The 144,179-nt window shown below is 40.0% G+C and overlaps 7 protein-coding genes and 1 long non-coding RNA gene across 10 annotated transcripts; 3 read left to right on the top strand and 5 right to left on the bottom strand.

The window, feature by feature from the left end:
• The first annotated feature begins 1,819 nt into the window (after positions 1-1,819).
• Positions 1,820-3,180, top strand: LOC149499775 (uncharacterized). Its single transcript, XR_016325501.1, has 3 exons — positions 1,820-2,353; positions 2,437-2,683; positions 2,792-3,180. It is a non-coding gene; the product is annotated as an uncharacterized LOC149499775 (long non-coding RNA).
• Positions 3,181-46,918: 43,738 nt separating this feature from the next.
• On the top strand, positions 46,919-50,442 carry LOC114250769 (uncharacterized). The gene is made up of 4 exons (XM_028184770.2): positions 46,919-46,994; positions 47,975-48,130; positions 49,225-49,386; positions 50,256-50,442. Exons 1-4 carry the CDS (start codon positions 46,932-46,934, stop codon positions 50,433-50,435), a joined length of 561 nt encoding a protein of 186 aa, XP_028040571.2. The 5' UTR covers positions 46,919-46,931; the 3' UTR covers positions 50,436-50,442.
• A 1,222-nt stretch (positions 50,443-51,664) lies between these two features.
• Positions 51,665-65,454, bottom strand: wfs1 (wolframin ER transmembrane glycoprotein wfs1). Of its 3 annotated transcripts, none has more exons than XM_028184762.2 (9): positions 65,072-65,454; positions 64,213-64,317; positions 62,051-62,150; positions 58,192-58,311; positions 56,939-57,063; positions 56,160-56,273; positions 54,377-55,563; positions 53,627-54,135; positions 51,665-52,054 (listed from the first exon to the last, which is right to left on the bottom strand). In XM_028184762.2, exons 1-9 carry the CDS (start codon positions 65,103-65,105, stop codon positions 51,685-51,687), a joined length of 2,664 nt encoding a protein of 887 aa, XP_028040563.2. In that variant the 5' UTR covers positions 65,106-65,454; the 3' UTR covers positions 51,665-51,684. The 3 variants fall into 3 exon arrangements, with proteins under 3 accessions (XP_028040563.2, XP_028040565.2, XP_089595005.1); XM_028184764.2 differs by having other exon boundaries at positions 64,213-64,333; positions 65,072-65,285; XM_089738879.1 differs by having other exon boundaries at positions 65,075-65,244.
• A 2,318-nt stretch (positions 65,455-67,772) lies between these two features.
• Positions 67,773-70,212, top strand: LOC114250771 (protein SHQ1 homolog). The gene has a single exon (XM_028184772.2). It carries the CDS (start codon positions 68,073-68,075, stop codon positions 69,468-69,470), a length of 1,398 nt encoding a protein of 465 aa, XP_028040573.2. The 5' UTR covers positions 67,773-68,072; the 3' UTR covers positions 69,471-70,212.
• A 1,774-nt stretch (positions 70,213-71,986) lies between these two features.
• LOC114250768 (cytochrome P450 4C1-like) lies at positions 71,987-86,952 on the bottom strand. The gene is made up of 10 exons (XM_028184769.2): positions 86,630-86,952; positions 85,606-85,695; positions 79,848-79,958; positions 79,442-79,627; positions 78,438-78,634; positions 78,001-78,058; positions 76,996-77,185; positions 75,116-75,267; positions 72,737-72,910; positions 71,987-72,201 (listed from the first exon to the last, which is right to left on the bottom strand). Exons 1-10 carry the CDS (start codon positions 86,778-86,780, stop codon positions 72,047-72,049), a joined length of 1,464 nt encoding a protein of 487 aa, XP_028040570.2. The 5' UTR covers positions 86,781-86,952; the 3' UTR covers positions 71,987-72,046.
• A 2,011-nt stretch (positions 86,953-88,963) lies between these two features.
• On the bottom strand, positions 88,964-99,651 carry LOC149499774 (cytochrome P450 4C1-like). Its single transcript, XM_089738783.1, has 10 exons — positions 99,465-99,651; positions 97,090-97,179; positions 96,377-96,487; positions 95,879-96,064; positions 94,785-94,984; positions 93,897-93,969; positions 91,727-91,916; positions 91,444-91,595; positions 90,376-90,555; positions 88,964-89,253 (listed from the first exon to the last, which is right to left on the bottom strand). The coding sequence occupies exons 1-10, from the start codon at positions 99,616-99,618 to the stop codon at positions 89,099-89,101; spliced, it is 1,491 nt and encodes a 496-aa protein (XP_089594909.1). The 5' UTR covers positions 99,619-99,651; the 3' UTR covers positions 88,964-89,098.
• A 6,372-nt stretch (positions 99,652-106,023) lies between these two features.
• LOC114250766 (cytochrome P450 4c21-like) lies at positions 106,024-116,839 on the bottom strand. Its single transcript, XM_089738734.1, has 10 exons — positions 116,698-116,839; positions 115,815-115,904; positions 115,001-115,111; positions 114,026-114,211; positions 113,272-113,363; positions 112,358-112,421; positions 108,804-108,993; positions 108,028-108,179; positions 106,928-107,107; positions 106,024-106,219 (listed from the first exon to the last, which is right to left on the bottom strand). The coding sequence occupies exons 1-10, from the start codon at positions 116,837-116,839 to the stop codon at positions 106,065-106,067; spliced, it is 1,362 nt and encodes a 453-aa protein (XP_089594860.1). The 3' UTR covers positions 106,024-106,064.
• Positions 116,840-128,190: 11,351 nt separating this feature from the next.
• LOC149499773 (cytochrome P450 4c21-like) lies at positions 128,191-140,720 on the bottom strand. Its single transcript, XM_089738785.1, has 10 exons — positions 140,553-140,720; positions 139,837-139,926; positions 139,267-139,377; positions 138,181-138,366; positions 137,471-137,664; positions 136,662-136,725; positions 135,625-135,814; positions 133,010-133,161; positions 131,819-131,998; positions 128,191-128,477 (listed from the first exon to the last, which is right to left on the bottom strand). The coding sequence occupies exons 1-10, from the start codon at positions 140,692-140,694 to the stop codon at positions 128,323-128,325; spliced, it is 1,464 nt and encodes a 487-aa protein (XP_089594911.1). The 5' UTR covers positions 140,695-140,720; the 3' UTR covers positions 128,191-128,322.
• Between the last annotated feature and the right edge of the window lie 3,459 nt (positions 140,721-144,179).

Below are 144,179 nucleotides of genomic sequence, written 5' to 3'. Positions count from 1 at the left end.
CAGTGGATCCCGATTCTGATCCGGGTTATATTCTGCGAAGTACTGCTCTTGCTAGGTCTAGTGTTAGCAAATTCTCTCAGGCTGAGCCCGTGAGCCCACCAACCCCGTCCGCCCGCAGCTGGATTAGTCTCTTAGGCTATCAATGAATAGATAGAAAAAAATAACAGTCGAATCACAACACCTTTGAAACTTTCATCGCATAAAATACAAACCAATTCAAAAACAATATATTGAAACCAAAAAAAAATTAATTTCCTCACCGAATCCCAGAATGGTATCGAGTTCATAAATGTGAGTGTTAACGAATCAACGTCGCGTCATACATTGATGGCTGTGATTGGCCAACGATGACGTCATATCGCACGAACCAATCACAAAACAGGAAACGCAATGGTGGCACCAATTGTCAAAATTTTAAAAATAAAAAACACGAAGAAAAAAGATGGACGCGCATTTCAATTCTATATTTGTAAAATAATTAAAAATAATATAATGAGTATTTGAAGAAGTAAACGCATTTATTCATTTTCTTGGCCACCTCAAGATACATCTAAGAATAGTGAGCTACATTGAAACAAAAAAAAAATATCCTCGCCGAACCCCAGAATGGTGTCAAGTTTATACGGCCTGGTGGCAAGTTTATACGGGTTTATTTTAACGGCCGTCTGGTGTAGTGGTAAGTGACATGGTCACTACACAAGGGGGTTGCGGGTTCGAATCCCGCCAAGGGAAGATATTTGTATGATATATATAAATGTCTTTTCCAGGGTTATGGATGTATATTAAATATATGTATGTGTATAATAAAAATCTTACATTTATTTCCGTTATCTGGTACCTGTAACACAAGTTCTTTACGAACTTATCACGGGACCAGTTAACGTGGCGTGATTGTTAATAAATATTTATTTATTTATAATATTACGACAATATCAGTGTCAGTCTTAACACTATTAACACTATTATAAATATGAGCAACCCTTGTGTTAAGACTGCAGCGGAGCGAAACTTAATAAAGTTTCGGGAACACGTTGCACATTCACTAGAATTCGTTTAATACTTCATCAAGAAAGCTTCTCGCGTTTTATTCGAGCCACGTTGCCTTTTCCATAGCTTTTTCACTAAATTATATTCTTCAGAGACGTATCATGGTTCATGCTATAAGAAAAATATGTGCTCCATACGTATGTATATCGACGCTTGAAAGGCAAACGTGACTAAGCGACAATAACTGCTTTGTACATAAATGATAGGCAATAACCATATTCGATGCGCGAAAAATATATATTTCTAGGTCTATTAAAATCATTTCAATCCTACAGCTACTAGCTAGATTCTATTACAGCTAGATTCGTTAAAATATAATTTTTTTTTCAGGTATTTCAACTTTAAATTAGTCTACTGTAAAGTTCACGCATTGTCGCTTAGTCACGTTTGCCTTTCAAGCTTCGATATGTATATAACTAAACAATTATATCGATGAATATTTGCAGTTTCAAGAAAGCCCACGTGTCTTTGTAAGGAATTGTTCCCAAAAATAAAGACACAATGATATCGAAAGGCTATTAATTAAATATTGAATATATAAATATATATATTTATACGTAAAGCAAAAACTTTGTACATCTTTTTACGAAAATTGCGCTGACGGAGGAGTATGAAATTTCCCACACTCATAGAGAATATAGAGAAGGAGTGCAGAATGTTAATATATATTTTTAATTATACATAAAAATACATTAAATAAATTAAAAAAAATATTACACACACTACCATGTATTTGACACACACACGCATGCATACTATTTGGTTTACGGCCGTTTTCAATAACGTATCTGAGTTTACGGATAGATAGCTATCGCCGAATATCAGCAAGAGCGTATCTATCCTTATTTTGCGTTTCACAATCACGGATAAGTGCTATCTCTCTTTAACCAACAGCAGATAGCTTCTTCCCTCCGATCTATCCGAGCCTCTTGATACGTTTCGTTCTACTACAAATACGAAACAACATCAGGATCTAGACTTATTTTATTTTATTCTAAATTATAACTATAATTTAACCAGCATATCGTAGACTATCATAAACACATTTGTTTATAACAAAAAGTAATAAAAAATGTAGATTTTTTTAAATTGGACGTATTGCTATTTTTATCCTAGTCGAAATTATGAAACGAAACGTTTTGACAGTCCGTTTGCCAATAAGCAGTGATCAGTTTCTTTGGTTTGTTTTTCTCTTGTTTACCTACTATATTAGATGATGACTTGCCTCCAAAACGCTTTAAAACTTTCGTTTATAATTCTAAGTGTGTTTATAATTAAAGAGCTACAGTGAAATAAAATGAATTCTGTAAGTATCTATGAACTACATTGATAATAATAATTTTACTTTGAAGACTTTGAGTTCAAGTTTAGAAAATATATCTTTTTCAGTCAAGAAAGGCAGCACCCATGACAAAAGATGAGACGATGATTCTAGCAGAACTTGTGGCGGCAAAAAAACACATCAATAATAAGGCAACAAATGCCACAAACAATAAATTGAAGCAGCAGGCTTGGCCAACCCTTGTAAATGATTTTAATTCGTCGATTCGTCGTTTCCCATTAACTCCATCGCAGCTTCGACTAAAATGGAAAACTTAAAAAACGCTACGGCAACATAAGAAACAACCTTAGTAAGGTTAGTATAATTAGTTGATAGTTTGTCTCTAATAACACATTGACAAACATGATTGTTTCTTTAGGTTGCCGTACATAGTATTTGAAATAATTATGCTCTTTGTTACAGGCTGGAGGTGGTAAGGATTGCAGATGAAATTTTGGATAAAGCATGCAAATTGTTGTAGGTCACATATATTTTTAACACTTTTACAGCCAAGCGGAAACAAGATGGAAGAAAAGAAATGCAATGCATTAGCAGAATATCTAATAGCAAAAAAGAGGCTTGATTTGGAAAATGAAGAAAAAGAGATTGTTGTAGCAAAACTTAAGTTAGATTTAGATAATGCTAGATTAAAAAAATAAAAATTACTTAAAAGGATTTCATAAATTAAGTAGGCAATAATAATTTTATGTTAGATAGTTTTTTAAGTATATGTACAAATTCTAAATTAAATATCTTGCATGTACTAACCACTATGTAATTATCATTTTGGAAAATAAAAAATAGTCAAATTATCATTGGAGTTTATTTTATAAATTATCTTTGGAAGCAATTATTTATAGGTAGTTGTATTTCATATGTACGTTCTGGAAAATTGTTATGTATCTGCGACTGAAATTTCTGATTCTAATTCTTCTAAATTCATATTCCTGACGATACTATGCAGCATGGCAGCTATAATAACAGCTTGCATATTTTCTAGTTTTAATCTACTTTTCAATGATAATACAGGGAGTCTTCTTTTACAAACACCAATGCATCTGAAAAATATACATTATTCGCTTACTTTATTTTACAATACAGAATAACAAACTCTTAACTTAAAAAAATATTACCTCTCTATAGTATCTCTTGTTTTAATATGTGATTCATTTTAAATCGTTCCAATTGAGTATGTGGGTTAATTAATCATGTTAAAAGATAGGGTTGTGGGGATAGCCTCTATCGGCAAGCAAATAGCAATTTCCAAGTCCACCTTGTTATCAATGTTCTCTTGATATGTAGATAATTTACTATAGTAGTGTCATATTAACATAATCATAAATTCATATAAACACCTAAATAAGAAATACCTTTTCAATCGGAATGGTTAATTATAGTTGCACCATGTAGTAGACCCAGGCCACCAAGCAACAACATTTTGAAACATCAATGATGCATAGCACACAAATTGCACATTCAAAATACTCTTTTTCTATTTCTAAATTCCTCTCCTATATTTGAATCTGTAACACAAATATAAAATGTAAAGGTATCAGTGTGTATATAATAAGAATGAAGGTAAATAACCTACCAGGTTATTGTATTAGTATATGAATGTAATTTAAGGCACCATGGGAATCCAGCAGTATTATAAAATTCCTGTCGAGTGTGATTTTGTAACACAACAAAAATTGGGTATAATTTTGCTATTGCTATAAACAAATATAAGTTGTAATAACGAGTACTTTTATGGTTAAAATTTATCTTACCTTTTTGACGTTACACTCAAATATGGTCTCATTAAATTAGTCAATTCATTCACAACACCTTTGCTCGGAAATCTATAGTCAAATTCGTAATTATTGATCTTAGCTATGTAATTCAGACGATCTTTATTTTCCTAACCATATGATATCGGCCTCACTATCACTATCTGCATCACAATCCATTATCATTTGAAATAATTCCATATCACTATCATCACTTCTACAACATGCCATTATAAAGAGAAACATTTATTAAATTATAGCTATTTACTTTCGAAAGATAAACATGTAACCGGCCGATTTTGACAGATAAGCGAATGCCCTTACTAGAGATAGCGTCGCCTACCGGAGAGTTACTTAAAACTAATATTGAAACGGAAGTAAGCACGATTTGTATGAGCGTTCTATCTTTAGTAGGCTATGCGTCCTCCCGACGATGGATAGATAAATCCGATAGGAACTGCTGTCCGTCGATAGGTTATTGGAACGTAAGTAAGGACAAAAGAATAGATTTGTCTATCTTTAGTAACCGAAACTAGGGATAGATAGGTTATTGAAAACGGCCGTTATTGTCAAACTTTTCTTACTGCTTGTAGTCTGCGGTCGAATTAAGAATAGATTAAAATATATTGTTCGTCTTTATTAATATTTGTCTAAAGTCTAGTCTTGGCGAAATCTGTGATTATAGAAATATAATAATTAGTCTTTGACAATAGAATCATAATAGTGTACAAATTTATAATTTCAGTTAATTATAGTCGAATTTCGACTACCGGGGGACAACTAGTTATTTTAATGCACATAAAAATATGCTAATTCAGTAAATACTTTCAAATGCACGCTGCTAAGCAAGACGTTTTTGCTCCAAATGTCGACAGCACACTTGCGATTACAACAAACATACAGAACGTCGTCGCCACGACCACCAGCCCTCTCGGTCGGCAGGCTATGCGAAGCCCGCCTAGATGGCGCCGGTTAGTGAGTAGTTATCTTACGGAATACCCCGCTGGGTCAGAACCAGCGTGGGTCGAGGATAGCCGGCCTTCCTTCACCCAGATGATCTTGCGTATAGCGCGTGCAGAACAGCTTACGAGTCGTCTTCTTAGGCCCCCTTCGGCGGTCCCCAGACCGACATATGAGAGGGACCCAAAACACTTTTAGAGGCCAGGGCATGGGCGAGATCCGCCTCCCTGGCCCCCACTCGATGACAGCGGGCTTGTGCGTCCCCCACGCGCTCCGTCGCCTTCTTCTGCGAGATGGTGCACTCGCAGAAGTCGAGTATCGCTTTCCACGACTCGTCGTCGCCGAGCATTGATGCCACAACACTCGGCAACCACAAGTCGTTTGCTATTTTTGCGACGAGGACACGGCGCCACCCCTCTCATGAGGGGCAGGCGACGAGCGTGTGCTCCGCCGTGTCCAAGTCGCAACCACAACGGTAATCTAAAACAGTTAATATAACGCAAGGAATACCAGGAAATGAGTTTTAAATTTTTTCTTTTTTTTTGTTTGCTTAAAATAGCCAGAGCTTTGATGCTCTCAAGCTATATCTAGTCTTATATTAAATATGTTTGTATTGTCGCATTATATTGAGTAAAATAAGCTCAAGTTCACCATACTATTAAAGTTTCTAAGTTAAACCGTTAAACTTTTCGCAACTTAGACCACGCCAGCTGACACTCCCGTATCTTTTTAGCTGCTTACAAAGTTATTTTAAACTAAGTGAAAGGTGCCCTGTATTGATATAAGCATGTATAATTTTTATTGCTTAGTTTGGTAGGCGAGCTGTTGGCTCACCTGGTGTTAAGTGGTTACCGGAGCCCATAGACACCTACGACGTAAATGCTGTCACCTACCTCGAGACATAAATTTTAAGTCTCAGTTTTAACAGTACAACGGCTGCGCTACCCTTCAAACCGAAACTCATTACTGCTTCACGGTAGAAATAGGCAGAATAGATAGAATAGGTGGTGGTACCTACCCATGCGGACTCAAGATGTCCTACCACCAATAATTCCAAGTTTTCTTTATTTCAAACCAGTATTTTATAACTTCGTAGAACAAATAAATCAATGAACAAACATTTCACATTCAAAGGGCACAAGCTAGATCGATTTCCTGTAACCAGCAACAGTACTGAACAGATCTTTGGTCAGTGTGTGTACCCAGTAACGTAGACCTATTCTAGTTTTGGTCGTGCGTATAAATCTATCTATCTATATATACAAAATGAATTGCTGTTCGTTAGTCTCGCTAAAACTCGAGAACGGCTGGACCGATTTGGCTCATTTTGGTCTTGAATTGTTTGTGGAAGTCCAGAGAAGGTTTAAAAGGTAGATAAATATGAAAATGTTCGGAATTAAATAAAAACAACAATTTTGTTTTTCCTTTGATGTGTCCCCTTGATGTGTGTCTTTTATTTATCGATTGAGGCACTACGAAGTCTGCCGGGTCAGCTAGTTTTCAATAAATGTGGTAAGTTGTGTAACGGTGCATTATATTGGAAAAGAACAAAGCCTGGATGTATAACTGATTCTTTTCAGTGGTGTAAATGAATTGGGAATCGGTGGTAAAGTTCCAATAAGAATGCCCGTAAAGTTGTATTTGAATTTATTTGCATGGGTCCCGAAATTACACATACCGAAAAAAAAAATTACTACATTGGTCATGAGTCTCATCTAGAACAAAAAAATCGAAAATTTGTTGAATCAAACTAGCTTCTGAATTATTTTAAGTGTCTTTTGTGTTAATTTTTAGGTACTATGATTAAAGAAACAATAATCTCACGGATCGTTTGGAGCCTCTGGGTCTGCGGAGGGACTTCGGTTCCCTCTGTATTCTGTACCGTATGTTCCATGGGGAGAGGAATTGTTCGAGATGATATCGGCATCTCGTTTTTACCATCGCACCGCCCGCCACCGGAGTAGAGTTCATCCATACTACCTGGAGCCACTGCGGTCATCCACAGTGCGTTTCTAGAGATCTTTTTTGCCACGTACCATCCGGCTATGGAATGAGCTCCCCTCCACGGTGTTTCCCGAGCGCTATGACATGTCCTTCTTCAAACGAGGCTTGTGGAGAGTATTAAGCGGTAGGCAGCGGCTTGGCTCTGCCCCTGGCATTGCTGAAGTCCATGGGCGACGGTAACCACTCACCATCAGGTGGGCCGTATGCTCGTCTGCCTACAAGGGCAATAAAAAAAAAAAAAAAAAACCTAAACTCCCACCAAACAACCTGCGTAGCTTGCGTAGCGGCGTAGCGCGTGAACGACTTCGTAGCGATCTGCGCTCTACGAAACATAATCTATATATTAATACGTGAAGCAAAAACTTCGGACCCCTATTTACGAAAATTGCACGGACGAAGGAGTATAAAATTTCCCTCACTTATAGAGAATATAGAGAAGGAGTGCAGAATGTTAATATTTTTTTAAACTCAGCATAAAAAATACATTAAATCAATAAAAAAACATTACAGACATGTATTTGACACACACACCCACCCATACATACTATTTGCTTATTGTCAAACTTTTCTTATTGCTTATAGTCTGTGGTCAAATTGGGAATAAATTAAATATTGTTTGTCTTAGTTAATATTTGTCTTAGCGCAATCTATGAAGAAATAGAATTCTTTGAATTCTTCTAAGAAACCTTAGTCAATAGAATCATAATAGTGTTTATACAAACTTATAATTTCAATTAATCATAGTCGAATTTCGACTACCGGGGGACCACTAGTTGTTATAGAAAATTGGACAAAATGTTAAGAAACACATTACTTATTATGAAATTATCATTTGAACCATCACGAATATGACCTACATCAATCGCTTTTTGTGTTGTTTTAATATAGTATTATTTTATTACGTAGCTGATGTTTGTCTACACGCAATATCCGGCTCGAAAATGAACTCTCGGCTTTTCCGGAATTCTATGACAGGTTTATTTCAAAGAAGCTTGAAAATAATCAGCCGTTGTCCCAAAAAAGCTTTGAGTAGCGGCAGACAGTGGTTTCCTTAAACTAATTTATCTATTGCTGTAGCATATGAGCGACGGTTACTACTTATCATCAGATCAGTCACATACTGATCAATGTTTTAAGTTATAAAATATTTTTAATTTGCTAAATTTTATCATGCTAGTTAAGTGTTCGATTCGAAGTTAATAAATTATAATCGGAAACAAATCACACCCGGCGATTAGGCTCCAAACTAGGACTCCCTGTATTGGAGACTCCAGCAACTAAAAAACTTTCATATAACTACTAAATGGAAAGAAAAAAGTAGGTGTTCGACAAACAAATACAATGCTTGAAATGGGAATCTAAGCTATGGAACTCATCCAGTCAATCCCATTTAACGTAGCCTCATCCGTAATGCAAATTCAGATTACTTTGGGCGAATTCCAAAACCGAGTCGCCAGATGTTTCAGAATAAGTTTGTTAACTCCACAAGCCAACCTCAATTAACTTTCTCGAAGATTCCAATTATGTGTTAATTGTGTTGAAGAGTGTTAAGTGGTAGGGCCCTCGTGCACGGTGGGTGAGTTATAAAAGCTAACTGTCTCAACCGTTGGACCGAAATGCATTACTGATTCGCATCGGAATAGGCCGGATGTCGATACTTACCCGGGTGGAGTTATAGCACGACCTTTCTCTAGTGCCATTTTGGTTCACAACATAGAATCAGAAAGGTTATTTGAACATTAAGCGAATTGTATGTTTATTTATCTGTGATATTATTAATTGATATTATTAATCTGTTAATTAAAATCTGTGACTCACTCCAACATAAAATATTGCTCTCACTCTGCGAAACATCGTGCCACATCGCGTCGCATCGCGAGAGCATCGGTATCGCAGGATCCGACTGATGCATGACCACGACCACTCTGTCAAGAGTGTACGAATAGGAAGAAGATGTTTATTAAATCAATAGCTGAATTTTTGAAGCATAACGCACATGTAAGCGTGAGAAAGTAATTCGTAACGTTCCCCAAAAAACAATAATTAGAGGCTTAATTAAAGCAACTGCAAATAAAAAGATTCTAATCAGAAATTAATATCGTCGAATTATGTTTGAAGAACAGCCGCGACCCGTGTTTGTCTGAACGTTTTAATTTATTTCGAGAGCTAAGTTGAGTTGTTTTAGTCAAAGCACTGATAACTTTTTGTTTGATTTAGAATAAATCGGAGCTGAATTTTCTCGTATTGTCTTATTTCTTTACCGAATATATACGGGCCGTTACTTTGATTTCTCTTCTAATTAAAATTCTTGTCTCGCAAAATTTCAATGAGATAGATAATTTTATTAGAACTATGTTGGTTCTTTGTTTATTTATTTAAAAATAAGGTGCATAGAAATAGATCCTTGAAGATACAATTTAATGCTCTGAGGTTTTTTTTGGAGATAATATAATCATCTCCTTCTACTTTTGCACACTCATCACCAGCAGTATCTCTGTACTACCTGGAACTCACGCATTCATTTTTTATTGCTTAGATGGGTGGACGAGCTCACAGCCCGCCTGGTGCTAAGTGGTTATTGGAGCCCATAGACATCTACGACGTAAATGCGCCAGCCACCTTGAGATATAAGTTCTAAGGTCTCAACTATAGTTACAACAGCTGCCCCACCCTCCTTCAAACCGAAACACATTACTGCTTCACGGCAGAAATAGGTAGGGTGGTGGTACCTACCCGCGCGGACTCACAAGTGGTCCTACCACCAGTAATTACGCAAATTATAATTTTACGGGTTTGATTTTTATTACACGATGTTATTCCTTAACTTAACCATCGTCAGACATCATAGGGGCGAATAGGGTGATCGAACTAATCAGGAATCATGCTGCGTTTCGTTTAGCTACCAAACTAATGACCGTCTCCGACATGTATATAAATACTTTTGTCAGTCCCATTCCATACTAGTAGTACCATTCTCGTTCAATTATTTAACATGACCTATCAAAAATACAGTTCACTGATTTCGTAACAAGAACAACTGTAGCGTAACAAATTCTTATTCGGTTATCGCGAATTGTTATACATAATTAAGACCTTGAAACATACGGTTTAATCCTGCGTACCTATATTTTAGTGTCATTGTATTTCTTACTGACATTACGTATACTGTACAGTTTTGGTGGTCACGGACGCTCACATCAATTCAGTTACTACAATATCCAGTTTTGAAATTCAATTTAAATCTTCACCTGGAGCCATTGCGTTTATTCACAGTGCTTTCCAGAGATCTTTTCTGCTATGTACCATCTGGCTTTGGAATGAGCTCCCCTCTACGGTGTTTCCCGAATGCTATGACATATCCTTCTTCAAACGAGGCTTTGACGGTAGGTAGCAGCTTGGCCGTGCCCCTGTCATTGCTGACGTTCATGGGTGATGGTCACCGCTTACCATCAGGTGGGCCATTGGCTCGTCTGCCTTTACAAGGCAATAACAAAAACATAATTATATATGTTTCTTTGTGTCCAGTTAATAATGTCTCATCATTATTACGTGATTACTGGTGGTAGGACCTCTTGTGAGTCCACACGGGTAGGTACCACCACCCTGCCTATTTCTGCCGTGAAGCAGTAATGCGTTTCCACTTAACCACTTAACACCAGGTGGGCTGTGAGCTCGTCTACCCATATAAGCAATAAAAAAATAATAAAAAAAATTACTTTATTGACGTTTCAGTCAATCTGTAGGTCATTTTGTTTCCAGCTCAGCAATCAGTGCAAGGACAATTCAACCCAGAGTCCGACCTGTCTCAAAATAAGCCACGTTGTCTTATTCACGTTGCTTAAAACATTTGAGTTTCAACATCAAGTGATTTCAGGCATGGTTTTTTATTTTGTTTCATTCCCGCATATTACGATGACCAAAGACTATCAAGAAAACTCTAGATTTTATATGTTACTCAATCGATAAATAAAAGACCGACGGGGTACACATCAAAGGAAAAACAAAATTGTTATTTTTATTTAATTCCGAGCATTTTTATATTTATCTACCTTTTAAACCTTCTCTGGACTTCCACAAATAATTCAAGACCAAAATTAGCTAAATCGGTTCAGCCGTTCTCGAGTTTTAGCGAGACTAACGAACAGCAATTCATTTTTATATATAGAGATATCACAGATTTACCTACTTACGTTATTCCATAGGTGTTTTACTCAGAAAAATATGTTCGTGTAATATAACAAAATGGTACACGTGCGAGTAAGTACATATAGGTACATGTGATATGTTCGGCTGATATGTGCGGGCCTGGTTTACGAACAATTACGGCGTAATGTATTTCAGTACCTAGCCTAGCATACTAATAACATTCGGACTAAGCCAAAATCAGGGAATCAGTAATTTTTATCATTTATTTATTTATTGCTTAGATGGGTGGACGAGCTCACAGCCCACCTGATGTTAAGTAGTTACATCTACAACGTAAGTGCGCCACCCACCTTGAGATATAAGTTCTAAGGTCTCAAGTATAGTTACAACGGCTGCCCCACCCTTCAAACCGAAACGCACTCCTGCCTCAGGACAGAAATAGGCGAGGTGGTGGTACCTACCCGTGTGGACTCACAAAAGGTCCTACCACCAGTAATTACGCAAATTGTAATTTTGCGGGTTTGATTTTTATTACACGATATTATTCCTTCACCGTGGAAGTCAATCAACTTGACATTTTCATTTTAAAATTTATGAAATGCGATAATTTGCACGGAACATAAAAATTAGCGACTTTTATTGCCTAGTTTGTAAGATATTTTAAAAGGCTTATAACCTTGATAAAAACTACAAGTTTCACCAAACCACGTCGGTCGATTCGGCAAAGGGGTTACGCGGCTGACTTCCATACGCGTTTTGTTTGATAAATGTATGCTTAGTGCGAGTTTTTTAACGTTCTCGATAGCGTAAAAGTTAACTCTTATTTGTATGGAATGGGATCGTTTGCCTGCGTTTGTCGCTAGGGGCGCTGTTCCAACTGTATACAAAACTGGGTTAACTTTTACGCTATCGAGAACGTCAGAAAACTCGCACTAAGCACACTGCAATCTGTGGCTTGTAGGAAGCGCTTACGTTGGAACCCTCGCGCGGCTCACGGGTGATCCTGACAGTCCAAACGGTTCAGTAAGATAAGGCTCACCGGTGACCACCGTGGCTTGAATGAAAATTCTCCATTTTTCTTATGGCGTTCAACGTGTTAAGAACCGAACAGAAATTATAATAGCACCTAAAACATAAAATGTAAACATAGATTTTTATTTGCTCGCCATATCGTCTTTTCGCATTAAAAGTGTACAATTTCCAAAAATATTATCCAGTAATATGCGGAATCATTTAGTATCACCAGTATTTTTCACATATAAATACTGTCAAAAGCGCGTAGTTTAGTTTTAGCTTTTTTTTAGTTTATCTATGTTTTGACTACTATTAACAAAATTAATACATAATTTTATCTTACTTTAAAAGACAGATAATGCAACTGGTAAAAAATAAAAAATAAATGTTGCAAAGTTGATTAATATTAAAAATATCACATGTTAAACCTTTAAAACACTCACCTATAAAATTTATAAGCTTAGAGATTATACAGTTTTAATGCGAGATGACGATATGGCTATTGTAGTCCATAAACATCTCAACAGAAATGCAGCCATACACTTAGAGTAATAACATCGAAGTACCAATTGCATTATGACAGCTAGCCATCCACTTAGGAACGGAATAAAAGACTGCTTTGGGACAAAATTAAAAAGCATACATGACAAAAGTGTTATTCATCGATCTTGTTATTTTCCTTTAATATCATTCAATATATTTTATCGTAAGGTAATTTTTATAGTTCATATTGAAGATGACTTGCTATTAATTAGTAAATTCAATCAATTAATTTTGTAATGTTTGATTAAGTAGCTCCTGATTAAACTAGCTTTACATTTATTCAATTAGTCGTTCTTTTAAAACGTCCTGACCTCATCGTCGATTCGGAATCGGCAAGAAACTCTTTTCAGTCTTTTCGTTTTGTAAGCAACGGCTTGGCTCTGTGCCTGGCATTGCTGAAGTCCATGGGCGACGGTAACCACTCACCATCAGGTCGGCCGTATGTCGGTCGACAGACCGTTGATCTGTCTACAAGGGCTATAAAAAAATAGTTTTGTTTTCTTATTGTTCTAGTATACATAATAATTTATGTTGCATGTACCTACCATGTACATGTGTTTTTATTTCAGTTTATATTTATTGATGAAAATCTATCTATTTGGTTAACTTTTAAAAAATAAATCCTGCGACGATCATGCTTACGGTGCGGACTTACGATACATTTTTCTACTAATAAATACGCATTTTTATTCAATTTAAACACGTTATTTCACTATAGGATATTGCATTTGCCGTACACATTGTTTGTGAGCAGATGTCACGTACATAATTACTTTGAATATTTACGAGTCTCAAGATCAGAACATTAAATTCGTTAGCGTAATGGCTGCTTTATATTAAAGCGATAGATATTAGTTGTATGCCATAACAGTTGATCTAACATATTAGATTTTTTTTCCCTACCCATTTGCTGGTAGCCTAAGGTGCTATTCCAGCTACGCCCGGACGGATAGGTGAGCTCACGGACTCAACCTGAGAGAATTTGCTCACACGAGCCCTAGCAAGAACAGTACTTCGCAAAATATACCACCGGATCGGAATCGCGAAGATCCCGCGAGAAACTCAGTGGGCAATATTAGAACAAATAGCCAAAACGCATCATGAGCACCTGCTCTTTGCATACAAAAAAAAAACTTTTGTATTTTTGTTTGTTTGTATTTGACTGGTGGCCCTCTGTGGTGTTTCGATTTACTGAAAATTATGAACTGCCATTGTTGGCACTTTACGGAAATAAAATGACAGAGTACCATCATGCATCTAGCGCATGAGTGGCTTAAACAAATGAATGTCGTTCATTCAATTACCAATAGTTACATTGAGCCCTCACCGGTAGTAGATACTAGTGTATTTACTAGTATCCTTAACTTAATATATGCATAACTGCAATTTTTTAATTTTAAAGAAAAAGACATGTGCGTCTCGGGATGTCCGCCAGAAGTGGAAACTTAAATTAATCTAAGTTGGACTTTTAATATTGAAATTGTTTAACCTGAGAAAAGCTTAGGTTATTATTTCAATTATATTTATATTAATATGATAAAGTAAAATCATAGAAATGTAAAATTGTAACATAAATTTAAAAAGATATATAAATAGTTAGGAGCTACATATGCTGTCAGTAACTGTGCCGTATGCGTGAGAGGAACAGAAGCAAGACAGACCGCGTTACGTAACGAAGCGATTTACCATCCCATGTGAAGTTATCACTTCAAAAATATTAATACTACATTTAAAAAATCAGATAACTTTGTAAACCAACACTTATTAATGTCTGAATAAAAGGCTTTTTATATTATTAAATAAATCGTAAGTCGGGCAACAGGTGTGATCGGATAGTCACGAATCTGAGAAGTTGTGAAAACTCACTCCACGAATGGCCACGCTAATTTACACTTTAATTTATGCAAGCAGAATTCGAATCTGCATAACCTCGCAAGACGTAGCATTTAAACCGTCATCGTTCGTAATTCCCTGCATATTTGCATTGCTGAGTGCGGTGCTTTCTCCCTACTCAAATTGTCGAGTTAACCAGTTATTCAAATCTTAAAGTACGAATCACATATTCCGAATATTATCAAGATACTGAAGATAAAGTATCGGGTATTTTAACAACGTCAAATTTTGAAAGCAACCGCTTATTTTACATTTAATGTATAGTGAATTAAATTAATTATTGTCTTTTTTAAGAATAGATAAACTAACTACTTCTACTACTATCTGCTTTGTTACTTACCGTGTTGACTCACAACGAGTCTGACTAGAAAAAATAAGTCGAAATTTCTAGCCATAGACTCGAATACTATAAAGTTTAATCAAAATATTAATCAATCGACTTTATCGATCGATATTTCCAATTATCCATACATAATTGTAATAATATATTTGCATTGTATTTATCGACCTTAAGCCTACAATTTAAGCATTGATAGTGAAGCAATCAACCATCCCAGTCTGAAGACTGGGGAAACGGTTTTTCAATATGATTTAAACTTGTATATTTTGCTTCGATGTGGGCAGCTGCAGCTACCAAGCATCTGATCCGATAACAGTTTATTATCGAATAGATCATGAGTATATCATGTGTCTGAATGTGTCAGTAATACCTCTCAGCAGAGCTCTTAACACGCAAATTGATTTAGCGTTAACAAAATAATTGAGGAAGATTGAGATAAGCTAGCTGGTCGTAGGAGCATAGGTCCGCATCCGCTAAACTATACGTATAAATTCGATGTGTGCATGTATGTTCCGTTTAGACTCCAAAACGGCTAAATCGACTTCAATCAAATTTCATGGAACGATCGAATCAAAGATCGGCCAGCAAGCGCGCCGTTGAAAGTCGTCGTGGCCTAAAGGATAAGATGTCCGGTGCAATCGTATCGAGCGATGCAACGGTGTTCGAATCCCGCAGGCGGGTACCAATTTTTCTAATGAAATACGTACTGAACAAATGTTCACGATTGACTTCCACGGTGGACGAATAGCATCATGTAATAAAAATAAAACCCTCAAAATTATAATTTGCGTAATTACTGGTGGTAGGACCTCCTGTGAGTCCGCACGGGTAGGTACCACCGCCCCGCCTATTTCTGCCGTGAAGCAGTAATGCGTTTCGGTTTGAAGAGTGGGGCAGCCGTTGTAACCATACTGAGACCTTAGAACTTATATCTCAAGGTGGGTGGCGCATTTACCTTGTAGATGTCTATGGGCTCCGGTAACCACTTAACAACAGGTGAGCTGTGATCTCATCGACCCGTCTTTAGCTGTAACGTTTTCTTGGCAAACCCTTTTTAATCCCTTCGACTTTTTAATAATATAACATAGCGAACACTCGGAAAGTTAAGTGAAAACTTGTTTAGCTTCTACTGCTCTCAAATAATGCCGTAACTTAGCAGCAACATCTAGAGTGCTCGACGCTTAGCTCAGTCTTGGCGTTGACTTAACGAGTGAACTTCCTTGAGGCTAGTGATGAGAAATATTGCGTATCGATATATTTTAATAACGAAATACCTTGGTGTTTTTTACTTTACGGAAATAATTGACGGTACGAACCAAATATATCCTATCCGATCTTTATTGAAATCGTCCTAAATGCCTACAAGAGCAGATGACCATACGGCCCTCCTGATGGCGAGTGGTTACCGTCGCCCATGGACGTCAGCAATGCCAGAGGGAGTGCCAAGCCACTGCCTACCGAAGAAGCATTTGCTTATTGTGACGTCTATAGGTTCTAACACTTAACAGAATGTAAGCTGTGAGCGCCACGAAAAATCTCGAGAAATAAAACAAGAGGGCCAAATATTAATGTACTTAATTGTACCTGAGCTTAGTTTTTCAGAGTATTAGCATAATCTAATTTTAAATTTGCCTCACTAAGTTACATCCATGTGTTCCTCTAATGAGTCTCATACATACCTACATAAATATAAGTATGTACATATATTGATATATTTTTCTTTATTTATATAATTTAGTTATGGATATTTTTTTAATGCACTGTCGATTGCACCTATAATTGAGATGACATCTGCCATGAACTTTTGTCAATTTGTCAATGTTTTGTATTGATGATCACTTTGTCGGTGCAACTTAATAAATAAATAACGCGATATCTAACCCAAACCTCTCTATTTAGAGTTCTCGACGGCAGCTACATTGTGTTCCTGTAATTGGTTAAATCCGTGAGCGAAGGTGGCTTACCTAAAAGATTTTACCTACGGAAATATTTATTCATAAATTCTCCCGTGGGCTTCATGTCATTGTTGCATGCTCATTTTTATCACCGACTAGTTGACCCTGCAGACTTCGTAGTGCCTCAATCGATAAATAAGACCTAAACTTTATTTAATTCCGAGAATTTTCATATTTATATACCTTGTAAACCTTCTCTGGACTTCCACAAATAATTCAAGACCAAAATTAGCCAAATCAGTCCAGTCGTTCTCGAGTTTTAGCGAGACTAACGAACAGCAATTCGTTTTTATATATATATATATATTATAGATTACCTAAATTATTTGGAATTCTCTTCACTATATTAATCTTTGAGGTACTACACTAAGTTCATTTTCCGCGTTCTGTACACATGTAATTAGCATAAAACAAAGGAGAATGTTAAAATTCTGAAAATACGCAACGCAATATATTAAAACGTAATGTAATGTAATAAAACACGTAATGCACGCTTTACAATACAATACATTTGTCTTGGAATGCCGTGAAATAATATAAACCGTATATATACTTAAATGGAGACTCAACATGTACATATATACTTATATAATATATGTCGGAGGAGCCACAATTATTAACACCATCGTCAGACAACGTAGGGGCGAATAGGGTGGAAAGGAGCACGAGAGAACAATAATTTTCTAAATTTTAAATGTTAAAAGTATAGTTCTAACAGATTTTCATGCATTCTTGTGTGAAATGAGGGACAACCCTTGTAAAAACTTCGACGTCATGTCTGCAGAGATAACTTGACAAGCGGCATTCGCTTTGTAATTTCAATGGTCTCCGGTGGCCACATAATGCTGGACGGGCTATGAACTCGACTGCAAACAAAACTAATTTATTTTTTATTTTTTATTGCTTAGATTGATGGACGAGCTCACAGTCCAACTGGTGTTAAGTGGTTACTGGAACCCACGGATATGCGTACATGCACCGTAAATGCGCCACCCACCTCAAGATATAAGTTCTAAGGTCTCAGTATAGTTACAACGGCTACCCCACCCGTTGAACCGAAACGCATTACTGCTTCTCTGCGGACTCCCTAGAGGTCCCTAGAGGTCCTACCACCTATGATAAAATTGTATTATTACAATCCGGCTATATCACAGAATACGTCATGCACTCAAACATTCTTAACAATATTTGACAAACTGTGACTTGCTTCTTTTATTTTATTTTCTCACATAATATCAATAACGTTCTCAACGTATTTTTAAATCGGATCCGAAAACCTTTTTCGTGTTTTCAATTTACCGCTTTCCATTGGCTTCGTAAACGGGTATCCAAGACGGACCATGACCTGCTCAATTAGTAAACTAGATAAATATCATCCTGTTATTTAACAATGAACACAAAATAAATATTTAAAATTTTAAGAACTAAAATGCATGCTTCCATAGCAAATTGAAGTAAAAACTTAAACAATCAATTCATCCTTCAACTCCCGGTAGGGGTACTAAGTTAAAGTGATAAAATTGTATCGTTATCGTTTTTCGATACCTGTACAAAGTTTTTAGTTAATCGAATGACTTCAGGTTGGTCAAATTTGAAAGATATTACATTTAGACAACCTTTATCTAGGCCTCGAGGCAATCTTTAAGTAAAGGCTCCTGAAGAGAAGAAGAAGAAGGGTCGTCGTACCCCCTTACGGGGGTACGGAACGGGCCTCGGGGCGAACCCCACTGCCCGGGCAGAAGCTCCCTACCACATAGGGCAGGGGTGAGTTGATGCAGGGGGGAATGGGAAGAGGGTTCGTATGCGCGTTCGGCGCACTCCACATCGACAAAATATATACATATACATAATACGATGAGCTTGATGTAAGCGACGGATTGATGCCCGCGGAGGTGGCACCCCGGCGCCGGCTGCTGTCCTTGGCTTCGGTTTTTTTTTTTTTTTTTTTTTTTTTTTCCCTTACAATCTAACTAATTCTAACTAAACTAACTACAACTAACTATACTACTATATACATCTATATACAAGGACCCAGGGCAACAGACAGCAGACGAGGGGCCCGCCACCGGCCCCATGCCGCGGCCCCACCTCTACAATTCAGAGGGGGGGCCGCGGCACTAGTTTGGCGCTCACCCGCTAAGAACTCCCCAAAAGGGGAAGGCCGTCGCGGGGAGGGACCGACGTATAGTCACTTCCCATAAGGGGGAGTGGTCCACCCAACGGGGGTGGGAAATGGGTCCCCATAAGGGGGGCACCCCAACAATGTGGGGGGAACTGACGAGTGTGGACAGCTCAGTCCCATGGGGGCACTCATTATGAGCACTCCCATATCACTCCGGTTAAGCCGACTATCTTACCATAGAAGGGGGTTCTAGTAGCTCCCTTGGTAGCGCCCGACCATCAGGTGGTCTGGCGTGCAAGGGAGCTAAATTGTGGAGATGCTCGTGGGGTCCACCGTCAGCCCGCTCGTAAAGATTACGAGCTAGCCTCCGGATGAACTCCTCGAGCGACTCCACATCCAGATCCCGGGCGATTACGGCATTACTGACGTAACGCCCTGCTCCGACTATCGTGCGAAGAGCCAGATTCTGCTGGGCCTGTAACTTCACCCGCATGACCTGCGGGATGAGGTGATACCAGGCCGCAGCTGCGTACGTGATACGGGAACGGACATACGTCTTATAAATGCCGAGCTTAGTCCTGACCGGCAACCCGGAGGCTAACACCGGCCGGAGGAGGAATCTCGCATAGCGAGCGGCCGCCAACGCCGATTTGGCGTGGGCGGTCATCCTCAAACTCCGGTCGATATCGACCCCCAAGTACCGGACGCTGGATCTAAACTCGACATTAGCGCCACGGAGACTGAGCTGTCCCGGGACGACTGTTGTGCGGACCGGACCGAAGAGGATAGCCGCAGTCTTCCCCACGTTGACCGCGACCCTCCATCGGTCCAGCCACTGGGGCAGTAAGTCCAATAGCCTCTGCATCCTCGAAATGGCCGCAGAGGGGAAGTTGGATGACGCGAAGTAGGCGCTGTCGTCGGCAAACAGCGCCAACTTCACGTCGGCTTCCCACGCTTGGAGGTTGCCCTCAAGCGTGGGAATGCGTTGGTATAGAGAGCGTAGAGGAGTGGTGCCAGGACACTCCCCTGAGGAACTCCGGCCGTGACTGGGCGCACCGACGACTTGGCGCCCTCGACCGCGACAAGGAAGGATCTTCCCTCCAGGTACGACCCCAGTAGTCGCACGTAGGCGTGCTGGAGGTCCGTGCTCCGCAGCAACTTGTGAACCAGTCCCGCATGCCAGACACGGTCGAAGGCCTTCTCGATATCGAGAAAGACTGCGGCCGTGTACTGGCGCGCGTTGGACCGATCCGCCAAGTGATGCATAACTCGGACCAATTGCAGCGTTGTCGAGTGACCGCTGCGAAACCCGAATTGCTCGGGTCTGAGAAGGATGTGCGGCGACACCCTTCTCAGCAGCAGCCGCTCGAACAACTTGCCCACATGCGACAGCAAGGTGATCGGACGGTAACTGGAGGGATTTCTCCTATCCTTGCCGGGCTTGGGCAAGGCAATGACCTTGCCCAATTTCCAAATTCCCGGGAAGTGTCCTGTGGACAGAATGGAATTGAACAGCCGTGTCATGTATGACACGACCGTTTCAGGGAAGTGGAAGAATGCGAGGGAGGGAATACCGTCCTCACCCGGCGCCTTGCGCCTCTTCATCCGCTTGATGGAGAGACGCAATTCGCTGGGAGTGATGAAATCATCATCTCCCAACGGTGGCACCGGGGAGGAGAGTAGGTTCGCTACGCTCTCTTCCACCGATTGGTGGAATGCGGCCTCTGAGGATACAGAGTCATTTGGAGCGAACTGCCGCTCCAGCATTGCGGCCAGGACATCGGCGCGGGCCTGAGCCGAGAAGCATCGGTTGCCCCTCTCGTCCAGAAGTGGACAAGTGGGGGCAGGCCGATTTGAGAGCTGGCGGCAAAGTCGGTGGAGGGACACGGAAAAGGGGTCCTCACGGGCCTCCTCAATCCTTTCCTCCCACGCATAGCCCCGGAAGGAGCTAATCTTCGCCGCCAACTCCGCTTCCAACTCATTAAGCTCGCGCTTGATCCTGGGACAACGAGTTGTCGCCCAGAGCCTCCTCAGGCCCCTCTTCCGGCGAATGATCGCTTTCAGATGGGCCGGGAGTATACCTCTGGGCCCGCCGCTGGGCACAAGAGTCGTCGCCTGGTCGATCGCTCCCCTGATGGAGTCGACAAGGCGGACCGCCGCGTCGTCGACCCCATCAGGGGTGTTGGGGTCCTGAATTACGGGAAGGTCGACCAGTCGTCTCTTAAAGAGCTCCCAGTCGACCTTCGGTCCTAGGGGCGAGGTCGCAACCCGGGTGAGCCCCATACCCAGTGTCACCAGGATAGGGAGATGGGGGGTACCCAGGTCGTACAGTGCCTCGATCGTTACGGGGCACCGTAGCCCCTTATGAACACACACGTCCAGTACATCGGGCTGATATCGCGCGGCGGACGGGACGTGCGTGGGTTCGTCGGGGCCGACCACGGAGTAGTCGCCCCTATCGGCATCTTCTAACAGCCGCCTGCCCACTGCTGTGTTAAGTCGGGAGCCCCACGCGACGTGTTTCGCGTTGAGGTCCCCGACCAGCAGAGCTGGGCGGCTGTCGTAATTCAGGGCCCGTCTTATATCCTCAGGGTGGAACTCAGGCCCCGGGGGTCTATACGCGGCGTAAATCCGCATATCTCCCCCCGAGGTGTGTACCCTCACACCGACTGACCTTGTCGATGTGAAGGACAGCAAATCCAACTGATCATGCACCACGTCCCGCCTGACGAGGGCCGCAGTGCCCCTGAACGGCCGCCCGGCAGGGGTAAGCTCGTCACGTCGGTACATGAAGTAGTTGGGAATCCTGAACGCATCCTGAGGACGTAGCTTGGTCTCGCCCAGGAGCACAACCTCAGGGTTGTACTCCCGGGCGAGAATCAAGAGGTCGTTCTTACGGGATTTAATCCCGTCGGGGTTCCAGTAGATGATGCGCAACTCCTGGCTAGCCATTGAGCTGCGCAATCATCTGGTAGAACCCCGACAGGAGCGCCCCGAAAGGGCTAGCTCCCGAGGCGATCTCACGGATCACTCCGGAGATCACCTCGGACAATCTCTCCCACAGTGCGAGGAGCCATGCAGCAAAGCCAGCAGGTTGTGAGGCCTGCCGACCGCTGCGCCGCTCACGCTGAGGGCGGGGAGGGAGGGAATGAATATTTGGGCCCGAGGCCGTTGGGTCTACGGGCTTTTCAGTTGAAGGTTTTGTTGTTGGCCTGAATATAGAGGAGGTGGAGGCTACTGCCTCTTCCGGCTCCACATACTCCACCTCCATTTGTTGAGGCGCCTCTTTTTGTGACTTGGGTTGGGCAGTTGAAATACTGCCTGTGGCTTGGGTTTGCAAGGCTTGTTCTTGGGCCTTTGCCGCAAGTTTCTTCTCCTTTTTTTGATCTTTTTATTTTTGTTTTTCTTTGCGTTTCTTGCAGCTTTCCCTCCGGTAGTGCGTACTTGCTTAGAAGACGCAACAGCTGGAGCTCTTGGGACGGGAGCAGAAGATGTGGAAGGACGTGGTGGGTTAGCCTCCGCCATCAGCGTTGCCGCTGCGGCGTGGGCCTCCACATTCGTAGGAAGGAGTGTGGGTTGGGAAGGAGGAAGGGAAGATTTTCCCTTCCCCTTACCCTTCCCTTGGGGGATCGGTAAAGGGGCAGCGGTGGGAGTAAGAACTGGGTTCGCCCTTGGCCGCGGCACCGGTGGTAATGGAGGGGGAGCGGTTACCCCCATCATCCTCAGCCTCCTGCGGTAGGTTACACACCGTCTGTCGACGGCGGCATGATCCTTACCACAGTTTGCACAGGTGAAGGGGCCCTCCCTCGGCCTCGGGCAGTCCGCCACGACGTGCTCACCTGCACATCGCACGCAGCGGACCGCTCGATGACAATTGTAGGAGGCGTGACCAAAGGCCTGGCAGCGGTGACACTGCGCAGGACCCTTGCCGGGACGCCAACCTTCAACCGTCACCCCCGGCAAGTATAGCAGTTCACTGACTGCATACAAGCGGGCGAGGTCGACCTTCGAGAGGTGGTCTAGAGCTACATGAAAAATGCAGCTCGGCCTACCCCTCTTGGCCTCTATACACCGGGCATAGCGCGCCGGGAATCCCAGTTCTTTGAGGGCGTTGATGATTGCTGCCGAGTCCGTGTCGGCAGGGAGGCCCCGAATCGCTACCTTAGTGGGGATGTCCTCCGACATTGCGTAACAGTACCACTTAATGGTACTGTCCGCGGCGGAGGCCCCCGACAGGTACGACTGGACCGCCCTGTATTCCTCCACGGACGTAGGCAGGAATCGAAAACCGGACCCATGGGGCCTCACCGAAGGAGCTCGGCCTAGTCGCTCCCTAATGGCGGCCATGTGGCTAGGCCAATTAGGGAGCACCTCCACCAATATAGGTGGGTGGCGTTTGAGCTCTGCGGCGCGGCCCCTAGTGCCCGGGGTAGGAGTGGCTGATGTAGTTGGGACTGTAGCTCTTGGAGGAATGGAACGGATTGGAGGACGAACTGCGGCTTTGGCCGCGTACGAAGTTCTTGGGACGGTAGCTGGAGCAGCTGGGAATGAAGGAGTCTGCGTATGCGTACGCAACTGCGTGGCCTCTAAGTCCATATACCTCGTAGATTCGAGGTTGCCTGCCGTGCTGCTTAGGGCAGGGGCACCTCGAGGCCGAACAGAAGGGATGGGAGATATAGGAGGAGAAGGGGAACGAGGAGGGGTTCTCTTGCACCGTCGTACTTCCGCCGTACTGGCAAGAGCCCTTGGCATAGGAGTGGGTTTAGAAGTGGGAGTGGGTTCAGGACTACCACTGCGAGAGGAGGAACAAGAAGAGGAGGGAGTCGTGGTATAGGAAGGAGAAGTAGAGGAGGACTCCTCGCTGTTGTCATCCTCCCTAGACCTAGACGACGGTCCTATCCTGGCGCGTTTGTCACCTCCGGATGAGCCCTGGTCCGACTCGGACCTGGCCTTCTTTCGAGACCGAGTGGCCCCCGAACGAGCGGCCGGAGTAGGAAAGGTACTTTCCCCCGGACCGGTCTTCGGGGACCCCTGGGCCTCTCTGGAAGGTCCAGGCCGATTGGCCAGGTCAGGGTCCATAAGACCGGGGTTAGGGGTCGAAGGTCGGTGGGCAAACATGCGTGAGACCACAGAACGTCCTTTGGACGGGCCGGGCGTGCTGACTATGGGGGGTGATGTCCCCCCAGACATGTTTTTACCGACTCCTATCTTACCGAGTTCATCGGTCTTCCGAAGTAATACGGATTCAGAGAAGTAAAAAGAAACTAAAACCGATAAGGGAAAGCAACTTGAAATATAACAATGTAACTGAAACTACTTTTTTTTTTATCAAACTATTAAACAACAGTTAAGCAAGAGGCCGGTCGATGCTACCGCTATCTATTGAATTTATTGTAAACCTGTCAATGAACTCTATACTTTGTTAATTAATGAACTGAATTGTTGGTAATTTGTGAATCGAATACTAGGTGGAGCTGTAACTAATGTTATTATTGAATATTTATTTTATAATAAATGAATACTAAATTAATTTAATAAACTAGAAACTAAAGAACTAAGGGAGTCACACTCCGCGCAACGCGACAGCGGCTCAACTAATGTTGTTGACTATTTAATTTACTGAACTATTATACACTAAGATCTAACTACTATGATATCGATCAAATTGAATTGAATCAAATTAATACTGGACTATATAACTAAGATAAAGAAAATAAAAAGATGAATAGTAATAATGAATAATGAAAACAATTTAATTTAACTAATTAGTAATTAACTGTACTTAATTTCAACTATGAACTATCTTAACTAATGTATCATTCGACGGCCGGCGGCCGAAGACCACGCGCCAGCACAGCTCGGCCAGTCAGAGGACCCAGGATCTCAAGGTTGACGAAACAATTTCGTCGCACTATGAACCCCGGAGTCGACTGGCAGGCAGAGCCACTACCGAACACACGGTCCACGAAAACCTCCGCCGAGCAACACCACAGTTTACTAACCTGGTCGCAGATAAGCTGTACCACTGTCGCGCCCGCAGGATCTGTCAAACTAACTTAATAACTAATGCTATCTACTAAAGAAGTTAATGTATAAATTAAATAAACTAATCAAATGATATATAATAGAAGTGTAGCGAAGGAGGTACAAACGTTGGTTAATTGTATAATAAAACAACAGTTTGTACATGGTTAATAAAAGATGAATTTAGGAAAGCAACGGCATTCAACGAACGGCCCACTTACCGTTGGGTGGGGTTGGTAAATTTCCTTGATGCTATGTAGTAAATTAAATTTAATAGAATTTGGATCAATATGAAAAAACAAGTCTAAATGTGGGTAGTTGGGTGAAGAAAAATCTGTGTAAAAGAACAACGCCTCTGATTGGCTTACGGAACTATTGTAATTATTGAACTAATTTTATCTTAAACTAGGGAAATTTACCAATTAACTATGAACCTATGAATCCAACAATATATATACAAAATGAGAATGAATAAAAAAACTTAACTACTATTTACTTACGGGGGTCACGATAAACTGGGCCACGGCTACAAGGAGTCAGTTAACCGGGTTTAGTAGCAGCCCCGCCTAACCCCTAAGGGTAGGGGAGGACTGGGAGCGGACACGGATGGCCAGACTCGGTGGCGCTAACGTAACTCGGTTTTATTCTTTAGAATAAAGTGAGTACGCAGCTTACACAGGTATGAACGACACCCACCCGCATTAACAGACGTTAAGAAATATGGTGTCGAACAACTTACCTGTTCCCGGGTCCCGAATTTCGTTTGCTCGGAGCGTCACCACACCGACACAACACTTCTGGATCACAACACTCACGCTTTGGGCACACACAATCGCACAGCACAAGCAATAGGGGCCTCGTAGCACTGGTGTCCCGGGCTAGAAGGCTCCTGAGTAATTTAAATGCTAATTTTAATACTTTACTGGTGGTATGGCGTCTTGTTGTGGGTCCGCACGGGTAGTGCCACCACCCTGCTTATTTCTGCCGTGAAGCAGTTAATGCATCTCGGTTTAAAGGGCGGGGCAGCCATTGTACTTGTACATTGTACATTATTGTAATTGTTATAATAACTGAGACATTAGAACTTATATCTCAAGATGAGTGGCGACATTTACGTCGTAGATGTCTATGGGCTCCGGTAACTCTAAGTCTAAGCAATAAAAAATATACATAAAAGTACAGTTTTATGCAGCTTTTTACGTGTTTCACATTATATTTCATTATTCTGTCCGCTTTACTACTTTTCATTTATATCAATTTTTGAATGTTTTTCAACTTCCGCCAAATTTTTTTTTTTTTTTTTTTATTGCTTAGCTGTGTGGACGAGCTCACAGCCCACCTGATGTTAAGTGGTTACTGGAGCCCATAGACATCTACAACGTAAATGCGCCACACACCTTGAGATATAGTTCTAAGGTCTCAGTATAGTCACAACGGCTGCCCCACCCTTCAAACCGAAACGCATTACTGCTTCACGGCAGAAATAGGCGGGGCGGTGGTACCTACCCGTGCGGACTCACAAGAGGTCCTACCACCAGTAATTACGCAAATTATAATTTTGCGGGTTTCATTTTTATTACACGATGTTATTCCTTCACCGTGGAAGTCAATCGTGAACATTTGTTGAGTACGTATTTCATTAGAAAAATTGGTACCCGCCTGCGGGATTCGAACACCGGTGCATCGCTTCAACACGAATGCACCGGACGTCTTATCCGTTAGGCCACGACGACCATTCCGCCAAATAGGTTCAAATCGTCCAAACTAGACGGTTGCTGCTTAGTTCGCACAGTGGTGATGGATTTTTGGAGCCTCCACACATGTGTGTGTACGTATGTAGACAAATTGATCAAAGTTGAAGAAACACTTTAAGCGAATACATGAATATTACACGTCATATTTACAGTCTGTAATAACATTCCTGTCACTTAAATGTGTGTATTGTTCTTCTTGTACAGGGAAGGATTGATGGTACTAGACCGCGCGGGAGGTCAACAATGCGGTGGATCATTCAAATTAAAACTGCAGTGGGAGGTCCCCTAAATGAGTGCAGTAGAATGGCCTCGAGCAGGGAGAGATGGCGGGATAGCGTGAGACGCATCAAGTCTACCCTTTCCAACACTACATGGCGATCACGACCACTCTCTCAAGAGTGAGACGATTGAGAAGAAGAAAAAGTATGTGCATTATCTATGTTAAATATTCAGTGCATTATCTATGGCCATTATCGCCTTCACTTATTAATTTATTTTTTTACTTTTTACAGTTTCTTTCAAATAGTTTTTAATTGTACTAGCTATATGGTTACGATTCACTTCGAGAGAAGACGTTGGGTATTGTTGATGCCATAGCGGAGTAAAAACAAATGCAATGCAATTAAATTTAAGAGGTTTTAATCAGCCGCCTATTAGTTACTTTAATGGCTCTATACGGGTCATTCACACGTTACGCTCGAACGAACAATCACGGCAGACGTTGTTTATATGGATATTGACCCTTTAAAAATACACTGCTTAATGTTTCTCACGCTTCGTAAATTAACTTGAAAGCGTTTATTAATTTAGATTTACAAATTTTCTTCTTCGGATCCCGTTGTAAAACTTCGACGCGTAAAAGAAATTTAAGCAAGTCATTTAATTACTTTTCCAAAAACATTATTGTTTCTAACTGTTTGTAATTAATTATCTTTTCAAAGTCGTGTACTTAGTGGAACGTATTGTTAGACCGCAACTGTTATATTATGATCCCGTCATCTCCTTTACAGCATCATTAACGATCATCAACCGTCATTCCCATAGACATAGCCCACTTAGTTTCTCGCCGGATCTTCTCAGTGGGTCGCGTTTCCGATCCGGTGGTAGATTCTGCGAAGCACTGCTCTTGCTAGGATCAGTGTTAGCATCACTCCTGGTTACTGGTGGTAGGACCTCTGGTGAGTCCGCACGGGTAGGTACCACCTCCCTGCCTATTTCAGCCGTGAAGCAGTAATGCGTTTCGGTTTGAAGGGTGGGGCAGCCGTTGTAACTATACTGAGACCTTAGAACTTATATCTTATATCTCAAAAAAAAAAACTCCGGTTTGAGCCCCGTGAGCTCACCTACTAGTTAAGTTTACGCTGAAATAGCCTCTCAAGGCTATCACCTTAGGAAGAAAAAAAAACGGTCAACGAAATAGAGTCAGTACTACTAGGAACTACATCGCATATGCACAGTACATTCTCAGAGATTATTTTGTGCCCCTCATCCGATACCGGAAGGAACTTCACAGTGTTTTTTCAGACATGTCTTCGAAATGTCCTTCTTCAAGCAAGACTTCAAAGGAGTTCTGAGCTGTAAAGGAAGGCATTGATATAGGTACCACTGGCATTGCAACGCATGCCATTGCAAAATAACAAAAACCTAATTCTTTTTAATTACAATATTTCAACGGCATACTCTTTGTGCAAAGTAACAGAGTTTTTCATAAGGAAAAACGCGTATCTAAAAAGTGAGTAATGCCTTCGGGAAATCCATTTAAGACTATACGTTTTCAGTACCAAATTTACACAGTAAGTCTTTTAAAAATGGACATCTTATTTCATTTTTGTAGCGATTTTAGTAGCCCTAAAAAAACACGGCATAAATAATAATCGTATTCAATTTGTTTTAGACTTTTAGACAAGAAATCGTCCTTGCAAATTTGAAATCTCCTATGTGTATAAATGTAGTTTTCGAGAAAATTTAATAAAATTACCTCCTGAAAAAGAATACAAATATTTTATTAGCACATACGATACTTTGATCTACAAAAAAATGCAAACCGACACTTAATTTTTTTTTAAATTGACGCGTTGTAAAGTGGAATATTGAGATATGCACATAGGAGTTTTTGCTGAGTATAGGTATTCAAAATAACTTTAATAATATATGAAAACATCATTTGGGCCCAAAATATCACATAGGAGATTTTAAATTTGAAACGACGAAATATGACATTCAATTATAAATTATCAGTCAATTTGACGTCATATCGCGTTGTGATAAATGTAGATGATAAGTATCTTCCAGCTTGAGCACTCTCACGGATATAATTGTTATTGTTCTCTACCGAAAATGCAGATTGAAAACCGGGATGTGGATTCTCGTTAGCATCTCGAAATGGCAACTGGTAAGCGCATTCGTTAAGGTCTATCTGTACACAGCGGAGGTATCACTTACAAAAATTTATTCAAAAACCTCTTTTAAAATCAAGAAATAACCGTACAACGGTTGTTTAAATAGAACTTACGGTTGACTACCCATGCGGCTTCCGATATACCATACCACCATGTTTAACGTATAAAAACTATCCCACTCTTCAAATCAGACATACGTAAAGCTTATGGGCATATACGTAATTACCTGATATCAAGCTTTTGCAAACTTTTTTCCTTACGCGTTTTAAATTTTATGCATTACATTTTTGAATGGGTAAATAAAAAATATGTATATATATTTTTTTTTCAATTTAATTAGTACGCTGCAGTTAAACTCGTGCCAGCTTAAAGCCATTACAAAAAAATGTATCGCGTGCTAACAGAACTTTAGCCTGTTTCACACAGAAGTGTGTATAGTGCCTTAACGCATTAACATTAACAGTGGCACACTTTAAATGCAAATCGCGTTTCTATAATTGAGTATGCAATTTCGAAAAGGGCACATCTCTGAAAATGTAAAATGTTCAGGAAATGAAAAAAAAAAAAAAATGTGTGCAATTCACACGTGGTAGAAAATTAAAATACAATTATCCTAAACGTCTTAAGTATATGTAAAATTTTGTCATTAGTAAATAATTGTAAGGTAGCGCCCTCTGTGAATTGATATTTTAATTTCACGTACCTATAATCCTAAATTAAAATTCACTACAAGAGCTTTCATACACACGTTAGTATTAAAAAATCTCACAGATGGCGCTGTATTAAATAGTATGTATATTTCTGTCTCATTCTTTGTATTTGTGTCTCTTACCTGTCGTTTTTTTCCGTTGCATCCGGTTTGAAATCACAACGATTCTAAAGAAGTTTTTACTTCAAAAAAAACGGATTATTTTCTAAAGCAGTCTAAAATTTAAAATATTAACTTTTGAGATATATTTAAGTGTTAATTAGCAATTGAAAATTACTGGAATTATTATAAAACGGGTGTAGGTAAGCCTCAAAACTACATGTATATGAAAAAACGTATTTGACAAAATATGCGACATGTGCCCTTTTCGAAATTGCATATTCAATTCTACAATTGATATTGAAGTGCATTTACATTGTTGTGTGGGCTTCAAAAATCGACCAAAGGATAGAGAGAATACGAAAGGTTTTTAATTGGAATGAATGCCTATGGACTGAAATTTACCTCCACGATGCCACCAGCTGCTTACAACGCTCTTTTTTTTTATTGCCCTTGTAGACAGACGAGCATACGGCCCACCTGATGGTGAGTGGCTACAGTCGCCCATAGACTTCAGCAATGCCAGGGGCAAAGCCAAGCCGCTGCCTACCGCTTAATACTCTCCACAAGCCTCGTTTGAAGAAGGACATGTTATAGCGCTCGAGAAACACCGTGGAGGGGAGCTCATTCTATAGCCGGATGGTACGTGGTAAAAAATATCTCTGGAAACGCACTGTGGATGACCGCAGTGGCTCCAGGTACTATGGATGAACTCTACTCATGTGGCGGGCGGTGCGATGGTAAAAAACGAGACGTTGATATCATCTCGAACAATACCTCAGAGCACTAGTCAGCGGTAAGCAGCGACCTGGCTCTACCCCTGTCGTTACTGACATACAGGAGCAAGGGTAACCACTCATCAAGTGGGTGATATTATCGTCCTGCTTAGACAATAAAATGTGTGGCACTTGTGAAAACTGTGGTAGGAACCTGTTAGAAATACGTGTTGATAATAAAGACGATACAGCTTAGAAGGAATGTCTACGGGTTCCAGTTGCGACATTACCAGAAGGACTGCAACTATTATTTTTTTCTAGTGAAAAACAATGTTTTTTTTTGCCATGCTTTATAGATGAGCCCACGACCCACCTGTTGTTACGTTGTGACTCCGTAGGGACCTCGTAGTTATCTACAACGTTATTGCTGTTACCCCCCTTGAGACATGATTTTTTATTGCTTATATAAAAAAAAATTAAAAAAAAATGTGTGGACGAGCTCATAGCCCACCTGGTGTTAAATTGTTACTGGAGCCTATAGACATCTACAACGTAAATTCCGCCACTCACCTTGAGATATTAAGACCTCAGTATAGTTACGACGGCTGCGTCACCCTTCAAACCGAAACGTATTACTGCTTCACGGCAGAAATAGGCAGTGTGGTAGTATCTACCCGTGCAGACTCACAAGAGGCCCTACCACCAGTAATTACGCACATTATAATTTTGCAAGTTTGATTTTAACTACACGATGTTAAACCTTCATGGTGGAAGTCAATCGTCAACAATTTTTAAGTAAATATTTAATTAGAAAAATTGGTACCTGCCGTTGGGATTCGATCACCGTTGCATCGCTAGATACGAATGAACCGAACGTCTTATCCTTTAGGCCACGACGACTTCAACGACGAGTTCTAATTTCCCAATTTTGTACAGGGCTGCCCCCACCTTTTAAACCGAAACGCATTACTGCTTCACGGCAGAAATAGGGGGGGTCGTGGTACCTACTATTGATCTCATAATACCCTCGGTCACCAATAAAAGTATGTCAAATACATTCAACACAACCCACCCTAAGTCAAATGTAATGAAACATATCGGTCCACGACCACTGTTCACTTCATAACTTCTAAATTACTACAAAAAGTATTATCGATAATCTGCGGACGAATTCAATAAGTCGCTTCCATTTCGATTCGTTTGTGGCAGTAAGTGCAGCTATCGAGTTATAATGGTAAAAGGAAATTCAATTTCTGCGATATATAATGCTCTTCTTACAGCAACGCGCTAGATAGTTTCAATGACATCTTAGCTACGCAGGCAGCAAAAGTAGCTTTGAACAACAGAACTTGTGAGGCGACGAAACCTGACTAAAAATTTGGTGGTTGGTCTTCATTGCTTTATGAAAACAGACATGATTTTGATTGAAAGGATCGCAGAACTAAAACCCCGAGATGGATGACGGTATTCATGCTGCTTTTTTTGCTCGCTTGACTGAAGTAGATGTGCTTCACTCGCGTTCGAGATGAATTTACCCTTCTAAATGGATCATGAATCTTTACCGCCAAATAAGCAGTTGTTTTTATGTTTTACCGGAGATATTTTTAAAGGTAAATATTATTTACCTATATTACGATGTTCGAAAAAAAAAATCGTTTACAACATTATATATAAACTAATCTAATGCCATTTATTGCTCAGTTACTTTGTTTAACGGTACAAATAAACTTACATTCCAATCACTACATAGTATAAAACAAAGTCGCTTTCTCTGTCCCTAAATCTGTCTGTCCCTATGTATGCTGAAATCTTTAAAACTACGCAACGGATTTTGATGCGGTTTTTTTTAATAGATAGAGTGATTGATGAGGAAGGTTTATATGTATAATAACATCCATCAAATAGTGGAGAAATCAATAATAAATCACAGTTTCCGAAGCGAGGCGAGGGCGGGTCGCTAGTTGAAGATAATTTTTTTTTTTTTTTTTTTTTTTTCCTACCTATGCTGATAGCCTTGAGAGGCTATTTCAGCTTCGCCCTAACGTTAGTAGGTGAGCTCGCGGGGCTCAACCGGAGAGTTGCTAACACTGACCCTAGCAAGAGCAGTGCTTCGCAGAATCTACCACCGGATCGGAAACGCGACCCACTGAGAAGATCCGGCGAGAAACTCAGTGGGCTGTGTCTATGGGTTAGTTCACTCGTCGAACCCTTCGTCGCAAGCGACGGGTTCGACGAGGACGGTGACCGGTGCTTGTGGTGCCTAAAAGCACCGTTAATGGATCAGGAGGATCCGTAATGACGTGCTTTGGGCGACGTCGACGGTTTACCATTCGGTCTACTGGGTCGGGTATGTAATTTCCAGCGGCTACGATGAGAGGGTTCTCATGTCGTGCCGCCTTCTCAAAATGGCGCAGCGATGCCGACTGTAGATACTTACTAAGGGAGTCGAGCTCCAGGTCGTCGTGGAGATCCACATTCCTAAGGAACCAAGGCGCTCCGACGGCTATCCTGCAGAATCGTGATTGGATAACCTGAAGGGATTTCAAGTTGGTGCGGGCTGCGTGAGCGAACACTACGCTTGCATACGTCATGACGGGGCGTATACAAGTTTTGTAGAGAGTTACCTTATTACGGAGGGACAGTTTGCTTCGACTACAAAGCATTGGATAGAGTCGTCCTAGAATAAACGCGGCGCGGTCGCGTACCGTTTTTATATGGGGACGGAATGTCATCCCTCTGTCGAGGGTGACGCCTAGATATTTGACCTTCGAGACCCACGGAATGGGCTGGCCAAAGAGAGTGATGGGACTAACGGCGGAGGTGTTTGCGCGCCTACTACGGAGTGGGATGCTCGAAGTGATGTTCGGAGGGCGACCCCTTTTGAAGAGCACCGCTGCGCTTTTCGTGGGGTTGATGTCTATTCGCCACTTCCGGAACCACTGTCCCAGGGTGGCTACTGCGATCTGGAGTCGCCGATGAAGCAGCGACATCTTCCTACACGAGTAGTAGATAGCCGTGTCATCGGCGAAGAGCGCTAGATGGGTCTCCGGAGACCGGGGTATATCATTGATATACAAACTAAATAATAACGGGGAGAGCGCGGAGCCTTGCGGGACTCCGGCGGTCAGTTGACGGGGACGAGAACGAGTTCCCTCTACTCGATATCGAAACGAACGGTTCGACAAGAAGTCTCGTATGATGAGCACGAGTCTGTCTGGCACTCCCATGTTGTACAGTTTATAAATTAAACCGTTGTGCCAGACTTTGTCGAACGCCTTCGCGATGTCGAAGAAGAGGGCGCCGGTCGGGATTTGTTTACGCCTATTTAGTCCTATCAGAATGTGCTCCGTGAGGCGGTGCACTTGTTGTACGCACGAGTGTTTTGAGCGGAATCCGAACTGTTCGTCAATGAGAATTTTGTTCGCGGTAACAAAATCCCAGAGGCGTTTCCTAAGGAGCCGTTCGTAAATTTTTCCTATCGTCGAGAGGAGACTAATCGGACGGTAACTAGAAGTTTCGTTTGTCGGTTTGCCCGGCTTATGTATACCGATAACGTCCGCTTCTTTCCACACCGCGGGAAAGATGCAGTGCGTCATAGCGGCATTTAAAATTGTAGCCAACATTGCTATCAGTTGGACTGGCAAAAATTTTAGCGCGCGGTTGTGGATGCCGTCGGAGCCGGGTGCCTTCCTAGGTTGTAGGTTGTGGATCGCGTCTCTAACTTCGTCAGTGGTAATGGGGGGTAACGCGTCCGAGGGCGGCAGGGAAGCTCTGCGCTCGACCTCCCTGTCGACTAACTCGGTGTGTTCGGGGTCCGCGTGTTGAGTGCTGGTGGTGCACTGCTCTTGCAGTGCATCGGCCAGCAGCTCAGCCTTGTCATCGTCATCGAATGCCGGTGGTTGGCCTGAAGGGCGTACGAGGGGAGGCATAGTAGCGGTAGTTTCGGATTTGAGAGTCCTAGCTAGTCGCCAGTATGCTTGGTGGGAGGGCGCGAGTTGTTCTAAATAACTATGCCAATTATCGTTACGCGCGTCGCTTAAGCGGGAGTGGACTTCGCGTTGTAGACGACGCATCCGAATCCGGTTTGAATGCGTGGGAAGACGATCGTAGGCCCGGATTGCCGCGTTCCTAACTCTTAAGAGATTCCTAAGATCGGGGGACAGTCTGATGCGGTGGAAGCTGTCCTCCACATCGACTTCTTTAGAAGATCTAATAATCGCGGAAGATATGTGATCGGTAATGATGTTTATGGATTCGACGGTGTCCTCGGGGGATAGATTCGAATCCGGGCCGTAAGGGAGGATTGGCGGAGCGGTGTCGGCTAGGCACGTGCCCAGCTTATTCCAATCCACCATGGTCCTCGTAACAGTGACTGGGTTGTGGGGGCGACCGAGCTGCATAACGACAGGTCGGTGGTCTGAGTCGAGCTCTGACATTGCTTCGATGGAACGCAAGCGCAGAGTTACGTTCCTAAGCAATGCCAGGTCTATAGTGCTCGGACGGAGCGCGATGTTATACGGATAACATGTTGGAGTTGGGGGACCGACTATTTCAAAGGTGAGGTCGTCTATAAACGCGTCGAGACGCCTACCGTTAACGTTAGTACGATGGCAGTTCCACCTAGTGTGGTGGCAATTTAAATCGCCTGCCAGGATGACGGAGTCTCCCATGCCGAACAGTGACTCGATGTCACTGCTCAGAAGGGGCTTGTCCGGGGGGAGATAAACGGATGCGATGACGATCGGCTGGTGTCCCGTCAGCGAGATACGGCACACTGACGCCTCGATATGTGAGAGCGAGGGAGTATCGAGAGGGACAACGTGCAGGGCCCGCCTATAGTAAATGGCAGTCCCGCCTTTGGAGGCGGTGAGTCTGTCATTCCTAACCATGACGTAATTCGCGACTTTCGGGTCGCGACGCGAGGGCTTCAGACAGGTTTCCTGCACTAATAGAATATCTACAAGATTATCGCGGAGGAATTCGAAAATTTGATCGCGTTGCCGCGCGAGTCCGTTAGCATTGTAGAATGCTAACGTAAGGGAATACGGTTTTTCTCTACCTTTTTGCGCCATTGGTTACCGGTAAAGATTTTATAACGTACGCGACACGGACTCGTAAACGTCCATGTGATCGAAAGCGGCCGCGAGCCGCTGTTCGGGGGTTACCGACCTACGTATCGCGTCTGCGAACGATCGCAGACGGTCGAAGTTGACCGCGGTGACGAAGTCGCGCACGAGCGCGAAGTCGTTGACGGCAGAGGGTTGCGGGGGACGGAACGCGGGCGCGGGGCGAGGTGCGAGCAGGGGCTGGGGCGCGGGGCGTGTCACGAGCGGGGGCGGGGGTGCGGTTTCCGTTCCCGCCTTCGTATACGGCAGCGGTTTTTTCCACGCCGACACCGTGGGAACTGCAGCCGGCACGAAGGCGGGTTTCGGCACTGAAGGCGCCGAAGTCTTTGGGCCGACGGTTCGGGGGGCTGGGTGGGTCGGACGTTTTCGCGGAGCCCTAGGACATCCACGGTAGTTCGCGGGGTGCCCTTGCTTAAGGCATAGGACACAGCTTGGAGGTTCGGTCGCGGTTTCCCTAACACGCGAGCAATCTAGTGTGGCGTGGTCGCCGAGGCACTTTACGCAGCGGGGGCGCGCGTGGCAATTACGAGCCGAGTGGCCGTAAAGCTGACATCGGTAGCACTGCCCGGGAGTGCCACGCTTATGGGGGGCTTCGATCGAGATCCCGGATAGGCCGCAAATTGTCGTGAGACATGCGATCTTCTTTTTGGCCTCCGGGGTGGGTTCTAGAGCTACCAGGATCATGTTGTAGGGCTGCTTGCCCCGCCCACTGTGCATCCGGTGCACGCTAACTAACGGGAGGGACTGAGCGGTCAGATCCTCCTTTATGTAATCGATGTCTAACTCCTTAGGGACTCCGCGTATCACTACGCGGAGCTCGCGGTCCTCCTGAAGAGCATAGGTGTGGAAACCTATGTTCTCCTTTCGGAGGTATGAAGAGAGGGCCCTATGGTCGCCCGGCGTTGCGACCTTTATCTGAATCCCATGCGCGACGTTACGCGCATGGGTGTAATTAATTTTGTTGGCCTGAAGGGCCTGAGACACGCGATTCCACGCTGTCTTCTCTTGAAGTATCAGCGGGGGCGGGGCAGCTACTTTAGGAGCGGGCGCGGGCTTGGGACGCGGCGGCGGGGTTACGCGGCGAGCGGAGTCCGACTCCGGTGTCACGACTACCTGCGGACGGGAGGCGGTCGCGGATTTAGTTTGCTTTGTCGTGGAGCTCCGGGACTCCACGGCGCGAGAACGCTTTTTACCGCGCGTTACGGTTTGGAACCCATCCGAGGTTCCAGGCTGAGGGCTTGACGCGGATTCGAAATCCATCTCCGATTCGGTATCGGAGCCTGAACTCGAAACGATCGAGGTCGCGACGGACGAAGCGCGCGATGACGTAAACGACGCGGGCGCGGGGGTGGGGGTAGCGTTAGGCGTTATGTGAGCCGCATCGTCGGAACGTGCGCTCGAACTTAATGCGGCGGCGGGGGGCGCGCGGCGTGCCTCCGAGGCACGGTTGAGAAACGCGGCGACGGACGCGGGGGGGGAGGGATTGCCACGAGAGGCCCTATACCTAAGATACTCGGCCCTAATTGTCGGGTACCTTTCCCGGAGGAACCCGACAAAATCACTGTCACTGACACTAACACTTTCACTATTGTCTTCCATGCTTGCTTCGGTCTTCTTGCCCGGGGGGGGCGGCCCCGGGACTTTTGTTGAACTCGCCGAAAGGCGAGGCCCCGGATAGGATTTGTAACCCCCCTGTGCTGCAGGACAGCAAGGAGCAGGGGGGGGGAATGCCTATGCCGTGAAAACGGCAATCGGCGGGGAAAAGGAAAGGAACCCGCTCGGGCTGTATAGTGCTACAGCAGGCAGAATCGCGAGCGGGGGTCTAGTCTTGAAAAAGACTGTTGTTTTTGGGAAGGGTTAGGAAATCGCTAGCCTGTGAGTGCCACAGGAAGCTGAACGTAGCGATTGGTTTGCCTTGAGAAAGGCAGTTGGTAAGGGTGGGTTCGCGGTTACAAAACTTTAGCGCACAAAAATGGACCTCGATACGCAGATCGCAAGCGACCAACGGATCGGCACGTCCGCACTACTGAATTGTACGCACGATGTATTCACGGTCACTACACTGTCGAGCACAACTGTGAGTTCAGAGACGCAGCTCGCAAGCGGGCCACGGATCGGAAAGCACGTCCGCGCACGACCGAGTCGTGAGCGAGAATGTTAAATTTTATTTTTAAAATGGATATTTATACTATTTCTATTTAGACTGTGTACAAACTTCAGTCCTGGATTGTTTCCGGAGTCGAGAAATTAGCTCTCGCCGGCTGGTCTGAACGGAAAACACTTCAACTTAAAATAAATTATCCGAGGATCTTGGCTGCAGAAATTGAGACGAAGTTTATTACTTTGAAGATTTTAAATTAAAACTTGATTCAAATTCAAATTCAAATTCTACTGTAAAAAACTTCAACTTAGAACTCATATTTCAAGGTGAGTGACAGCATTTACGTTGTAAATGTCTATGGGCTCCGGTAACCACTTAACCCCGTGAGCTCGTCCACCCAACTCAACAATTTAAAAAAAAAATGAAAAAAAACGTGACGTTTATGAATACACATTAGCGCCTTTTTTTTTAATTTAAAGTTTTTTATGAAATTATTATAGTCGGACAAAAAATCAAATATAACATCACTTCCACATACCGGCGTACTCTTTGTCTAGAGCGTGGACAACGACTTTCAAACAAAGAAGCCATACCAAATCTAACACATCTTAGTTTTCACAACCGATACCCGATAGGAAATCCGTTAAAAGGAACATGTCTAAGCCCTAAGGGTGCTCCCTCCGAGATTATCCAATCGAAGGTCCCTACAGCCTTTACACGTGCCGAATCTGAACTTAAGTGTTCCAAAGACTAATGTACCCATCCTAAGAAGCAGGGATTAACAGCAATCAGCTTTGGGGCGGGCTTCAGGTCATTATTTAACTTCTGACTAATAAGCTACTGTTATAGTACCTTGTAAATTGTTTCCATCAAAATTTTCGGGCACCATTCTTCGTCTCAATTCGATACCTATCATGATATTCGACCATCTTTTGACACCATTACTTAATTAAAATAAAGACGGTTCAGGTTTATAGTAGCAATAAAATGATTTTTATTTATTTGTTAGATGGGTGGACGAGCTCACAGCCTACCTGGTGTTAAGTGGTCTCTGGAGCCCATAGACATCTATAACGTAAATGCGCCACCCACCTTGAGATATAAGTTCTAAGGTCTCAGTATAGTTACAACGGCTGCCTCACCCTTCAAACCGAAACGCATTACTGCTTCACGGCGGAAATAGGGTGGTACCTACCCGTGCGGACTCACAAGAGGTCCTACCACCAGTAATTAAACCAAATTCATCTCTCGAATGTAAACATGAATGAATTATAAATTGTAAAAGTAATAGTTAATAGTTCCGAGCGAATAGTTCTATGAGTCTCATTTACAATTACAACATTTACAACTACATTTCCCAGCATTCGTATTTCGATTTCTTTAAAAATCGTTCACCACGCCGCCACGTGAAGTTTTTGATGCCAACCGCCAACACCGTTCGGTTGTAGAGACTCCGAGCGAAAAGTTTAATGAAATAACCGTCAGGCATTGGCAGATAACCGACGTCAAATTACTACGTCAATCGAGAGTCAAACTTTGCCTGTTCATCATCTGTTCATAAACACAATATTTTTACTTCAGCGAATAAAATAAAAAGTGAATATCTTTAGCAGTAACATCAATGACGATTTTCGTTACATTTGTCTGTATTGAGATTTTATCATAACACACTACCATGTATTTGACACACACACGCATACATACTATTTGTTTATTGTCAAACTTTTTTATTGCTTATAGTCTGTGGTCAAATTTAGAATAGATTATTAATTGTTTGTCTTTATTAATATTTGTCTAAAGTGTGGTCTTGGCGAAAACTGTAATTAGAGAAGTATAATAAATATAATAAATAATATTGACAATAGAATCATAATAGTGTACTACAAACTTATAATTTCAATTAGTTAAAGGCGAATTTCGACTACAGGGGGACTACTAGTAGTAATAAATGCGGACGAGTCGCGAAAACTGAAGAAAATATTATCAATCCAAATACTTTTCAAAGAATTACTGACTCCGTTCGGGAGTCAAATTACAATGTAGGTAATTCGCCTATAAAATCGAAAACGGGAGTTCAATGACGTCATCAATTGTAGTACCTACAGTGCCAATCATATACACATGCGTTTACTTAGTTTTCCGATTAGAGTCTCAAAGAAATAATCATTAAGCGTACACGTATAAAACGGAACGAAATATACGAACTTGCGATACCGCCCCCGCCACCGCCTTACCCCCCGCTGAGACAGAACTCTCTGGGCCGGGAAAACACGCACTCTCGGCGCTCGCGAAGACGACCGGCAAAATATTGTCAATCTTAGCTTACCTGTACTTTTCTCCACTCATTATGTTTTATTTATTATATATATTAATACGTGAAACAAAAACTTTGTATCCCTTTTTACGAAAATTGCGCGGAAAATATATAGAAGAAGTGCACAATGCTAATTTTTTTTTTAAATAACCCATAAAAAGTACATTAAACCAATAAAGAAAACATTACGCACACTAACATGTATTTGACACACACACACGCATAGAATAGATAGATATATAATGAATAGATTAATAATGTTTTTCTTTAATATTATTTGTCTATGGTGTAGTCTTGGCAAAATCTGTGATTATAGAAGTAAAGTCTTTGAGAATAGAACTATAATAATGTTCAAACTTATAATTTCAATTAATAATTATAGTCGAGTTTCGAGTACCGGGCGACCGCTAGGTTTAGTTAATTGTGTCGCTTTTCTATTAAAATATTATCCAGCCGCCGCCCTGCCAGTCGAAATTTGAGTGTTAAACACGGTTATTATATAATACTAGCTGTACCCGTCCGCTTCGCTGGGCATTTAAAATTAACATTATTATTTCTCACCCCCACAAAGATTCTCATCATTAACGCCCCCGTAACTGGTGTAGGGAGTCCAACACTCATATAAATATTAGCCTATCCATTAAGTACATGTATTTTCTACATGGATATTAAGTTTCAAGTTAATCGGATGCACGGTTCAGTAGTTATAACGGAACATCCGTAAAAACCACTGTAGATTTATATATTAGTATAGACTAGAGGCAGTAGTCGAAATTCGACTATAATTAATTGGCATTGTAAGTTTGTACACTATTATTACACTATAAAAAATATTAACAAAGACAAACAATATTTAATCTATTCTCAATTTGACAACAGACGTCAAGAACAAAAGTTTGACAATAAATAGTATGCATGCGTGTGTGCGTCAAATACATGGTATGTAGTGTGTGTAACGTGTTCTTTATTGATTTAATGTATCTTTTATGCATTATTTAAAAAAAAATTAGCATTGTGCACTTCTTCTCTATATCGATACTAATCTATATCTATACTAATATTATAAAGAGGAAAGATTTGTTTGTTTGTTTGTTTCGAATAGGCTCCGAAACTACTGAACCGATTTGAAAAATTCTTTTTCCATTAGAAGCCGACATTGTCCCTGATGAACATAGGCTACTTTTTTTTGGTTTCATTTGTGTTTTAATGTTTCCGAAGCGAAGCGAGGGCGGGTCGCTAGTTCTCTATAAGTGTGGAAAATTTCATACTCCTCCGTCCGCGCAATTTTCGTAAAAAGGGATACAAAGTTTTTGCTTCACGTATTAATATATAGATGTAGGTACATACGTGAACGGTTTAGTGAGTTGTGTTAGTAGTTACCGAAGTCCACAGACATAACGACGTGAATGCCGACACCTACCTTGAGAATTGAGGTCTAGTGTTTCAATTAAATATTTAGGTTATATTACACGACCCTCAATTCTGAGGATATCGACGCGCGAAGCGAAGAGACGGGAGAGTTTAGCTTAGTATAACTAACCAGTGAACTTTTTCCTAGAATTAATCACATGTTTTATATAAAACATTTTCATAACAATTATTACCGTAATGCATACCTATACTGGTGGTAGTACCTCTTGTGAGTCCGCGCGGGTAGGTACCACGTAAAATGTTTACTAGCGGTATATATCTATTTATTGTATGTATGTATTTTCTTTAATGTCATAATAATAGTACAGCGCAACATACCTGCTGTATCTTTATCTGTCCAGAATTTCGGGTAATTAAACGGTTGTCTCGAAGAAATCGCTTTTAGCGATAAGACCGCCTATTGTACAAACGTATCTGCTTGTTGACTGTTTTCTGATGTTAGGATACGGGTAGGCACCACCACCCTGCCTATTTCTGCCGTGAAGCAGTAATGCGTTTCGGTTTGAAGGGTGGGGCAGCCGTTGTAACTATACTTGAGACCTTAGAACTTGTATCTCAAGGTGGATGGCGCATTTACGTTGTAGACGTCTATGGGCTCCAGTAACCACTTAACACCAGGTGGGCTGTGCGCTCGTCCACTCATCTAACCAAAAAAATCAATCAATCTCAAGGTGGGTGATGTTAATGAAATTGTCAGACCATCTTCTTTGTCCGTTCCGTATCTCTTTGTATCTGGGGCCGGATCTCACTGTTTCCTTTAGAAGCTCACTTCATCTTCTTTAGAGATAACAAGAAAGGGAAGGAGCAACTTCACCCACTCAGTACACCGACGCCCTAAATGTGATTCGAAGCTTGCATATATAACTATACATACATAATATGCAAACTTCAATTGAAAATGCCGTTCGAGATTCAGGTATCCGTCAAATGTCTTCTGTTCTATGATGGCTACCACCACAAATTACTACACTCATTATTATTTAACAGGACCTCACCACAATTTTCACCCATAATGGCTCCGAGACATATCGGGGTGTTGTAAGCATGGGTAAATTATATCGGAGACCTCATTATATATTCATATCGTGATGAGAACCCGTTATATAATAGTGTGTCTAAAGTAAATAGCTGCGAAAGTCTAAGGTCAGTACTTTTTTTGAAGTTAACGTTAATCGATATTTGGCAATTTGGAATATACATAATTCATTATTATTTATATGTAATTAATACCAAATTTAAGGTTGAACAAGCAACATGCATTAGCATCGTGTTAATTACGTCAATAGAGTAACCATCCTTAATAACATTAACTTGGAAAGTCTTTATTGATTCTATGTTTATATTTAAATGTAAATCAGAGTTTTATGCGTAATTATTTTTTTATTGCCGTATAGGCAGACCAGCATACGGCCCACCTGATGGCGAGTGGTTACCGTCGCTCATGGACGTCAGCAATGCCAGGGGCAGAGCCAAGCCGCTGCTTACCGTAATGTATGTATGTATGTATGTATGTATGTATGTATTTGTAACTTAATATAAATTTCGTTGCACCTACCACTATTTACTCTGCACTACCTTTGCTTGACTGGTAGAGGATGCCTTAGGCATTAAGCCCGCCAATGTAAATTTTACATGAAGTGTAATAAAAAAATAAAAAATGATATGTGGTGTCGTGGGACACCAGGTAGGAACGAAGTTCCTTCGGCTAATGTAGAATCGACACAAATTGCAAAAAAAATCGTGCTCAATTTTATGTTGGGTTTTCTTGATTTTTCTCTTAAATTTTGCTGATTAGTTTTTATTTAAGTACAAGAAAGTATTTAGGAAATTCAGTATTTTAGGAAATAATAAATTACTTAAAATAGAAAGAGAATGGATGAGAGAACGAAAAGAAAGAGGGAGAAAGAGACAGGTATTATACACTACTCGCTTGTGTATGCGACTGTCGCGCCTGCGCACGTCTCATTTAACGGTTTTATTCCACGCACTTTTTTCCACGGATTTGTTCTTACGGTTTTACTATCACATTTTTTTCAGTTCGGTCGCGCAGCAAAATCCCTATCCCCTCCAAGCCTGCCGTAAGGAACTTCGTTCCAATAAATAAAACAATCAATTAAATCAGCATTCATATTTGTCACAGCACATTAAAATCCAGTTACAATTATGCATTCTCATCACGTTGGCGTACCTACGGGTCGAAAACGGACCAGAATTGAATGGACCCCACTCTGCACAGACAGGAAATGAGACCCATTTATTGAATTCGTTAATTTCCTCGTCTGAAAGCGTTGTGATGACATTGTCCGAATTAATTGGTTAATAATGTTATTTTAACAGCGTGAGAGATCTAATTAAATTGGTATACAAATTGAAGTCAATTCGGTAATCAAATAATTACTTGTAATCGATGCGGGTTTTGTGGTTTGCTTTGGTGGAAATTTTATCGATTCAAATAGAGATGGTACATACAGAACTGGTGACGTCTTTTGTAACTTAGATCATTTATGACTAAGAGACTTGTATATATTGCAATTAAATTCTCCTATACTCTATTCCAATTACGAAGTCCCGTTTGACAGATGTAATTATTATGTTATTGTGTGTGTAAATTAATTGTATAATGATTTAGATTGATCGTGTATTTTTAAATGATGATTTACGACCATGAACAAAAAATTATTATTATTTCAAATTCTGCGAAACGTGAAGAGTTACGTTCTAAGAAGTGTCAAAAGGGACTTCGTAATTGGAATAGAGTATAATAATTCTAAATTTTAATAATACTGTAAAGCTATGTTAATCTGCCCACAAATAATCCTTCAAACGACATCAAGGAATACCGTAGGTTTAAACCACGAAGTTTTCTAATGTGTAAGTCATTCGTGAACGCGTCTTAGGATTCTGCGTATTTAATTGGAAAATGTGGTATCTGTTTTAGAAGCTAACTCGAACCACTGCACATACGCATTAATACCTTTTTTTTTTTGGTCAGGAGGAAATCGCCGAACTTCCGCCCTTCACTGGGGATGGCGGGCGGGGTATGTCAGAGTCGAACTGACTAAACCTCCTGTCGCTCAACAACGAACGTCCAAACCCCGCATGAGACAGAACTCATGAAAAGGCAAAAGGGGAAAGTGAAGCGTTTAGTGCGGAGCACATTTCTCCCATCACCCTCCCCCTACGCATTAATACCTACACTATATTTCTCAAAGAGGTCACGACCCCTCGTGAATTTTCTCTATAGACAAATTCATCACAAGTCACATTTTGAAAAGCAAAATTAAATATCTGGATGAGTTCTTCACTATTTTAACGGCCGTCTGGTGTAGTGGTAAGTGACATGGTCACTACACAAAGGGGTCGCGGGTTCGAATCCCGCCAAGGGAAGATATTTGTATGATAAATATAAATGTCTTTTCCAGGGTTGTGCATGTATATTAAATATGTGTATGTGTCTAATAAAAATCTTACATTTATTTCCGTTATCTGGTACCTGTAACGCAAGTTCTTTACGAACTTATCACGGGACCAGTTAACGTGGCGTGACTGTTAGTAAATATTTATTTATTTATTTATTTATTATTATTATTACTAGAGGTCCCGTAGTAGTCGAAATTCGATCATAATTAATTGGAATTGTAAGTTTGTACACTGTTATGATTAAATATTAACAAAGACAAACCATATTCTATTCTCAATTTGACAACAGATGTCAAGAACAAAAGTTTGACAATAAATAGTATGCATGCGTATGTACGTCAAATACATGGTATGTAGTGTGTGTAATGTTTTCTTTATTGATTTAATGTATCTTTTATGCATTATTTTAAAAAAATATTGGCATTGTGCACTTCTTTTCTATAATATTCTCTATAAGTGTGGGAAATTTCATACTCCTCCGTCCGCGCAATTTTCGTAAAAAGGGATACAAAGTTTTTGCTTCACGTATTAATATATAGATTATTATTATTACTATTAATGTTCGCTTTGGCAATAAATGTATCATACGGGAAAAACAATGATTCTAAACAGTTACAGTACCGTGGTAGAGATTGAAGCAGTGATATATTCGTAATTGAAAGCAAACACAAAATTAAATGGAATCGTGCTGAGAATTTTCAATCAGCCATACTCAAATAGGCAGTATTTTAATGGAAATAAGATACAATTCATTTACTTTTTAGCATTTCTGAAGCGCGATTTAATAGGTGAAACATTTATCTATGTAACCTGGTAACTAGATTAACTGCAATACTTTTAAAATGAATAAAAAAGTCACGTAGCTTGAAAAGGATATAGCAATAATTTTAGACGGTGAAAGATATTTCTAGAAAATATAATTTTATTTTTTATTGCTTAGATGGGTGGACGAGTTCACAGCCCATCTGGTGTTAAATGGTTACTGGAAGCCTATCTACAACGTAAATTCCGCTACTCCGCTACTCACCTTGAGATATGGGATCTAAAGTCTCAGTATAGTTACAACGGCTGCCCCGCCCTTTAACCCGAAACGCATTACTGCTTCACGGCAGAAATAGGCTTTGTGGTGGTACCTACCCGTTCGGACTCACAAGGGGTTCTAGCACCAATAATTACGCAAATTATAATTTTACAGGTTTAATTTTTATTAGGCGATGTTATGCCTTCACCGTGGAAGTCAATTGTGAACATTTCTTAAGTACGTATTTCATTAGAAAAATTGGTACCCGCCTGCGGAATTTGAAACCGGTGCATCGTTAGATACGAATGCACCGGATGTCTTATTCTTCAGACCACGACGACTTCAATTTCTGTATACACTGCGGTCTGAATTGTGGGGCAGACTTTAATAAAATTCAGATTGCCACCTCGTGTATCAAGGCTGCAATCTGCAAAATGTGTATTTACGATTACAACTACAAATAAAGGCCACGCGTGCTCATACTTTGCAACAACTATATAAACAAGTGAAATAACACAACTATACGCGTCAAATAACACATACTATCAATGTTATTCCATTAACAGATTTTAATCATGAATAATCTAGATACTACAAAACATATATAAAACGGAACACGCTAGGTGTTATCTTTTCAATCAAAATATCGCTTTACTATATATTTGGGATCGGACAATACATTTTACAGTTGAAAGGTATAAAAATGATTTGTTTAATTTTACTTTTTTTTTCGTTTTTTTCTGTTCAGGGCCTGGAGAATATTATCGTAAGAATTTTTATTTGATTTTTATCATAAGTTCGTAACACGTAATAAATGGTACTAAGTTTCTGCCTTATTCTAACATAAACCATATGGTCCACGTTGACGGAGGTAGCTATTTGAGACCTCATCTTGTACCTCAAAACGGGTAAGGGTATTTGCACCGTCATTCCACCTAACACTGAGTTCGGTTCGACCCATGTCCGTTAAAGTATGTTTCTTAATAACAGAAGATACCTGCTTACAATATTCTCGAGTCAATTTAAGCTTGACTCGTATTTTTTTTCTGCCAATCGCATACTTATTAGTGATAGAAGCGAGATTCTGCCAGTTTTTGATTCTTTTTTTTTATTGCTTATATGGGTGGACGAGCTCACGGCCCACCTGGTGTTAAGTGGTTACCGGAGCCCATGGACATCTACAACGTAAGTGCCGCCATCCAGGTTGAGATATAAGTTCTAAGGTCTTAGTATAGTTACAACGGCTGCCCCACCTTTCAAACGGAAACGCATTACTGCTTCACAGCAGAAATAGGCAGGGTGATGGTACCTATCCGTGCGGACTCACAAGGTCCTATCACCAGTAAAGACTAGGTGACTGGGAGAAAGGCACATTGAAATAGCGGGTTACCTATCAGATGATTGAATTTTAAAATAACACGAAACAGGAGGACCTTTTTTTTAACGTGACGCCTTATAATGCGACGGAGCCGGCTGCACGCACGAAAAAACATGACTCATGCGACGCTACCTCGCTCTAAAGCGTTCCATTTAAGGCTTGAAGTGCAAGGGAGAGCGCGCAACGAGCGACAAAGAGGCACAATCGGCCTATGCGTTAAACCTCGCCTCGGAGAATAAAAATTAAAAAAATTTGAAAAATGAAACCATTCCATCAGTATTTTCTTATGAGGTTGTCAAGTTCAACTATCGTCAGTAAACCGACTTTACAGACAACCGATATATATTTTTTTTCTTTTCTATATCCAGGGTCGCGGTTCTTACAGAGTAACGAACTTACAGCAGTGTGAAGGGTATGAACAGCATCTGTTCAACTTAGAGTTGCACCGGAGGAAAATGAACAGAACGCACGATGGGTTCAACGGCGTCCTCAAAATCGAAACACGCCTAGACGATTCCTATGGAGTAAATATATAGGGTGTTTTTTTCCCCTCGAAATCAGAATACTAATAATATTCGTTTGAATATTTTTTATTTTTTTCAGCGAAACAATTTCTTTTTTAGATACACTATTCAGCTACTAATACGAGAATTAATCCTGACTCGTAATGATTATTTTGGTTTCAATCCACATCAAGTAGTTACTATGGCGCAAAGACGTAATAAAGTGAATGCGGCCATATTGAGACAGCAAATTGAGGCCTTCATTTCATTATGTGGCTCTGTTGCTTCCTTGCAATGATTGGATAGACACACCTAGACACACTAAGCCCTAGCTCCCATGGCACACTATTCCATAAATTTTGTTCCTGCTATGCGAAAACCACGATTGCGAATTACCATGGCACCGCCCGAAACCGGAGTAGAATTCATCCATACTACCTGGAGCCACTGCGTTCATCCACAGTGTGTTTCCAGAGATCTTTTTTGCCACGTACCATCCGGCGTTGGGATGAGCTCCCCTCCACGGTGTTTCCCGAGCGCTATGACATGACCTTCTTCAAACGAGGCGTGGAAAGTATTTAACGGTAGGCAGTGGCTTGGCTCTGCCCCTGGCATTGTTAAAATCCATGGGCGACAGTAAATACTCATGATCATGTGGGCCTTATGCTCGTCTGCCTACATGGGCAATAAAAATTAACAAAAAATTTTGGTTAGTGATTTTTAAAGGCTATTAATTGAACACAAATGACGGCTATTGAAAAATAACGAGACTATTGCAATGATCCAAAAATTCGAGACGGGTATCTTAATGTATTTTTTACGAAAAATGAAATAAACATCTTTGGTCGAAAAACAATGAAATCGGGCAGATGCTAAGCTTATACGAAAAATAGTCTAGTTTATGTTTGTTATCTACGAAATAGTAGTGTTGTTTTTTTGTTTTTTGTTTACGTAAATTCAATAACGCATTAATTTTACAATTTTGGTGGTACACACGTACACATAATTGCTTCACAACAAATTACCAAGCATCTAAATACTGTATCTATTAAAATTCACTTACTTACGAATAATATAATATTTTTAATTACTAATAAATGATTTTTCGTCCTCAGATTGAAATCAAAGTGTGTAAGTTCGTTGACGGTGGGTGCAAGCCCTTTACTGTATTAAAAGACGAGAGCTTCACTAAATTTGTAGAATATCACATTGGAAAGAACGTGCAAAAAATTTTAAGCGCTGCAGGGGTGGAGCCCGCCCGATTTCCGATAGAACCGGTAAGTACTTAATTATTTTTTTATTGCTTACTTGGGTGTACGATCTCACAGCCCACCTGGTGTTAAGTGGTTACTGAAGCCCATAGACATATACAACGTAAATGCGCCATACACCTTGAGATATAAGTTCTAAGATCTCAGTGTAGTTACAACGGCTGCCCCACCCTTCAAACCGAAACGAATTACTGCTTCACGGCAGAAATAGGCTGGGTGGTGGTACCCACCCGTGCGGACTCAAAAGATCCTACCACCAGTAAAAATAGTTGGCATATAGTCTCACTACAACACATCCATGTGCAAGTGGAGGCTATCCAACACTTCGACAACACATACTCAGTGAGAAGACAAGAGAACTAAGCCCTTTGGGTTATTATAGTGTTTTCTTATTCGAAACAGTGTTATAGTGATAGTGACGTAGCTAATTAACACATGAACAAAGTGTTTAGACATAGCCTTAATAGACGCTTTACTTAGTGCAGTCTTTACTTAGTCATTGGACTTTACTCTTAGGGACATTAGTTAAAATAGTACTTTACCTTAAATTGAATATACTTATTATTAGCCTTATTGAGCTAGATCGTAATCCTAGTATTATGCCGCATCTAGCTTTAGCTATGATACATTTATAAATTCTAGAACACTACAATCTATGATTGACGTACCTAATCGACAAAAACTGAAATATAAATTAGACCGAGCTTAGGGTCTAATTCTCGGTCTAAGAACAGACGTATCTTAATACAACGAATGAAGTTTATGGAAATCACATATTTTAACCCGTCAAATGCTGTATCAGAACTGCGAGCTTGGTTAATTTTGACTTAACAGCGTGCCATGTATACCTTATAAATGTTCCATTTTGATTCCAGTGTGAAAAGAAGATTACAGGCTACCTGTTTAACTATGAAGAATTACCTCATGCCGGTCTCTACGGATCTTTTCATTGTCACACGACAGTACTACAGAGGAACGGTGATGATAACGAAGTCGTCGGATGTCTTGATGTTACCTTTGAATTTAAAGCAAACAACGATATTGACATAATTTAAAATATGATTGCGAGTTTTATTTATCGAACCCTCAGACACAGCCGAGTTTATCGCTGGATCTTCTTAGTGAGTGTTTCCGATACGGTGGTAGATTCTGGGAACCACTGCTCTTGCTAGGGCTAGTTTTAGCAACGTCCTCAGGTTAGAGCCCCGTGAGCTTACCGATTTTCCCGGTTACGCTGACCTAACCCTCTAGGTTACCAGCTTAAGCAAGAATCATACAAAAAAAAATTCACAGAAAAATCGGAAACTTTTTACTAAAATGTATTTTTATTTATTTCAAATTAAATAAGATTCAAGCCGCTTTTTTTAATAGTTTTAAGGCATAAGCATACGCTACTAATCGGTACTGTTGTGTATAGCCTACACTGAGATATATATTGTAATGTACGGGTCTTAAATTTTAATATAAATAAACGACATGCTATTCGACTTTAAATGGTTAATATTTCTATTGCGGCAAGCATTAGCAGTGTCGATATATAAATCTCTAGTTTTTGTGGCAGCAATTGTGAAAATCCATATTTTTCACATGGCCAGTTATATGTCCCCTATTCCAGTGTTCGAATACCAATAAAACTATTTAAATACGCGCCAGAGAAAACAAAAACTAAGAATGTAATTTCATAAAGCATTAGAACAATAAACTCTTCGTTTTTGAAGTTTTTTTTTTTTGTTAATTATACCAATTCGAATTCAATATTTATATTTTAGACAGGACAAAGTCAGTAGCGGCAGCGAGTTTTAAATGTCTTAATTCCGTTTTGTTTTCGTTCTCGATAGCGTCAAAGTTAACTCAAATTTGTATGCAGTTGGAACAGCACCCCTAGCGGCAAAAGTAGATAAACATTCTAACTCCATACAAATTTGAGTTAACTTTTACGTTATCGAGAACGTAAAAAAACTCGCATTAATCACACTGCCTACTATCGAAAGTAGACAAGCCTTAGGGTCAATTCCCACTGAAAGAGCAGCGTCTTTTTGAGGCAAAATATTACAAACTATTTTGAATCTTATCTACGTGATTAAAAAGTTCATAATCATTTGAAGGCAAAGGAGGGGTAGCGTGGCGTCGCGAGGATGCCAAAACAAGACCACGCCTACATTGCTATGAGCGGGGACATGAAGCATGTTGACCCGAACATTTTTCTTGGTATGACTGGTATGATTAATTTTAAATTGATCTGGTTTAAAATTAACGGGGCAACAAATCAATAGAATAAAAAAAATAAACATATAAATACATTTATTATTTGAAAACAATTATAGGATTCAACATGAAATTCAAAATATACTTTGTCGATACAACGCAATCGTTCACAATTGTTTTAAACAGCTCAGAGAATTTCGATGCGGACGACGTCTTTAGAGTCACAGAGCCGCGCGCCTCTTTGCATTCCAAACAGTTAATTTCGTAGCCCCTTATAGTCAAGTCCTTAGCGCCAATGTTATAAGGTCGGTTTTCGTTCGAAAGCGTCCCTTTAAAACGTATCTTGTCGTCCGATCGCAGTAAACGTGTAAAATTCGTAAAATAATGACCAAAGTGTATGACGATTTCCGCGTGACGCTTCAAAATACCGCCACTGGCTTCCATCATTAATTTAACTTCATACGTGTATCTGAAAATAGATTTTTAAGATTAAGACTGATTTGTTTAATACACAATCATTAAGATTTTGTTATGATCATAGCGTATTGAGTAGCTAGCAGATGAAACATCTATGCCGCCAACCTTCTTGAATAAGGGATAGAATTCTCAATTATTATTATTTTTATTGCTTAGATGGTTGGACGAGCTCATAGCCCACCTGGTGTTAAGTGGTTACTGGAGCCCATAGACATCTACGACGTAAATGCGCCACCCACCTTGAGATATAAGTTCTAAGGTCTCAAGTATAGTTACAACGGCTACCCATCATTCAAACCGAAACGCATTACTGCTTCACGGCGGAAATAGGCAGGGCGGTGGTACCTATCCGTGCGAACTCACAAGAGGCCCTACCACCAGTAATTACGCAAATTATATTTTTGCGGGTTTCATTTTTTTTTTATTGCTTAGGTGGGTGGACGAGCTCACAGCCCACCTGATGGTAGGTGGTTACTGGAGCCCATAGACATCCACAACGTAAATGCGCCACCCACCTTGAGATATAAGTGGTCGTCGTGGCCTAACGGATAAGACGTCCGGTGCATTCGTGTTGAAGCGATGCACCGGTGTTCGAATCCCGCAGGCGGGTACCAATTTTTCTAATGAAATACGTACTCAACAAATGTTCACGATTGACTTCCACGGTGAAGGAATAACATCGTGTAATAAAAATGAAACCCGCAAAATTATAATTTGCGTAATTACTGGTGGTAGGACGTCTTGTGAGTCCGCACGGGTAAGTACCACCGCCCCGCCTATTTCTGCCGTGAAGCAGTAATGCGTTTCGGTTTGAAGGGTGGGGCAGCCGTTGTGACTATACTGAGACCTTAGAACTATATCTCAAGGTGTGTGGCGCATTTACGTTGTAGATGTCTATGGGCTCCAGTAACCACTTAACATCAGGTGGGCTGTGAGCTCGTCCACACAGCTAAGAAAAAAAAAAAAAAAAAAAAAAAAAATATATCTAAGGTCTCAAGTTTAGTTACATTTTTAGTAAGTGGAAGTCAATCGTGAACATTTGTTAAGTACGTATTTCATTAGAAAAATTGGTACCCGCCTGCGGAATTCGAACACCGTTCCATCACTCGATACGAATGCACCGGACGACTTATCCTGTAGGCCACGACGATTTTACATGTTTATCAAACAAACAAAAGATTACCACCAAACCGTGAAATACTCGGAAGCAATTTTTTTCAAATCGAACATTCGATTCAATCAATAATTTATAGCACGAACAAATAAATCAATATCCATTTATATTTTATTAGTAAGCTAAATTACTATACATCGTATAATATGGTAGTGTTTTGTTAAGTTTTGGTCAAGGCTATTATTCATACTTAAAGTGAAATATATTTAAATAACAATTTAAAACAACCTGTCGATTGACATTTGGTTCAAGCGACGTTTGAAAAAAATTTTAATTTCAACAAGTTCAGAATTGCTGATGTCCATGAGCGACGACAACCACTTACCAATTTCCTTTGATGGCAAAAGATACAATCGCAACGAAGTTTTTAAAATTAAGAAATTTACTCACTCATTCAAGTTATCAAGATGGCAACTCTTTCCGCTTTGCCTGGCAACACTGCTAACGAATTCGCATTCCGCCACAGACTGAACACCGTCCGAGCCTCGACACACATTCGAATACTCCTCGCCGTAATAGCACTTAAAGTACTCTTGCAAGAAACCCGGCAACCAATACGCAAAGTCCCTCCATTTATTTTTGACGTTTAATAAACTGACATCTTTGACATAACCTTCCCAGTTGACGTTCGCGCCCTCTAGTACCGAGCACTTGATTTGAGTTGCCGCTATGTTATAATCTGTCCAAGATGGATTGTTACAGTGGGTGTAATAATCGTCCCAATTTATGTGGTAATTATTGTCTTCGTATTCGTTAAGGAATTCGTTTTTTAGAAGGTTCTTTATGCTCGGCTTCTCGTCGGCCAACAGTTCGATAAGGCCTGACGGGAGACCGTCATCTCGTATGTTCAAAACGAACTGGTTCCCAAAGTATATAATGGCTAATGTACCGAATACGAGCTGGAAATATAAAAAAAACATAAATTAAGCTCCATTCATTTGCTTTCCATAATAGATATAATTTCAACGCCCTAATTGATACATCCAATCGTATAAATTTCTCTGAACTTTGTAAGACTTCGCAAAAAAAAACTCATGGTAAGCCATGAGAAGTTTTTTGATGATTGAATCTTAATTCAATTGGTAAAATATAATACGTTTAGCCAATTAATTATTATTAAATTCACAAATAAATGCGTACCTGAAACGGGGTGACAAATCGCTTCGTTGCTTCAGACTTTGCCAGCAAACAAGTAAAGCCTAAACTTAGGCCAAAGCTCAACACCATGGTCGCCGTATAAATAATCCTTGGTAACGTAATGTACTGCAGAAACGCGAATAATGGCAAGGTCACGGTCATCACTCCGATTAATGGAAGAAATAGGAATGAGCACACTAGCGCCAATGTCCCCCTAATCAATCCGTACGTGGTACAGCCATGTGAAGACATTATGAACATCTGCAACCAACTTAAAGTCACGCAATGTGGTAGCGTTTGTTTAAAAAAACCTTGCCAATCGCTTCTGCGCGCCATCAACACCAAAATGACCGGTATCAACAACGAAAAGAACATTCGACCGTTCAAACAAAACTCTATGCTATTCCCGAGGACATAAGACGGATAATTCGATATGTGAAAATCTAAAAATCTCCACCCCTGATGTACAACTGTATCCTTCTCGTAGGGGTATTTGGCTAGCACGTTAATGGCGAATGAAATTAGAGCTAAAACGTCCGGATATGGGTTCCCGTTAGCTCCAAATGAACACAGTGTAAGGAACATCAGAAAGAAGGACAACACGCAGAGTTCAGAAAACGGAACCCATTGTGTTGCTATAAAGGGATATAAAAACAAATTCACAAACAACGCCACAAAGAACTGAATGAACGGACCCAGATTGTTGCGTACAAACAAATTCTCAGACTCGTCTGGTTGCAAATTACCGTCGCTGTACCTCAAGAAGAGACCGGACCACTTACGAAAATCGATAAACTGTCGTTTCGCATGCAACATTTTGAACGTGCAAATCACCATGGCGACGAAACTGACGTAATAAAGAACTAGCGGAACTAAATGATACAAACTATCGGCACTAACGAATAGATACGCTATTAGAACTAAAGACAGCTCTATGTTGGATAATCTAAACGAAAACGAACCAAAGTAATAGAGTAGTTTGAGATATAAAACTTGTAAGAAAACTATTGGATGTAGAAACGCTTGTTGAAGCAATGGAATGTGATCGAGAGACTTAACGCTAGGGTCCGTTAAGGTCAATTCATAGCTGACTAGAGGCAGTTCGCCCTGACAATAATCGACCGCTGCCGATACTAGATTGTCAACTGTCAAGTTACGTATCTCTTCATTCGGACATCTGTCAGGTAGATCTGAAAAGAACACAATGTGCTAAGAATGATCTTGTCATGCTTTTAATGTACCCTTGACTTGTCGATCGGTTTCACCCAAGTCACTTTTCCCCGAGATAAAGAGTCGCTTGCTTCACTATGGTTTTTATCGTCCATGCCAAGCTCATTACTATAGTAACATATTGCTATGTATTGCTATTGTGCGATATAAAAATTTATTCTGGATAAGATTTGCGAAAAATCCGTCCTTAATGAGTCAAAATTAAAGCCTATCGAAGAGATGGACTCTCAAATCGCGTGATAAGTGAGTGGTGTTTCTCTTTTATATATCATAGTTTACAAGTAGATCGTTTAGTGCCCAAAAATAATCCAAGAGGTCTCATGGGTTGTGTTTTTCGGCAGCAATTACGTTTGCTTTAATGTTCTACAAGTTAAGATCAATTAAACTTTGTTTGCTAATATTGCAATTATATTCTACCATAAAGCCCTTTTGTTAAGATATCTCGTTGATTATTCCAATATTTCGGTGTTCCTAAAGTGAAAACGGTTTGACTCAAGGCGTTTATAGCCCGTGAATCATTCTAGAATGTTCTATTGGAAGTCGTATCGTTAATTACCTTCTTCGAGATCATGTGAGGTACGCAGCGTTCCATTACTGTTTATGTGATCGCCGGCTTGTAGGTCAGATGGTTCTAATGCTTGTGCGGCATCGTCTAGCGCATTTGCCGCTTCTGCAAATAAAAAATCAGACATACTTTTTCGCGCAGTGAATAATGAAGTATCAAATTAGTAATTATTACACCGATGAACCGAAAATTTTAGGAAAAACAGCAGAACCGAAATGTCCCTAATTTTAAACAATACCCGCTCCAACTTTAAAATACTCAGCCGAACGCAACTTTAGCAAATTTAGGTGTGACGTCATTTGGGGCCAAAATATACGACAAGCAAACTATAGATTATAAATGAAAACACAACTATTAGTCACGTGTAATTAATTACCTTAACGTAAATAAGTCAACGATAATCGATATTTGGCAATTTGGAATATGATTCATTATTATTTATATGTAATTAATACCAAATTTAATGTTGAACAAGCAACATCAATTAGCATCGTGTTAATTACGTCAATAGAGTAACCATCCTTAGTAACATTAACTTGGCAAAGTCTTTATTGATTTTATGTTTATATTTAAATGTAAATCACAGTTTAATGCGTATTTTTTTTTTTCATTTCCCTTGTAATAGGCAGACGAGCACACGGCCCACCTGATGGTGAGTGGTTACCGTCGCCCATGGACTTCAGCAATGCCAGGGGCAGAGCCAAGCCGCTGCCTACCGCTATGATATGGACGGGTCCTGTCACGAGTTACGACTGGATGGTTCATAGTACCTGAGTTATCGTCGTCAGGAGAATCGCTGTCTTCGGCGGCTGTCTTCCGTAACGTCGTATTGCAAATCTCTCTTATCCGACGTTCGAGTTGAACCGTTGTTATGTATTGTTCACCATTCGACAAACTACGAACACATAATAAAACTAAAAGAGAAATGTAACCCCCTAATATGATGCGATATATATTTTTTTTTATTTTTTTTTTTATTGCATAGCTGTGTGGACGAGCTCACAGCCCACCTGATGTTAAGTGGTTACTGGAGCCCATAGACATCTACAACGTAAATGCGCCACACACCTTGAGATATAGTTCTAAGGTCTCAGTATAGTCACAACGGCTGCCCCACCCTTCAAACCGAAACGCATTACTGGTTCACGGCAGAAATAGGCGGGGCGGTGGTACCTACCCGTGCGGACTCACAAGAAGTCCTACCACCAGTAATTACGCAAATTATAATTTTGCGGGTTTCATTTTTATTACACGATGTTATTCCTTCACCGTGGAAGTCAATCGTGAACATTTGTTGAGTACGTATTTCATTAGAAAAATTGGTACCCGCCTGCGGGATTCGAACACCGGTGCATCGCTTCAACACGAATGCACCCTATATATCCCTATCTACCTACATTGATTGGTGTCAGTTGATAATGGATTCATTTTTGCCGCCTAAGAGCAGAACGTTATCAGGCCAAGTCGTCGTGGCCTAAAGGATAAGAAGTCCGGTACATTCGTATCTACCGATGCAATGGTGTTCGAATCCCGCAGGCGGGTACCAATTTTTCTAATGAAATACGTACTCAACAAACGTTGTTCACGATTGACTTCCACAGTCAAGGAATAACATCGTGTAATAAAAATCAAACCCGCAAAATTATAATTTGCGTATTTACTGGTGGTAGGACCTCTTGTGAGTCCGCGCGGGTAGGTACCACTACCCCGCCTATTTCTGCCGTGAAGCAGTAATGCGTTTCGATTTAAAGGGTAGGGCAGCCGTTTAACTATACCGAGACCTTAGAATTTATATCTCAAGGTGGTTGGCGCATTTACGTTGTAGATGTCTATGGGCTCCAGTAACCACTTAACATCAGGTGGGCTGTGAGCTCGTTCACAAATCGAAGCAACAAAAATAAAAAGGCCACTATAAAATGAAGTTTTAATTTCACAATTCTTTTGAAAGCGGATTATGATAATCAGAAAACGTCGTGGGTATACGATTAGATCGGGGGAAATGTTTTCAGTGAAGTTATTTTACCTGGCAAATAGATCTCTAGCCGCTTTCCTAGCGACCGTCTCCTGTCTGCTAGCCGCCAGACAAGACTTGGCACGTACTATCGCTGCGCTGTCCTCATCTATGACGCCGCTACGGATACACCTGCGAATACAATTGGGACGTCCAATCTCATACCATAAAAATCGGTACCATGCAAATTTGAAGTAATCAACGTTATTCTATCTCGAGCCACTCCTAGCGCTTACTGTAGCTACACAATAAGACACGGGACGACTATGAACTCTAGATCGTAATGGAATATGCAATTTCGAAAAGGGCACATGTCGCATATTTTGTCAAATACGTTTTTTCATATACAGCGCAGCATATACAGGCAGCGGCTTGGCTCGGTAGGCAGCGGCTTGGCTCGGTAGGCAGCGGCTTGGCTCTGCCGCTGGCATTGCTGAAGTCCGTGGGCGACGGTAACCACTCACCATCAGGTGGGCCGTATGCCATACAAAGGCAATAAATAAAAAAAAAAAACATGTAGTTTTGAGGCTTACCTACGCCCATTTTATAATAATTCCAGTAATTTTCAATAATTAACAGTAAAATATATCTCAAAAGCTAATATTTTAAATTTTACACTGCTTTAGAAAATAATCAGTTTTTTTTCATTTCCTGAACATTTTACATTTTGAGAGATGTGCCCTTTTCGAAATTACATATTCAATTAAAAATGCATTGAGCTTTTCTTAAATGAATGCTTTAATAGCCAAACTAAACAGCAACTCGCACTAAACTGAAGCAGTAATGCGTTTCGGTTTGAGGTGTCGGGCAGCCTATAAAACTAAGACTCATGTTTCAAAGTAAATGGTGGCATTTACGTTGTTTGATGTCCATGGGCTCCAGTAACCACACAGCACCGGTTGGACTGGGAGTTTGTCCGCCCAACTTAGCAATGAAAAAAATTAAAACAAAAGCCATATTTGAGTCGACTATTATCAAAGGCGGCAATCTGACTTTTGGACAATGATTGGTAAATCAGAAAAACGAATTATTGACTTTGAATTCCATTGGCAGTCACAAAACTCTTCGGAACGACATCTTAGATAAATAACAGGTTAACTATTAACCTTTATTTAATGCAGGTTTTGAACCGTATTCTTTGAAGGAGACGATTATATTCAAATAAATCTGTATTGACATATCAATAAAATTTTTTTGTCCAAATGTACAGATTGCCGCCTTTGATAATAGACGACTCATTTCAAGGTTATTTTCTATTAAACTGTTTATTAGACTGCAATAACAAAATTACGTGTACAAATTTTCGTGTTAATCAGATATCGTTAAGTTGGTAACAATTACATTGAGATTCCGTGACATATATAGACAGACAGTATATTATAGACTGAGTTAATAAGCCATATATCACACGTATACCACGATTTTTTGCAAGGCATTTATGTACCTGCTTAATTTTCGCTATTATTTTACTGTGTGACATTTCTATTATTTTATAAATTCTTTTTTTTTCTTCTTTTGGCAATAGCGTTAACTTTTAGCCAATGACGTAAATTAAAAGATTGGGAAAAATTCTATTATTTATGAAAAAAAACCTCACGTAGAACGCTGTAGTTCCTCATGTACTCTGCCCCATTTAATCTTCCACGCGACAAAGTCATTACTATCGAAGTTCATTTATACTTTACGCTATTAAAAATAATAAATATGTTTGTGTATTAACACTGGTCGCGGTATGTCCACTACATCGTGCAATGAACATCTCTCAAACAACAACTCAATATAATCGATTTGTTTGTTTGTTTATTTTTAAGTTATGCGAGATATTCAAAGCAATTACCTCATTTCATTGTTCACAGTGGTCAGATGAATTTAGAAAAAAAAACATTATCTTTAACAAACGACATGACAATGCCTTATTTTTAAACACATGACAGTTTTGATTAATCTGTTGATTACAGTGTTTTTTTTTTTTTAAGTAAAAACTTCTTTAACGCTGCTGTAATTTGAAAATCAATGAAACGGAAATAACACTGAAAAGAGACAACCATAACTATAGGACTTGATCTACGAGAATGAGATAGAATACTTCTGAAGCATTCACTTCTAGCTTGTGAGAACAAAACATCATTCTCTTGCCCTTCTGCCCAGTAACCTGGGGTCTGCGCAACATGTTTTCTCTTTTTATACTGCTCTATCATATACAATTTCTTCGCTCACTCCCCTCTTACACATATCGTCTTTCACCCAATCCATCCATTTCTTCTTGGGTCTACCTTTTCCTCTATATCCTTCCCCATTTATAGTTAACACTCTCTTACCAACCTCATTTTCATTTCGTCTCATCACATGTCGATACCATCGCGCACTTCTCAACTTCTCTGTCACAGGTGCCACTTTCAGACTTCCTCTAACATATTATATTACATATCGTGCGTATGCGACAAAACATCATTTTTATTTACTTACTAGCGACCCGCCCTCACTTCGCTTCGGAAACTGTAATTTATTATTGATTTCTCCACTATTAAATCCGTTGCGTAGTTTTAAAAATCAAACCCGCAAAATTATAATTTGCGATTACTGGTGGTAGGACCTCTTGCGAGTCCGTGCGGGTAGGTACCACCACCCCGCCTATTTCTGCCGTGCAGTAATGCGTTTCGATTTGAAGGGTAGGGCAGCCGTTGTAACTATACCGAGACCTTAGAACTTATATCTCAAGGTGGTTGGCGCATTTACGTTGTATATGTCTATGGCCTCCAGTAACCACTTAACATAAGGTGGGCTGTGAGCTCGTTCACCCAGCGAAGCAATGACTCTGTCACAGGTGCCACTTTCAGACTTCCTCTAACATATTATATTACATATCGTGCATATGCGACAAAACATCATTTTTATTTACTTACTAGCGACCCGCCCTCGCTTCGCTTCGGAAACTGTAATTTATTATTGATTTCTCCACTATTTAATGGATGTTATTATACATATGGTCTATGGATGCCAAACATGGGCATTGACAAAAAACAATAAAATAAAATAAACATCTTATGTCAGAACAATATAGAAAGAAGTATCACTGGAATTAAGAGAAAAGATAGAATTAGACTAACATACGTAAAAAATATAACAAAATTAAAAAGCGTCGAAAAGGTTCATAAAATGCAAAAGTGGAGATGGGCAGGACATATGTTAAGAGAGACACAAGAAAAGTGGACAAAGAATGTAACGGAATGGTACCCAAGAGATGGCCATAGAAGTTAAGGCAGAAAAAATCAAAGATGGGAAGATGATTTCAAAAGAATAGCTGGTGGAGAGTGGCTGAGAAAGTCAAAGGACAGGACCTTGTGGAAAACATTAGAGGAGGCCTATGTCGAGAGACAAGCTGTTTCCTAGCATTAAAATATATATATATATATAATATTTAGATATAATTTATATAGTAATTTTTTAGTATTGTAATTTTTTTTAACAGCAATAAAGGCTTATTATTATTATATTATACATAATATAAACCTTCCTCTTCAATCACTCTATCTATTAAAAAAACCGCATCAAAATCCGTTGCGTAGTTTTAAAGACTTAAGCATACATAGGGACAGACAGGTATAGGGACAGAGAAAGCGATTTTGTTTTATACTATGTAGTGATATACCAGCTTTTCCGCACCCTATTCATAATTGACACAAGCTGCACGGTTTTAATATCGCGTTTATTACGAATACTTTACAATTCTCGTGGGCATTTCATGGACGACTCGGGTGTTACTTGTCGACATTTGAATATGGTGTTAAGTAACGTCAAATCTTCAATAAAATATAAAAATATTTATTAACACAAGTTTTTTGTAGCCTTCAAAAAAAATATTTATACTGACCTTCTTAAAAGCCTCCTTGCTTCCGGGTGCGCTTGTTCCGTTGCGCATATGAGCCATTCTAAAGCCTGTTTGAAATTTGATATCTTGTCAGCCTCAAGCTCTGAAACATTTTGTTTCTATTTACCAACTCGAACAAGCCTAAAGTTGGGTTAGCGACGCATTATTATTATTATTATATTTTTTTTTTTTATTGCTTAGATGAGTGGACGAGCTCACAGCCCACCTGGTGTTAAGTGGTTACTGGAGCCCATAGACATCTACAACGTAAATGCGCCACCCACCTTGAGATATAAGTTCTAAGGTCTCAATTATAGTTACAACGGCTGCCCCACCCTTCAAACCGAAACGCATTACTGCTTCACGGCAGAAATAGGCAGGGTGGTGGTACCTACCCGTGCGGACTCACAAGAGGTCCTACCACCAGTAATTACGCAAATTATAATTTTGCGGGTTTCATTTTTATTACACGATGTTATTCCTTCACCGTGGAAATCAATCGCGAACATTTGTTGAGTACGTATTTCATTAGAAAAATTGGTACCCGCCTGCGGGATTCGAACACCGGTGCATCGCTCAACACGAATGCACCGGACGTCTTATCCGTTAGGCCACGACGACTTCATATTAGACCTTTTTTAGGCCTTTCTTTATTGCCTAAATGGTTGGATGAGCTCACGGCCCATCTCGTGTCAAGTGGTAACTCGAGCCCATAGACATCTACAACGTAAATGCCGTCACCCACCTTGAGACATGAGTTCTAAGGTCTCCGTTTTTACAGTACAACGGCTGCTCCAGCCTTCAACCGAAACGCATTACTGCTTCGCCGCAGATACAGGCAGGGTGGCACCTACCTGATGGGACCTACCCTTGTGGACTAACACGACGCCCTATAACCAGTAATTACGTAAAAATTAAATAACTTCACTTCAGAACAATGTAAAATCGAAAGTTTTATACCTACTTCATTGAGTTTAATAAGAATTATTAAGCAATCATTTCAGTCTACATCTGTTCAAATATCTTTGTGCAATTGGAGGAAATACAATACGTGATGATTACATCAATATTGCAGGTTAAATCCAAACCATTTTAACATCTCTTTTTTTTTGCGTGTTTTTAGTACATTTTAATAACACACTCAACGGGATAGCTTTATGATTAAATTGTAAATAGCTATAAAAAATATAAATAAATAAATAATAATAATAAATAAAAAAATTAATATTTACTAACAATCACGCCACATTAACTGGTCCCGTGATAAGTTCGTAAATAACTTGTGTTACAGATACCAGATAACGGAAATAAATGTAAGATTTTTATTATACACATACATATATTTAATATACATCCACAACCCTGGAAAAGACATTTATATTTATCATACAAATATCTTCCCTTGGCGGGATTCGAACCCGCGACCCCCTTGTGTAGTGACCATGTCACTTACCACTACACCAGACGGCCGTTAGAACTAACTTTATCCATATTTGTGTCCAAATTATTCACTTTGTTATCAGATTTATTTTTTATTCTTTTATTTTTTTATTGCAATTATAATAATCATAGAACAGCAAATTACATATGGATTACTACTATATATGTATGTAGGATGGATAATAAGAGATATGAAGTATGACTGAGTGAGAGAGATAGGAGATGCCCTGTTAAAAGCTAAGAAAGACTGCGAATTGATGTTTGAGATATCGTTTTATTTTAAGCTAGAGAAGGACTGAGGGTAGTTACTCGATGGAATGGAAGACATGTTGTTACTCGGAAGACGAATGATATGTATATTTTATTTACTTTGCTATAATAAAGATGGAATCAAAATCAAGTTTGTGTGAAACAATCAACAGTTTTATTAGCTCAATCTGAATAGAGGATCCCACTATAGATATTATGTATATACATATATAAAGAGACATGATGACCAAAATTTGTGTTCATGCTCTAGTTAGCCTCATTGACCTCCTTCTGAACTATTTCAGCTACGTAACAGTAGACCTGGCTTGGAGTTATAGTGTGAAAATGAATTCCAGGCCAATAATATTATTATGTCCTATTTTTTAATGATTTTCCATTTATGTTAAAAGACATTTTGATATTTGGCAATGTTTTGTTTAATGTAATCTCTTATACCGTGTACTATTTACACTCACCACATTTTTCTTCCAAAAGCTGTTTAGCCAGTACCACTTGAGATTCAGCACAACCATCCTCAGCTAACTGATTCCTAAGTCGACGCAGTGACCCTTGAGGTCCATCTGAAACAAGATCGTTCTTCAACAGTATTAAAGGTACATTCTTTTTGTATGACAGTTGAAGTATATATAAGTAAATTATACAGAACAAAGGAAGCATTTATTTGTCTCAAGATGTGGCATCTTTTCATTGTACCACTAAAACAACTGAACCCTTTGCAGTCATGTCTAGTCTCAGCCACCACAGCAAAGAACCATAGTTATCTTAGACAACTACAAAGGATTTAACAATGAGACTTCTATGCAATTACAGTGTAGTGTACAGTGCCTAGTAACAAGGTGGAATGATGATATACATGGAATAGCAGGCAATGGATATAGATGAGGCCCAGAATCAGGTTGCATAGAAAGACTTGGTAATGGTATATGTCCAACAGGACTAGAATAAGCTGTTAATGGATGGATGATGTGATATTTAAGCTTTCTAAAGTAAGAAACTTACTACTAACAACACACATAAAAAATAAGCAAATATATGCGGGGGTCAGGGTTCAAATGTTTATTTACATTATTATAATTTAATATTAACCTGCAAAATTCGCACTATAAAATTAAATAAATAAATGCATAAAATAGTTACCGATTTTTACTAAATTTGAATATTCACAAGGTCAATCGGAAAACTAAAAATAAAGGCGTGTTAATGATGAATTTTCGCTACCATAATCAGTTTTCTTAATTCATCAATCATTGTTAAATTTTATTATTGTGCCCCTACAATAAACTTCTAAATTTTGAGTTTAGAATTTTGACTTACCATGTAAATTCCACCGTTTGCGTCCCCCGGGCATTACCTTTTAATTCATTTATAAAACACAAAAATATGTAAAGTTTCCAATAAATTTTATATATCCACAATAGTTGCTTTACCTAAAAATAGTTTTATTTGTTTGTTTTGATTAGAAAATAGTAAGAAACGCACAGACGGTTCGCAATTTTTTGCTTCAATCTCAATGCTTGTGTCAATTGTCAATGTCATTAAAATTTGACTTGGGAAAATTTTGCAACTGCAAATTCATGGAAACATAATTTAAATAAAACCTAAATGCATGTTTTAAAATTATACTCTCACACTTAATTTAAATAGCACTTTTACTTGACACAGTTGACTGTCTCCCTACTATGCTTTAATGGTGTAAACTGTAAACGTGATTCTATATTGTAGAAAGTTACCGTGTGTGTGGATTATGATTAAATTTAAGTCCTACGCGTTCGCCCACACACGGATGCACTCATCTAAGAAAAAAACTAACGTGTTCTGAAAATAGACAAACTTTTCGACAAGGGATTCCTTGTTTATTTTCGGTTCTCCTAATTTTCATCTTGTAGCAGCTTGTTCTATTTGAAACTTGGTTATTCCGGTTATTGACCTAAGTTCATGGAAATTCAGAAATTAAAATCAAGACAATCATTTTTAATATACAAAAATAATAGTGGCAGTACTGTTACTGGTGGTAGGACTTCTTGTGAATCCGTGCGGGTAGATAAGCTGCCTAATTCTGCCGTGAAGCAGTAATGCGTTTCGGTTTGAAGGGTGGGGCAGCCGTTGTAACTATACTTGAGACCTTAGAACTGATATCTCAAGTTGGGTGGCGCTTTTACGTCGTAGATATTTAAGGGGTCCAGTAACCACGTAACACCAGGTGGGCTGTGAGCTCGTCCACCCATCTAAGCAATAAAAAAAAAACATTTTACAACACTATTTAAGTAACAATTATGCGACCTTACTCAGATAACAGTGCTATGAAATAGTAATATTATGTATGTTTTTATACAAATTCTCAAAAAAACAACGACATTGTATAAGTTTATTTTAGCATTCAAGCGAACTATCATTCTTAATTGCCTTAATCGTATATGCAAAGAATAAGTATTAAGGATTAGGACATCGTGACCCACTTGCTGTGATAAATTGATCAGAAAGTCAATATTGGTTTCTTTTTTGACGAAAGCACACAATGTGGACTCAAAGTATTAGAATTATAAAAAGGTTAAGAGGCTCGAACATAGTATTTCTATATAAATAGTGATTTTATTTTCGAGTCTTGCCAAGAAGTTGTTCTATTTAATTTCGTTTCATTCCAGTTTAATTGTTACTTTCATTTTGGTTTCAACCTTACGTATATTTCTTTCAGTAGCAAAGTATACTTGAAATGTTTCAGTTGCAGTTGAAATGTTGCATTTAGTATGTACTTTACTTTCAACAAAATGAAAGACTATTAAGAATTCTAGCCAGGAACTCGAGGAAATATTGCTATATAAATATTGCTAAGCTATCTGAATTGTTTTATTTAGTTATTATTATGATTATGTTATATTATTTGGTGCATCTTGTAAACGTGTAATATTAGTTTCTTATTAAACGTTTAGTATTTAAGAAAATGCACAATTTTGAAACAAAATCACGGAACGCTGTTTGTTGTGTTCTTTCAAATTCATTCAACTGCATTGAACTTCTTATAATTTCCTACCAAATTACTGAGATGTTATTTCATTTCATATAGCTCGGCACGGTATCTATAGCTCATGTTTCTTTTGCTTAATCAAGAGTTAATAAATAAATAAAAATAAGTTTGACATACTCTGGTTTTAAGTAGGGATGGCCAAAAATGGCAATTTTTAATGATGAAGACGATGTTTTCCTTTTTACAAACAGTGTTTATAAAATAAAAAACTAAATTTCGAGATCGTTTACCTTTTTCTGTTGTAGAAAATAAGCATCCCAAAAGCAACGACGTCACGTCAATTAATAAATTCTGATAATTATGCTCTTAGCTTGGATCCTACTACTAGTCTCAAAGACCGATACGACTATTTTAAAGCATTGTCCTTTCAGCTTAAAGGGCTATTATAGCTACGTACAGATGGGTAGGTGTGCTCACGGGCTCAACCTAAGAGAATTTTATACCTAACACTAGTGTTAACAAGATAATACTATTGCTGCAAGAGCAGCACTTCGCAGAATACATATAGCACTAGATCGGAACCGTGACCCACTGAGAAGATCCGGCGAGAAACTCAATGGGATGTTTCTATGGGTTAGTTCAGTCGTCGAACTGTTCGTCGAAATTGACAAGTTTCATGAAAACGGTGACCGTTGCTTGAAGAGCCTGGAGTGCTGGAAGCACCTGGAGTGGATTCAGGCGATCCGACAAGGCATCTTTGGAATAACAGCGGCTATAAGTTGCGCCGTCACCTGGATCGTAAAAGTAACTGGCAGTGACTACGATAAGTGGGTTAGTCGGGCCCTTTGTCGACGTAGCGTTCTGATGCAACCTTAAAATATTCACGTATCGGTTATAATCATAGTGAAGTTTAAATAGTTCTGAAAATTGGTGATTATGCATCATCATATAATCAACGATGGATTCGATATGCATTTCTATAGCATTGTTCGATACTCAATCGAAACAAAATTTCATGCACCGCGTAACACTACATCGATACTCGATAATGTCGATACGTATCGCGCATCTTCAATGATTAGTGTAAATGTCAAATGTAAATGACAAATGTCAAACGGATGTTTCCATTATGCCGGAGGGGGATTACCATGCGTTGTTTCATTGTTTGTTAACGAAATAGCTTCTACCTAATTATTTTTATGAGGGTTAAATCTTAAGATATATCAAGTCCACGGTACCGAAGTAACGAACTTGTTACTTTTTTGTGAATCAGTCCATTTGACTGCATCGCAATCAGTTTTAATACTAAACAAAGGCAGTTGGTGCCTGACTAGAAGATCAATAGTATACATCATGCTTACTCCACGTTTTAAATTAACGCAAGACGACAACCACATATTTGTAACAGTTCACGCACCGTATACAAACATTGGAGATACAGAAATAGATGTTGATGGCGAAAATTTCCTTTTTGTGTCTAGTCCTTACTTCCTTCGATTGCGATTACCTGGCAGAATCGTTGATGATGATCGGGCAAAAGGTTCATACACTTGTGATTCGGGAGACTTCAATCTCACATTTGAAAAAGAAACTGCCGGGGAACATTTTGAGAACCTTGACATGATCACAAATTTACTAGCACCTCGTGATATACCAGATGTCAATCCTAATCTAGTTGAAATGCTTGAAGAAGATGGTATTACCCTGGAAAATGACAGTGACAGTGAGAACTTAGAAAAATTCACATATGGCTTTGCTAATAAAATATCCAATGAATTTTGCAGCATCGGAAATGAATTTCCACAAATTTTTGAATTAAAAGCACCTGAAAATGTTGCTGTGGACGAACGTAATTCTATGAGGATGAAACATGAAAATGATAAATTCTCCTCTGATCATTATCTGGCAGACTTTTTTGATGATGAACTTCTTGCACCGTACTTATCATCCACTTCTTATTGGGACAAAGGGGATTTAAAAAATGAAGTCGAATTTACAGATGAAGAAGTAGCCATATTAAAAGAATTGCCAAACAAGCATTATTTGCTAAGCAAAGAAGAGTATAGAGAAATTATGCTCGGATTAATTGATATCTTGTTTGGGTATTGCTACGACAAAAGAACAACATTAAATGAAAGCACAGTGGAGTCAAGCTGGACCATAAACAAGCTTTCTTCAACACTAAGTTGGTTCTGCTCTTTCTTAGATACAAGACATGTTTTGATTGCATGCTACAGGAGAGCACTCACCTATCCGATATTTAGGAACTATGAGCTGTGTAACAAAGTAAAGAACGATCTAGTATCACTATTACGTAAAGGCAAGAAATTGGTAATAAAATGTATGATTGAAGTACATCAAATGTTCAACACTAGTAATGATGCACGTTATATCTTGAACCAGCTTTATATCAAAGACTATTTGGTGTTCTTACAAAAATGTCGTAATGAGGAAATCATGGAAATATGCAATAATATAGCTAATATTGAGCTCTGTAAAAAAGATTTGAACTTAGAGTTAGATGAATTGGAAATGGCTGCTGAAATGGTTAAACAGGAAGAAACTGAAATCATGGAGAATGAGATGGCCGTCCAAATGGCTTCCATGTCCTTACTGCCGGGATTGAAAAAGAATATTGCTCCATACCTTGATGAGAGTGATGATGACACTGACAGCTCAACGGACTCCAGTGATGATAGTTCTTCTGAAGATTCCTCTGATGAAGGCCTAGATTCCGATGATGATCCATGAAAAACAAGAGGAGTGTAAATAATTCAATTCTTGAAAGACACTAATTTGTGTGAATTTGCATGTTTTGATTGCACTTAATTTGCTTCATGCAATCAATTAATGAATTTATTGTATAAATTTTAAGATATTTGAATATGTTAGAAAGACTGAATAGTTTAGTGTCAAGAGAATAAAGGGCTGGTTTAAAGGTTTGAAAGATTATATAATAATTAAAAAAAATTATTCTATATTAATTCATCATTAAATTCTATTTAACCTATGGCAGAATTCCAGACATTTGATAACCGATGCTTTCAATGTTATTTTGAAAGTTGTGTGCACAAACGCACAGCCCATCTGATTTGAAGTGATAACTGAAGCTGATAGAATGTCCTAGCCACTATTATTCTGTGGCAAACATAGACTGTAGAGTCTACACACTGCCTCCTGTAAACTGCATACTATGTATTTAATAATTTAATTATAATGTAATACTGCTATTTTTTAAAGAAGGCATTTATGTTAACTGAAACTACAGCAGTGTTCAGTTTCTTCTCAAATTTCAAGAAAATTAATCATGTACCTCGCAAGTCTAGATTAGCATTCAATGATCAATTACTGACTGCAAAGTGTAGTCTAAAAAAAGCGTATTAAAAACAAATTAATGAAATCGTTGAGAAATGTGAACATTTATAATAAACAAAATTATCTATGTATTGACATTTTCCTAAAATAAATAACTGTTTATAAAATATCACATTTATTTCACTAGTTTTCTTTTTGTCAGTTTCTAGTTTTTATGGCAGTTATAGCCATAACAGATTGTTGTTGTTGTTGTCCTAGGGCACCCTGCTGGTACATAGGGCCCTCACAAGTTGTCTCCACTTGACCCTGTCTTGAGCTTGCTCCTTGACATCACTTCAGATCACGTCATCCATAAATTACGTCACACGTTAAGGGGCAGGTTATCAACAGAATGTGATATTGTGTGACATGGGGCCCAGGGTGTCAAAAGTGTTACGTGACGATTTAAGATTTAAAAAACTTACATACCAAAAAGTCAGCTCCTTTCTCTGTTATCTAACATATTTGACCTTACGTTGACTTGATTAAATATTATTTAATAAAAATAATAAAGAAAATAAAAATAACTTTTTTATTTATTGCTTAGATGGGTAGACAAGCTCACAGACCAACTGGTGTTAAGTGGTTATTGGAGCCCATGGACATCTACAACGTAAACGCGCCACCCACCTTGAGATATAAGTTCTAAGATTGAGATCTTATAGTATAGTTACAACGGCTGCCCCACCCTTTAAACCGAAACGCATTACTGCTTCACGGCAGAAATAGGCAGGGCGGTGGTATCTACCCGCGCGAGCTCACAAGAGGTCCTACCACCAGTAATTACGCAAATTATAATTTTGCGGGTTTCACTTTTATTACACGATGTTATTCCTTCACCGTGGAAGTCAATCGTGAACATTTGTTGAGTAGGTACGTAATTCATTAGAAAAATTGGTACCCGCTTGGGATTCGAACACAGGTGCATCGCTCAACACAAATTCACCGGACGTCTTATCTCTTAGGCCACGACGACTTCTTTTCTTTTCACTATTATTAAATACATGCATAAATATGAAAAATATGTGACCTCACATTTAAACACACACAGGTTAAAAAGTCCTAAAATTCGTGTGACGTAATTTATGGCTCCTAATAATAAACCGTTATATTATTATTATATACCTATTATATACCACTATATACCTAAAGATTAGAACCTGCCACGCCGACGATAGTCCCTTGATTACGATTGGCCGTCTTTGCGATGTTTTTTGTCTACACCAAGGCTAAATAAATAACATTGTTATAATGCTCAATTATGAATAAAAGAGTTAATTAATTATCCGTTTATTTTATTTCCATAAAAACTGATTGGTAACCTTTGAGAGATTACTGGTGGCCCAGAGGCCTTTCCAGTTTTACCAGGGCAGGTGAGCGAGCAAGGGCTCAGCCAGGAAGAGTGGGATTTGCTACCAGCTACCCGAGCGCCTCCAAAGGAGACTTAACAACTCAAGAGTAGCTGTTTCGTGAATGACACTGATAGCATTTAGGTAGTTGGCCCATCATTTCGTGTTGTAATTGTTTTTGGCTCGTAAACATTTTATTGATCTTAATATGGTATAGGTACCTATATCGAGGGGTGAAAAGCTATTTGGTTTAAGGGGCATTCTTGCAACTTTACAGGAGAGCTATTTAAAGTTCAAAATTTGGAAAAAATAGTTTTTCACCCCTTAATATATATTCCTAAGCTGGTAAAGTTAGAGGGTTATGCCAGCGTAACCTGCCCGGTGAGATCACGGGGCTCTAACCTGAGGACGTTGCTAACACTAGCCCTAGTAAGAGCAGTGGTTCCCAGAATCTACCACCGGATCGAAAATGCGACCCACTGAGAAGATCCGGCGAGAAACTCAGTGACCTGTGTCTGTGGGGTCATAATATAAGAAAGTTTACTTAAATAAAACTATAACAAATCGGTTTTGATATTAAATTTAATAAATAAATCCACATAATTTTTTTTCTGCATCAAATTATTATTTTCTGTATTCCAGCCCAATTTCACTTCCTGATATCGGTTTTATGATAAAGTTGAACTTGAAATCTAACTTGCTTACATCAGCACTGATTTTGTACCTCCGTAGAAGGTGCGCTAGATTAATCTTCATCAGCGTCAAGGCGTACGCTCTGCCTGTTGGAACAAGTTACTGAGCTCAAGTACTCGATGAGTAATTAAGACTTACTTACTTATCAGCAAAATACTGGTGGTAGGGTATGTTATGAGCTCACATCGGCGAATAACACCACCCTGCCTTCAGCGGCCACGGAAGCACAAACCCGTCTTGAAGGGTAGTATGGCCATTAATCTCTATAATTGGTTTAGTTGAGTGGCGGCAGTTCACGTGGTGAAGTCTATGGGCTCTCGTGTAACCATTCAATATCAGGTGGACCGTGAACTCGTTCAGCCGTCTAAACAAGAAATTAACCAAAAAAGAATAGACAAAAAAATTTGGGTACTGCTATAAAAAAGGTACCTATCTAGCCAAAACTTACTGTAATAAACCTTTCGTGAATAACGACTTAAGTAATAAAGACATTGTTTTGATTATTATTTTAAGCTAGCTACTATTTTAAACTAGATATTATATATTATTCTACTTAAATAATTAGTTTCACAATACAGTGTTAATGTTTCAATACAAAATAATGTAGTCAAATATACTCACCAGTGCAACTTCGTTTGCCAATACTGAAAGTCGCAAAGGCGTTATCAGGTATTTTCTGGGGATCCAACCATCGTTCAGGCTTGAATTTGTTTACGTCTTCACCCCACACTGTGTGGCGATTTATACCAAACAATGATATCGAGCAGTCAGTTCCAGCTTTAAGTGTAAAATTTTCTAAAACAAACCGTTTAATAAAGTATAAGATTATTTCGTATTTTTACACAATTAAGATTAAAAAAAATCTATATCTCATAGGCACATATTTAGTCTCAATTAGTGAACTAGCAACAGCCCGTGGGCAAGGAGTGATGATATTCTAGGAAGGCGATCATCCGTCACTAGTTTGTCTTTCGTAAGACGCGTGACAACTTACACTTACGTCTCTTTGGGTCTCTCTCGCCGGACCCTAAACCCACTGAAGTAGGAAACCTATGGAAATGAAACGTCAACAAAAAATTCGTGCCAATGTGACGTCATTTGGCCACAAAACATGGCGGTTTTAGTGCTGCCCAGAAGATTTTAATGTTAGTAGGTTTTATCGATAAACGTTCTTGGCTTATTTTATTTTAAATATTGTTGAGTATGAATGTATTTGTAGAATTTATACTTTAATAGGAATTAAGTATATTGTTATGTGCAAAGATGATGTGATTTAGATATTATGTGAAATCTAAGACGAGTTTGTGCTTCAAATTTTCCAAGTAAACGATATGACGATTTTTAAAATTTGCTACACTGATTTTATAAAGTTGTCGTTTGCCGCAAAACATAAAGATATGGCATAGTACAGTGCCATCAGCCCATTTCTAGCATGCTGAATGTTATCGTATTTTGAGTATGTGTTTTTCTTAGACTATTACAATCTATTTTAATTGTTTTGCTGACTCTAAAGTCCGTAACAGACTACCGCAGTGCACCTCAAGGAAGGTGCACCGCACCATTTGAATCACTCTCACCTGAGAGTGATTCAAATTTTAAACTTATCAAGGGACCGCCTGATAAAAAAAAAACACCTACAGAACATTTATTCGTTAATGAAATTACAAACGTCATTCCTTGTGACTTCCTCTCTAAAATCACTTAATTAATAAATATTTAACGAATTTACAATAGTGTTTTACTCACTGCGGAAGAAAACTATTTTATTTAAATAGTTCCGAAGAGATTTTGTCGGTAGCCTTTTTCCCGAAATATCTAAACAGAATGTTTATATATGTTTTGATGACATATTTTAAAGAGGTATTTATGATTAGTGTCATGATGAATAGATTCCGACCGAAAAATGGTGTCCGATATTACGGAAATATATTATTAAGTGTATAATCTATGTTTCGGATGAGGGCTCCATAATGAATTTAAATATATATAGATAATAGTTTTGGGGCATCGACCTTCTTGAGATCCTATAAAATATGTTTTAATTATTATTTTTGTACGTTTTAAGCATGATAAAATTAGAAATTTTATATAAGCAATCATATTAAATCGATATCAAAGTCAATAAATAATGTACAACCCAAAACAGACGGCCGAACTGACGTGACAATGACATTTGGCGCGCTAAACATGGCGGATTTTCGGCCTCATTAGACGGAGACGGAGACATTTACGTATATTCATGTTTCATTTTATGTACGCACTGAAATACTGTTATATTGTTTTCTTGCGAGTTAAAGTGCTGAGTAAGAACGAGATAGATATATGTTTATGTGTGTACCTTCAAAATGGGTGCTATTTATATAAGCAATTGTACGTATAGAACAATATGTCGTGTCCCTACTATATAGGTCTATGCCTAAACCTCACACATCTCAAGTATATTAAGTGTATAATCTATGCTCACACACCGCGGTCTACTGGTGCTTTTTTTTGCCTTTATATGTTGGTAGTCTCGAGAGGCTATGCCAGCTCCATCTAAAATGGTCAGGTCTTCTTCTTCTTCTTTATTTTTCGGCTCCAGCACGGTTTGTGTATTAGCCAGCGTCAAGTAATCAGTTTTTTGAACGAAACGAAATAAAATGAAATGAGATGAGATGATATGGTATTAAATATAATCTCGGTAAAATGGTGGTGATTTACTAAGACTTTTTCAGTGGACTTTTTGGAGGATGGAGGATCCCGATTAGTAACGTTCAGCGGCTTTATTTTATTTTCCCACATTTGTGCACTTTCGCAAATACCATATTGTTCATAAACTACCGTTATTACACATTTAACTTCAAGAAACACTAAATAGAAAAAATAAAACAAATCACACAACTTAACTCCTCGCGTTCCCGCCAAAAAAACCCGTGTTCAGTTCAACAAGGCAGTTCAGTCGCAGAACATGAAAGCTTTTCGACTAGATGCTTGAAATTAAACATTTATTCAGGCACTCACTAAGTTTGACATCCTCCTCGATATGTCTCAGACTAACCGGTCCCATTGTATAGAGTCTCATGGTTTCCTTCAGGACTGCTTCAATGTAAACAAGTTTAGATATGTCTTCTTTTTCTAGATCTCTGTCTGAATCACCAAAAACATCCATAATCCTGGAACATTCGTATGATATCAGCGATTGACAGCTAAAATAACAGCTTTATAATAGCAATGAAGAGTCTTTTGGATTATGTATGTAATGTATTATATAAGTAATATTTAGATTTCATAGATATTAATGACAGATAGAGTTAAAAAAAAATTTGACTGCCTTTAATAATATTAAAAAGGTAAAAAAAGTGTACATATTAGCTAGTCACTGATTATCATAATATATTAAAAATTCTGGCAGTAAAATATGCTACAAAAGAATTCACTATATTAATGAATGAATTGAAGTAAGTTTGGAGCCTGTCATTCTCATGTAAATGTTATATTATTACTAGAAATATATATTATGGAGTCGAACACAATCTTTGAATTTTTATTTTTATTTAAACTCCGATTCAAATAAGTCGGCTGTGGATGAGCACTGTCTTATCTTTAATACAGTTATGCATTTATAGTTTACACGTTTGTGATTCCGCCTCTTTGGGACGCAATGAATCCTCCTTGAAGGCGTAATATTTTCAAGAAATGGATTACCAAAGAACATTACTTTAAATTTGGAACTCGCGCACCCGCCATTCGCATTCCCGCTTATTTGCAACGCGCAACATTAAAAAAAAAACTAAATATAACTCGTTTTTTCACTGCTATCCCATCATATCAAAACTTTCAATTATTGTAATATTGTGAAGTGTTCGCGTCCGTTCACCGCTCATAAACAATTAAGGAATCTTAACGCTGAAGAAGAGTTTGAGAACATCAGGTGAGTCAAGAGTTTTGTTTTCTGATTCAAGCTGTTATTAGAACTTCAATGCGCCGCCGTAAAATTTGGCTACCGTCTGCGGATCGCATTTCATAGCTTTAAACCATTTTCCATCCGCATACCTACGTGATGTAACACCAATTACACGCCACATTATCTTACTATGTATTTTGTTATAAGTTAGTACCTTTGGATTTCATTAACAAGATTTTATATTAAAATTTTTCCGACAAAGCCAAAAGTCTCAATACAATAAGAGATTTAGTTCATCTTTTGCCGCATTAAAACGGTTAAACATTTATAATTTATCACAAATTATGAAAATTTAATGTTGTGTATTATTGCATAATTATTGAAGTCTTCTCCGGCTCAGATATAGTTATTAGAGTCGCTACCGTGGAAATTAGTACCGGCATATACTTAATAAACGTCCAGTGACTAATCTTAATCCTCTGCCGCGACTATAAAAAAGCAATAATAATTTTGTCGCACAATATAAAAAAAAAATTATTGGAATGTCTTTGTGTATTTTTTAAATTTGTTTTAATTTTACTTACTACGCTTTAATGTTGCAACGTTAGTGTTTTATTTAATTTCGCTTCAACTCTAATTCTCATATGGTGTGTATTTAATTCATTAATAGATTTAAATCTTTACTGTTGGTAGGAAGTCTTGTGAGTCCGCACGGATAGGTACCACCACCCTGTCTATTTCTGCCTTGAAGCAGTAATGCGTTTCGGTTTGAAGGGCGTTGTACTGTTAAAATTGAGACCTTAGAACTCATGTCTCAAGGTGGGTGGGGGCATTTACGTTGTAGATGTCTATGGGCTCCGGTTACCACTTAACACGAGGTGGGCCGTGAGCTCGTCCACCCATTTAAGCTATAAAAAAAAAAAAACTTAGGTGATGTGATACAAAAATGTCGAAAAAAATGGTTTTATCATCTCTTAGTTAGTTACTAGTTACTCACTCGTTGTAAGCCCTGTCTTGAACTTCTGGAAACGATCCCAAATTTACAAGTACATAAACCAGGATCCACGAGGAAGTGTCGAAACCAGCCATGATTGCTGTGTCAACTTCCTCTCTGATTTCCTGGTCTGTTAGAGCGTCTTCTTTAGCTAATTTCAACATAAGATCCAACAGACCTTGATATTTATTATCTGCAATCGATTAAAAAAAAACATGAAACAAATGGTTTTGTGTAAAATTACTTCGTTATGATGTAGTCGGCGAACTTAAACTATGCTGACCTAGAATGGATTTTACATAGAGACATCGTGACAAACGACTAAGGGACCGGAGAATTGTAATAGTTGTTGACAGCATTCTCTGAGTAATTTACCCGTTTCGCCAACGAACGTTCACTGGTGGTAGAGAATATTTTGAATACGCATATGCGGGTAGTATCGTCCTGCCTACTTTTGACGCAAAGCATCATCCATCCTGGTTCGTAGGTGTCATGCAATATATTTGATTTCGACCCTATGATTCAAGACGGTGGAAGATTTATAATCCTGGTGATCAGTTATTAACAGGTTGATTGAATATGTATCCCAACTTTAGCATTGATCCTACATACCTCCATCGTGCATAGTCTGAAATTCCACTGTGATAGAATGGATAGCTGTTATTCCAATACAGTTTTTCTAATGTTTAATTGTAGAAAAACCATTTAATACCATGTGAACGGTGAGCTCTAATGACCAATAAAAATAAACACATTAAATCAAACCAGCGGAAACCGGCCGCTGTGGCGCTAATTGTGTGAAAAAGACCGTTTTTTTTTAACTAGGACTACGTTAGATATAGAATGTTCTATAACAAAAACAGTTTCCATGTCTCTGAAGTGTGAACCACAGCGGCAGTAGTAATAATAAAGTTACATATAGAACAGTTACAAATCAATCGCAAACTAAAAAAACAAACACAAATAAAAAATAGGATACTGATGATGACGATAATATTATTTCTTGACCTGTTTCATTTGCCGCTGCTACGCCTGATGCCAGTTCAGATCGTTTTCTTGCAATAATCTGTCAAAAATAAAAAAGAACAGTAATAAAATATTAAAATATACACAAAAAATTGTAAACAAATTATGTAACTATACCTTCCACAGTAAACACTTTTTGAAAAACCTTCAAAATAATACGGGCGACTGCTTTACGACCGACAAGGCCTGTTAATATTGTATTCTTATGGTAATCAAAAGCACCTATTATTGTTAGTGTCGGGGTCACTCGTGAACATTGGTAATATCAGGGACACAACCAAGCCACTGCCTAATGGAAGAAGTCTTTTCAAATATCGTATGACGCAAAAAAGCGCTGTGGTTCTAGATGGAAAGGATGAACTGTACTTCGCTGTGGTGCGATTCTAAATTAAATCTTATGAAAAATGTAAATGACTCACTTTATTCGACATTTCATTAACAATTCTAATCAGTTCGTCTTCCCTTTTTTTGATGCTTGTCAAATTATATATAAAATCAATCTGTAGCCAAACTCGAGTGAAGCGTTTTGTGATGATCGTTAATATCTCGTCTACAGCTGACATGTACGCTTTGGTGAAGTTTTCGTCTTCATTGGTATAGACACCGAATGCTGTTCCTAAAATTATCGGTGTTCTTTTATGTTTAGATTAGTGGATGAGCTCACGACCCACCTAGTTTTATGTGAGTACCGGAGCCACTGAGGGCTAGGTGGCAAAAGGTTATCTAAAGCATAACAGAAGCACCGCAATTATTAACACAATCATGAAATATGTCCATTTGTTGATGTATGTACTACTATTTTTTTTATTGCTTAGATGGGTGGACGAGCTCACAGCCCACCTGGTGTTAAGTGGCTACTGGAGCCCATAGACATCTACGACGTAAATGCGCCACCCACTTTGAGATATCAGTTCTAAGGTCTCAAGTATACTATTGTATTAAGTTTTTGACCTCACGTAAGCGTAGCCATCCAGTCTCGAAGGTGCCTGGCGATAGTTAAGTTATGAAATCTATGTGCTAGGTAACCAATAAGCTCCCGGCTTTATGAAAATATATGATAAAGCTTTCCATTTGCATAAATTAGTCTCCACACGGCATACCTTTTATAAGTGCAAAAATGACGTATGTGTCAATCTTCGATTTTAGCACAAGGCACGTTTTTAAAAAAAAGTCCAATGAGATGTTTTGAATAACGTTTTAAGGTCCAAAATTTTGTTCTTCTCCTAGCGAAATTTGCTAATGTGATTCTTCTTCTTCTTCCAGTGCCTCTTCAATCCTGAAGGTTGGCCGTTAGCTTTCTATATTCATTTTTATCAGCAGCCAGCCGGAACAAGCTGTTCGACGGAGGCAATACCGGTCCACTCCCTAATGTGATTGGTTTTTATTAATGTAATCCAAATAATTATAAGAAACAAAAACTTACTGAAAATTGTATTCATGGCCATTTTTCTGATATGAAACGATAAATCTTTTAATCCTTCACCCACCATAGGAGCTAAATCGGTGACGAGCTGTCTGGCGTTATCGTTGAATATACCAAGGTAGGTGTTCAATATTTGGGGGGAATTGGACGGACTAAGAAGTTTCCGGTGACGTTTCCAAATTTCCCCTAAAACAAAATCAATAAATTCATTAGATATGTCAACTGAATGTGAACGCAATAAGAATTATTAAGAACAATGGTTTTATTTCCATTTTTAAACTGTATCTGGTTATTATTTGACTGCTGATCTCATTGTGTAGAAAAGAATGTAGCACGTTTACCAGACCGCTAAAGATTTGATGCTGCGTTATCATTATCAGGCACGGATATATTGAAAATTATATACCTGACCCCGTTATAAGTCCGTTTCCGAGCCAACGCGAACCGAAACTGTAAACAAAGTGTTTCTGCAAACAGGCATTAGCGACAGTAAGTGCATCTTTCGGGTCTGTTATAACTGAAACAGAAAATAATAATAATAAAATCTATATATATATATATAAATGAATTGCTGTTCGTTAGTCTCGCTAAAACTCGAGAACGGCTGGACCGATTTGGCTAATTTTGGTCTTGAATTATTTGTGGAAGTCCAGAGAAGGTTTAAAAGGTACATAATATGAAAATTCTCGGAATTAAATAAAAATAACAATTTTGTTTTTCCTTTGATTTGTGCCCCGTCGGACAGATTTCTTTTGTTTGTTTTAAATTTATTTTATACAAAAGCTTAGGTCTTTTATTTATCGATTGAGGCACTACGAAGTTTGCCAGTTCGGAAATAAAAATTTCAAAAGTTCACGTGCAACAACCAATATTTAGAGATGCCAAGATGTTAAATGATGTCTACAAAACGACTACTCTGTATTCTTGGCAGAACGCCTGATCTCTTTCTGGAATAGAAGTCAAAAAACGTATGAAGGTTTTTTGTTTTGATTAATTAGTGCTTAGACGGGTAGACGTACTCACAGCCCACAAGGTGTTAAGTGGTTACCGGAGCCCATAGACATCTACAATGTAAATGCCGCCATCCACCTGGAGATAGGAGTTCTAAGGTCTCAGTATAGTTAAAACGGCTGCTCCACCCTTCAAACCGAAACGCATTACTGCTTCACGGCAGAAATGGGCCGAATAGGCAGAAACCCATGCGGACTCACAAGACGTCCTACCACCAGTAATTACGCAATTATAATTTAGCGGGTTTGATTTTTATTACACGATGCTATTCCTTCACCATGGAAGTCAATCATTCCCGATCCTGCGGACAGAATGGAAAGCAGTCGACGTCGCCCCAAACACGTCATTTCGGATCCTCCCGATCCACTAACGATGCTTCTAGGTACCTCAAGCACCGGTCATCGTTCTTGTCGAACCCGTCGCTTGCGACGAAGGGCTCGACTAGTAAATTAACCCTCAGACACAGCCCACAGAGTTTCTCGTGGTTCTAGTTAAAATATTATTTGTTTCAAATAAATATTTAACAGAATAGTATTCGAAACGTATTGTATTATAATAAATAAAAAAATATCTATTACGGTTTTGTTTTTAGTCTAATAATAAAGTTGAAATACGACCGTGCATATTAATTAATGTTGTCGTGTGTGAAATCAGTGAACATGTTTCTCATTTTAAAAAATAAAAATATGTAAACAAAGTAATTCGATGTAATAACCGTAGAATGGGGATCGCAGCGCTTAAAATAAAACTTCCACTGTTCCAAAATCTTCTGTTATAATAATACTTAAAAACTAGCTGACCCGGCAGACTTCGTAGTGCCTCAATCGATAAATAAAAGACCTAAACTTTTGGGGGGGACATTAAAGGAAAAACAAAATTGTTATTTTTATTTAATTCCGAACATTTTCATATTTATCTACCTTTTAAACCTTCTCTGGACTTCCACAAATAATTCAAGACCGAAATTAGCCAAATCGGTCCAGCCGTTCTCGAGTTTTAGCGAGACTAACGAACAGCAATCCATTTTTATATATTATATATAGATAGAAGATAGATTAATAAACACTATTATTACGCCTTGCTCATTTTTTAACCGTCCTCGCCATCTTCCTATTTCTGTGTCATTCTCTTTTCCCTCCTGTTTTCTCTCATTCACATCTTAATGGTCCGTTTCACACTCTTTTCATACGTTCCATTCTTACCAATCCTACATAAGGGAATTAAGGATTACATGTTCTGTACTGTTCCCATCCTATGTTTTTGTTCTTCACAAAACATTATACATACATACATATTAGAATTATAAAAATACAATCTTCATAAATCATACTTAAAAAATTAGACGCTTTAGAAAGACACCCGGGTGTTTTCAATAATTGTGTTACCTATTCATTTCTATGTAGCTAGCAAAAGAAACGCGGGAAAGGCAGTTAGAAAATCGGTTTTTCTAACACATAAGGCAGCAGTCTGGAATATTCGTCTGACATGAGACATTGCCTGGTTCGAAATTGAATGAATGTATCTTTTTTTAAATCGCCAAAATGTCCCGATGAGTTTACAGTCTACCTGGTTTAAGCGGTTACCAGAGACCGTACCGTTCACACGTCTTTTTTGACGTGTCTCATAGCGGGTGGTCGCATGGCGTACCTTCGGAGAGACCGTTGTCCAACAGTGGACTAAAGAGCTAAAATAGGCTGTTAATGATTGCTTTCAGGTGTGAGTTCTTCACGGCGTGACATGATAAGTCGAGATATGTAACGTAGGCAGCGGCTCGGCTCTACCTACAAGGGCAATAAAAAAAATATACATTGAAGAATGTGTATACTTTTGAATTAAATTATTCATTATAGAGTTTTTTTTTTTCATTATTTAAGAGGTGTAATCTAATACGTACGTCCTCCCCTCACTCCGCCGGTAATCAATGGCGTATATAAGTAGAGTAAAGCCCCTATCCGTAACGATAGGATTTTTTAACGCTTACGGTCTCGCAAATCAACGTGATCAGGTTTCTGACTTTTTGCGTGACCATCAAATTGATATATTCTTAGTGCAGGAGACCCTACTTAAGCCCGCGCGCCGTGACCCTAAAATCGCGAACTATAACATGGTCAGGAATGACAGGCTCTCTGCTCGTGGTGGTGGTACCGTCATTTACTATAGAAGAGCCCTGCATTGCGTCCCGCTCGATCCTCCCGCGCTCGCTAATATCGAAGCATCAGTGTGCCGAATCTCACTGACGGGACACGCACCGATCGTTATCGCGTCCGCTTATCTTCCACCGGATAAGATCGTTCTAAGCAGTGATATCGAGGCGCTGCTCGGCATGGGGAGCTCTGTCATTCTGGCGGGCGACCTAAATTGTAAACACATCAGGTGGAACTCACACACCACAACCCCGAATGGCAGGCGGCTTGACGCGTTAGTCGATGATCTCGCCTTCGATATCGTCGCTCCGCTAACCCCGACTCACTACCCGCTAAATATCGCACATCGCCCGGATATACTCGACATAGCGTTATTAAAAAACGTAACTCTGCGCTTACATTCGATCGAAGTCGTTTCAGAGTTAGATTCAGACCACCGTCCCGTCGTTATGAAGCTCGGTCGCGCTCCCGATTCCGTTCCTGTCGCGAGGACTGTGGTGGATTGGCACACACTGGGCATTAGCCTGGCTGAATCTGATCCACCATCGCTCCCGTTTAGCTCGGATTCTACCCCGTCTCCTCAGGATACCGCTGAAGCCATAGACATCTTAACGTCACACATCACCTCGACATTAGATAGGTCATCGAAACAAGTTGTAGCGGAGGACTTCCTTTACCGCTTCGGGTTGCCCGACGATATTAGGGAGCTCCTTAGAGCTAAGAACGCCTCGATACGCGCCTACGACAGGTATCCTACCGCGGAAAATCGTATTCGAATGCGTGCCTTACAACGCGACGTAAAATCTCGCATCGCCGAAGTCCGAGATGCCAGATGGTCTGATTTCTTAGAAGGACTCGCGCCCTCCCAAAGGTCTTACTACCGCTTAGCTCGTACTCTCAAATCGGATACGGTAGTAACTATGCCCCCCCTCGTAGGCCCCTCAGGCCGACTCGCGGCGTTCGATGATGACGAAAAAGCAGAGCTGGTGGCCGATACATTGCAAACCCAGTGCACGCCCAGCACTCAATCCGTGGACCCTGTTCATGTAGAATTAGTAGACAGTGAGGTAGAACGCAGAGTCTCCTTGCCACTTGCCTCGGATGCGTTACCACCCGTCACCCTGATATAAGTTAAATACTTGATCAAAGACCTACGTCCTCGCAAGGCTCCCGGTTCCGACGGTATATCCAACCGCGTTATTAAACTTCTACCCGTCCAACTCATCGTGATGTTGGCATCTATTTTCAATGCCGCTATGGCGAACTGTATCTTTCCCGCGGTGTGGAAAGAAGCGGACGTTATCGGCATACATAAACCCGGTAAACCAAAAAATCATCCGACGAGCTACCGCCCGATTAGCCTCCTCATGTCTCTAGGCAAACTGTATGAGCGTCTGCTCTACAAACGCCTCAGAGACTTCGTCTCATCCAAGGGCATTCTCATCGATGAACAATTCGGATTCCGTGCAAATCACTCATGCGTTCAACAGGTGCACCGCCTCACGGAGCACATTCTTGTGGGGCTTAATCGACCAAAACCGTTATACACGGGAGCTCTCTTCTTCGACGTCGCAAAAGCGTTCGACAAAGTCTGACATAACGGTCTGATTTTCAAACTATTCAACATGGGCGTGCCGGATAGTCTCGTGCTCATCATACGGGACTTCTTGTCGAACCGCTCTTTTCGATATCGAGTAGAGGGAACCCGCTCCTCCCCGCGACCACTCACGGCTGGAGTGCCGCAAGGCTCCGTTCTCTCTCCGCTCCTATTTAGTTTATTTATTAATGACATTCCCCGGTCGCCGCCGACCCAGCTAGCCTTATTCGCTGACGACACAACCGTTTACTACTCAAGTAGAAACAAGTCCCTAATCGCGAGTAAACTCCAGAGCGCAGCGTTAGCCCTCGGACAGTGGTTCCGAAAATGGCGCATAGACATCAACCCGGCGAAAAGCACAGCAGTGTTATTTCAAAGGGGAAAGTCACCGCTTATTTCCTCCCGCATTAGGAGGAGAAATATCACTCCCCCGATCACCCTCTTCGGCCAACCTATACCCTGGGTCAGGAAGGTCAAGTACCTGGGCGTTACCCTGGATGCATCGATGACATTCCGCCCGCATATAAAATCAGTCCGTGACCGTGCCGCGTTTATTCTCGGTAGACTCTACCCCATGATCTGTAAGCGGAGTAAAATGTCCCTTCGGAACAAGGTGACACTTTACAAAACTTGCATTAGGCCCGTCATGACTTACGCGAGTGTGGTGTTCGCTCACGCGGCCCGCACACACATAGACACCCTCCAATCTTTACAATCCCGCTTTTGCAGGTTAACCGTCGGAGCTCCGTGGTTCGTGAGGAACGTTGACCTACACGACGACCTGGGCCTCGAATCTATCCAGAAATACATGAAATCAGCGTCGGAACGGTACTTCGATAAGGCTATGCGTCATGATAATCGCCTTATCGTTGCCGCCGCTGACTACTCCCCGAATCCTGATCACGCAGGAGCCAGTCACCGTCGACGCCCTAGACACGTCCTTACGGATCCATCAGATCCAATAACCTTTGCATTAGACGCCTTCAGCTCTAACACTAGGAGCAGGCTTAGGGACCTCGGTAACCGTACTCGCCGAACTCGACAAAGAGTTCGCTGTGCAACCTAACCCATGAATCAGCTCGCTGAGTTTCTCGCCGGATCTTCTCAGCGGGTCGCGATTCCGATCCGGTAGTAGATTCATTCGCGAAGCAGTTACTCTTGAGTTGTTAGGTCTCCTTCGGAGGCGCTCGGCTAGCTGTTAGCAAATCCCACCTCTCCTGGCTGAGCCTTTGCTCGCCCACCTGTCCTGGTGAAACTGGAAAGGCCTCCGGGCCACCAGTAATCTTTCAATTATAAAAAAAAAAAAGATGTAATCTTTGTCTTTCGTTGTCTGTAAATAAAGTTTCCTATTGACACACAGGACTGTTTCGCAATAAATTTAGGCATAGGATTAACTTAATAGAAATACTTACTGTAATGTCTTTTGAAACCCATGATAATTTGCAATACGCCTCCCTTGTCGGTGCAGTCCTGAGCCAAATTCTTCAAATTACGCCATATGGCTGAAATTTTAATTATTTGTTTTGAATCACTTGTGCCAACTTGCTATCACCCAACCTGCTCATAATCGCTTCTTCAGTCCATGAAGACTAAAATATGCATACCAGGGCTTTACTGTAACTAATATATAAAATAAACGAGCATACCCATATGGTGGACAGTTTTTTTATTGCCCTTGCCCAGGCAGACGAGCATATGGCCTAGCTGATGGTGAGGGGATACCGGCGCCCCTGGACTTCACCAATGCCAGAGCCAAGCCGCTACCTACCGTTAAGTACTCTCCACAAGCCTCATTTGAAGAAGGAAGAATTTGAGCTCATTCTAATGCCGGATGGTCAAAAAAAGATTATTTATGGAAACAGTGGTATCAAAGTTTGAGAGGATCAGGATCGGATACCTGTATGGTATTTTATTGTTTGAGAAGGTAAAACAAGCATAAAGCCTTTCTCGATAAGGTACAGTATCAATGCGTCGGGCTCTGATAGTTGGTGATCGACTTATAACTTACCTGAAATACACCGAACGTGTGAAATCAGTTCACTCAAGTGCTCTCACTCAACTACTTTGTATTTCTATTCGGATCAAGCTGATGGGTAGTGGTTCAGGAGAGCTCCAACATTGGTGTTGTCCATGAGCGTCCATGAGCAAATATTCGTTTAATTTGAAACGCAGTATAAAGCTGTTAGATATATATTAAAATGAAAGCAAAACATTCAAAGCGTAATTAGCTTGGAGACTTCAAGATAACTACAGCGTACATTTTTTAAATTAAATAAAACAAATCATCAATAAGTTGCGTATCCTACTAGCACCGCTACAGGAAACTAAAAAAAAATTCTTATACGCAACGATATGAAGAGCTATAAACTCTCAGAACAAGATAAAAATAAAATTGAAAACCAATGTACAGATTCAGAATTCAATAAAAAAACTTACAAGTTGTATCACCCATAAATAGGTATGAGTGTCCTAAAATTGGTAGCAGACCTTTGTGAAAAGGTGGCGAATCTTTATAATGCCGATAAAAAAGCATCCAAGACCCCAGAACAGCAATAATAATCACCAGAGACACAGTTAAAATAATCATTTTATAGTTACTTGAAAAAGTTGTAAAATTTAAGTAATAAATGTAATTAATAAAAATTAAAGTCACGCCCGTCCTTAACAGCACTTGTTAATTAAATGTTGAATATTTCTGATCTTATCAGTAGATCAGTAATAGATTGTAGGACAGACGGTTGTGAGAACTAGTCCGTAAGTAAATGGCAACAATACGCCATACCAAGGTTAAGGGTTTCGTTCCTGCGGAGACGAAAAAAAAAGGAAATTCCTATATTCTATGACGACACTACTACAGTATTAGCTAGTTATTAGCCTTCTTAGCACACAAACAACTATTAATAATAATGGAAACGAAAAATGTAATCATAACTTCTGCATAGCCAGACCGATTATTATGACGTAAAAATTTCTAACATCATAATAATATAATTAAATTAATTTACTGTCTATTTTAGTTACCTATAGTCTACGAATAAATAGTTATTCGTAGCCTATAGTAGAATAAAAGTCGTTTTGTATTTTTCTTAATAGACGAGTATATTGTATTATGTTCGTAAATAAAATTAAATATGTATATTTCATGAATAAAATTTGATATTCATTTTTAATATTTTATAATTCATATTATTCCATGAATAAATAAAAAGTGTATTTGTTCGTTTTTATAAAAAAGTTATTTTCAAGCAGCCATCGTTAATTTGTTGTCTTTTATAGATTTATTTACAATGTGAATGGAGAGACATAATGGATGGAGAGACATAACCAGTTTTTGTGTTGAACCTGTTGAGCTGAGTTTGAAACTGTTAAGTTGTAATTAAAGAGCGGACGGTCAGCGTGGTATGGACATGTGATGCGTAGAGAGAAGTTGCATGATGACTAGGAGATGTAAGGAAATGGTAGTGCAAGGTAGAGGGGGAAGAGGTCGACCGAAGAAGACATGAATGGAGTGTGTGTGAGTGACAATATGAGAGAGAGAGTAGTGAGTGTTGAGATGACGGCTGATAGAAGAGAATGGAAGAGGAAAATTAGCTGTGCCGACCCCACCTAGTAGGATAAGGTGGAGAAAAAGTAGCAGAGGAGAATCTGTTAAGTGAGCTTTGATATGGTTTAACGATACTTTTTTTAGCATAAATGAGTGACTGAACTCGCTGCCCATCTGATTTTAAGGGGTTATCTGAAACCATAGACGTCGCAATAACGAGTGGTCGGTGACATCCCACTCAAGATACGAGGTCTAAGTTGTAGAGTATTGCGGCTGTCCCAATCCTTCAAATCATAATCATACTGATTCGCGACGTAGATAAGTAGGATGCTGGTGCCTACTAAGTCGTGCGAGTGTACAATACGGCCATCAGAAACTATCAAAGACTATCATACTTCTATAATCACAGATTTTGCCAAGACTACAGTTTTGACAAATATTAATAAGGAAAAACAATATTCAATATATTCTCAAATTGAGCACAGATTTTAAACAATAAAAAAGTTTGACAATAAACAAAAGACTAAACGTCTGTGTCTGTCAATTAAATGGTAGTGTGTCTAATGTTTTTTTTATTGATTTAATGTATTTATTATGCATAAAAAAAAAATTAACATGCTGCACTCCTTTGCTATAATCTCTATAATTGTGGGAAAATTTCATACTCCTCCGTCTGCTTTTTTTTATCCTACCTAAGCTGAGAGCCTTGACAGGCTATATCAGCGTAACCTTAACTAGTAGGTGAGCTCACGGGGCTCAAACCTGACGAAGTTGCTAAAACGAACCCTAGCAAGAGCCGTGCTTCGCAGAATCTACCACCGGATCGGAAACGCGACCCACTGAGAAGATCCGGCGAGAAACTCAGTGGGCTCTCCGTCTGCGCAATTTTCGTAAAAAGTGGGTCAAAGTCTTTGCTTTACGTATTAATACTATATATATATTCGATGATATAGATTACGTTTGGGATTTGAATACTGGTTCAAATCCTGAAGGCGCATCACTCGATAAAAGAACATCGGGCTGATTATTCGGGCGGCTATCTTATCTGTCAAGATTAATTTTGTCGTACTTCTGATACGCAGCAGTTAATAGTTTCAGTTAGAAAATCACTTACCTTTAGACCTCAAGTTTCAAAGGGACCGGCGCTGACTGTAATGTGGTTCTAACCTTTGGTGTCGGTTCGTGAGTTTATCGAAAATACTATTACATTACTTATTTCAAGGATTTATTATTAAAAACTTTTAATGTTAACAATTTAATGTAAGTACATCACAAATAGGTACTTCTAATAGCAGCTTAAATCATATAATTTATTTTAATAACAAAAAATATATATGACATTTTGAATTTTTTGAACTGATTCAAGATCTCCTTTCTAAAGTTAAGTAGCAGGGTGTCTGTGGAACCAAAATGATTTCAATCTTGAATTCAATCTTGGTGATGTCAGCAACAATTCGAAACTGGCGCAAGATGTGTACTAAGGTTGTCTTCATGCTCATCATTGCATATGTCCTACCTGATAATAAGATAGAAATAAAATGCATTTAAGAATTAGTACATTTGGACGCTCTGGAAACTTTTGATATTTGAAAACTTTACACGAGCTCACATTCCATTGTCGTATTAATTGGTTATCGAAGCCCATAGACGTGGTTGCCACCACCCAACCACCATCACCATTAAACTGTTACAAAAAAGTGAAACCTTACAACTCATGTTTCTAAGTGGGTGGCGGCATCTACGATGTAGATGTCTATGGGCTCCGGTAACCACTTAACATCAGGTAGGCTGTGAGCTCGTCCACCCATCTAAGCAATTAAAGAAGAAAAAGAAAACCCATGCAGAGGAATTATTATCTATAACGACTGTTCTATCCTTCAAACTGTAATGATTGATAGCATTGCGATACACGATATTTATTCATCCTTCAGTATTTTCCTAACAAGGTCACTTTGGCGTTATCATGAAAATCCAGAAACACCAATAAAATATGATATTTTTATCTTTCGGTGTTTGAGAGTCTAAATTTTAGTGTAAATTTTAATAAAATGCAAATCATAGAACCATAAACGGTTGAAGTAGAAGAAACACTAGAAGAAGAAAGAGAAATGTCGCACGTTATAATGGATATATATTACTGGAGATATAACCCAGGGTTGACGTTAAGCTGACGGCTGGTCATAAAACTCATGCTAAATTCCTATGCGGCTTAATAAGAGAACCAGCTGCGCCGACTCCACTTAATTTTGCTGGTGGTAAAACTTCATGTGAGTCCGCACGAGTAGGTACCACCACCCTGACTATTTCTGCCGTGAAGCAGTAATGTGTTTCGGTTTGAAGGGTGGGGCAGTCGTTGTAACTATACTGAGACCTTTAGAACTTACATCTCAAGGTGGGTGGCGCATTTAGGTTGTAAATGTCTATGGGCTCCAGTAACCACTTAACACCAGGTGGGCTGTGAGCCCGTCCACGCACCCAAGCAATAAAAAAAAATCGGATAAGGGCGATAAGAAAAATAGTAGTAGTAGTAGTAGTAGTATTCCTTCGTAGTAGGTAGTTAGTAGTATTCCTTCGTAGTAGGTAGTTAGTAGTATTCCTGGAAGTCGTTCGTGAATACGAATCTATGACAAAGACTTACCGATACACGCTCGCTTTCCTACGCCGAATGTAGCAAACGCGTAGTACACGCTTGGCACTCCGTCCGGCTCCAACCAACGCTCCGGTCTGAATTTGTCCGCGTCATCACCCCATATTGCGTGCCGGTTTATGCCGTAAACGTTAATTGCGCAGCCACGACCAGCCTTCAGCGTATAATTATCTGTATGGTCAAAGAAAATGGTTACTGGTTTTTGGTGGTTAATGTTGAGCCGTGCAATACACTTACACGCACGAGTCCCACCATCCTACCAATTTCTGTCGCGAAGCAGTCACGCCTTTCCATATACCATAGTAAACGGTACCCGGTTTGAATCTCCCGCCGTACCATTTCTTTATTTCCCAGTTCCGAGGAGACGAGGATGAAGTCATAACTTTATTATATAACGGCTGTCCTATAAACGGAACAAATGATTGGTTCGCGCTAAATTAGGCAGGACCGTGGTTTACAGCCGAACTCAAAACCTTTAATATCTAATATATATATTTTGGTAGGCAGCGACTTGACTCTGCCCCCTAATGCCCACTGAGTTTCTCGCCGGATCTTCTTAGTGGGTCGCGTTTCCGATCCGGTGGTAGATTTTGCGAAGCACGGCTCTTGCTAGGGTTCGTGTTAGCAACATCGTCAGGTTTAAGCCCCGGGAGCTCACCTACTAGCCCGGTGACGCTGACATGGTCTCTCTAGACCATCAGCTAAGGTAGGAAAAAAATAGATGCCAAAAATATATATTTGTGGTGTAGCGGAGAAAAGATATTTGATGATAGACAAAGCTTTCTATTAAGACATTCGTAAATGAAACATCAAAACGCACTTAGCAAAGTGATCAGATCCGTTAGTAGATTAATTCGCGAAACAGCTTCTCTTGAGCCGTTAGGTCTCCTTTGGAGGCGCTCGGGTAGCTGTTGGCAAATCCCACCCCTCCTGGCTGAGCCTTTACTCGTCCACCTGCTCTGATAATACTGGAAAGGCCTCCGGGCCACCAGTAACTACTCAAACATAAAAAAAACTTAGCAATTATTGTATTGAAAAAAAAAAACATAATCCGCTTACTTATCTTAACATCTTGGTCTAATTCCCTAAATATGATAGGAGCGATAGGATACAGTCTCAGGGATTCTTTAATTACTGCTTCTGTATAAACTAGTTTACTAAGGTCATCGCTTTCGACATCCCGCTCGGAATCGCCGAATACATTTTTTATTCTGTAAAAAAGATTGATGAAGACTTAGCAAAATGAAATTCATCAAAAAATTACAATATAAATCATTTCTTCTGTTTCGGTTTTGAAAATATCTAAATATGGAAAGATATAAATAAAAATAAATAAACTTACTCTTCGTACATTTTCTGTTGGACGTCTTGATACGTTCCCAAGTTCATCAGGACGTAAGTTAAAGTACAGGATGTAGTGTCGTATCCTCCGAACACGGCTGTATTCAGCTCTTCTAATATCTCTGGTCCAGTCAGAGAATCTTCTGCTGATAAATCTAAGAGTAGATCTAGCAGTGCCTTGAATTTTTTCTCTGCAATTAACAGTCATTTTTCACATTTACTGTTACTAGAGGTCCCGCAGTAGTCGAAATTCGACTATAATTGGAATTGTAAGTTTGTACACTATTATGATTGTATTTTATAATTCTATAATCATAAATTTCGCCAAGGCTACACTAAAAAAAATTATTAATAAAGACAAAAAATATTTAATCTATTCTCAATTTGACCACAGACGTCAAGAACAAAAGTTTGACAATAAATAGTATGCATGCGTGTGTGCGTCAAATACATGGTATGTAGTGTGTGTAATGTTTTCTTTATTGATTTAATGTATTTTTTATGCATTATTTTTATTAATAAATATTAGTATTGTGCACTTCTTCTCTATATTCTCTATAAGTGTGGAAAATTTCATACTCCTCAGTCCGCGCAATTTTCAAGGGATACAACGTTTTGCTTCACGTATTATTAATATATAGATTATTATCAATCAAGAACTGTCATTAACAACATACACAAAAGCTATGTGCGTAACTTCTGAATGTCTACTAAAGACTTCATGGGAACACTTAACGGCATTTACACGTTTAAATTTCACAATAATCGAATAATTACAATCTATTGTGAGAGACCTAGAGTCGAAACATTGCTAATGTACTATGAACCCGAAAATAATTGTAATATACTTGTAATAATATAATATTGTATTAATCTTAATATATATGTAACCTTAATATTAAGAAAAAATGATTTTATTGTAAAAAAGCGTGGGGCGCTTTTCAGGATATTATCAAAATAACCCTTCTACTCATATCTGTTCATAAAATATTTATACCTACTGATACCATGTACCCCACGCTTTTTTACAATAAAATAATTTTTTCTTACGCTATTTTTAATTCAAATTTATTAAAATTTATTTTCTATTTTTTATTGAAGTCGTCGTGGCCTAGAGGATAAGACGTCCGGCGCATTCGTGTTGAGCGATGCACCGGTGTTCGAATCCCGCAGGCGGGTACCAATTTTTCTAATGAAATACGTACTCGACAAATGTTCACGATTGACTTCCACGGTGAAGGAACGATGTTCGTGTAATAAAAATCAAACCCGCAAAATTATAATTTGCGTAATTACTGGTGGTAGGACCTCTTGTGAGTCCGCACGGGTAGGTACCACCATCCTGTCTATTTCTGCCGTGAAGCAGTAACGCGTTTTGGTTTAAAGGGTGGGGCAGCCGTTGTAACTGTACTGAGACCTTAGAACTGATATCTCAAGGTGGGTGGCGCATTTACGTTGTAGATGTCTATGGGCTCCAGTAACCACTTAACACCAGGTGGGCTATGAGCTCGTCTACCTATCTAAGCAATAAAATAAAAAGTTGGATTTTCTATAAAACCGTATTTTGTTAGTTTTTTTAAACTATTATTTATTTTTCAATTTTTAGTTAAATATCAATTTTTTCAATTTTTTTTTAATATTGAATTGTCATCGGTCCTTAATAAGTATACCAAATTTTAATGTCGAGTTAATTAGACGTTTTGAAGGGGATCAAAATCATGTTCAAAGATTCCTTTACATACTAACATACATACGTTTGAAACTAATAAAAGCGTTAAAAAATAGTCGGACTTATATCTCTATTTCAATTACAATTTTGTTTTTACAATTACAGTTTTGCTTAGATAGGTAGGTTAATGAGCTTACGTCTCTCCCGGTATTGAGTGGTTACTGCCGCCATCCACCTAAGGTTTGAGACTCAATTTGTATAGTAGAATGACAGCCATTCCTTCAAATCGAATTGTATACTGCCTGGCCGCAGAAGTAGGCTAAGTGAGGGGATCTACCGGTGCCAGCTCACAACCCCTATGCATCAGTAACATAGGCCGGTATTATGCAATAATTGTCAGCGAGATCTCAAGAAAAAGACAAGATTAATTTTATAATAAAATAGATCAGACTTAGATCTTACAATGTCAAGACTTATTAGACAAATTGTATTATGAAATTACCAGATTTTTTCGATTGTTCCGGTTGTTCTGTAGGGGACTTCATTTTCAGCAACGCTTGTTTCTTGTGGAGTACCTACGAAAAAACATAACAGTTTTTAATGAAGTACTCGGTTATATAGTTCGAAATGAAAATGATCTGATATTTCAGAGTCTGATCGCCTTCTACTTATAAGATTGCCTATCTTGCCATATATATGCCCATCTTGTCTGTTGAAGTAATTAATGGTTTTCAAGCCAAACTTTTACTTTTTTCTTTCACAGAGGAGTAAACGGTCTACCGGTTGCTTTTTTTTCCTATCCTTTTCTAGTAACCTCGAGGGGTTATTTTAGATTTACCGAACTATTTGTTGAGATCATGGGGCTTAAGCCGGGAGTGTTGCTAACACTGGCCCTAGCAAGAGCAGTGCTTCTCAGAATCTACCACCGGATCGGAAACGCAACTCATTGAGAAGATCCGGAGAACTGAGAAACTCAGTGGTTAGTGACTGTGAGTTAATTTACTTGTCGAGCCCTTCGTCGCAAACGACTGGTTCGACGAGGACGATGACCGGGGCTTGAGGTACCTAAAAGTACCCTTGATGGATCGGGAGGATCCGTAATGACGTGTAACCGGTTGTGAAATAGTTACTGGACCTCGTAAGCATCACAACGGGAATACCACAATTCACCTTCAGACTTATCGATATTGGTAATGACGTGTAACCGGTTCTGAAATTGTTACTGGACCTCATAAGCATCACAACGGGAATAGCGCAATTCACCTTCAGACTTAAGATCTATGTATCGATTTGAAAGTAATCGCAATTTATGCATAATGTTTGCGGTAAATGCAATTAACACCAGACCGTGAACTCACTAGGTCAGCTAAAGCAACAAATGAAAACTTACTTTATTCGTCATATCAGTCAAGACTTTGACGACATTATCCTCCTCTTTTTTTAAGGAAGTACAATAGTTATAAAGAAAATCGTTATGCAACCATATTTTACGGATTCGCTCTATTACAATAAACAGCATTTTATCGACAGCTATCATAAACTTCTTTTTGAATTCTAGATCACTGCTTTCTTCAATTCCAAATGTATTTTCTGAAAGAATCACAATTTACATCAAGATCTATTATCAAGGGACACAATTTAAAATAAATATGGCATATTATGTTTTAGGCATAAGTCGCCCAAAATATGTTTGTAACATGCATTTACTTTGAAATTCGCACTGTTTAATTTTACCTAAAAAAATTCAAATTAGCTGAGTGTTGAATGAGCACGGAGCAGCATACTCTTGTTATGAATTTAGTGGTCGGGTAAAAATCACTTGCTGCCACTAGTTTTTTAGCGTAGCGTTATGAGTTGAGCCTAATGAAAACAAGTTCCAATGACTGTTAGTGAAACTCTGTTAGGCTGTATAAGTACTGTGCTATGAGGTGAAAAATATCTCAAAAATGTCCAAATAGACATTGAAGAGGTGCTGATAAATATTCAGAGAAAATGGTATATATAATAATGAAAACTGACAGATCAAAACAAGAGGGATTCTACGATTTTTTCACTATTGGACGAAGTTTTTTGTTCCTGAACAATTATTATGCATAATACACTTTAAGAATGTGGGTGAATACATAAGGCCATAAAAAAGACTGAGGATGTAGAAACAGAGTGAGAAGAGAGGAAAAGAGATGAAGAAGCCTAACTGCAAGATTTTATCAAGGAAAGTTTACTACTACTACTAGCAATGAATGACCATCAGCGGTGAAAATCAGGACATAGAAGAAATTTGCACTACAGGTTTCTTGATCAGGAATTTGGAATCATTTAAATTTTCGCAATTTCATTTTACTACATTTGAAAACTTGATCTGAAATTCTGTGATATCTGAAAGAGAACACGGAATTCCTGAACACCCAAGGAAATCCAATCAGTGCGGAGAAGCCAACACAAATTAAATAAATTGGTTCATTCGTATTTAACGCAAGTACTTACGGCATATAGATTCCAAAGATACCACTTTGATTAAAGGTAAAACGTTCAAGGGTCCTTTATTCATTTCATCTCTGAAATGATTAATCAGTTTTTTGGAACCACTGTTGAAGACACCCATAAAGCTGTAAAGGACACGTAGATTGAACGACGGGCTCACAAGCTTGCGATGACGTTTCCACACTCCACCTTTAAATATATAAAAAACCTCATATATTTGGTTACCTCCTCACGATTTCACCAAAACTATGTTCGGTTTTTTAACTGCCTTGATCAGTCAATGATTAGATGAACCTAGAGAACTGAAATTCTTCCACTTCATATTTGATCATTCTGAAACATGGTAATTTATAAAAAAAAAGTGGTATGATGGAGGTACTGGAAAGCTGAAAACTGTTATTATAGACAATTGATCGCATACCTCAGGACGATTAGTGACTATCAAATGACAATTTTGGTGGCCATTCTACAACATTGAGCAAGTTTTAGCGACATATTTACCTGATGAAGTTAGAAGACCTTCTCGTAACCATCTCCTAAAGAACGAATAGATGTAATGTTTCGATGTCGTGCTATCTGCCACTGTGACCGCAGTTTCTGGATGCGTTATTACTAAATTGTAAAAAAAAAACAGAATCATTTAATCATTTGTGACCACACAAATCATAATAATTTTGAAAGGGGAACATAATGGCTGAAAAAATAAAACCATACTTAATTTACAGTGTTTTCTCTATTTTAATTCTGTTTGGATCTGACATTATATAGAAAATGTACCCACCACTGTACTGACATTAACGCATTCACATTTTGATAGCTTTAAAAGCCCCATATATTTGTTGGGGACTATTTGTTAGTTTTAGAGTTTGTTGATTTGGCTCCAAACTCTTTGAGAGATAAAAACTAATATTTGAAAACATATCAACACCGATATAATTACTGATACATTCAATATATTAATGTACCATCGCCAGTGCTAATTATCATGGTTACATTTCCATTAACCTATAGAAATCTTCGACATACATATGTGTGTTCAATTAAATCGGAAAAACTGTAGTATCCAAAAAGGCAATAAAATTAATATGAAAGAAATTATCTGCACAATACTTTTAAATCCTTTGTCTGCAACTTGTCAAAGCCTAAGTAACTTCTGCTATGTGTAATTATTTTTATAATTTTATTTATTTATAATATGTCTCAGTTTGACTTACTGTAGGTAGTTGCTGTCAATATTACCATGCGCACGACTGGCCCTTGCTTCTCTCCTTTTTTTGATAGCGTCACTATGTTGTTCCAGATTTCTGAAAATTAAATTATTACAGATGTTAAGCTTCCTAGTCGGGTAAAGTTGATGAGAAACGGTGTTCGGTTAAGTGACTAAAATATATTCAGATTATCTTCTTCTTTTTCTCCACCTTATCCCACTAGGTGGGGCCGGCACAGCTAATTTTTCTCTTCCATTCTCTTCTATCAGCCGTCATCTCAACACTTACTCCTCTCTCTCTCATATCGTCATTCACACACTCCATCCATGTCTTCTTCGGTCGATCTCTTCCCCCTCTACCTTGCACTAGCATTTCCACACATCTAGTCACATGCATCTTCTCTCTACGCAACCCATGTCCATACCAAGCAAACCATCCACTCTTTAATTTGTTGATTACCGGGGCTACTTTCACATTTTCTCTTATAATAATTAAAATTAAAATGCAAAGTGCTATCGACAGCCCGACAAACCTGAGACAGACTACCTTCGTTGTAATATAATTATCGCTTTAAAATATATGTTAAAACTTTTTTTTTATTGCCCTTGTAGGCAGACGAGCATACGGCCCACCTGATGGTGAGTGGTTACCGTCGCCCATGGACTTCAGCAATGCCAGGGGCAGAGCCAAGCCGCTGCCTAGAACTGAGACCTTAGAACTCACGTGTGATGATGGGTGGCGACAATTACGTTGTAGATGTCTATGAACAATGAAAAAGACCATCACCATCATCATCATCATCAGCAGTTAGACGTCCACGTCTGAACCTAGTACTTCCCAAAGGTTCGCTACAATGACAGGAACCCACAGAACACAGCCCACTGAGTTTCCCGCCGGATCTTCTCAGTGGGTCGCTTTTCCGATCCGGCGGTACATTCTGCGAAGGTTCGTGTTAGCAACAACGTCAGGTTTGAGCCCCGACGCGAGCGAGCGAACTCACCTACTAGCTCGATGAATCTAGAATAAACCCTCAAGGTTACTAGAAAAGGTAGGAAAAAAATTAAAAATTAATAATGACCGGTCCTATGCAACTCACATCCTACGCTTGTTATTCTACCAGATGAGAGATCTACCCAGGTTGGGTTTTTCGGTACGCAGTCGCCACTGGAGAACTTATTGGCTCCAGTGGCCATCTATCTGTTCCTTGTGCCCTGCCCACTCCCACTTCAACCTCGGCACTCCTTTGGACTGTGTCGGTTGTTTTGGTTCTCGTACAAATGTCCTCATTCCTGATTGGATCTCGACGGGGAGACTCAAACATAGACCGTTCCATTGCTCTATGAGCCCTCTGAAAAGGCCAAATGCCGCAGTGTCTCAAGACGAACAGTGTATGTTTTCAATGATGAAATCTGACACTGAGACAAGGTCGCTAACAATGGGTATTAAAAAAATAAAAACAAAGCTTAACCCTAAATTGAGAATCGCCTGCACGATGTAATTTGAGGTACCTAGATATAATATTTGAATAAAATTATCAATAATAGTTATCCGTGCTATTTTACATCCCTAGATTTCTGAGTTTTTATTTTTTATGGCTTCGATGGATAGACGAGCTCACGGCCCACCTGGTGTTAAGTGGTTACCGGAGCCCATAGACATCTAAAACGTAAATGCGCCACCCACCTTGAGATATGTTCTAAGGTCTCAGTATAGTTACAGCGGCTACCCCACCTTCAAATCGAAACGCGTTACTGTTTCACGGCAGAAATAGTGGCGGTACTTTCTGGTGCGGACTCACAAAAGGTCCTACCACCAGTAATTACGCAAATTATAATTTTGTGGGTTTCATTTTTATTACACGATGCTATCCCTTCACCGTGGAAGTCAATCGTGAACATTTGTTAAGTACGTATTTCATAAGAAAAATTGGTACCCGCCTGGGATCCGAACACCCATGCATCGCTCAAAAGCTATAAATATATAAATTCAGTTATAAATATATTATGTTCTTAATTTTTTCAGTGTTATAAATAGATAGCTTAACCAATGCCGATCACACATATAATTAACCTACTATTGAGAGATTTAATATAGAGTATATTCAAAAACAAAAGTAAGCTCTGAAAGGCACTTAGGCATAGTGATTGGTACTGAATTACAAAATGCTTTAAGTAATATATTTTCTTTTCTATTTTGATATCGACAACGTTTTCCTGTAAAGATGCGAAAAATACCGGTTTCGATTTATTTTTATTGAAAATATTAAAGTTTTTAATAGCTACTAAAAAAAGAACAGCAAAACCATTGAGAGACAGGATAAATAAGTTCTCGACTGTTTTGTTTATACCTATTTAAATAAAGACGATTAAAGTAATACTCACGGGCAGTACTGCAAAAGAGATAAAATAGGTGGCCAACCACAGGACGATAGTTGACCAACAGAGGAGGATCATCGCTCCGTCCTTTTTTGACTAGCGCAGAGTATAACACAGCCAAACTTAACAAAAAAATGAAAAAAAATAGCGAAAATAACATATTTGCTAGAAAATTGAAAATTTAAATGGCAGTTGTTGCCTTTGACTCTTAGTGAACTGGAATGAAGAGTTGAAATGATTGTATTTATATTTATACAGGGGCTGTTTATTGTTTTACGTCAATTCAATTTAACGAGGGCGGGAGGACAGTGAAGGTTCCGTAGGCTTTTTTATTTTTTATTGCTTAGATGGGTGGACGAGCTCACAGCCCACCTGATGTTAAGTGGTTACTGGAGCCCATGGACATCTACAATGTAAATGCGCCACCCACCTTGAGATATAAGTTCTGAGATCTCAGTACAGTTACAACGGCTGCCCCACCCTTCAAACCGAAGCGCATTACTGCTTCACAACAGAAATAGGCAGGGCGGTGGTACCTACCCGCGCGGACTCACAAGCGGTCCTACCACCAAATTTTCTCAAATAAATTGAAACATTTTACAGTTTTTTGTGCTGGCCAGGTAAGTGGTTACTGTGTTCTTCCACTTATCAACTCACAACTCCAGCATATGGGGTGGTGATTTACCTTCCAGGAAAAAAGGATTTTTTTTTTATTGCCGTAGACCGTAGGCAGACGAGCATACAGCCCACTTGATGGTGAGTGGTTACCGTCGCTCATGGACGTCAGCAATGGCAGGGCAGAGCCAAGCCGCTGCCTACCTTTTAATACTCTCCACAAGCCTCATTTGAAGAAGGACATGTAATAACGCGCAGGAAACACCGTGGAGCGGAGCTTCCAAAGCCATATGGTAGGTGGCAAAAAAACGCATTGTGGATGAACGCAGTGGTTCTAGGTAGTATGGATGAACTCTACTCCGGTGGCAGGCGGTGCCATGGTAAAAACGAGATGATGGTATCATCTCAAATAATTCCTCAGAAGCTCAAATCTGGTTTATGCCTATATACACGAACTGGCCTTTCTGACTACAGAATCTGAATGTTATGTGTTCAATAAGACTTAAGCTACAGCTGTTAATAAATAAAATTTAAAATAAATTGTCTTCAATAATAAGCAGTCCACCGAACCCAAAAATGATTATACCTATTTATTTTTCATTTGTGACTCTTAAGGTTTTTCTGACCAAAAAATATTATCGTAAACGTTTTGTATCATGAATATTTTGCGCATTCTGCCATTATTTTTCTCCAACAAACCAACAATTACAAACGACCACAAAAAATACTATATCTAGATTTTGGAAGGAATAAAAGAACAATTAAAACGGACGCAAAATAAAAATTAATAGTGTTTTGTTTTATTCAATACTTGTCTCTGTTATAGGAAATTTAGTTGTGAAGTGAAGATAACGCCGAGCTCGTGGTGCCTTGACTCTGTAAGTCGACAGTCGGAAATTTTATTATTGTTATATAATTTTATTAGGTATTATTTATGCTGTATTTATTACTTGAAATAATTGACAATACAATTGAAGTGTTTATTGTCTTTTCCTCGCCTGATACCGAAGGTCGTGCAAGTAAATAAATCAGTATCTATGAGCCTACAGGGGTCCGTTTAGTCTACATCACCAGCCCGTCGACTTTCTCGTTTCTCAGTAGGTTGCGATTTCCTCCTTGAGCTGTTAAGCCTCACTCAGAAGCACTCGGATAGTTGCTAGAAACATCCCGCTTGACTAAGTTTAGAAGTCGTCGTGGCCTGCGGAATAAGACGCCCGGTGCATTCGTATCTAGCGATGCGACTGTGCCGGTATTCGAATCCCGCGAGCAGGTACCAAATTTTCTGATGAAATACGTGTTTCACAAATGACTTCCAGGATGAAGGAATAACATCGTGTAAAAGTTCCGTAGAACAAGTACCACCATCCTGCCTATTTTTGCCGTGAAGCAGTAATGCATTTCAGTTTGAAGGGTGGGACAGCCATTGTACAGAAAACGGAGACTTAGAACTCAATGTCTCAAGATGGGCAAGAGCTTTTACGTTGTTGATGTCTATAAAAATTTAAGCTCTTCCACACATATTAGCAATTACAAGAAATAAATCCACGAATTCGCACACTGATTCTGATGATGAGCTACCAGTACACCCTTTATCCTAAAAAAAGCCAGTGCCAGTCCTGGTCGAAAGCCTGCTGTACCACGTGATAGATTGAGCTAGAATGCTGGGTCAATGTAGTCTTAGTGGCAGAAAGCTGCTTAGATCTGCGACTTAGAGACACGAGTTTGATTTTGATTCCTACTGTATTTTGTAGCGTACGTTCCATGGGGCGTGTTCTGAAGCTTATTTAGCATAATATCAATTGTCACTGGACCAGGGTTTATTGCTGCTTCCAGGAACCACTGCGCTCATCCTCAGTCCGCTTCCAACAATTATTGTGGCACGTCGCTTTGTCTTTTGCCTTTCAACGGATGAACTCCCCTCCCTTAACTTTTCTATACGCAATGGCCCCTTCTTAGAACAAGGTTTTAGATTCTTAAGCAGTAAGGAGCATTTAGCCAAAACCCTAGAAGCCGCCTATTATTAGGTGGACTTGTGACTTATTGATCTGCTATTACAAATAATCTAAGAAGGCCAAGCATCGCTTCATTCACGTCTTGTTAAGTCGGTGTCGGCGACAGAAGATGTCACCCTACCCGGCGACATCTCGAGGCAGGTCGAAATTTCAACAATATTTTAAAACGGTTGTCCGACAATTCATATTGATTCACATACCGCTTCGTACTAGAAATAATCGCGACTATTCACAGAAAATGGTATTTCCGGCTCAAATAAAGTCTCTTCCAAATTGTAACTATGCATAATAAATTTTAACGAGCCATTAAACTGAACAATAACAACCATTAAATGAAATTGTTATTCATTAAGATAAGATTTCCATCATATATTTTTGATATAAAGCCAAATTTTGTTTTTAATTTCCCAAATCATTTAATTTTAAGTATCCTTGGTTAAAGCCACATACCACTTGCAATTCGGAGGATTTAAATTAAACAATGTTTGTGCCCTGAACATTTTAGATAATATTTTTATTGCCTTAGAAGATAGTCAAGCAACGGTGAATTATCGGAAACTCATTAAACGTAAAAAAAATCATAAGAGCTTGTTGAATAAACCGTCAGAAAATACAGTAATGAATAGTTCATTTAAGCTGGAGTGGTAATTATGGAGTAATACGAACTCGGCTTCGATGATAGCTGGTGCAATAATAAAATAGAGATAATGGGATATTAAGTTTTTTTAGGAGTGTTTCCCATAGAACTGAGTCTCTCAGAGAGATTCTAAGCAAGCCGTGGGAACGGAATTACGGATACCTAATCGTAGTTACAGAATCCTGCACATAACTGATACAAAAAAATAAAAAAAAACATTCACTAGACATAAAATCTTATTTAAATTAATATTATCTATATATTAATACATACGTGAAGCAAAAACTTTGTGTCCCTTTTTACGAAAATTGCGCGAACGGAGGACTATGAAATTTTCCACACTACTTTTTTAAATAATGCATAAAAAATACATTAAATCAATAAAGAAAACATTACACACACTACATACCATGTATTTGACGCGCACATGCATGCATACTATTTAATATTTATTGTCAAACTTTTGTTCTTGACGTCTGTGGTCAAATTGAGAATAGATTAAATATTGTTTGTCTTTATTAATATTTTTTTATAGAGTAGCCTTGGCGAAATTTGTGATTATAGAAGTATAAAATACAATCATAATAGTGTACAAACTTACAATTCCAATTAATTATAGTCGAATTTCGACTACTGCGGGACCTCTAGTAAATGTAAAAACATACGGTTGGAACTTATAACCTCCTTCTTGTGTTTTGTGGTGGCTTAAAAATGAGATAGAAACATGTGTGCGACTTACACGGCTTGTCTTAAGTTATGTTTTACTGCCCCTGTTGGCAGACGAGCATACGGCCATCCCATGTCCTAATGGTGTATGGTTATCGGCGCTCACGGACATCAGCACACCCCATGGAACGTACGGTACAAAAAACAGAGAAACCGAAGTCCCTCTGTAGACCCAGAGGCTCCAACTCATCCGATGGGATTATCGAAAATCCGAACGATACTCTTCTAAATTGAGTAAAATGGAAATAACTAGTAGGTATTTGGGAGCCTCTACCCAAAAGTAGGAGGAACGTACCACGTTGCTCTGTAGAGCCCACCACTACTTGTAAATAAACTTGACATGACACTAAGTAAATAGTAAAAGAAATAAACTTGATACCTAGACACAGGAGTTCTAAGTCTCAGTTTTTCAGAACAACGGTTGTCCCGACCAAACCGAATAATAAACATAAATATTAAAATAAAACCTGTTACAAGCTACATTAATAATTTGAATAAATATTGTAATTGTTTCAAATTATGTTGATGGCGCCATCTACTTTATCAGACTGAATAATGAAAATGTGTATTTATATGGAAAATAATTTATGGGAGTCAAGTAAATTGACTAAAATATTTACTTTGAATATTAAGCAAAGTTCAATCAACTGTTTCGCATTAATTGCATTTGTTTGTATAAAGGAAGTTGTAGTTGCTATAACCCTCACAACAAATGAAAGGCCGACTTTATTTTCCCTTACCTACCTAGGCGGCACTGAAAATTTCGGGAATTATCGAAGTGACACAACATTACTATTTGAAAATGTATTTATTGCTTTTCGAAGTATTCTCCGCGAAATTTGACACATTTTTCCATACGATGGAACCAATCATTGAAGCAACCATTCCATTCGAAAGTTGAGGTCTCCAAAATGGCCGTTTTGTAGGCGTCCACAGCTTCTTCAGGTGATGAAAATCTCTGTCCAGGCAATTTATTCTTTATTTTAGGGAAAGTATAGAAATCATTAGGGCTTAGGTCGGGGCTGTACGGCGGATGGTCTAATAATTCTATGTTTTCTTGCTCTAAAAACTCTTTTGTTCTGTGCGCGGTGTGAGAACTCGCATTGTCGTGATGGAGGATGATGCGGCGGTTGCAGTTCTCTTTACGGAGTTCAGAAACGACCTGTGGCAAACAAATGCTAGCATACCATTCTGCATTAACCGTTCTTTGTCCCTCAAGAGGAATAGTCGTAACATGGCCGGTTTTGGAGACAAACGTGGCCACCATTTTTTTTGCAACACTCCGTGAACGAACATTTTTTGTTGGCTTTAACTCATTTTCGAACACCCAAACTCGTGACTGGTTTTTTGTTTCGGGTTCGTACGCGTATATCCAGGATTCGTCACCTGATACAATGTTGTATACAGCATTTGAGGATCCTGCGTGGAATCTTTCGAGAGTTCTGACGCACCAAGTAACGCGAGCCGCTTTTTGCTCTTCACAGAGCGAATGCGGTATCCATCGGGAAAACAACTTTTTTACACCTAATTGTTCATGCAAGATTATTTGTATTTGACTCATGCCAATGTTGCCTAAAGTTGCCTGAATTTCGCGGTATGTCACATGTCGATCTTCCTCAATCAGCTTACGCACAGCATCAACGTTTTCTTGGGTGACTGCAGTTTTTGGACGACCTTGACGGGGATCATCACTGAGCTTGACACGTCCACGTTGAAACTCAGCAAATCAGCGATAAATTGTGGTTTTGGATGGGGCTTCATCACCAAATGCAGAAATCATCCGGTCAACACACTGTTTTTGTGTTAAACCACTTCGAAAGTCATAATAAATCATCGCTCTTGAATTTTCTCGAGTCAATTCCATTTTCTCAACGACTAAACAAGTTTGAAAAAACCTCGTGGTAAGACCGAGAATCTTTTTTTAAATAAATAAATGGTATTCGATTTTTAAAACCAAGGGGTTTTCAATTAAAAAGATTTTAATATGACAGGAACAGTGGAAATATTCCATTCCCGATACTTTTAGTGCAGCCCTCGTATTCTCGAGTAAGCCTAAGAGGCTATTCCAGCAACGCCCGGACGGCCATTAGCCCTAGCATGAGCAGTGCTTCGCAGAATCTACCACCGGATCGGAAACGCGACCCACTGAGAAGATCCGGCGAGAAACTCAATGAGATGTGTCTATGGATTAGTTCGCTCGGCAGCTCGACAAGGATGGTGACCGATGCTTGGGGGTCGAATGATTGAATTTTGTGTTTAACATTAGATATATACCTGCACGTAGCTGGAATAGTCCCTTGGCTACCAGTGACGTAGGTATGTAGGGAAAAAAAGAAGCTAGAGAAGATCAGGCGAGAAACTCAGCGGGCTGTATCTATGGGTTAGTTCGCTCGGGGAAGATAAAGGACGGGAAAGGCTGAGTGTTTGAAAATGAAAACAGTGATTTTTGTAGTATGCACGTATTGAAATTTAGGAAGGAAATTTAAAATAATGTTATCAAAAAAATAATCTACATTCAGCCACAGTTGTTTCATACATATTTCTTTATTTTTATACCAAAACCAAAATTCATGATGAAGGGTTCCTGACGAGGCATAGTACCGTTTAGGTAATGGTTCATTTTCTTAACTCAAATTCAACGTAGCAGTTGTTCGAAGGCATCAGGAGTACATCCAATTTGAATTCAATCTTAGATATATTTGCAGTAACTTTGTATCGTCGTACTAAATGCGCCAGTGTGATCTTCGTCGATATGAGAGCGAAAGTTTTACCTGTCAAAATATAAGTTTCAAATGTTCTATGTATTTAGAAATAATTGGAACTGTTATAAATAATAATAGTCTGTATACTGTCACAATGAAAAAAAAACTATAAATTACATTTTAATTTGTAAGGAATCTTTGTTAAAAATTGTTGATACTGATAGCATTACATGAGCTAGTGACGGACTCAATTTTTTTTTTGTTGCCTCTGTAGGCAGAAGAGCATACGGCCCACCTGATGGCGAGTGGCTACCGTCGCCCATGGACTTCAGCAATGCCCGGGGCAGAGCCAAGCCGCTGCCTACCGAGTACTCAAATACAATTTTTGAATCGTTCCATTTGCTTTATACAAGTCGAATGCTTGTGTACGAAGTTATTATTGATGTATATATGAATGTACATAGTATTTGCTAATAAAAGTAGTTGATCCGAAAAAATTAAGTCAGACACCAATACATTTTAGGGAAATTATTATTAAGTAAAATTTATAAATTACATAATTATATCTCAAAGCATACTAAGAGCTATGTAATGACTTGACATGTGCCGATTGCAACTTAACAATAAAACCAGGATGAAAGGAAGAACACATCGATTGACCGACTGTACCGCGGCAGAAATAGGTAGAATACAACTTAGCCGTTTCCAGATTTACCTACTAATTATATTGTGGTATACCTAACGACCATTGAATAGATTTATTTCTATTATATTTACCGATACAATTCCGTTTCCCGACGCTGAATCCTGCGAATGCATTAGGGTCTTCGGGCACACCTCCGGGCTCCAACCAGCGCTCTGGTCGGAACGTGTGCGCGTCAGGGCCCCACACTGGGTGACGGTTCAGACCATAAACACCCAACAGACAGTTACTGTTGGCCGGTATCGTGTAGTTCTCTGAAGAAATAACATAATTGTGCGTGTGACTCATTTATGTTTACATCTTTACATCTACAACATGAATTCTTAGTTTAGTTGTTGCACACAGCTGCTCCACTCTTGAAACCGAAACGCATTACTGCTACAAGACAGATATAGGCAGGGTGATGGTACCTACCCGTACGGATTCACAAAACGTCCTGCCACCAGTAATTACGCTAATTATTTATTTTGCGGGTTTGATTTTTATTACAGGATGTTTTCCCTTCACCGCGAAAGTCAATCGTGATCATTTGTTAAGTATCTATTTCATTACAAAAATTTGGTAACAGCCTGCGGGATTCGAATACCTTTGCATCGCTTGATACGTATGCACCGGGCGTCTTATCTTTTGGCCACGACGACTCATTCACCGCACCTCGTGGTTTGCTAATACCTTACACGAGTAATGTTTATCAGCATGTTTGTTTCAAAAAAAATAGTGAATGCATAAATGCTTCCAACGGAACACTGATATGATGAAGGTACATACTTCTTAAATATGCCTTTTTCTTATTAGTCCACAGACATCCACTGCTGCACATAAACCTCCCCTAAGCCTCGCTACAAAGACCGGTCCTGCGCAGCCTGCATACAGCGGATCCCCACAAGCCTTAATAGGTCGTCGGTCCATCTTGTGGGAGGCCTACCTACACTATGTCTTCAGTCACGCGGTCGCTACCCGAAAATTTTCCGGCCCCAATGGCCATTCATTCTACGAGCTATGTACCCTGCCCACTGCCACCTCAACCTGTGCTTAACAGCGTAAAATGAAAAAAATAAAACTATCTTTGAGATGAAATTTGAAAATCGAGGTAAGAACCCATTAATTAATAGCATGTACGAACTCGCTATCTTTCTGTTAATGAATAAATTTCTAAATTAAATCACAAACATACTTAGTTTTATTTCATTTTCTGCTTTTCTCAAAAGAATTGGACCGATCGGATATAGTCTTAACGTTTCCTTCACAACAGCTTCCGTGTAAACTAATCTTGGATGTTGGTGTTTATCGACATCGGCATCCGAATCTCCACAAACCGATTTAACTCTGCAATAAAATTTGATATCAGCCATATTTTTGGGTCGAATACGTATTTTTGGGTCAGACTAAGACTAGATACTCTGTAAATCTGGATTTTAATCTGGTAATAGATATTAAATTCAAATCCTAGTCGCTTGTTAAGATAATAATAGCACGTTTTTTATTTTTATTTTTTTATTACATAGTTGGGTAGACGAGCTCACAGCCCACCTGGTATTAAGTGGTTACTGGAGCCCATAGACATCTACAACGTAAATGCGCCACCCACCTCGAGATATAAGTTCTAAGGTCTCAAGTATAGTCAGTTACAACGGCTGCCCCACCCTTCAAGCCGAAACACATTACTGCTTCACGGCAGAAATAGGCAGGGCGGTGGTACCTACCCGTGCGGACTCACAAGAGGTCCTACAACCAGTAAAGTAATAATGTCAATGCAAAGCGGATAAAGAAGAAATTTTAAACTGTCAATTAATTTTAAATACATAGTTCTTATAGAATTCCATAGAATACTTCAGTGAAAAATTCAGGTAAGCGACGACAGTCAACTTACTTGTTTACTAACCGTTACAAGGCAATAAGCTAGATGACGATAATAAATAAGAAGAGCATAAATATAAACTATAAACTCACTCCTGGTAAACTTTATCCTGGATTTCAGGGTTAGAGCCCAATACCATCACGACAACCGTCATGAGCAGTGACGATGTGTCAGATCCCGCAACTATAAGGGTATCGACTTCATTCCTGATCTCTCTGTCAGTTAAGGCGTCGTCATCCAAGCCCTTCAAGAGCAGACCTAACATTGATTTTAATTTTTGATCTGTAATATTAGATGAAATTATAAACCTTATCTTATACCTTTAAACGAGCAATTCTTGTATATATATAATCTGAATCTCGGAAACGGCTCCAACGATTTTCATAAAATTTAGTATATAGGGGATTTCGGGGGCGATAAATCGATCTAGCTACGATTTATTTTCAGAAAATGTTGTTTTATTCGTGTTTTCAATAATCAACTCTTCCCGACATCTATTGGCGAATAATAATACTATTTTTCTTAATTGAGGGCAACTAACCAAGATGGCGTTATAAAAATAAAAAAACCAAGCAAAGCTCAGTCATCATCTAGTTATAATTTAAGGTGGACTGTTCAATCGAAGCCAAAAGGGGAACGAACGAGAAGTGCAGATAAATGTTTCAATCCCACGAACAACGATTTGACAGTGCAATTCCAAGTAAATTGTCCCTTCGTAATAAGGTGACGCTCTACAAAACTTGCGTACGCCCGGTCATGACCTACGCAAGCGTAGTATTCGCTCACGCGGCCCGCCCTAATTTAAAACCCCTTCAAGTCATTTAATCCCGTTTTTAAAGGATAGCCATCGGAGCACCGTGGTTCTTAAGGAATGTGGATCTCCATGATGACCTAAAGCTTGATTCAATCAGTAAGTATATTCAGTCGGAATCAATGGGCCACTTTGAGAAGGCGGCACGACAGTAACTATACTGAGATCTTAGAAGTTATATCTCAAGGTGGGTGGTGCATTTACGTTGTAGATTGTCTATGGGCTCCAGTAACCACTTAACACCAGGTGGGCTGTGAGCTCGTCCACCCATCTAAGCAATAAAAAAAAAGGAAAACCCTCTTGTCGTGGCCGCCGGAAATTACATATCCGACCCCGGGGACCGAATGGTGGACCGAAGAAAGCCACGCCCAAAACTATTGTCCATATTCCAGAAAACACCTGTGGTACTGAGATAGCAATACTCGGATAGAGCGAAATGGAATCATTCTCAAGCAGTTGATCCGTTGCTCGCTATTGTATTTTGTTCTCGAAATTTCTAGGCACCTACGTTGTGGGCGTTTCTTATCGGATGTTCCAGAAAGTATTTGATTTCCAGTACCAACGATTGCCTTATATAGTCATTATGAAGCTATCACTAGTTAAAGCGCGCGGTTTTCATTTATTGTAACTATATATTTCGTTTGTTTGTGTGTAATTATTTTTTGTATTAATTTTATAATTTAGAATTTTGTTACGATATAACAGCTTTTATTAGCTTCAGACGTATGTATGTTAGTAATATATGTTAGTATGTAACAGAATCTTTGAACATGATTTTGACCCCTTTCAAAACGTCGGATTAACTCGAAATTTGGTATACTTATTAAGGACCCATGACAATTCAATATTAAAAAACATTAAAAAATATATATTGTTAAAATTGAAATTTAACTAAAAAATGAAAAGTAAATAATAGTTAAAAAAAAACTAACAAAATACGCTTTTATACGAGCCCAACTAAAAAATAGAAAATAAATTTTAATAAATTTGAATTATACGTTGCATTATTGCAATTATACGTAATTACGTTGCGAGAAAAAAGGGTGACAATCTCGAAAGACTTCTCATCACCGGCAAAGTGGAAGGAAAGAGGCCTAGGGGGCGTAGTCCCATGCGCTGGTCCGATCAGATCAAGACGACTTTGGAATCCAGCATCAATGTCGCTATCCACTGCGCGGAGGACAGAAGTGAATGGAAGAACATAGTCCTGACAAAAGTGCTCAGTAAAGGTCACGACCCTCAGAACTGAGGAATACGACGCACGGAGGATATTCAGATCAATATGAATACGCGAATACGAATGAAGCACTTAAGACGAGTGTTCGAGAACTGTTTCTAAGAGAGTTAGCAGAGTCATCTAATTGATAATATTTATTTATATACTAGCTGACCCGGCAGACTTCGTAGTGCCTCAATTGATAAATAAAAGACTTAAACTTTTGTATAAACTTAAAAAGGAATCCGTCCGAAGAAAAACAAAAGAATCCGTCCGACGGGGGACACATCAAAGGAAAAACAAAATTGTTATTTTTATTTAATTCTGAGCATTTTCATATTTATCTACCTTTTAAACCTTCTCTGGACTTCCCCAAATAATTCAAGACCAAAATTGGCCAAATCGGTCCAGCCGTTCTCGAGTTTTAGCGAGACTAACGAACAGCAATTTATTTTATATGTATATGTATATGTTTGTGTATATGTATTTATTTAAGTACGAGTATTTGTATCTACTAGAGGTCCTGCAGTAGTCGAAATTCGACTATAATTAATTGGAATTGTAAATTTGTAAACTATTATGATTGTAATTTATACTTCTATAATCGCAAATTTCGCCAAGGCTATAAAAAAATATTAATAAAGACAAACAATATTTAATCTATTCTCAATTTGACCACAGACGTCAAGTACAAGAGTTTGACAATAAATAAATAGTATGCATGCGCGTGTGCGTCAAATATATGGTATGTAGTGTGTGTAATGTTTTCTTTATTGATTTAATGTATCTATTATGCATTATTTTAAAAAAATATTAGCATTGTGCACTTCTTCTCTATATTCTCTATAAGTGCGTAAAATTTCATACTCCTCCGTCCGCGCAATTTTCGTAAAAAGGGATACAAAGTTTTTGCTTCACGTATTAATATATATTATTATGTCGGCGCGCGCCAGGGATGGTTAAGCGGTAGTTTCCGTCATCACTCGTATTCGACACACAGGGATGGCTAAGCGGTAGTTTCCGTCATCACTCGTATTCGATTGAACTCAGCTTAGTCAATAAAACTTTTGAATAATAATCATTGAAACTCAACACACACAACTTTCACAATGATAGGGTAAACCGACAGTTTCGTTCCACATACCGACAGACCGACTGCCAGAGACTCACTGACTGAGACGGACGGACCGTCTGATACGGACTGAATGACTGTCTGACACGGAATGCCCCGACTCTGTCCACGTACTGCCATTTTATACTGTGGCGTTACGGAGTCTACCCTACATTTTGTGATATTTATCAAAACAACATTTCGTCATTTAAAATAATAGTCAAAACAACGTCTTAATATTACTAAAAGTCGTTAACCACGACATATAGATAAATATTATGTATTTTATATATACCCATATGTTTAAATAATATCACTATCACACTACACCTACCAAGGTTCATCTCTGCACTCCCCTAAGGTAGACTGTTAGAGAATGCCTATGGTATTAAGTCGGCCTTTATACTGTCTAGTATATAAAGTTATAAATAAATAAATAAATAAATACGCACATAAAGCGTCTTGTCCTGTACACTTGAAAACAATTGAAAGGTGCGAAATTACGTACCAGTGTTATGGGCACCTTCGGAAGATTGTTCATCCCTTAAAGCTTTGCGTTCTCTTTTTATAATCTGAAAATTAAATTGCACACAAAAAATAATTCAACAAACCTGACGACGTTGCTAACACGAACCCTAGCAAGAGCCGTGCTTCGTAGAATCTACCATCGGATCGGAAACGCGACCCATTGAGATGATCCGGCGAGAAACTCAGTGACCTGTGTCTGAGGGTAACTGAGACCTTAGAAATTATATCTCAAGGTGCGTGGCGCATTTACGTTGTAGTTGTCTATGGGCTCCAGTAACCACTTAACACCAGGTGGGCTGTGAGCTCGTCCACCCATCTAAGCAAAAAAAAAACATGATGGTGAGTGGTTACCGTCGCTCATGGACGCCAGCAATACCAGGGGCACAGCCAAGTCACTGCCTACTGCTGATTACTGTCGTAAGCCTCGTTTGAAGAAGGACATGTCATAGCATGGGAAATACCGTAGAGGGGAGTTCATTCAAAGCCAAATGGTTACGGCAGAAAAAAGACCTTAGAACTGAAACCTCAACGTGGGTGGCATATTTACGTCGTAAATGTCTATGGGCTCCAGTAACCACTTAACACCAGGTGGGCTGTGAGCTCGTCCACACCCATCAAAGCATTAAATAAAAAAAAGATCTCTGAAAACACACTGTATGAACGCAGTGGTTATAGGTAATAGTTCAGTTCAATAACTGGAATAAAGACCATTCGATCGTTTATACAAACAGATCCTAAAGTAGAGATATCACTCAGCTAGCTGTTTCATGTGTCACGCTACATTTCAAAAAATTTTGGTAATAGTAGAATCGACGGTATAGGCATCAAACGGAAACTCTTTGATGTCAGCATACTCCCTGTACTCACATACGGCTGCCAAACTTGGGCACTCACCAAAGCAAATATTAAAAAGCTGGAAACTTGCCAAAACTCCGTGGAAAGAAGTATGATGGGGAAAAGACTATCTGACAGAATAAGGATGGATACTATAAAGAAATACACAAAAACAAAACATGTCACAACAACAATAAAAAAGCTAAAGTGGAAATGGTCCGGTCATATAGTTAGAGGCAAAGATAGATGGTCAAAATCAATAATGAATTGGTCCACAAGTCATATGAAGAGGAATAGAGGTAGACCATCCAGAAAATGGGTGGATGATATTAAAGCCGTAGCAGGAGGTTTATGGACAAGAACTGCCAAAGATAGAGAGGAATGGAAAAGGTTGGAGGAGGCCTTTATCAATAAATGACATACAGACGAGGTTATCGATGCTAAATAGTTAAAGATAGAGTTAAGACTTTAATATATAAAGTATATAAAAATAAAATTGTTAACAAAAGAAAATTAAGATATGTAAATGATATAGAGGAAGAGGTAGACCTAAGAAGAAATGGATGGATTACATGAAAGAAGATATGGGTAAGAGGGGAGTGAGCGAAGAAATGGTATATGATAGAAGAGTATGGAAGGAGAAAACATGTTGCGCCGACCCCAGATAACTGGGAGAAGGGCAGGATAATGATGATGATGATGATGTAAATGAAATACTGTCTGAATAAAGGCTATTATTATTATTAATAGAATCGACAGTAGCTGCTAAGACATATTCGTTCGCCAGTACAATCTTTAAAACATCGGTACTCACATAATAATGTCTTTAAAGTTATTTCTTTTAAAGCCTCCAGGATAAGCACGGGGCCGTTCTTCTTTTGGATTTCGATGGCAGAAATCAGATTCCTCGATTGACGGTTGAATACAACTGTGTAAGTGTTTAACATTTGCTGACTGAACGCTGGGTTCAGTAGTTTGCGGTGACGCTTCCATGTCTCCCCTGGAATTTAACATCAATACAGACTTAGGCACGCTGGCTCAGCAAAATTATAGACCATGTAGATCATGGTAAAAGTTTGAAGTGGTCGTGGCCTAAAGGATAAGACGTCCGGTCCATTCGTATCTAACGATTTAACGGTGTTCGAATCCCGCAGGCGAGTACCATTTTTTCTAATGAAATACGTACTTAACAAATGTTCACGACCGACATCCACGGTGAAGGAATAACGTCGTGTAATTAAAATCGAACCCGCAAAATTATGATTTACGTAATTACTAATAGTAGGACGTCTTTCAGTCCGCACGGGTAGGTACCACCACCCTGGCTATTTCTGCCATGAAGCAGTAATGCGTTTCGGTTTAAAGGGTGGGGCAGCTGTTGTAACTATACTGAGAGTTTAAAACTTGTATCTCAAGGTGGGTGGCAGCATTTACCTTGTACATGTCTATGGGCTCCGGTTACCACTTAATACCAGGTGGGCCGTTAACTCGTCCACACATCTAAGCAAATAATAAAAAAACAAAGTTTGAAAGTCCTTAGTCTAATGAAGACGGTGTGCCGTCAAACCGGTGATAGAATAGCAATACTCCATCTCTTTCCGTAGGTGTTGTAAAAGCGACTAAAAGATTCACTGGATAATTGGCCGCTGCGTTCTCTGAGTTCGCTCAGAACCGCAATCTCCAGGTCCCGCGTATTCCGTCGGTTTCTGCTCCGAAACAAAAGGATCGGACAGTTGTTATGCTAGTAACAACTTTACACCAGTTGGGCCATACCTGAATTCAAACTCACCTGATGAGGTGACGAGACCATATCCCAACCAATTACTCGCGAACTGATAGGCAAAATGTTTCTGAAGTGCGCCGTTGGCTACTGTCAAATTGTCTTCTGGGTCTGTTATAACTGTAATCAACATGTAGAGTAATTTGATTGTACACGTTATATCCTACTTTTTCGTGGTTTTACAATTTGCGGAACTTTTGGTCACGAAAGGGCAGATCTCATCAGAGCACGGCAGATTCAGTTTATGTCCCACTAGCGACCCGCCCTCGCTTCGCTTCGGAAACTGTAATTTATTATTGATTTCTCCACTATTTAATGGATGTTATTATACATATAAACCTTCCTCTTCAATCACTCTATCTATTAAAAAGAACCGCATCAAAATCCGTTGCGTAGTTTTAAGGATTTAAGCATACATAGGGACAGATATAGGGACAGAGACAGCGACTTTGTTTTATACGATGTAGTGATTATAGTTTCTAGTTAACTTCGAAGACAAACAAACACACGATCACGCTAACGTTGAGTGGCTATCCTCCCTCATGAACGCCAATAACGCCAGTAACATAATCAAATCGTTGAAAAACACCAACAACTCGTTTTAATCCTCCTTTGAAGTAGGTAGTTATTTTGAGTTAAGATGTCAGTTTTTTTTCTCTTCAAAATATTATTCCAAAGGTCGCTTAAAAAGCATATCGTAGGTTTTCGTGAATCGTAAGCACAATTAATACTACTCTTAAGGTTTACTATCGCGTTTATTATTGTTAGTTTTAATTATGTCGTCTAATTGATAAAAGAAAAATCTTCAATTTATAAAACTTACTGTAGTAATTTACAAAGCCAATTTTCGCAACCACGACCCCACCCTTCTTGTTTGCATCTTCGCATACATATTTCACACTTCGTAGTAATTCTGAAAGAAGATTGTTTAAAACTAATGTTAATACATACAACTTATTTTTCCTCTGCTGTCAGCTTATAATAACAAAATAGACAATTCTGATTGTATAAAGTGGTACTAATAAGTGTTCGAACCTATGAAAGTACCTAATAACGCACGCTGGCATGTTATTCGACGATTTAATCGCTTAAAGCCTCCACCCAAAAATAAAATGTATATAAATATTCATAAAGTACATATTACAACGAATGTGCGTATTATTTTTGCCTTCCGCTTAAAGTAGTTACTTACCTTTTAATTGTATTCAAGAAAAAGCAGTTGAATTATTCGCAGGATAAAATATGTATTTATTTTACTGTGGTAAAATGAGGAAATATGTAAATTCATATTTTATGAACTAAATATCTCGTTCAAGGGGCCTTCCGAGATTTATTTTTTATTTATTTTTATTTTCGGTATGATTACCTTCGTCCCACCATCGCGCCTATTTCTGGCGTGAAGTTATTACACTATACGGTCTATTGAGCGGAACAGCCCCTTACACAATAAAATTGAGACCTCGACCTAATGACAATGTCGGTCGGTGACAATGGTAATAATAAATTCAAAAATAAGCCGACGTTTGATGCAAGATATCCTTAAGTCGATAAGACAAGATAAGTCGACGTTTTTTTTTAATTTTTTTGAGGTAATTTCTAGCTCTGATGAGGTTCGGAAACTACTTACCATCACGTGTAATAATTAAAAAATAAAAATGTCTATGATACACAAAAATCAATCAGAAGATTCAAAATTCAAAACGTACTTTTCCCACCCCCAATGAGCATGTGCGTATGTCCAATAACAGGCAGATAATTATCACACAAAGGAACATTACTGTGACTCTTATCGATCGAATAAAACAGTAACACAATACAAACAAAAACTAAGATAATTGGAACGAACATCTTGTGACCTACAAGCTTAGAAATAAAACTGTGCTCAAGTACCATAGTATCTCTTCTTATATTACATCGGCATCGCTATGAAATTTACTTCAATAATTGCTTTGTTTAAAATACATTAATTTTGTCTGCCCGGCCTTGAACGAATAGTCAAATATGTGTGACGTACCGTTTCGTTGGTCCTCGTAGCGTAATGTTGAGTTTGAACGACGCTATTTTGGAACAGTTGATTCGTGGAGAAAGCACCCGGAAACAGTGGCGGATTTACCCTAAGGCCCGGTAGGCCTAGTTAGGGGCGGCCCCAATCGTGTCAAAAAACTTATTATAACGTATGGCAATCTATACCGCATCCTTAAATACTCTATTATCATCTCAGCTATTATTATTATTATTATTTATTATTATACTAAACTTATGGTTACTTTTACCCACACTTCCCACCCGCACTTGCGATAACAAGTAGCTCCGTAAAAATTAATTGTGTTTAATCTGATATTCAAATATTTAACTCGCAATTAAGTGTTGAAAGTTGATAGCACTCATGTAAAAGTTATCATAACCAAGTATGCCGAGTTAGCAGAGTATGTTAGAGCGAATAACTAGTTGTAACAACTTATGTACCATATTCTTCCGAAATGAAACTATATTTTTTTTCTAAATTTCTAAATCTATTTAGATAAAAGTTGACAATAAAGTAATTTCATTATGTAGTCTATATGGAGGATCACTAAGGAGACACAAATGGAGAAGGAGATCCTTACGCGGAAGTGGCATTGGATTGGTCACATTTTGAGAAAGCCCGATACCCACCTACCAAAGAGAGCACTGACCTGGAGAGTGTCTGGCCAAAGGAAGAGAGGCCGCCCCAGAACAACTTGGCGTCGTCGGTGGAGCAGGAGCTAGGGGTCTTGGGCATGACGTGGGAGGAGCTAGAACAGACTGCCCAAGACCGATGTAAATAGAAAAATTTGATTCGAGCCCTACACCCCAGCAGAGGGTAATAGGAAAGAATGATTATGATGATGATAATATGGTGGATGCTGAGAAAGGGGCTGCTGATGACTTGGGGCCTAGGGAGGCCGAGACTGCAAATCCGCCACTGCGCGGAAACGCACCTTTTAGGCGTCTCAAGCACCGGTCACCGTCCTCGTCAAACTCGTCGATTACGACGAAGAGTTTGACGAGCGAACCAACCCATAGACACAGCCCACTGAGTTTCTTGCCGGATCTTCTCAGTGGGTCGCATTTCCGATCCGGTGGTAGATTCTGCGAAGCACTGCTCTTGCTAGGGTCTGTGTTAGCAGCACTCCGGTTTGAGCCTGAGAACTCACCTACACGTTACATTGAACCTGAAACGGCCTCTCAAGGCTATCAGCATAGGTAGGGAAAAAAATTGTACTGCGAATTGTAAGTTACTCGAAAACTTAAATTTTTTTTTTTCAAGATATAAAAAAACGAAATATACAATTATAATTTCGAATGAACACGGCTCATGATTTCCGTAAGTAAGTACCCCATCTAACATCGTTTATTTACATAATACATGTTTATATAATCTATTATAAAGCTGAAGAGTTTGTTGAACGTTGATGTTTGGTTGAACGCGCTAATCTCAGGAACTTGAACATTTATTTTAGTGTTAGATAGCCCATTTATTGAGGAAGGCTATAGGCTATAAGTATATGTACACGCTAAGATCAATACAAGCGGAGCATTAAATTGGAAAATTTCAAAATCGGGGTTTTTTTCTCCCTTTTGCGAGATTCCGCTGCGTGCACAGCGGAAACGGATAAAGTTTCGCTAAAATAATGTATGTAAGTCAGTAGATAATTTATAAATAACAAATGACACGTATGACTGAACTGACTACTTAGGTATTGATTTACCCGCAACTGGTTAGGGGAAGGTTTTATTATTTCGTCAGGTAAGTTTGGTCAATTTTTATTTGAACATTTTTTTCTTACTTTCGGGGAAACTGTAGGACACTTAAAAAGGTTATGTAATCGATTTTGGCTGTAGAAGAAGACCACCTCGTTTAAACGTACCTATATCATAAAGTAATGATTATCATAATAAACAATGCTTGTGACTTTAATACCAAAGGATGTATCCGCTCGTTCTTACAATTTATTCTAAGATCATTTACATAAAAAAATATACTTATTTCGCTTCATGATAACCTCTATTTCAAACCATCAAATTATTTTTAAGTTATTATTTATTTTAATTTCTTAATTATTATTTCCTGTAATAAAATTCCACTTTCCTCTCTTGCAAGTCCGCACGGGTAGGTACCACCGCCCTGCCTATTTCTGCCGTGAAGCAGTAATGCGTTGAAGGGTGGGGCAGCCGTTTTTATTTATTTATTGCGCGTTGTAACTACTTAGTCTGGCCATAAATACTGTTACAATAAAAAATAAAAAAAATCTATTGCAAATAACATTTATTACTTTAACAGTGTGTCACACTCAGGGTGGCGCCGCGTGTCTGGTTGTAGTGCTTACCGCGGGAACCCCCCTACTCTGACCCGGTTCTGGCCGGGTTCCGCGGGGACCTAGTAGGAGGTTACGCACCCGGCGCGAAAAAAAAAACCATGGCTCATCGGTGATATAATAAAATCAGAGCTAAGAAGTGTTTGCAAGAGAAAGTGAGCGTCACAGGAAGTTTTATTATCTTCTTATGTCGTTTCTTTCACAATCCATCATGTCTCGCATATATTCAATTATACTTAGTGTGGCCATAAATACTGTTACAAAGGAAAACAAAAAAAATCTATGGCAAATAACATTTATTACTTTTACAGTATGCTAGTTTAATACATAAATGTAAAACAATTTAAAGTATAAAAAGCTTATTCGAAGTGGTCTCCATTGGCTGCAATTCAGTCCTTTAAACGTTTAGGCCAGTTATCAATAGAAGCACGCACTCTTTCCATGGGAAAATTTTTCACTGCCAATCGTACGGATTTTTTTAGGGACTCCAAATTATCATGGCGTTTAGAGCAAGCCGTACTCTCTAAAACTGACCATAAATCATAATCCAGCGGATTAAGATCGGAACTAGACGACGGCCAGTCTTCAGCTCTGATGAAGTCCGAAACGTTCGTTTCCAACCAAGACTGCGTAGACCGAGCTTTATGACCTGGCGCCAAGTCTTGCTGGAAAGGACCATTCTTGATTATTGAACATGTTGTTGTTAAGGGGCTTCACTAACTGCCCAAGAATGGTATCTTGATACACTTGTGCCGATGTTTTGATACCTTTTTCACAAAAGTATGGCTCAGTCACTCCTTCATAGCTAATACCCCATCAAACCATCACTAAAGTCGGATAGTGCCCACGTTGCACTCTGTCGACTAATTGGGAAGCTTCCTTAGAGCTTTGAGCATAAATACGGTCATTTTGTTTGTTAAAATGTTGCTCAATTGTAAAAAAAATTTCATCCGTAAACAAAATTATTCTATGACCTCCCTTTGCGTACCTCTTCAGTAGTTGTTACGATGTTACCTCCCTATTCTCTTTTAAATTATCAGTTAAGAAATGACCAGTACCTCTCTTATAGGCTGAAAGTCTTAAGTCATCCTTTAAAATACGCGACATGGTGCTACCTTCATCTCCCGAGATTAAATCTTTTGCTTTCGGACAGGATTTCTTCGAATTCTTTCCCTTACTGCTTCGACCACCTTTTTCGTACGAACACTACGTGAACGGCCATATCTTTTTTTTGTCACAAACAGAAAAGGTCTCATTGCACTTATTAATAGCCCGGTACACAAACATTTTACTAATACCAAGCGTATGGAGAGTTTTAAAAATTGGATTTGGCTCCTTTTTTTTTTTTTTTGTCAGGAGGAAATCGCCGGACTTCCGCCCTTTTCTGGGGATACTGGGCGGGGTATGTCACAGTCGAACTGACTAAAACCTCCTGTCGCTCAACAACCAACGTCCAAACCTCGCATGAGACAGAACTCATGACAAGGCAAAGGGGGGAAAGTGAAGCGTTTAGTGCGGAGCACATCTCTCCTATCACCCTCCCCCTCGGGACGCCGGACTGGCGGTCGTCGGCGCCACGACTACCAGCCCTCTCGGACGGCAGACTGTCCGAAGCCCGCCTAGATGGCGCCGGTTAGAGTGGGTTACCCTACGGAATACCCCGCTGGGCCAGAACCAGCGTGGGTCGAGGGTAGCCGGCCTTCCATCACCCGGATGCTCTTGCGTAAAACGCGTGCAGAGCAGCTTGCACGTCGTCTTCTTAAGCCCCCCTCGCCGGTCCCCAGACCGACATGTCAAGGGGACCCGAAACACTTAGAGGGCCAGGGCTTGGGCGAGATCCGCCTCCCTGGCCCCCGCTCGACGGCGGCGGGATTGTGCGTCTCTCACGCGCCCCGCCGCCTCCTTCTGCGAGATGGTGCACTCGCAGAAGTCGAGCATCGCCTTCCACGACTCGTCGTCGCCGAGCATCGATGCCACAACACTCGGCAACGACAAGTCGGTTCCTATTTTTACGACGAGGACACGGCTCTACCCCTCCCATGCGGGGCAGGCGACGAGCGTATGCTCTGCCGTGTCCAAGTCACAACCACAATGGTGGCACTCTGCCGTCGGCTCAGCTGTGATCCGGTGCAGGAACTCACCGAAACAGCCATGCCCAGTGAGCACCTGCGTGAGCCGGAAAGTGAGGCGTCCTCTGTCACGATTCACCCAATCCACAAGGACCGGGCGAATCGCCTCGACGGTTCTACGACCAGCCGAAGGATCAGCCAGCCGTCTGGACCATGACTCCAGCACGGACCGCCGAGATTGGGCCCTCCGCGCTCTGACCACACTGGGGCTGGGACGCGTCACGCCCCGGGCACGAAGGTCAGCCCGCCACTTATAGTCAGCGGCGAGCGCCTCCGCTTCCAGAACCCAAGGCGGCGTCCCAGCCAGTACACACGCCGTCTCAAAGGAGATGGTGCGAATACCACGGATGACCCTGACCGCGATGGTGCGTTGCGGCCGTTGCAGCAGCTTCGCCACCCCCACGGCCAGGGACTGGCTCCACACGGGCACCCCGTATAGGGCCATTGATCGCACCACCCCCGTATAGAGACGGCGCGTCACCTGGTCAGGCCCCCCGACGTTGGGCAGAAGCCGGCTTAACGCGCCGGCCACCCCCAACAAACGAGGGACCAGGTTCTGAAAGTGAGCACGGAAGGTCCAACGACTGTCCAGAATGAGGCCGAGGTTTGGCTCCATACCTACTTTATGTAATGCAATCACAGCGATTCGGTTCTTTTTATCACTCCACTCCATTTTAATATCGCAAAATATTGTACAATGATGTCTATGGGCTGCAGTAACCACTTAACACCAGTGGTGGGCTGTGAGCTCGTCCAGGCATGTAAGCAAAAAAAAAGAACTTAGAATTTCAAAACACTAATTCATTGATTGGTTGATAGAAATACATCTCTGTCATATAGTAACGCCATCTAGTTAAGATTTCTCAAAAGGCTGCCTACCTTTAAATCCTTCAAGATCGCTGCTCGATATTATATAATCTGTAACATTATTAAATTACCGCCGAAAGAGGAAGAATTAAAACAATTTACGTGCGTAAACCGCTACAAAAAAAGGATTCATTCGCAAATAAGTAGTAAATATAGTTGAATGCGCCATAATCGCCAACCGCTTAAAGTACTTCGCAATTACCTCCGTCTCTGAGAATTATGACGCAGTCAAGAGACGGCCGTACAAGTCAGTAAATGGTCTCTGTTTAATACGCTTTTTTATCCATCAGTTCTACATTTTAAATGGGGACTTTGTATTCGAGTTTTTGGAACGAAGTTCCTTATGGGACGATGCGGAGAGGTACCCTAACCGGGAAAAAACGTCCGTAATGTAAGATATTTATTAGTAATGCACACAGTGTAAGACTTAACTTTGTAATAATCTACAAAAAATAACATATTTTTTTATCATTCATTGACCACGATCTCAGAGAGTTCGTTTGCGCAATACACTAACTCTTATGCAAGCAACCGTGAATGAAGTGTACCACAATAAGTTCGCACGTTACCGAATGACTGTGGGTTGTTGCGAAACCTCCAGTTTAATTTTTTTTATACCTCGAATAGAACTTAAAATTAATATTTTTATAATAAGGAACTTCGTTCCTATTCGGTGTCCCACGACACCACACATCTTTTTTCAGACGCACCCGTCACGTGCGGACGTGCTCATCGACCACTCGATCGCCCGGCCTCTGTTCGCCTGGCTTTTGTTAGCCCGGCCATTGTTCGCGCGGCCTGTGTTCGTAGTACATCTGCCGACCAAGTGTTTTTCCTGGAAGTGTTTAATTGTTTTGTTTCTTTTAGTTATTTCCGTTTTGTTGTGGTTTTTCTTTGTCCTGTAGTAATCGCGCCGCATCGCCACCTGTGTTCAATAGAACTGCCCATGTCCGAGAAGTTGGGGCCTCGCCGCAAGGCGAGTGTTTTCAAGACACGGGGCCGCCCCACCTGGGCACTCAGCGATCATGAACGCTGTATTCGCGGAATTCCTCCGACTTCGTCACCCACAGCTCGCCTCAGACTTTCTGGCTTTCAAGGCCAATCACACTGCCAGCTCTCTCGAAGACTCCGCCGTGCTCGCTGCTCCTGCGTCGCCTGTACCTGCGTGCAAAGCTTCTATATCGAGCACCGCAGCCTCCGCCGTGCCTGCCGTTCCCGCGTCGCTTATACTGGCGAGTAAAACTGCTGCGTCGTCCGCCGTGGCCACCGTTCCAGCAGCGCGATCATCCGCGGCCTCCGTCGCACCCTCCAAAATACCTGCTCGCAGGTCACCTGCGCCCGCCTCCTCGTCATCCGACTCTGACTCGGAGATGGAGGTCGACCTCGCCCCCGCCTCATCGACGGATGGATTCACCCTGGTACAAAAGGGTAAGAAGCGTGCCGCGGAGTCTCGAGCTCCCGGGGCCGCTAAAATTAGCAAAGCCGCGAACACGTCGCGCCCCCGCCCTCAGACTCCTGTTGCGCCTCCAGCCCGTGCCACTCCGTCGCCGCGTCCGGTGGCACAAAATAAAACCCAGACCCCTCCCCCGGTAATCCTCCAAGAGAAGGCAGCTTGGGATCGAGTTTCCCTGGCCCTTAAGGCCAAAAATATCAATTTCACGAATGCCCGTAACCTCGCGAACGGCATTCAAATTAAGGTTCGAACACCCGACGACCATAGGGCCCTCTCTTCTTACCTCCGTAAGGAGCGTATAAGTTTCCACACCTATACGCTCCAGGAGGAGCACGAACTCCGTGCCGTTATACGTGGCATCCCAAAAGAGTTGGATGCCGAGCTCGTCAAGGCCGACCTTCTCGAACAAGGCCTACCGGTTAACTCCGTACACCGCATGCACACAGGCCGCGGAAGGGAGCCATATAACATGGTTCTCGTCGCCCTCCAGCCTACCCCCGAGGGTAAGCAAATATTCAATATCCGAACGGTCTGTAGCCTTTCCGGAATCGCCGTCGAAACCCCACACAAGAGAGGCACACTTAGCCAGTGCCATAACTGCCAATTATACGGGCATTCTTCCCGTAACTGTCACGCGCGCCCCCGATGCGTCAAGTGTTTAGGCGATCAAGCCACGGCCCTATGCACTCGCGATCATATCAATCGCGACGGAACCGCCTAGCTGCGTCCTGTGTCGAACACAGGGTCACCCCGCAAATTACCGCGGATGCTCCCGAGCCCCGAAAATAAATCGCCGCGTCGCCCGCCAAAACCGCCTCCGAGCTTCCGGCCCAGACATCAAAGCCTCGGCACCCTCTGTGTCGCAGGCTAAGCCAGCGTTCGTTCCGGCGGCGGTGCCCAGTGTCTCGGCCTGGGCGAAACCGCTGCCGTACAGGAATACGGCTACAACTCCCTCCTCCGCGATTCGTCCCGCCCCCGCGACTCGTCCCTCTCCCGCGACTTGCCCTCCGACCGCGTCCGACAATCTCGCTTTAGCGATCGACTTCTTTCAGTCGATCAACTTTGAGCGCGTTAACGCTTTGGGCGACGCCATTCGCGCTGCCTCCACTGCACAACACTTTATCGCCGTTGTGCAAGAATACGCCGACGTATACGCGTCATTAAATACGTACGTCCTCCCCTCACTCCGCCGGTAATCAATAGCGTATATAAGTAGAATAAAGCCCCTATCCGTAACGATAGGATTTTTTAACGCTTACGGTCTCGCAAATCAACGTGATCAGGTTTCTGACTTTTTGCGTGACCATCAAATTGATATCTTTTTAGTGCAGGAGACCCTACTTAAGCCCGCGCGCCGTGACCCTAAAATCGCGAACTATAACATGGTCAGGAACGACAGGCTCTCTGCTCGTGGTGGTGGTACCGTCATTTACTATAGAAGAGCCCTGCATTGCGTCCCGCTCGATCCTCCCGCGCTCGCTAATATCGAAGCATCAGTGTGCCGAATCTCACAGACGGGACACGCGCCGATCGTTATCGCGTCCGTTTATCTTCGATGTCGAGGCGCTGCTCGGCATGGGGAGCTCAGTCATTCTGGCGGGCGACCTAAATTGTAAACATATCAGGTGAAACTCACACACCACAACCCCGAATGGCAGGCGGCTTGACGCGTTAGTCGATGATCTCGCCTTCGATATCGTCGCTCCGCTAACCCCGACTCACTACCCGCTAAATATCGCGCATCGCCCGGATATACTCGACATAGCGTTATTAAAAAACGTAACTCTGCGCTTACACTCGATCGAAGTAGTTTCAGAGTTAGATTCAGACCACCGTCCCGTCGTTATGAAGCTCGGTCGCGCTCCCGATTCCGTCCCCGTCACGAGGACTGTGGTGGATTGGCACACGCTGGGCATCAGCCTGGCTGAATCTGATCCACCATCGCTCCCGTTTAACCCGGACTCTACCCCGTCTCCTCAGGATACCGCTGAAGCCATAGACATCTTAACGTCACACATCACCTCGCCTTTAGATAGGTCATCGAAACAAGTTGGAGCGGAGGACTTCCTTCACCGCTTCAAATTGTCCGACGATATTAGAGAACTCCTTAGAGCTAAGAACGCCTCGATACGCGCCTACGACAGGTATCCTACCGCGGAAAATCGTATTCGAATGCGTGCCCTGCAACGCGACGTAAAGTCTCGCATCGCCGAAGTCCGAGATGCCAGATGGTCTGATTTCTTAGAAGGACTCGCGCCCTCCCAAAGGTCTTACTACCGCTTAGCTCGTACTCTCAAATCGGATACGGTAGTAACTATGCCCCCCCTCGTAGGTCCCTCAGGCCAACTCGCAGCGTTTGATGATGACGAAAAAACAGAGCTGCTGGCCGATACATTGCAAACCCAGTGCACGCCCAGCACTCAATCCGTGGACCCTGTTCATGTAGAATTAGTAGACAGTGAGGTAGAACACAGAGTCTCCTTGCCACCCTCGGATACGTTACCACCCGTCACCCCGATGGAAGTTAAAGACTTGATCAAAGACCTACGTCCTCGCAAGGCTCCCGGTTCCGACGGTATATCCAACCGCGTTATTAAACTTCTACCCGTCCAACTCATCGTGATGTTGGCATCTATTTTCAATGCCGCTATGGCGAACTGTATCTTTCCCGCGGTGTGGAAAGAAGCGGAAGTTATCGGCATACATAAACCCGGTAAACCAAAAAATCATCCGACGAGCTACCGCCCGATTAGCCTCCTCATGTCTCTAGGCAAACTGTATGAGCGTCTGCTCTACAAACGCCTCAGAGACTTCGTCTCATCCAAGGGCATTCTCATCGAGGAGCAATTCGGTTTCCGTACAAATCACTCATGCGTTCAACAGATGCACCGCCTCACGGAGCACATTCTTGTGGGGCTTAATCGACCAAAACCGTTATACACGGGAGCTCTCTTCTTCGACGTCGCAAAAGCGTTCGACAAAGTCTGGCACAACGGTTTGATTTTCAAACTATTCAACATGGGCGTGCCGGATAGTCTCGTGCTCATCATACGGGACTTCTTGTCGAACCGCTCTTTTCGATATCGAGTCGAGGGAACCCACTCCTCCCCACGACTTCTCACAACTGGAGTCCCGCAAGGCTTTGTCCTCTCACCCCTCCTATTTAGCTTATTTGTTAATGATATTCCCCGGTCGCCGCCGTCCCATTTAGCTTTATTCGCCGACGACACGACTGTTTACTATTCCAGTAGAAACTAATCGCGAAGAAGCTTCAGAGCGCAGCCCTAGCCCTAGGACAGTGGTTCCGAAAATGGCGCATAGACATCAACCCAGCGAAAAGTACTGCGGTGCTATTTCAGAGGGGAAGCTCCACACGGATTTCCTCCCGGATTAGGAGGAGGAATCTCACACCCCCGATTACTCTCTTCAGATAACCCATACCCTGGGCCAGGAAGGTCAAGTACCTGGGCGTTACCCACGATGCATCGATGACATTCCGCCCGCATATAAAATCAGTCCGTGACCGTGCCGCGTTTATTCTCGGTAGATTCTACCCCGTGATCTGTGAGCGGAGTAAAATGTCCCTTCGGAACAAGGTGACACTTTACAAAACTTGCATAAGGCCCGTCATGACTTACGCGAGTGCGGTGTTCGCTCACGCGGCCCGCACACACATAGACAACCTCCAATCTCTACAATCCCGCTTTTGCAGGTTAGCCGTCGAAGCTCCGTGGTTCGTGAGGAACGTTGACCTACACGACGACCTGGGCCTCGAATCTATCCAGAAATACATGAAGTCAGCGTCGGAACGGTACTTCGATAAGGCTATGCGTCATGATAATCGCCTTATCGTTGCCGCCACTGACTACTCCCCGAATCCTGATCACGCAGGAGCCAGTCACCGTCGACGCCCTAGACACGTCCTTACGGATCCATCAGATCCAATAACCTTTGCATTAGACGCCTTCAGCTCTAACACTAGGAGCAGGCTTAGGGACCTCGGTAACCGTACTCGTCGAACTCGACAAAGAGTTCGCCGTGCAACCTAACCCATGAATCAGCTCGCTGAGTTTCTCGCCGGATCTTCTCAACGGGTCGCGATTCCGATCCGGTAGTAGATTCATTCGCGAAGCAGCTACTCTTGAGCTGTTAGGTCTCCTTCGGAGGCGCACGGGTAGCTGTTAGCAAATCCCACCCCTCCTGGCTGAGCCTTTGCTCGCCCACCTGTCCTGGTGAAACTGGAAAGGCCTCCGGGCCACCAGTATTCCTTCAATCATAAAAAAAAAAAAATCTTTTTTTCCATTCAATCTCCATGTTTAATGTACAATGTAAATCGTTACTTTCGTAGCTATAAGTCCCTAAGTAGTAGTTAGGCGTTGAGATTCATTCAGAGCCTGTATTGAAGAAAGAGAGGACAACTAGAATAATTTATTAAAAAATAATCGGCATTCAGTTACAGTTGTTTTATACTCTTTATTTTTATACCAATATCAAAAGTCATGACGAAGGGTTCCTCACGAGACATAGTAACGTTTAAGTAGTCGTTCATTTTCTTAACTCAAAATCAACGTAGCAGCTGTCTGAAGGTGTCATAATCACATCCATTTTGAATTCAATCTTAGATATATCTGCAGTAACTTTGTATCGTCGTACTAAATGCGCCAGTATGATCTTCGTCGATATGAGAGCGTAGGTTTTACCTGTCAAAATATAAGTTTCAAAATTGAACTTTAATGGATTCATATTTCAAATATGCGAAATTATTATAACTTGAGGTCCCGCAGTAGTCGAATTTTTTTTTTTTTATTGCTTTTATGGGTGGACGAGCTCACAGCCCACCTGGTGTTAAGTGGTTACTGGAGCCCATAGACATCCACAACGTAAAATGCGCCACCCACCTTGAGATACAAGTTCTAAGGTCTCATGTATAGTTACAACGGCTGCCCACCCTTCAAACCGAAACGCATTATTGCTTCACGGCAGAAATAGGCAGGGTGGTGGTACCCACCCGCGCGGACTCACAAGAGGTCCTACCACCAGTAATTACGCAAATTATAATTTTCGACTATAATTAATTGGAATTGTAAGTCTGTACACTATTATGATTGTATTTTCGAAGACTATATACTTCTATAATCACAAATTTCGCTAAGACTACTTAGAATACTTACTATAGAAAAATATTAATAAAGAGAAACAATATTTAATCTATTCTCAATTTGACCACAGACGTCAAGAACAAAAGTTTGACAATAAATAAATATTATGAATGCGTGTGTGCGTCAAATACATGGTAGTATGTGTAATGTTTTCTTTATTGATTTAATGTATCTTTTATGCATTAATTTAAAAAAATATTAGCATTGTTCACTTCTTCTCTATATCTAATATATAAAATTCTCGTGTCACAGTTTTCGTTGCCATACTCCTCCGAAACGGCTTGACCGATTTTGATGAAATTTTTTGTGCTTATCCGGTATCTATGAGAATCGGCCAACATCTGTTTTTCATCCCCCTAAATGTGAGGGGTAGTCCACCCCTAAATATATTTTTTTATTTTTTAGACAAAATTTTTAATTTCTATTTTTTTATGATACAGCATACAAAGATACATACAACCCTAAATTTGCACCCCTCTACGATCAACCCTTATTTTTTATTTGCTAATTAAAAACAAAATTTTTTGCAAGATTTTTGTTTTTATTTTGTCATGACTTAGAATAAAAAATTTCATATTGCTCTGAAATTTTCACCCCTCTACGATCAACCCCTATTTTTTATTTGTTAATTATAAATTTTAAATTTTTTGGTAAGATTTTATTTTTTATTTTGTCATGACTTAAAATAAAAAAATATATATTACTCTCAATTTTCACTCTTATACGATCAACCCCTATTTTTCCATCCCGATTTTTATTTTTTTTATTCTATGCACAGATCCGCAATAAGGTTGCAAGATGGCAATCAAATATTATAATTGTAGTACGATAAATTCTTATTCAGAGTTTATAATTTCAAGTTCCTTTAATTATGATTTTTTTTTAATTCAATTTGATCTCCTGCCCTCGCCGGTCGACTACTGATCAACTATCAATCGATCAGTTATCCCCGCCAGGTGTCACCACTCATCCAGCAAACATCACGTAGTAGGGATGAGGACGAAGCCGGTCTCCTGTCTTACTCACTATACATTTTTCAGCCATGTTTCTTTGGTTTTATTTGTGTATCAATAGTATGTTCAATAGGTCTGAGAATCGGCTACTATCTATATTTCATACCTCTAAGTGATAAGGGTTGTTCACCCCAAACATATTTTTTTTTCGATAAAGGTTTTTGGTTATAATGAGGTATAGTCCCCGGCACGTAACTTGGCAAGAGTCGCTAGATGCGCAGAAGTCGTTTTTTAGGTCTCTTTTGTTGTCAAGCGGGACGCGGGGAAAGACGAAGCACCGTTCCGAGCGCGCATTGGTGAGTCAGTCGACCCTCACCTCCCGCACCGCGTCCACGTTCCGTTCGCTCCCGGTTACACATGCGCCTACTAAAGTTGTAGGAACCCTTTGTTTATATTTAGTTTTTGTTACGAGTTGTTATTATTGTTTTAAATTTAGTTTTTGTTACGAGTCTTATTGTTTTAAATTTGTTTGCAATGGCAGGACCAAATACCAATCAATGACCATAATTATAGTCGATTCAGTCATTGAGCGTTTTATTACTTACGCCAGTGACGACAGCGACTCTTCGTTATGTTGACGATGAGGATGCAACTCCTTCCACCAGCTCAGGTGCTACCATAAATTTAATCCAAGGGGTAGCACTATTAGAAAAAGATAGTGACGACGGCGACACATAATTTTTTATAAAGTATATTTTGTTAAATAAACTTTTTAACTTTTAATTGTATTTTATTTATAACACCTAATACACTTCACGAATTCCTCTCTTTTCTTTAACTTTCTTCTAAGCACACAGGCTTAAAAATAAATTATGGCAAATAAAAAATTTAATAAAATAAAATAAACATATATGCGGGCAATAAAAGTGACCATTTTTTTGTTGAAATGTACACTATGCGCGACATTACCCCCACTACACCAAAATCTTGCCAACTTACGTGCCGCTTACTATATGTGGTTGAATGAGGTTTTTGAGAATTTTATATATTAGACTAGAATTTCCCTAGAAATCTTATTTAAGGCAACACAGCGTTTGCCGGGTCAGCTAGTTATCTATAAGTGTGGAAAATTTCATACTACTCCGTCCGCGCAATTTTCGTAAAAAGGGATACAAAGTTTTTGCTTCACGTATAAATATATAGATATTAATAACCGGTAAAAGTTATAGAGTTGATGGACCGAGAGGATGAATCTTGCGTTTTTGTTGAAAACCTTATAATATAATAGCGATGATACGTAACAACTGGAACTATTAGTTAGTATTAGTTCTAGAGATCGGAAGCTAACTGCTTGGTATGATGACGGAAATACTGGAGCCAAAGCAATTCTGTCGGAGAGCAATATATATTGTTTAAGGATTTTTTGACATCGAGGCGTGAAAGGCTATTTGATTTAAGCGATATTTTTGCAACTTTACAAGAGAGCCATTGAAAGTTTAAAATTTGGAAAAAAATATCATGCCAAACAACTTCTTCAGATATTTGAATGGGGTAGACTTATCTGATCACTCGTCGACATTATATATAACACTAAGACCGTGTAAAGATCCGAAATGCACCGGTCATTACTTGACCCTAATGAATGATCTTAACAATCGTGCTAAGCACGGATGAGACGTTCGACGGAACGGAAGCTCTAGTGATGAAAAAAACGGACCGAAAATCTTCTGTCGGAGATAAATATGTTTTTTTTATAAAGAATAATACCCTAAAACCATGTAACGACCCGAAATGCATTGGTGATTCCTTGATCTCATTGGTCGATCTTAACAATCGCAGTAGAAATTGACAAACCGTTTACATGTTTACCTAATTATTTGCTTACGGTATGCCTGGACGTTCAGTAAATACATTTCCAATAAAGCTTACCGATACAATTCCGTTTCCCGACGCTGAATCCTGCGAATGCATTAGGGTCGTCGGGCACACCTCCGGGCTCCAACCAGCGCTCTGGTCGGAACGTGTGCGCGTCAGGGCCCCACACTGGGTGGCGGTTCAGACCATAAATACCCAACACGCAGTTACTGTTGGCCGGTATCGTGTAGTTCTCTGAAGAAATAACATAATTGTGTGTGTTAGTGCATGTACTTATTGATGTTTCATTGTACGTGTATGAATTTATGACTAAATTAAAGTCGCTTATGTATTTGAAAGAACTTTGGATAAACAATTAAAATTTATTTTACCCTTCATGCTTATAACAATTTTTTTTAATATCACTAAAATTTGGGGTAACAGGGGCTACAGGCGACAGAGGGCTATAGTCGACATTTCCCGCCGGTCGGGAAATTGGGAACATTCGCAAATTCTGCCCAACTTGTGACATGATGTCGAAGCGCTAATTATATCATATAATTGGCACAGGAACTGAGAATCGATACGATGATACTTTCTAACAGTGGAAAACGTAAATGTTTTTATAATTTTTTTATTTAGAATTAATGGAAGACCAGACACATCCCGCTATCCACATTATACACCCTATGTAACGGGTTGTCGTGAAATGTGAAAATCGTGGTAAGAACCCATTTATAATATTCCATAAATAGTTGAGTATTCTTTATTCTTTAAAATTAATAAATTTATGGATTATTGTATAATAGGTCCAAGCGTATTCATTCTCATGTTGCTCTAAGTTTTGGCAAAATTTTATGACCGCCTCTGGTTGAGGTTTTATGACGGACGTCAACCCTTCTTGAGAATGCTTTTGTTGACCTTGGGTCTAGTATTGGCTTTGATCAGTCTTTGACTCTTAGTCGCCTTCTACGACACACATGAGCTAAGTTTGGGTTAGGGGTATTCTTAGGCGCCCACCACACACAGCAATCAGGTTGGTAAGAGAGTATTAACTATGAATGTGGAAGGATATAGAGGAAGATGTAGACCTAAGAAGAAATGGATGGATTGCGTGAAAGACGATTTGCGTAAGAGGGGAGTGAACGAAGAAATGGTATATGATAGCGGATTATGGAAGGAGAAAATATGTTGCGCCGACCCCAGGGGACTGGGAGGAGGAGAATGGCAGGAGAATGATGATATAGGTCCAAAGTCCAAGCGTACTTAGTTTTATTTCATTTTCCGGCTTTCTCAAAACAAGTGGAATGGTCGGATATAGTCTTAACGTTTCCTTCAGAACAGCTTCTGTGTAAACTAATCTCGGATGGTGGTGTTTTTCTACATCATCATCCGAAACTCCGCACACTGATGCAACTCTGCAATAAAATTAGATTTTAATCATATTTTTTGTCGCACAGTAATGCTTAAGCTGATTTGTTGTATGTATCTAATAATAATATTTTTGATGAAATTAATTTTGTAAGCTTCATAAAACGGAACAGATATAAGTTAGGGAGTAACAGTTTAGTGTTTTCACGTTTTGAACACGTCGTCCCAAATTTCATTATGTGTTTTACTTCAGTATGTTTATTTTCAAATAGCTAGCTCACATGGTCACCCGCTCACTTGGCATGGTCCCTAGACCCACCTGGTGTTAAGTGGTTACCGAAGCTCATAGAAATAACCAACGTAAATGCCACCGCCTAACTTTCGGCACGACTTCTAGTCTCAGTTCTATTGTACAGGGGCTGCCCCACTCTTTAAGCTAGGACATATTACTGCTTCACAGCAGAAATAGGTAGGGTAGTAATACTCATCGTTTTTTCTGGATTGATTCCTATTACACGATATTATTCCTCGATCCAGTATGTCGTTCACGAAGTAGTATTAAGTACATTTTTATTATTATTATTTTTATGGCATAGATGGTTGGACGACCTCACAGCCCACAGCTATGAGAGCCCATAGACATCTACAACGTAAATGCCGCCCCTCGCCTTGAGATATGGGTTCTAAGGTCTCAGTATAGTTACAACGGCTGCCCCTCCCTTCAAACCGCATTACTGTTCGACGGCAGAGATCAGCAGGGCAGTGGTACCTACCCGTCCTTAATTAAACCCGCAGTGTACTGAAAAGGTACCTGCTTGCGAATTTCGAACGCTGGCACAGCCGTATCGCTCTATACAAATGCACCGAATGCCTTATCTTTTAAGCCATGATTACTTCACGTTCTACAGCTCTACCATTCGAATCGGAAAGCTTGACTACTTCGTGGCTGAATTGAGCTAACATTGTGGAAACAATCCGTGCGGACTTTCTACCTATGCTGATAGCCTTAAGCTAACATGAAGGTGAGCTCACGGGGCTCAAAACAGTGTGTTGCTAAAACTGGCCCTAGCAAGAGCAGCGCTTTGCAGAATCTACCACCGGATCGGAAACGCGACCCACTGAGAAGATCCGGCGAGAGACTCAGTGGGCTGTGTCTATGGGTTAATTCGCTCGCCGAGCCCTTCGTCGCAAGCGACGAGTTCGAGGCGGACGGACGGTGACCATTGCTTGTGGTACCTAAAAGCACCGTTAATGAATCGGAATGATCCGTAATGACCTGTATTGGGTGACTTCGACTATTTACCATTCGGTCTGCAGGATCGGGTATGTAATTCCCAGCGGCCACGACAAGAGGGTTCTCATGTCGCGCCGCCTTTTCAGGGTGGCGCAATGATACCAACTGTAGATACTCACTGACTGAGTCAAGCTCCAGGTCATCATGGAGGTCCACGTTCCTTAGGAACCATGGTGCTCCGACGGCTATCCTGTAAAAACGAGATTGAATAACTTGAAGGGGTTTCAAGTTAGTGCGGGGCGCGTAAGCGAATACCTACTACATACATACACGTACACGTCATGACGGGGCTTATGCAAGTTTTGTAGAGTATCATCTTATTTCGAAGGGACAATTTGCTTCGCTTGCAAATCAAAGGGTAGAACCGTCCTAATATGAAGGCGGCACGGTCGCGTACCGTTTTGATGTGGGGACGGAAATAAGATGATACTCTACAAAACTTGCATAAGCCCCGTCATGACGTGTATGCAAGTGTAGTAGGTATTCGCTTACGCGGCCCGCACCAACTTGAAACCCTTTCAAGTTATTCAATCTCGTTTTTACAGGATAGCCGTCGGAGCACCATGGTTCCTAAGGAACATGGACCTCCATGATGACCTGGAGCTTGACTCAGTCAGTGAGTATCTACAGTTGGTATCATTGCGCCACCCTGAGAAGGCGGCACGACATGAGAACCCTCTTGTCGTGGCCGCTGGGAATTACATACCCGATCCTGTAGACCAAATGGTAAATAGTCGAAGTCACCCAATACAGGTCATTACGGATCATTCCGATTCATTAACGGTGCTTTTAGGTACCACAAGCAATGGTCACCGTCCGTCCGCCTCGAACTCGTCGCTTGCGACGAAGGGCTCGGCGAGCGAATTAATCCATAGACACAGCCCACTGAGTCTCTCGCTGGATCTTCTCAGTGGGTCGCGTTTCCGATCCGGTGGTAGATTCTGCAAAGCGCTGCTCTTGCTAGGGCCAGTGTTAGCAACACTCCGTTTAGAGCCCCGTGAGCTCACCTTCATGTTAGGGCGAAGTCGAAATAGCCTCTTAAGGCTATCAGCATAGGTAGGCAAAAAAAGACAGCCAGCCAGCTTAATTGACTTCAATGATAAGCTTCTGTACAATGTACTGAGCAAGATGGAATTAAGAAATATTCGAATACCTTCTGTATTCGAAACTAAAAAATTCTACAAATTGTTTTCATAAATATAAACTATAAACTCACTCCTGGTAAACTTTATCCTGGATTTCAGGGTATGAGCCCAATACCATCACGACAACCAACGTGAGCTGTGACGATGTATCAGATCCAGCAAGTATAAGTGTATCGACTTCATCCCTGATCTCTTCGTCCGTTAAGGCATCGCCATCCGAGTCTTTCAAGAGCAGCTCTAACATTGATTTGAATTTTCTTTCTGTAACGTTTGATGAAATTATAACTCGAAGAGAACCGCCCAACCGAAACCGAAAGAGCAGTGCAGCCCCAAACTTTACGATCACACGAATACGATCGACTACCGAACAGATTTGCGCATTGCATACTTCCTAGGCGGCAGACTTGTCAAGGTTATAAACCTTTTTTTTTATTGCTTAGACGGGTGGACGAGGTCATAGATAGGACTTGGCGTTAAGTGGTTACTGGAGTCCATAGACATCTAAAACGTAAATACGCCACCCACCTTGAGATATAAGTTGTAAGGTCTCAGTATAGTTACAATAGCTATCCCACCCTTCAGACCGAAACGCATTACTGCTTCACGGCAAAAATAGGCGGAGTGGTGGTACCTACCTGTGAGGACTCACAGAGGCCCTGCCACCAATAATAAATATATCATATCAATAATATATCACTGATATATAGGTTTTTGTCATTTGCGTTTGACTAAAATATAAATTCAAAAAACAAGAATTAAATTCAATGGCAGATACACTAGCTTAAAAAGTTCGGAAACAGATTTAGATGAAATTTTATCTAACACTGATTTAGTTTGTTGAAAATTTGTTCTTTATTATCTTTGAGGCATGTGTTTGACATGAATGCACCAGACGTCTTGTTTAGACGATAACCAATATGATGTTTCAAATTTTTGAGCAGATGATCATTAAATGAGTTATTTAATGATAATGATCATTAAATGAGTTATTTAATGATGATGATCGTTAAATGAGTTATTTAATGAGGATGATCATTAAATAATTAGCACAAGTATAAAATTGAACTCGACGTTGAAATAAATAATTAACAGTTTCTAGGTTACGTACCAGTGGCATAGCCATTTTCGTTAGATCGTTCTTTATTCAAAGCTTCCCGTTTATTTTTTATGATCTGAAAATTGCACACAAGATCTAATTAAATAAAAGAAAACATAAATAGTACTAACAATCAATTCATTGAATTTACAAAATCTCTAAATGTAGTTACTTTTTATTAAAAAAAAAATTAAATAAAATAAATAAAATATATAAATAAAATAAGCTCGCTAGACGGACGAAAGATGCGCGAGCAAAGTGAAGACGATCACAAAAATATAGATAAGTAGCTACATTTCTAATAAGCAAAAGTTTTCAGTATTTGAATTATTTAAAAAAAGAGATTGGTTATTAAATAAACTGGTTTTAATACTAATTCTGGTTTTTAATACAGAAGTTAATTTCACTTTTATAAAATGTCCCAAAAGTATGAAAAAATAAAGAAGATCTAATTTTTTATCCTTCTATAAAAAAGTGGAATGGATGATACTCAATGGCTACAGAGCGAAGTGAGACTTCTGCGATTGTACTGTCTAAGTGAAAGTGAGTGCGGGACACGAAAGAGAACGAGAGCTCCAATAATTCTTTCGCAGACATCTGAAGATGTATACGACATGGATGCATTTTCCATATTTGGATTGCCAAGCTAAGGAAATGTTTCAGCGTTGGTCTCTCGCACTCACAGTCCTACTGCTTCCAATACGCATCTGATGAGCTCCTCCGGATCCTTCAAATATTTTGTCATCTTTTGTCATCTTTTGTCTGGTGAAAATATGTGAAAGTCCATGCGAACGCTACGCTAAATGTGATGATGCCCTTACCTTTTTCGACGCCGTTAGTATTGTCTCGATCACTTCTTCCTCTTTTTTCTTTAAAGCGCTCAGTTTGTAAAAGAACGAATAGTGCAATAGAAAGTTCTGGAACCTACGTGTCAGCAGGGCCAATAATACATCAACAGCATGAATATACTTCTTGTTGAAATCAGAATCTTCCACTTCTATGCCGAATGCCGTTGCTGTATTGGAAAATTCATAGAATGAAATAGATATCTAATGTTTTGTGCTACCGAATATAGAATCTAAAAGCAAATTCACGCAAAAGTCTAAACTGCGATTTTGTCAATGATGTTCAACATACATGGCTTGAGTGAATACGTTTGCAATAAGCCCACACTTTCTCGATACCGATTACAACTAGGATCTTGTAATACGGCACTGGCATCATCACCCTTTTCACAAGTTGCCTGGCTATTGTGCTCATTTTATATCTCGCAAGTAACACAACGTTGGGCTAGGCCGTCTAGTATTCTTATTAGATATAGTTGTTTGCATATTAATTTATGACCCAAATATTGTAAATAGATTTACGAGGTAACACCATCACTATCGACTAAGCTAATCATCGTTTATTGTCGGAAGCCAAGACCCACTTCGGAGTCAAAGCGACAGCGCAGTAGTTGTAGTACATAATCAACAGTGGCAGCAAAGACCTATTTGTTCGCCAACAAAATGATTAAAACGACGCTACTCACATAATAATGTATTTAAAGCCATTTCTCTGAAAACTGTGTCGATAAGCACCGGGCCGCTCTTCATTTGGATTTCGATGGCGGAAATCACATTTCTGGATTTACGGTTGAATACAACTGTATAGATGTTTAACATTTGCTGACTGAACGCCGGGTTCAATAGTTTGCGGTGACGCTTCCATGTCTCTCCTGAAATTCATCATAGCATGAATACTGACTTATACACAATGCCCCTGCAAGTCAGTATGGACTGTGTAGATCGTCGTGCCCTAAAGGATAAGACGTCCGGTGCATTCGTATGTAACGATGCACTGGTGTTCGAATCCCGCAGGCGGGTACCAATTTTTTTAATGAAATAAGTACTTAACAAATGTTCACGATTGACTTCCACGGTGAAGGAATAACATCGTGTAGTAAAAATCAAATTCGCAAAATTATATTTTGCGTAATCACTGGTGGTAGATACCTCTTGTGAGTCCGCGCGGGTAGGTACCACTACCCTACCTATTTCTGCCGTGAAGCAGTAATGCGTTTCGGTTTGAAGGTTGGGGTAGCCGTTGTAACCATACTGAGACCTTAGAACTTATATCTCAATGTGGGTGGCGCATTTACGTTGTAGATATCTATGAGTTTCAAACCACTTAACATCAGATGGGCTGTGAGGTCGTCCACCCATTTAAGCAATAAAAAAAACGTTACAATTGAAATTTCGACCTTTCGTCTTGGTGTGGGTGGGCGCATATACGTGGTGATGCCTAGAAGTATCGATGACCACCAACCAACCAACAAGCAAGATCTTTTCTTGTCAAAGATCTTTTTTGCCATGTACCTTCCGGCTTTGGTATGAACTCCCCTTCACGGTGTTTTCCGAGCGCTATGACGTGTCCTTCTTCAAACGAGGCTTGCGGAGAGTACTTAATGGTAGGCAGCGGCTTGGCTCTGCCCCTGGCATTGCTGACGTCCATGAGCGACGGTGACCACTTACCATCAGGTGGGCCGTATGCTCGTCTGCCCACAAACAATAAAAAATAAATAAATAAAAGCACTCGATGCTCACTATTTTTACAGAATTTTCAAAATCAAACTCACCTGATGACGTGATGAGACCATCCCCCAACCAGTTGCTCGCGAACTGATAGACAAAATGTTTCTGAAGTGTGCCGTTGGCTACTGTCAAATTGTCTTCTGGGTCTGTTATAACTGTAATCAACATGTAAAGTAATTTGATTATATACTTCTTAGTATATTTTTTTGTGGTTTTATAATTTACGGAAAACTTAATCATTAATGCGCAGACTTGTTCATGACCCACCGTTGTTGGTTATTTTTTAAATACTTTCATTACCTTCGAGGGCAAACAAGCCGGTAGCGAATGGTTAATGTTGCACATGAACCTCGAGAATGCAAATAACACAGTTAAGCATTTGGCAAATCCCAAAGACCCCCTTTACCTGCCTTAAACTATTTATATTAAATTAAAGGTTAAATTTTACTTAGAAATACTATTTATTCCAAAGTTATTCCAAATTAATATTTTCTTCAATTTTCACTGATCATAACTAAAATTACTTTAGCGGCTTAATCTTAAATGTATTACTAATACATTCATTATTAGTGGTTACATTTATATTCGTCTTAATTGATAAAAAATCTACATACAATAGTAATTTGAGAGTCCTAATCTTAGAATCGCGACACCGCCCTTCTTGTTTGACTCTTCGCATGCATATTTCACAGTTTGCAGTAATCCTGAAAAGTGTGAATAAACATAGAAAGAAAGCTCATTATTGTTCGTTTTGTATATATAGGTATAGTAAAATAGAAAATTCTCTATGTATAAAATAGTACTAATGAATTACGAGACTTAATCGCCTAGAGCCGCCGTTTTCAACTTGTGTCATCAACTTGTATTACAGTGCTTATTATGTTTTGAAGCTAGCCTTCGAAGCCAAAATGCGCACGGTGTGAAAATAAGTGATCAGTGGCGCTTAGGGACATCCAACATTGCCCCGGCATTACCCAGCGACTATCTGATAATGTTTTAAATGTTTTGCCTTAAACGCTCAACACACAAAATTTTTTCGGTGAACGGTTATCACAATAATATTTAATAATATATATTAACGTGTAATTTTATTTAATTAAAGTAATTTATTAACATTTAGTAATATTTAATATATAATAATTATATGACATAGACGGTAAAATATTCGAAATAAATTTAAAATAAAGAGAATAACAGCGTGATCAAACCCTAAAAGTAGTTATTTCTGTCTAATAGTTCTAGCATTGCTAAAACTGATGAGCGTCAGGGAATACTTTAATATTACATGTAATAAGCAAAAATTAAACCTTCCGACGAATCAAAAACTTACTTTTGCCGCCCCCGATAATCATGTGGGTATGTCCAATAACAGGCAAATAATTATTACACAAAGGAACATTACTGTGACGCTCAGCGATGGAATAGAATAGCAACAAGACACAAACAACAACTAAGATAATTGGAATAAACATCTTGATATCTAAGAGCTGAGAAATGAAACTGTCCTTAAGTACCGAAGTATCTGTCTTATATCACGTTACAACAAAACAATTCTAGTGGGTTCTTTTTGTTTAGAATATCTTAACTTTGTCTGACCTTTGACAAATAATGAAATAAACATATGTGTGGCGAGCCGTTACGGGATGTCAAGTGGGCAAGACGGATTTTCGGAACAGTTTATTCAATTTTACACCCACCTATCCAACCTATCCAGCGCTGGTAAGCTAAGGCGCTATTCCAGCTATGCTCGGGCGGATAGGTGCTCATGGACTTATCCTGAAAGAACTTGCGAACACCAGTCCTAGCAAGAACGGTACTTCGCTGAACCTAATATCGGATCAGAATCATGACCTACTGAGAAGATCTGGGGGGGTAGCAGGCTGTCTATGAGCTAGATTGCACGTCGAACTTAGTGCGTCGACAGCTTAAAAGCACAAAGTGTGGATCCGGAAGATCCAACAACACATGTTTTGAACGACGGCGGCTTTTTTCGCGGCGCTTTTTCGTCTGCGACCAAGTTGCATTTTTGCTCGGTCGATTTTACACCACCATTTGCAAACGGAACTATATTGTCCCTTCATAAGATCAGTCCCTTCTACATACGCTTGAATACGTTCCGTCATGTCTTACGCAAATGTAGTGCTCCTTCACAGTTTATTTGACTCCCAGGCCCATTCTGTATGTTAGCCGTCGGAGCACATGGTACGCGAGGAATATACTTTTTCGAAAAAACGGCACATCATTTTAACGCTCTGATCGTCGACATTTCTAGCATTTGTTCATCCTACCTAGTAGGATGACACTGAACACACTGATGCCACAGAATGGGCCTGGGAGTCAAATAAACTGTGAAGGAGCACTACATTTGCGTAAGACATGACGGAACGTATTCAAGCGTATGTAGAAGGGACTGATCTTATGAAGGGACAATATAGTTCCGTTTGCAAATGGTGGTGTAAAATCGACCGAGCAAAAATGCAACTTGGTCGCAGACGGTCTTCATATGGGGACAGAATATCATATCTCTGCCGAGGGTGACACCTAGGTATTTGACCTTCGAAGTCCAAGACATGCTAACCAAAGTTTTTTATGGCTGGAATTGAATCATCACGCCTAATACGGAAGGAGACATTTGCAATGGTAAAAGGAGAGCGACCTGTTTTGAAAAGTACTGCCGTGCTTTTCTTGGCACCCACCAACGGGATGGGATGCCGCCAACGACGAGATGACATTGATGACTTATTTATGTGTCATCGCTAAAATTATTTATTTATTTAAGGATTACCGACAGGGTTTACAGTAAGACATAAAATAACATTGATATGTATAGAGCAATTGATAACTGCAACTCTAATTATAGGCAATCACAGCATGCATTACATTAATATATTAATAGAGATTTAACAATACTATTAATAATAATAAAAAATTAAAAACAAAAGAAAGACAACAAGGGCAGTAATACCCGAGTACTCAGACCAAGGCTGAGGCTGAGGTTCAACAACAACTTTTTATAATTTTGTTCTTAAATATTGGAAGGGAATCGCTTATGATGGTTGCTTTTTGTTCCTCGATCACACAATAGCCGAATGATGAGGATAATACGAGTAAAATTGTAGTGAAATCGCTCAGATATATAAATTATAATTTAGATTAGCACATTGGATACTTTGTATCTTGTACTAGCTTTTGCCCGAGATTTCGTCCGCGTGGAGTTACTTTGGGATAACGCAAAATTTTACCGTTCATTTACGTAGATGGTGAAAATATTTATAAATAACTAGCGACCCGCCCTCGCTTCGCTTCGGAGACTATTATTTATTATTGATTTTATTGAATTTTCTTTTAAACAAATCTGAACCTGAGAAAATAGCGGATTGTTTGTAGTACCACCATTAGGTTCTACCACGTGGCTTTCAAAATACTTTGTCAGCATTGCCATTTCCCTATCCCCTATTTATTGCCTAGTCATTTCTGGCTACTTTTGGCAATTCGTATAGCTACAAATGTAATTTAGGGCCTTTCAATTGATACACCATTTTAATTGAAGCCTGCCAACGTGTTTTGCAACAGACAGGTCTTGGTAAAAGTTCATTGTTTTTCAATATACTAATCTTGAAAGTTGGCATAAAATTTTCTTGAATAGCTTTTGTAGCTCCAAATGACGTCATTTCAAAGCAATAATAATTAATGTATTGCTGGATATGAGTCAAAAAATGCTTAGAATCTGATTTATTTCCAATGAATGTCCCATTTCCAAACCAATGAATGTGGCTCCGGTGGCGGTACCAATTGCGTCAATTTGAGTTGACCGCTCGCACAACACAATCCAGGAGCTTCATGTTTATACTTAAATGCCTTGCAATATTGGCACACAACGTTTATTGATCCAATAGCAATGGTTTGCCATGAACTCATCACTGGTGGTAGGACCTCTTGGGAGTCCGCACGGGTAGGTACCACCACCCCGCCTATTTCCGCCGTGAAGCAGTAATGCGTTTCGGTTCGAAGGACGGGGCAGCCGTTGTAACTATACTGAGACCTTATATCTCAAGGTGGGTGGCGCATTTACGTTGTAGATGTCTATGGGCTCCACTTCACACCAGGTGGGCTATGAGCTCGAACACCCATCAACGCAATAAAATAAAATAAAAACGCATTCTGTCAATGTTATTTCAAACACCATATGGCTACATTAGAAAATTTCATACGGTGATTAAGTTTTTTTAGCTTTCTTAATTTGGCGCGCAATTTTCCTATTTTTTTCTTTCATGAGAACATTCTCCTGGCAGTAACAAAAAAAGAATTAGCGCGATCGGTCCAGCCGTTCGTGCGTGATGTCGTGACCAAGTGAAATAGGGACTCGTTTTTTATATTTAAATATAACATATGCTGATATCGAATACTCCAGACAATGAAAGACTTAACTGTGCTTTCTGTAATATAAATATAAAACAACATTTAAAGCCCTTTATAACTCTTATATTTAAATTAATATTCTAAACAATAGTATTATGTTAGGTAATATTGAACTATTTCTCTACATTGAATGATAGGTGAGTGAACTTGTTTATGAAAAATCTTTTCAAAACTAAAGAGGTTGTTTCTTTACATAGTATAGCCGTAGCCTGCGACTTCGTCCGCGTGGGGCTTATTCAATCGTTATTAATAGTAATTCATTGTGAAAATTGATTCGCAAAAATGAACGACTATATGATGCATAGCTGAAACCCACGACTTCGTCCGCGTCGGAATCACTTAATTTATTGATAATAGCTGCCCGGCGACCCGGCTTCGCACGGTTGGTGTATCCGTTTATAAAAATAAGACATTTTTTGCAGTCGTCCAGAGTACTGCGCGTATTTACAGTACATATATTTTTGTTATATTTGTTAAGTGTTTTGTGCGTACCTATACTTACTATTATATACGACCGGTCATCGTCCTCCGAACCCGT

Source organism: Bombyx mandarina, chromosome 26, assembly GCF_030267445.1.
Source record: "Bombyx mandarina strain Sakado chromosome 26, ASM3026744v2".
Taxonomy (NCBI): Eukaryota; Metazoa; Arthropoda; class Insecta; order Lepidoptera; family Bombycidae; genus Bombyx; species Bombyx mandarina.
This window is presented reverse-complemented; position numbering and strand designations above follow the sequence as displayed.

What these genes read in the sequence shown, in the direction of transcription:
- LOC114250769 (XM_028184770.2), top strand. Translation starts at nt 46,932, where the DNA reads ATGATTTGTTTAATTTTACTTTTTTTTTCGTTTTTTTCTGTTCAGGGC. An exon ending in AGGGCCTGGAGAATATTATC is followed by an intron (nt 46,995 to 47,974) that starts GTAAGAATTTTT and finishes TTCTATATCCAG; the next exon opens with GGTCGCGGTTCTTACAGAGT. An exon ending in CCCGATTTCCGATAGAACCG is followed by an intron (nt 49,387 to 50,255) that starts GTAAGTACTTAA and finishes TTTTGATTCCAG; the next exon opens with TGTGAAAAGAAGATTACAGG.
- wfs1 (XM_028184762.2), bottom strand. Translation starts at nt 65,105, where the DNA reads ATGCCCGGGGGACGCAAACGGTGGAATTTACATG. An exon ending in GCTAGAGATCTATTTGCCAG is followed by an intron (nt 57,064 to 58,191) that starts GTAAAATAACTT and finishes ATGTGTTCGTAG; the next exon opens with TTTGTCGAATGGTGAACAAT. An exon ending in TCCTGACGACGATAACTCAG is followed by an intron (nt 56,274 to 56,938) that starts GTACTATGAACC and finishes TTTTATTTGCAG; the next exon opens with AAGCGGCAAATGCGCTAGAC.
- LOC114250771 (XM_028184772.2), top strand. Translation starts at nt 68,073, where the DNA reads ATGCTTACTCCACGTTTTAAATTAACGCAAGACGACAACCACATATTT.
- LOC114250768 (XM_028184769.2), bottom strand. Translation starts at nt 86,780, where the DNA reads ATGATTATTTTAACTGTGTCTCTGGTGATTATTATTGCTGTTCTGGGG. An exon ending in CAAGACAGGGCTTACAACGA is followed by an intron (nt 75,268 to 76,995) that starts GTGAGTAACTAG and finishes CGAATGTTCCAG; the next exon opens with GATTATGGATGTTTTTGGTG. An exon ending in TGGCAAACGAAGTTGCACTG is followed by an intron (nt 72,202 to 72,736) that starts GTGAGTATATTT and finishes TTGTTCCAACAG; the next exon opens with GCAGAGCGTACGCCTTGACG.
- LOC149499774 (XM_089738783.1), bottom strand. Translation starts at nt 99,618, where the DNA reads ATGTTATTTTCGCTATTTTTTTTCATTTTTTTGTTAAGTTTGGCTGTG. An exon ending in AGACCAAGATGTTAAGATAA is followed by an intron (nt 90,556 to 91,443) that starts GTAAGCGGATTA and finishes TTGACCATACAG; the next exon opens with ATAATTATACGCTGAAGGCT. An exon ending in AGGAAAGCGAGCGTGTATCG is followed by an intron (nt 89,254 to 90,375) that starts GTAAGTCTTTGT and finishes TCTTATTATCAG; the next exon opens with GTAGGACATATGCAATGATG.
- LOC114250766 (XM_089738734.1), bottom strand. Translation starts at nt 116,839, where the DNA reads ATGTTCGTTCCAATTATCTTAGTTTTTGTTTGTATTGTGTTACTGTTT. An exon ending in GCTCATTGGGGGTGGGAAAA is followed by an intron (nt 115,905 to 116,697) that starts GTACGTTTTGAA and finishes ATCTTCTTTCAG; the next exon opens with AATTACTACGAAGTGTGAAA. An exon ending in CGGGAAACGGAATTGTATCG is followed by an intron (nt 106,220 to 106,927) that starts GTAAATATAATA and finishes ATATTTTGACAG; the next exon opens with GTAAAACTTTCGCTCTCATA.
- LOC149499773 (XM_089738785.1), bottom strand. Translation starts at nt 140,694, where the DNA reads ATGTTTATTCCAATTATCTTAGTTGTTGTTTGTGTCTTGTTGCTATTC. An exon ending in GATTATCGGGGGCGGCAAAA is followed by an intron (nt 139,927 to 140,552) that starts GTAAGTTTTTGA and finishes CACACTTTTCAG; the next exon opens with GATTACTGCAAACTGTGAAA. An exon ending in TGGTCTCATCACGTCATCAG is followed by an intron (nt 138,367 to 139,266) that starts GTGAGTTTGATT and finishes GATGAATTTCAG; the next exon opens with GAGAGACATGGAAGCGTCAC.